Genomic DNA, 144179 nt, shown 5'->3' with positions numbered 1-144179 from the left:
ATTCATTTTTATGACATAACTGGTGCAATGCCATCTGCTCAACAAGTACCAAACAACAAAGAATTTGAGAAGGAAACTTCTCATCATATATATATATATATATATATATATATATATATATATATATATATTTTTTTTTTTCTTGAGGGATGATATGAAATGGGGAGAGAGATACAATGATTAGGTGAGCGCTTACAATGAACATTTATTTTCTTTACAAGTAAATATAGATTGAGATCCACTCCTATTACTCAAAATTGGAGAATTTCATGTTACGAAATCGTGGCCCTTCATTTTATTCGGTTTTTCTTGACGAGTTTTCATATTTTCTTGTCAATTTTCATATTTAAAAAAAAATTTACATGAACTTAATAGGGGTGTGGAAGCATTTTTTGTTTTTGTTTTTGTTTAGGGTGGACAACCAAAACAATTAAGATAATTCTCCTTGGTTTAACAAAATTTTAAACATGTCAGAAGAATTTGTTTGCCCCCGCTCGACCCTCTTCCCTCTGCCCCAGATTACTTAAACTTAAACAGTTTGAGGGGCAATTTGCTTGAAGGGTGAAGGACCCATAAAAAAGAAGCTTCTTACCGACCAGATTCGAATTATAGACAAAGAGTTGAAGGAGAGTATGATGAGATTGGACAATTAGCATATTCTAAACCCTCTAAATTAAGTCTGAAAAGTTGACAAAATATTCCCCTATTCTTCTTCTTATTTCAAAGTTTTGCCCCACATCTCTCTCTATCTAAATTTTGACATTTGCTTTCACATAAATAAATAAATAATGAAATCAAACTCTGGGATTAGTGGACTATTTCAAGATGAATGCCATGTCTTCTTAGACTTGGCAATAAATAAATATATGTTCCCCCCCGCCCCCCACGAGATGACTGAGTTAAACAAAAGTATATGACTTGTGCCACAAGCAATCCCACTCTTCTCACTTCTCACCAGTTCATGCTGAACTTTTCTTGGCTTCGGATCTTCAACAACATCGTTAGAAACCGAAAAAAGAAAAAAGAAAAAAAAAATAGTGAAAGCAAATAATAATTTTAATTATTTCAAGTCATCTGAATAATTATTATTCGTCCCTGGACGGCAATTTGGTATGACTTATTCCATTCAACTCAACAAAGTAAGACAAAATATTTTAAAAAATGAGTTGGCACAATGATTAAATTTTTCAAAATTTGAATTTATTTTCTTCTTAATCACATCACTTTGTAAGATTTTTTTTTTTTTGAAAAAAAAAAAAAAACTGTATTTTGGTAATTGGTATATGAAAATTTAAAACTCAATTTTTCTTTGTTTTTTGGTCCATGCAGCATTGAAAAGTGCTAGAGAGTCAAAGGGTAGGAGCCAAAATTCTTTTCAAATTGACGTGTCAAGAATTTTAAAGACCCAAGACCGATGGTTTAGGATTTTTTTTTTTTTTTTTTTTTTCATTTTAAAATTCTTGTCACGTCAATTTGAAAAGAATTCTAGCTCATTCTCTTTGGCTCTCTAGCATTTTTCCACAGCATTATGGGTCATGTTTATAATGAGCACGGTTGTTAGCCACCAAGCGTCACTTGTGGTCCTGGAACAGAATCCTCTCCAACCTAATAATGGGGATAATAGTTTACGAGACGAAAGTGCAATTTATCTTAAAAAAAAAATAATCATATTGATCAAATTTGAAAAAAGAGCTTAAGAAATTCTAACCTAATAAAGGGGCGGCCACCGTCGCTTACTTTTACATTTTATCTCACCGTTGACTTTCTTGCAGGACTTTAGTATCGAGAACTTGACATGTGTGGTGATTGTATATATATATATAGCATTGTTAGGTTGGGTTTTGACACGTTAAACTAACATTAAATGTATAAGGCATTGCTTAGCACGTAGGCAAAAGCAAACGTGCGTCATGGCATACATATGCTATCCTTTCATGCACTTTAAATTAATGGTGCATATATACTTTCTATTATATTCTTCGAGCATAATCCAAAAATCAACATGGTTTCTATTACATTGCATTTTAGACTCAAAAAAATATGTTGTTCCCTACACGATTAAGAATACTTGCAAAAGCCTGGGTATGGCATGCGGTTGATTGAATAAAGGCATTATTCATTAATTTAAAAAGCTTGCTAAATATAATTAATTATTTGTTGAGTTTCTATGGATCGTCAGATATTTGGTCCTTTCAATCCTTGTCAAACTTTTTCAGAGGAGCAGTGCCATATATCCCACTTCCTTCCACAGCTGTTTGTTTTCATATTTTCAATTCGAGGAACCCCAAGTAGGAAGCACCTGTAATATTCCTAGAAGCTTCATAAAAAAACAAAAAAAAAAGAGACTAATTTTTTTTGGACATCCTTATCAAAAGAAATTGTTTATATATACACTCGAGAGATTGGGTTGTGACATGAAATAATGCTAAGTGTCACATTTTTATCCCGATATTTTTCACTTAGGGTATGAGAACACCACAATAATTTTTCACTTAAAGTATGAAAACACCACAAATAAACTAATTCTAAATAATCTAATCCTGATTAATTAAAACTCATATTCTAACTCAACTACTAGTCTAATATAATCCTCTCATTCTAATCCTATCAGCAAGACACTATTTTTTTACGGACATAAATTTTCTCAAATCTATTTCAATAAATAACAAGTGTCATTCAATATCTTTGAGTTTTTTTAAAAAAAATATTTAAGTTCCTAGGTTAGTAGAATGAGCCTTAAAAATATATTTTAAAAAAAATATGTGAGAGATGACATTTGTCACCTATTGAAGTAGGTTGAAGAAAATTTCCTACACGGGAACATTTCTATCATTTTTTACTATGTTAACAAACAAGCAATTATATAACCTCATTGGTGTTATTATCTTTATTAGGGTTGATGGAAATTGTAGAGCTAGAGCCGTCGAGTGAGACAACTCGTCCCAATGTCCAATTCAATGAGACACCCTACCATTGAATTGGGTGTGCTGTGCAGTTCTGTTGTCGGCTTCTTGTTTTTCCAATTGCTGAAGGATTGGTTTCCTAAAACAGCATAAATATCTATATCAATGGTGGGGTTCAACTCAAATTTTAGCTGTGAAAACTAAACCTTTTTTTTTTTTTTTTTTTTTTAAGAAATGTAAAAGCTTAATTTTAAAAGGGTTATAAAAATATTTTTTTAAAAAAAATTTGAGTTCCAAATTCAAAATATTTTTATAATTTTATGAACATCTTAACGATATTTTATAAATTCATTTTTATGACATAACTGGTGCAATGCCATCCTCTCAACAAGTACCAAACAACAGAGAATTTGAGAAGGAAACTTCTCATTTTTTTTTTCTTTTACATTGAGGGATGATGTGAAATGGGGAGAGAGAGAGAGACAATGATTAGGTGAGTGCGTACCATGAACCTTTTTTTTTTTTCTTTACAAGTAAATATAGATCGAGAATCCCTCAAATTACTTAAAATTGAAAAATTTGATGTTACGAAATCGTAGCCCTTCATTTTAAATTTAATGGTCTATAAAATGCCAACTGCTTTTGTATAATCGAGACATTAAATTTTGATTTTAAGATGGCTTTTGTTTTACCGAGGTTTAAATGATTTTATAGACCATTAAATTTAAAATGAAAGTGCACGATTTCGTAACATGAAATTTTTCAATTTTGAGTAATTAGAGTGGATCTCAATCCAGTAAATACAAGCATGTGCTCATGCCCATATATAGTTATTTGAAGGGGTAGGATTATTTGACTACAAAGAACATATTATCAGCACAATTTGATGTGTAAACAAGTCCATATATATATAAAAATGCTATATATCCCAAATTTTCTTCTCAAAAGTTAGTTCTTAAATGATGTGTCATAATCTCATGAGATTTATTATTTTGAAAAATCACATTATTTGAGAACCAACTTTTGGAATAAAAATTTGGAATGTTTTTCTCATATATATATATATATGATCTTAAGTTACTATTTTTTTTTTCTTCTCATTTTCTCATTTTCTCTCTTCTCTCTCCCGAGAGAAGTTTTTTCCCACCTCTCCAGTGAGGTTTTCCACCTCCTTAGTGAAGGCTTTCCACCGCCTTTGTGCGGCTGTCACCGGGGGAGGAGGGAGAGACCTTGTCTTCTCTCCCCTCCCCCCCCCCCCCCCCAAGCCTCTTTCCCTCTGCCTAGTGCGGCTGTTTTCCCTCCCCTCTCCGGTGCCCATTCTCTTTTTCTTTCTCTTTTTCCCTTGAGCAGTGGCGCTGCCGTCTCCCCTCCATCCTTGGTCCACGTTGCCTCGCCTCTTGGCTCCTTCTGGCTGTTCTCCACCCCTTGAAGCCGCACCGTTCACAATTCTACGGTGGTTCTCAGCTTCGAAATATTCCAAGCCCGATCTGTCAGCCCTCGTTCCTCTAGAGCTTCAGCATGCCACTCCAAGGCTTTTTCCAGCCTCTCAGCCTTCCGTCGATGCCATCCCTGCCATGTTCCAACCACCACGCGCCAACGCGTGCTTCTCACGGGCCGCCTGCCTCCATCCGAGCTATTGCCAAATGCTCCTCCGACTGCCTCCAACCGCCCCATCATCTGGTCAAGCCACTGCTTAGTGGACTTTTTTACAGTTTTCCTTATTTTTCATGCCTTTTTAATTTTTATGTGATTTACAACTTTTTGTGTTTTCTGGTGCTTGTTTATTTTGTGGGTTGCTATCTCCTAGCTCTTAGGTGTTTTAATCTTTTAGTTGAGACTTTTGTAACTGAATTTGTGTTGGTTTCTCTCTTTACTACAGTGCCTATAACGGACTGCTACAATGCTCATTTGGCTTCAGCTCATTTCTGGTGGTTGATGCTAGTTTCAAGTGGGGGTTCGATAGGTTCACCTTAGTCTGTGTCCCTTTCGCTTCTATAACTGCCTTGAGCGGCCCATTGAGAAGACCGGGCCACTTGTTTGACACATTTCATACTTTTTGTAATTATTGTTGCATTGTTTTAGTTTGTTTTGGGTTTGTTCTTAGGGAGTCCACCCCACTTTCGTTTTTAGGATTACCCACTTTTTCTTTCTTTCGGATCAGAAGTGGAAAGGATCCTTTCCTGTAACCCCCTTCCTTATTCAATTAGAAAAAAAAAAAAAAAATGTTACTAAAAATTTTGTTCTGTTTATGAATTGTTCATTAAGACCAATTTAACAATTAAATTGAGAAAGAAAATAGTGTAATAACTCTTGCTCTTTAGTCATACCTCACGGAAACTCCCATCCTAACATGTTGCTTACATGGCAGAGTTAAAATTTGTAATTTACAGGAGACAAAATTAAAAGATAGAGTTGAACAAGAATAATTATAAATATAACTAAAAGAAAGGGAATGGTTGATTCCACAAAAACAAAAGAAGTCTTTTTTTTTTTTTTTTTTTTTACGAGCTGAGGTACAACTATAAATTCTTATTTGTTTGTTAGTAAATAGACAATAGACCAATTCCCCTTTTTATTTGAGATTATTGAATACACTCATAATTCTGAGCATCATGTTCTTTCTACCAAGAGACATGTGAGCATACAAATTCGATTGAAACGGATGACAGCTTTTCATTCTAAAATCAAAATTTTGATCAAATCACACATCGTAGTATACTTGCCCTTAAGAAGTTTATCTAAAAGATTCGTGATATAACTAGGAAGACGTTTCAATACCACACACGAGTTAACATAATAAATAAACAATTTAAAAAAATTAATTATTGTTTAAAACATATAAATGTAAGTTATAATTAATTTTTTCATGCTTCCTGTCATTTTATTCGGTTTTCCTTGATGAGTTTTCATATTTTCTTGTCAATTTTCATATTTTAAAAAAAAATCACATGAGCTTAATAGGGGTGTGGAAGCTTTTTTTGCTTTTGTTTTTGTTTAGGGTGGACAACCAAAACAAATAAGATAATTAATTCTACTTGGTTTAACAAAATTTTAAACATGTCAGAAGAAGTTGTTTGCCCCCTCTCGACCCACTTCCCTCTACCCCTAATTACTTAAACTTAAGCAGTTTGAGGGGCAATTTGCTTGAAGGGTGAAGGACCCATAAAAAGGAAGCTTCTTACCAACCAGATTCGAATTATAGACAAAGAGTTGAAGGAGAGTATGATGAGATTGGACAATTAGCATATTCTAAACCCTCTAAATTAAGTCTGAAAAGTTGACAAAATATTCCCCTATTCTTCTTCTTATTTCAAAGCTTTGCCCCACATCTCTCTCTCTCTATCTAAATTTTGACATTTGCTTTCACATAAATAAATAAATAATGAAATCAAACTCTGGGATTAGTGGACTATTTCAAGATGAATGCCATGTCTTCTTAGATTTGGCAATAAATATAAATAAATATATGTCCCCAACCCCCACCCCCCCCCAAAAAAGTATATGACTTGCGCCACAAGCAATCCCCAACCGGCCCAACTCTTCTCACTTCTCACTTCTCACCAGCTCATGCTGAACTTTTCTTGGCTTCGGATCTTCAATAACATCGTTAGAAACCGAAAAAAGAAAAAAGAAAATAGTGAAAGTAAATAATGATTTTAATTATTTCAAGTCATCTGAATAATTATTATTCGTCCCAGGACTGCAATTTGGCATGACTTATTCCATTGAACTCAACAAAGTAAGACAAAATATTTTACAAAGTGATGTGGCATAATATTGATTGAATTTCTCAAAATTTGAATTTATTTTCTTTTTAATTATATTGTGCCACATCACTTTGTAATTTTTTTTTTTTTTAAATAACTGTATTTTGGTAATTAGTATATGAAATGAAAATTTGAAACTCAATTTTTCTTTGTTTTTTTTTGTCCAGGCAGCATTGAGAAGTGCTAGAGAACCAAAGAGTAAGAGCCAAAATTCTTTCCAAACTGACGTGTCAAGAATTTTAAACACCCTAGACCGATGGTTTAGGATTTTTTCTTTTTTTTTTTTGCCATTTTAAAATTCTTGCCACGTCAGTTTGAAAAGAATTCTAGCTCATTCTCTTTGGCTCTCTAGCATTTCTCCACAGCATTATGGGTCATGTTTATAATTAACATGGCGGTTAGCCACCAACAGAGACGGAGGGAGGGGGGACCCGGGTAGGCCATGGTTCCCCCCAAAATATGGAAAAAAAAAAAAAATTATAATTAAAAAAAAAAAAAAAAAGTAAAGTAATTTTTAAGTTTAGTCATTTGGCCCCCTCTAAAAAAAAAAAAAAATGGCCCTATTTTTAGATTTTTTGGCCATATCCAATACAAACTTTTGGCCTTATTCTTAATTTTTTTAGGTCATACCCATTAAGTTTTTTTATTTTTGGTCCTTACTTTCAAATGTCCATTTTTTGGCCCTTGCTTTCAAATGCTCACCATTTTTGGTCCTTACGGTAATCTTTAGTTCATAAAAAAACAATTAAAATAATTTTTTTTTTTTTTTTATAAAAAAATTCTAAAGAACCAAAAAAAATTTTGGTTGGCCCCCCTCCCATAAAATTTTTTGTCTCCATCCCTGGCCATCAAGCGTCACTTGTGGCCCTGGAACAGAATCCTCTCCATTTCGTTTGAATTGGTAGTTAGTTATAATGGATGGGCATTTTTGGTTTTTCACTTTTTGAGGAGACAAAAATACCCCTCCACTATAACTAACTGGATATTATCCAGTTTAAATGAAATGGAAAGAATTCTAATTCTATGGCCTTATGGTGCCATAATTATTGGAGGCTTTTATATATATACACACACATATGGGTTTAACTTCTTGTGTGCTAGTTTTATGTGGTTGGGCCCATTAAGGTACCCAAGACCCTCTGCAATGGGTTGTGTTCCATGACTAGCTCGTAATTGAAAAGAGCTCACTCCTCCTCACATGTCTGACTTTTTCTTATCATAGTCATCCTAAATGTGACGTAACATTTAAAATTACCATTGAATTTGAAATTATTATTATTAAATTTTGATCTGTAATTTGTGATTTTAAATGCCATATCACATTTGGGATAATTCTAAGACGACTCTAGTCCTTTTTATATCATTGCTCTTAGAGAAAACCCAGGGCCGGCTACAAAGAGGTTGGGAGGAAAATTATGTCAGGATCGCATTGTATTATTATTATTATTTTTGGAGGGAAAATCAATTTGATTTCATTAATAGTGGTCAAGAGCATGAAAGCTCTTACAATCACAGAACATACTGTTCTGCAAGATCATAGCCAAAGTTAAAAGATTATACGTAAAAAAATCGAAAACATAACAGATCTTACAATAAGAAACCAATATATAATGTCAAATATTCGCTATCCCAGCCCCGATCTTCAGATTATAGAACAGATCTGTTAACGCAGACTCCTTCAGGGAGCACAAGAAGCCATTTCCCAGGTATGAGCAAAATACTCACACCCAAACCATTTTCCTCTCGACCCAAAAGCCAGAAGCATTATTCACGTCCTCAGCCTAACGACTAAGACCATAAAATAAAAACAACAACAAAAAAAAAAAAACAAAAACAAAAACCCCCACAAGAAGCAGTACTGGAGAAGCACGGCATCGTAGACATCCCTTCGGAAGACACGCCTTGGCTGAAGAAAACGATCAGATCTAAGTTTGAAGAGACTAGATCAGAATCTAGATCTAGATCTAGAAACTAGATCTAAAGCAATCCGCCAGAAACGAAGACCGGTGGAGCCTACAGAGAAGACGTTGAGCACTGCTACCATGAAAGGGGAGATCTTCCCTCCTCTTGAAGTTCTTCTTAGTGTTGTTTAGATGAAAAGAGAAAAACTCTAGAGAGAAGGCAATTTTACAATTAAACGCCGATTATTATTTTTTTGAATTGGAAGATCACATGCATTATTACAACTATATTGAATAAGCATATATTTTTAATGAAAATATAACCCTTTTATGCTCTAAATGCGGTCATTTTAATTCTTTCTTGATTGATCTCTAATTTTTATATCTTTTTGGAAAAAGCAATGATGCGAATCATCAACGGCTACAAGAAAGAAAAAAGATTTTGCAACCTTTTTGTCATAAAAGCGTAAGAAATTCTTTGTGTAATCATGGAGAATTTAAAATTAATAGAGGTTATTAAGGTGATTCGATGATTAAGGTGAGCAAATAACAATTAACTTTTTCCTTCATCTACTCAATTTTTTATATTATGTATTTTTTTCCCCTACATAATATATGTATTGGATTCATTCCTATTGGCAGTTTCAAATGTCTTGCCATCATTTGTAAGATTTTTTTTTTTTTTGCCCATTTGTAACTTTAATTGTTTATATTATTATTTTTATATATAAATGTATGGTATGATTATTTGCACCTCGATATACTCTAGTATTACATGTTTATCAATCTTTTAAGACCATTTTTTTTTCTTTCCAAACTACCATTTAAATGGAGGCTTTAATCTATTATCTTGTGTGTAATAGATGCCCATTGACTTCTTTCAAATTACTCTTTTTCACTTGTCTATTTAAATTTGTCTAGAATCATATGTTAATTGTGTAAATAATCTTGTGAAACCTTTTGTCCATAACGAAAAATTATTACTTGAACCAATAGTTAGTTCACCGGAATATTATATATTTCAAAAGCCATAAGCCTTAAAAATCTCTTTTTGAATAAGATGAGTTTTAGGAATAAATAAATTTTTAAAAATAAAATGTCAACATAAGAACTAAAATACCATTCTTCAAATGGTGTCATGTCATTCAATTGTGACAATGCTATAAAGTTGAATTGTGATGATATTGCTATAGGGTCGAATCCTTATATATTTTCCAAAAGAGAAATTTTTTTTAGAGTGGTATTAGGAAACCGATGGCCAAGAAATTTGTGCGGAAACTTATGGTTTTGGTGATGCAGTTGATTATCCTTGTAATATTGGAAGTTCAGGCCAATGTCCTTGCCCCTCACTCTCTTTCTCCCGCTTCATTCTCCATTCGTCTTCTTCAATCCTCTCAACTTGGTTATGATCATAGACGTCATTGCGTTGGAAAAGCATATGAAGATTGTAAGGAAATAGAAGAAAATTACATTGTTGAGGTGTGTTTCTTATAGGTTTGTTCATTGCATTGCTTCGATTGAGATGCCGGCTAAAGGTTATTTTTCAAGATTTCTATTTAGGATCAAAGTTCGACGTGCTATTAGCAAATGCTATAAGCTTTGCTTCAACCAACCGAAACATGCCTGAGTCCATATTGCATTTTGTTTAGCGGATTGTTATGATGCGCTTATTTGAAATGTCGTCTCCATGTGGAAGCTCCACCTTATGGATACAAATGCAAACACCTATGAGTAAGAGATCCTTATGTAATCGCCTTAAGCGGCCCTTTAAGAGGACCGGGTCACTTGTTTGACCCATTTCCTACTTTATGTAATTATTGTCGCACTGTTTTAGTTTATTTTGGGTTTGTTGTTGGGGAGCCTACCCCATTTTCGTTTTTTGGATCTCCCACTTCTTCTTTTCATATTTGAAATGGTAAAGATCCTTCTCAATAACCCTTTTCTTATTCAATTAGAAAAAAAAAAATATCCTTATGTATACATGCTTATCACTTTTATTACTGAGTAAAATGTGTAAATCTTGGACCTTGTGAGTGATTGCTTTACATTGAATAATATTTCTCTATTTTCAAATACGATTCCACATTGTTGTGCACTCTTTACTTGATCTGGTGAACCAATCATTCTCTCCTCAACTCATGGCAAAAAAATTCATATAACTCAAAATCTTTAGTATCTTAAACAATTATTCATTTAAATAAAAGTTTCTTTGTGGACAATACAACTCATTGTAGTAGTACATTATAATATGACTTAAACTAATTAATAAATACATTGATCGTGAATTGATTGATCAATTCTAGTCGTGATTTGAAAATTTTATGTTTATGGTCATTTCAAATTCTACAACCACTTCCAACTTTGTTCTTCTAAATATCAACCATTAGTATTTGTCAAACTTGATGGTTCCATTAATCTTACTTGGACCTCCCAATTTATTCTTGTTTTGTGTAGCCATCACCTTCTGAGCATAGTTGATGGCTTAGAAGTTTGTCCCTCTCAATTTGTTACTATTGTAAAGGTCAGACCCACCTCTATTATTGTAACGCTGATCCAAGAATTAACTAACTTGTAAGTAACTCAGTGCCTTCTTGACCTATTCACAATGTAACTCTGTTTAAAATAAACAACAAAAATCATTGTAACTTAATACAAGACAACATATCTAAATAAGTCCATTAATCATTAAGTACTTAGAGCAAATGCTAAATTTCTCATAAGAAATAAGTATAACTTAAAAACCAAAGCGTTATGATTTCCAAAAATATCCTTAAATCATCACTAAGTATAGAACTCCAAGCATATTAAAAATCCCAAATAAACATCTAATATCAAGGCCTGGTCTTAATAAGATAAATCAGAGGTCTTAATAAGATAAATCAGATAAATAATCTCGACCATCTCGCTACATGTGTCATCATCGCTATCCCACATGCTCTGCAACTACTATGAGTCTAACTCGTCAAAGATGACCTTCTATATCCTCCACAAGTACATATCGTCTCATAGGGCCATGTGTAATCCACGACTTAGCGAGGCAAAAGTTGAAATAAGCGAGTTTCCGCTTGCAACAATAAAAATAATTATAAAATTAAAGCAGACACCTATCAAAACTAGTGGCATGAATGGGAGATTTGTCAAGGGCCTAGGAGGAAACTCTAAAATGGGCTACTAACATATAAAGTACAATAAAATAATTATGTCAAAACAGAGCCTCTAACCTTTTGACGTAAAAAGACAAAGGAGGAGTAGGATGGGAGAGGGTAGGAGGAAACCACAATTTCCTTTTTAGAAGGCTCAAATTATGAACGAGGAGTTAAACCTATTTTTGATAGGGATTAAACCTAAACGCACACTAACTCGTATACACTATGACTATACTTTCATTTAAACTAAATTGCGAGTTTTACTCGGGGCGGACCCAAGCTATTGCTTGGGAGGCTTCAACCCCTACAAAATTTTAAAATTCCCTAAAAATTATATTTTTAATAAGGCAAATGATGCAAGACAAATGATGAACAATATAAAAGATAAATAAATCTACCATCTCATTGGTAATGTTAGCATATATTAGGGTATTTGGTTTTAGATATTTGATTGTATTTAAATATGATACTATCTCCATATTTATATTATTCTCACCTACCACAATTCTCCTATAAATAGGAGCTTTATGTATTGTAAATTTTATCAAAGAAATAAGAGCAAAATATAGTTTTTTGGGATTGCTTTATCTTGTGGACGTAAGTCATATACCGAATTACGTGATTCTTTGTGTCTATTTTATTTATTCCGCTTTATAATTAATTATCCAACCATTGCATTATCTTTTCTTTCATAATATCAAAGTTATAAGGTAACGCCAATTTTCGATCCTATAGATTACAATTTTTATTTTTTTATTTAGTTTTTCTCCCCTTGGTGGCAGTGGCACCATCATCGTAATCATATTCTTGATTATGATGCTATGATCTATGGAAATGGGATGACATGTATGTTACCATGGCATTCAATATCATCATTTAGGAGTTTCTACATAAATGTGCATGGAAGGAACAATCACTTTATGGATGATGTAAGGGGCGCAAGCAAGAGAAAACATGATGAAGGAATTGCTGGGAGTTTTCAGCATAATGATGCATCATCATCAAGCTCATGTGAGATTGTAATCCACTGCGTACGCGCTAATGTTGAAGAAGCTTTCCAACTTGTATTATTCTCACCTACCACAATTCTCCTATAAATATGAACTTTATGTTTTGTAAATTTTACAGCAAAATATAGCCATTTGAGCTTTATTCTATGGACGTAGGTCAGAATTATATATTGAGGGAGAGAAAGACCTTGACTTGGCTGCTGCTCAGTTGGACTACCGAACCACGTAATTCTTTGTGTGAGAAATAATAGAGACAACTTTTTGACACAATTTTGGTTAAACTTTTTTCTTATCGGATCATTTTAAAAAAAAAAAAAAAAAAAACAAAATAAAAAATAATTTTTTTTTTGAAAAAGTAATAACATTCTATGTGGTCTTTTTTTATTTGTTTTTGTTTTTTTTTTTTTAAAAAAAAACAAATAGTCTTTTTCTTCATAATAATGACCATTTTTTTATATTAAAAAAATGACCATTTTCTGAAGAAAAATACCATTTTTTTTTAAAAAAAATGACCACATAGGATATTATTACCTCAAATTTTTTTTAATATATATATATATTTTCATCATATGTGTTAATTAGATAACCACCATTATTTAAACCTTTTTGTAATGCCCAATTTAATTGGTTATATCGACTGTATAATAAGAATTCATGTAGCACCCTGATTATTATAACTTTTGAAGTGAGAGTTACTAGAAATTTATTTGTATAAATTCTTTTCTAAGGACCAAAGGCAATGGTGGAGCTAAGATTTTAGTTTAAAGCGGTCAAAATTAAAAAACAAATTTAAACAAAAATTGGTTAAAAATATAAATAATACAACTAACGAAACAATAAACAATTCAATAAAATTTAACAATTTTTTTTTAAAATTCTCGTGTAATGTAGTTGCCCTTTTATGAGTAACTGATGGTGGGCAACCAAGAAATGAAGAAAAAATATACCATGATAAGAGAAACTTTTGGGAGTTGAGAGGGGGCAAATCAACCCCCTCTCACTCCGCCCCTGTCCAAGGGTAATAGCCACGATCATGTCGTCAACTAAGGCTATAAGATATATTATAGCAAACAAAAAAATTAAATTTATTTTGGCAATCAAGTATCAAGTCTTAATTTACTCTCCGATGTTTTACTATTGCTTTTTTTCTTTTTTACTCTCCAATGACTCATATATATATATATGGAAAGTTACAGTTTACCCCCTAAAGTTGACAGCGTTTTTTAATTCGAACATCAAAGTTTCAATTTTTGCAATCCACTCCTACAAAGTTCCAATTTTTTTCAATTCGACCAATATTATCTCAAAATTCCCATATTACCCCTGATTTTTATTTTTATTTTTATATTTTTTTATGAAAAAAAAAAAACAAATTTGGGAGTACAAAAATGCCAAAGGGTTGGCTACGGCCACCTCGAAATTTTTTTAAATTTTTTTTATAAAAATAAAAATAAATAAAAATTAGGGGCAATATGGGAAGTTTTGGATACAATTGATCAAATTGCAAAAATTTGGAACTTTAGGGGGGATGGATTGCAAAAATTGAAACTTTAGTGTTCGAATTGAAAATCGCTACCAACTTTAGGGGGGTAAAAAGTAATTTTCCCATATATATATATATATATATATATATATATTTTGACATGTCCGCACAAGACACATAATATTTCATTAAACAACCTAGGATGCTCCGGTGCCATAAAAAAATGTCAAATTAAATTTGCTAAAAATCTGTATTCTTAGACCAATTGCAATTGATTATTATACATCACTTGTTTAAACAAATAGCAATTAAATATTCAGAGAATACACAAGTTTATTGCCAAAAATTACTTCATAATTGCTTTGCTCTAGTTCAAGAGGCATTACTTTAAAAACAAATCCTCTAAAGTAAAAATTTATCAAATTTAATTTGCCAAAAGTACGTAAGTAATCTTAGACCTATTAATTAATGGATTTTACCTCTTTACTTGTTTAAACAATACCAATTTACTTGTTTACTACCCAAAATTACCTTTTAATTGCTTAAGCTTTTATGGAAGCCCGTGATCTAATTCAAGAGACATTATTTTTATAAAGTCTCTAAGTAAAAAATTGTCAAATTTTCATTTGCCAAGAATTAGTATTCTTAGACTGGGCATATATCGAAATCCGACATAGCCATATCCCAAGCTATCCAACAAGAAAAATAGTTTTCCCACCTGCTTACTATTACTAGTGATCGAGCCAATGAATGCTAAAGTAACACACTGTCAAATTTTAATTTTAATTTTTTCCAAAAATGAGTATTCTAAAACCAATAGATTATGCATTTTACTTGTTTGAAGAAATACCAGTTGAAATCCTCAAGGAATACACAAATTTATTGTCAAAAATTACTTCTTAATTACTTATAGCTTTCCTGTGACCTAGGAAAAAAAAAATGAAAAATATTGTTAGGGAGAGAAGAGCCAAGGAAGTCAAGTGCATGCACAAGGAATCCTAAGCTAATGAGCTTGGGTCGACTTAGGTATATTAACCACTTTTATTCTTTATAAGTTATTAATGTGAGACACAAATCTTACAAGTGCATGCACAACAAATCTCCCCTCACTTGTAAGTCTCTATCACATTGACCAAACTCCCCTCACACACAAAGAGTGTTACGCTAATTATTCCAAGAGAAACCACTTTTTTACCGGAGTCAAACCAAGACACTCATATCAGTAGTAGCGGAAGCTAACCTACCTATGCACCAAGGGAGTCAAACAGTAGTAAATTAATATACATTTTATGACATCACTTCTATCCCAAAAGCTTAAACTAATGAGCTTGAGTCGACTTAGGTATATTAACTTGTCTTATTCTTTATACTTTCTCAATGTGGAACATAAACCTCACAAGTGCATGTACAACAAATATAATTTGCCAAAAATTTGTTATCTTGACTAACTCTTCATTTGCCAAAAACTTCATTTACACATACTCCCAAGTACTCACTCATTGACGTGATAGTAAAAATTACCATTAAATGAAAGAACTTGTAGAATTCAATGATCCAATGGTGATTTCGTTATCATGTCAAAGAGTGAGTACTTGGAAGTGTATATAACATTTATCTAAAATTCTTTAAGAAAAGTTACCTTTAAAATACTATGACATGCTTAAAACACAAATTGACCAATTAACATCTCATAAGGAGTGCAAAGTTAACATTTCATATGTCAATGTGAAGCAAGATGGTGGAGACTCACATGGCCATTGTATTATTAGAACTATCCTGAATAATCATCTATTTTTAATGAAAATATAATCCTGTTTATGCTCTAAATGTGGTCATTTTAATTTTTTTCTTTAATGATCTCAAATTTCTATATATATTTTTAAAAAAGTAATGATGTAAATCGTAAAGATTTAACAATGATTTTTTTTCTCATAAAGGCTTATAAAATTTATATTGTCGTCAGAGATAATTAAAAATCAATAAAGGTTATTAAGGTGCTTCAAAGGTTTATCTAAGCAAATAACAATTAATTTTGCCTTCGCTAAAGTTTTTATCCTATTGGGGTTTCAAATGTCCTTCCATAATTTGAAAGATTTGTTTTTTTTTATTACTTTTATAAGTTTTCTTTTGTTATAGATATAACATTCTCATAAGTCACTTTTATTTGTAACTTTAATTATGTTGTATATACACTTGTGAGGTTTATGTCTCACATTGATAAAGTATAAAGAAAAAAAGTGGTTAATATACATAAGTAGACCCAAGCCCATTAGCTTAGGCTTTTGGGCTAGAAGTGGTGTTTTAATATATATATTAATTTACTATTGTTTGACTTCCTTGGTATTTCTATCCCCAACAATTGGTATTAGAGCTCATGTTTGCTGCTGGTATGAGTGTCAATGTAGAAAAGACTCATAAGTGAGGAGAGATTTGGTGTGTATACACTTGTAAAGTTTGTGTCCCACATTGTTATATATATATATATATATATATATATATATATATATATAAAGAGTGGTTAATATACATAAGCCCATTAGCTTAAGTTTTAGGGCTAGAAGTAGTGTCATAGTATGTTTAGTTTCTCTCCCCAGCAAATTATTTATAGTATTTTTTTTTCATAAATGTATGATATGATTATTTGCACTTCATATAAACATATACTCTAGTATTACATGCCTATCAATATTTTCAAACCAATAGTTTTTTCAAGTTACCATTTAATTGGAGGCTTTGATCTAATATCTTGCATGTAATGGATGCTCATTCTTCACTTCTTTAAAATTGCTCTTTTTCATGAGTTTACTTAAATTTTGTCAAGAATCACGTATTAATTGCGTAAATAAATTTGCAAAATCTTTTGTCCATAGCCAAAATATATTACATGAACCAACAATTGGTTAACTTGAATATTATATATTTCTAAAGTCATAACCCTTAAAGTAGCTCTTTTTGAATAAGAAGAGCTTTAGTAATTAAAAAAAATGTCATCGTATGAATGAAAATACCTTTCGTCATATGGTGTCAAGCCACGCGATTGTGATAATGATATAAGGTCTAATCCTTATATATTGTTTCTCTATTTAACTTCCAAACAAGAAAAGTTTTTGAGTAGTCTTAGGAAACAATGGCCAAGAAATCTCTGCGAAAACTTATTATTTTGATGACGGAAATAATTATCCTTGCAGTATTTGAAGCTCAGGCCAAGGTTCTTACCTCTCCCTCTCTTCGTCCCACTTCATTTCACATTCGTCTTCTTCAATCCTCTCAAGCTGATAAAGATCATAGACGACATTGCTATGATAACACAGTTGAATTATGTAAACGAATACACTCACGCATTATATTGGTGGCGTGTGTTAATTTTAATTTCCTTGAATGCGTGATGACACGGCCGAAAGATCGTTTTTCAGAAATACTATATGAAATCAAAAATCGACGCATTACGAAGAAATGCAAAAAAAATTTGCTTCGAAATGACACACAAGAATGTCCACATTTATCTTGTATATTGTTTACTAGATTGTTATTTGGAGCTCATTTGAGATGTGGCTTCCATGTGGAATCTCAGCCTTACGGAAACGGATGCACACACCCATAAGCAAAATAACATGCTTATCAATTTTCTCCTATATTGTAAAATAATACATTTCCATTTTTATATATTTCCATGGTATCAATAGAAAGTCCACTATTAGTTGTTTATTCTTCTTCTTCTTCTTCTCCACAACACTATGAATTTTTCCCTTGTGATCTAATTTATACACTATGATTGTATTACTACTTGGGTTTGATATTATAATTGCATAATACTTTTGTTGTTTGGTAGGATGAATTGTCGGAATGTGTTTTTTTTTTTTTAGTTGCTTTTGTTAGTTGACAAAACCGCCGAGGTGATTGGTGTTTTATTTGGCTATGCATGTGGGGACTACGTAGTAATTTTATTATTGAAATTTGAGTAACAAGTCTAGATCTTGGACCTTATGAGTGGTTGCTTTATATTTGTAGGATTACTTTTCGATTATTGTATAAAAAATTACTTGGGTTTGAGTTTGTTAAAAAAAGGATTACATATTTTATTAGTATCTGGGTTTGCATTTTTTTTTTTACCTGAGGTTCAGATCCTATCATAAATGATACCCGACTTATGGGAAAAGACTAACTTAATACCTCTGTTAGATTCTGTCAGCCCCAACTAATAGAATTCCACATCATCGCCCTTAATATTGCGACATGTGTTCATTATTATTATTATTTAATTTTATGAACAATTACTTGGGTTTGGGTTCGTTAAAAAAAAAAATGAAGTCCAAAACAACTACCAAAGCACTATAGGCCTGCATAAGGCAACTAAAGCCCAAAATCTCACTCGACAAGAAAGCACACCTAATATTCAGAGTAATGTTAGAAGTCACTTCAAGAATTGTGCGACTTCTAAAATCACAATTTGCCTTATGATTGATCATTATTGAATTTTGATGAAATTGTGATTTTAAAAATTACTCCATTCTTAAAGCGTGACACAAGAGTGATTTATAGAATTACTCTAATATTCATCTTCAGCAAAGATGCCAATTATGGCTCCAATGGTAACCATAGTAGTAAAATTAAAGCAACCAATAGCGACAAGGGTTACAATGTCAATAATAAGAGAACGATCAGGATCTACACAAAAAATGAGGAAAGGATGTTATCGGGGTTTTATTTTTTATTTTTGACATGTCCGCACAAAGAGAGAAAAAACGAGAAAAGAGATTCGAATTAATGACCTCCGTTTAATAAAGCATAATTCTCAGGTTACCGGGTTGTTATTAAGCAGTTGTAGGGAACACATAATATGAGCAAAGGATGCGAGGATTTTGGTTGGAAAAAATTGTGTGGTAGCGTGCCACGCTTCTTTTTTTCTTCTAATTATTATTATTATTTTTCCATTTTCAATTTTTATGTTGTTAAAGTTTATAAAAGAAATATATCATTTCAGTCGTGACAACTCAAAGTTACATAAGAGAAGGACGGCTTCGAATTACTTGATGAGTTGATATGATTGATCACCTGGATATATATATATATATATATATATATATATATATATATATATATATATATATTACAAATTTACAAGCTTGGCGGCTGAGTGATAGGTTGTGCTAGGGATGAATTACAGTAATGAAGAGAGGAAGAGAGGGGAAAAGAAGAAAACAAAAAGGCTTACCTCCATAATAGTAACCGCATAGTGAACGCTCTATATCAAAGGATTGTCAAATAAAGGAAGGCATCGACTCATGCTGCCTAAACTAAATAAAACCACCAGGATTCAGAAATAACGCTTGGGTCTTTCTTCCAGCCTATATTGACCTTCATCTTCCTGACCTAACACGAGTTACTGCTAATCCTGTAGTTGTTCAATCAGCCATGGATTTCAACGGTAAAACAAAGGCATCAGAAGATGGATGTTTCTACTTTCATTTTATAGGTTTTTGTCACATTCGCTTCATAGTGCCACTCCCATCTCAATTCAATAATCATTTCAGGAAATAATGCTAGTTCCATGTACAAAATGCTCATGCAACTTACTTGTCGGATAAACAAATGGCTCAGAAACTGACGAGACCTTCAACACTGCCAGTATCTGGAGCAATTGAGGAACTATTTATGAAAGTTCATACAGCCAACCAATAATCTTTAATGAAAATTATACGAAGCGTGATGAGAAGAATACAGGACCCTCTTGTATAATTTACCAATTAGCTGGAACCGAACCAAATGCTCTTTGACGAAATTTCACCTGTAAAATGGGTGAGATGTGATTAGGGCCCATGGATTCATAAGTGAAAAAAGGATTTTCATCTCGTAGGCTTAAATTTGCTTTGAGCAACTTTTAACCCTTCAAACAATTGAAATTTGTTTTAATGTCATCCACTTGATGGTAAATGCCTCCTTACGGCAGACTTGAGGATTATCCTACTAAAGCGATTTTTTCTAACACTACTTTGCACAAAGGAATTGAATCTACACCTACGCACCGGAAGAATTTACTACTTACAGTATCTTCCTTGTCTTGAGATAGGAGTACATAAGGAAAAAAGCGACAACAGCACCAAAAATTATCCCAGCTGTTGTTAGCCAAAACGCAAACTGCATAAACTCAAACAGTAAGGTTGTGGTAACATGCTCAAGTGGTAATGAATCCAAGGCAAATGGGAAGTGACTCATATACTTAAAAGACGGCAAGTGTTTCGACTTTAGGGAGACACGTACCACATGTTCTTCAATATAGGACTTCAAGTTCATGCCAAAAATACCTGCAGCCAGTAAACGATGTCTTGACAAGGACATAATGCGTGACATTGCACGGACCATCCCACTTTAAAATTCAACAATTTGGCTGGCAAATGCATATGAATTATTTGGAAGCATTTAATTTAAGTAATTCTTTCATGGCTTTAAGTGCAATTAGATTCATAATGCTTTGACGTCAAAAGATTTTCAATCAATGACCATAGTATCATAATTTGTTTCTCATTCAGATTACTCCAAATTTTTTGTGATATGATCATTTTTGCAGTCAAAATATTTCAAAAGATAAATAAATAATGCCTAAATTTCTATGGAGAATGAATTAGAAATTAGTCCATTCCTTGTTCTCTTATTGGGCAAACAAGGATTCAAGGTTACCACCATTGATGACATCAGACTATCAGAGGGGTTGATAAACAACTCAAGCTTCAGTTTTCTTTTGATAATACCAAGCCCCAACTTTCACTAGACATTATCATTGTTTAAAAATGCAAGATGCGAGGGAACTTTGTTCACTTGTTTATTACAGTTTGGGGGTAATGCAGGTCATGACTTGCTCAGTGTTGGAGTTGCTGACTTGTAGGCAGAGGACATTTTGGAAGACATAAAAAATGTCATGATCTGGAATATGTACCCTTGCTTATGTGGTATATTTGGAGAGAATGTAATACTTTCACGTCTGAGGGACATGAACTTTCGACCTTGGATCTGAAACTTCTATTAATTAGAATGCTCTATGGTTGGATTGCAGCGATTTTCTTTTTCAAATGTTGGATTTTCAAGAGCTGCTAAACTTTAGATGCTATTTTTCTAGTGTTACTCTTGTATACTTTTGGTGTACAAGGGTGGCACACCTTTCTTGCAAAATCTAATTGGTCAAGAACGGTTTCGAACTTCACCACCTTGTTTCGAGTAGTCAGCATTATTCTTATCACCTAATTGTTAACACAAAGGGTCATACTATTGATACTTATATGCTAATTACACTTGTCAGTCTGACAACCTATAAGAGAGGTGCCTTCTAGTCTTAGTACCGAGTAAAAAGAAAAAAAAGGTTTGTAGAACAGAAGTTCATGGAAAGGTTTTATCATACAAGGCAAGTTCCTAGGTGGTCAAATGATGTATCAACTATATACAAAGCACAATGTAATGCATATTGTAAGCATGAGATTTGTTTTGTTCCAGTGGAAGGCATACCTGCAACTAGAGCTCCAACTGCCACACAAAATGTCCCAACCTGGAGAAGCAATTCCACTCTGCTAACCTCAAGCCTCCGAGAACTGATCAATAGAAGCAATTGGAGGACATTGTACAGATTATAAATAAATCATGAAAATTAAAACCAGTCCACCAGACCTCAAACTGACAGCAATTGAATCTTCCATTTCCTTTGCAGAGTCAAGAAGCCTTTCAGCCTGACCATGACAAGATTCACATCTGCAGTTGCAGTAATAAGTAAAAAAATTAGCCTCACTAATCAATAACGCTTGATTCTAGAGCAAGGCAACCAATGACTTTCTAGAGCAAAACATGGATTCTAAGCCAGCATCTCTCTTCATGAGAAAGTAATGATAAATGTGAAAGTAAAGGAATCCAAAATGATATGCAAGAAGCATATTAATTTGTGGTATCAGTGTACCACATAGACCAAACATGCTTCACATGCACTAGAAATGGACCAAGAAATAACCTTTGAAGATAATTTTCCAGCAGCATCTCAATTTCTTCCTCCTCTTCTGCATATAGCAAGATCAAATGGAATAAAAATCAATATTTATGAATTTTGATGTGTACCAATTACCAAACCATTTTTATTGAGAAGTCAAGAAGAAAGAAACCTTCGCATAGCTTACCCTCAGCAATCTGCTTCTCTAAGGGTACAGAGCATTCCATGTCATCATTTCCTTTCTTAAGCGTGCAGTTTCTTCCCATAATACATATACGGCGTATTTCATGAGGGTCCTCTAGAAGATCAAGCAGCATTTGTCTGAGAGCCCCTGCCCTTGAACCCAATTCAACCTTCCACCAAAAAAAAAAAAAAGGTATATAAAATAAGAGCATTTGCTTTTGAATGCACTAAACAAATGCAAGCCATTTAGAGTTAATTCCATAATACCAAGGTTTGCTTGCTCGTACGAAGTTCCTCCAATATGTCACCAGTTAATCGGTTCGGTAAAACCTCAAGTAGAGCTTGTACCTGAAGCAAATAGCAAATTACTGATAACATTTCCACAGGAAAGTGAGTGATTGAGAGAGAGTGACACATTCATCTGACGCAGGACAGAAGGGAAAACAATAGACAGCAAAGAAAAATAAAGATAAATCTTGTGTTAATTCAGAGTCTCATCAAAATAACAAGAATAGGTTGGACCAGAGTCTCACTACCAAAAGAGAAGAGTCACACCTCAAAGAAAACATCTGTTTTTCAATGATCATAAGTTGTCTCCATAGGAGTACAAAAGAAAACTTAAATTAGACTCTAACAAAACCCTAACTCCAATTTGACTAACTTTAGGCCAAGCCCGTTATTGAATTACAAAATAACATTGACTCTTAAAATCAAATGAAGTAAATACTAATGACCTAAATAATTAATAAAAGCTAAATAAATCCAAAGACTAAATATTCTTTCCTTATCCTGCATCATCATCTCTACAATGAAGAAACAAGACATAATTGTATCTGCAAATTCTTATCCTAATATTGAAGCTTGTATAGTTCAAGAATTAATCCAGAAAGCATTTGTACTCAAACGCACTTCCCAAAATACTTCAGAATTCTATTATGAGTTGGGGACATTGCACCAACAACAGGGCATACAATGTCTCAAAGAGATTCGTTAAACCCAATTTCTACTAATCTGTAGTTTTAGTACAAGCACTTCCAAGTTTTAGAACAACTTCTTTCCAGAACCAAACACGCTCACAAAGAGGAGCCAAAAGGAAGAAAAAAGGGGGAAAAACAAAAGTATACTCACTATGTTCCCATACTCACTCGAGGTTCTAAATTGATTAATTTCTGCTCCAAATGCTGTATGCGTGAAAGCAATGCCGCTTCAACAACCTAAAAGTACAACAAAAAAGTTCTCTTCAAGACTTAATATAATCATATGGTTACCAATGAGATCTGTAATGCATAAGTTCAGTTTTACTGAAGTTGAACAATGTTATAATACAAATGCAAATATGATTTCAATTTCATACCCATTGCCATGGATATTGGATGTATATGCATGATCATAAAGTCTTTACTATCTTAATATCAATAAATGCTCTCTTCGCAATTATGTTCAAATTGAAACAGCAGGTATATGAATGGCATGACTTTATTATCTTTACCTAATTCAGAGAGAAAGAGAGAGAGAGAGAGAGAATCTCATGAAAGATTACATCTGGTGGAGGGAACGGAATACAATTTGCTAGATATAAGTGCAAGTGCATGCTACAACTTAGGTTCTATTGGAAGCCTCTACAGAACTTTCCAGAAAAGGCAACATTCCTTGGGGGACCGTGCAATTCTCCTGATCCATGAGGTCCTCTGCCTTTTCATCCCCCTAATCTTGATTATAAGAACTAACAAGTTTATTCACAACTTTAACTAGGATTTAGAAAATTGAGATGAATAAGCATAAAGGCTAGAAAATGTAATTTATTATGATATTCTTTCTTTGAGTGACATTCTCCATAACTGGATTCAAAGACAAACTCACTCAAGACTTCTTTTTTCTTTTTTTTATTTTTTATTTTTTATTTTTTATTTTTTTATGAATAATAATTTATTGAAGAAAAAAAGGAAGACACATACACGAAAAGTACAAGAGAAGACCTACTACGTATTTAAGAGGTCACTAACCATTGTTGCAACCCATAATGTCTAAAAGTTCCTCTAGCTAATTTTTATGGGTCCATGCTGGCTATAACACCTCTGTTCAATTTGATTCTCAAGAAGAGATTTTATAAAAGGAAAATTTTGCTCTCTAAGAAAAAAATAAATCTTCCACATCAAAACCTTTTCATCTTATCTGATCAAACATTTCCCATTGCCTCTATCTCTCTCTTCATGTATACTCCTATTATCTCTTCTACATATGCCAATGGAAATGCTAAATACAAGTACAAAAACGGGTTTGAGAAAAGTTTAACATGTGCGACTCTAAATCCACATTGTGGGAGAATTCACCAAGCAGACATTTTTTCACATTGATAATTGATAATACCAATAAACAGAAAAAAAGTAGCTTCCGATATATGAAAAATATTGAAATAGTACACTACAAAGTAAAGGTTGCCTTATTAGAGGAAAATTTGTAGCAGTGCAGTATGAACCACACGCATCTGGTGATGTTGTGTTTTAGTATGTAAAAACAGAGACAAAGGAAAAACTAACCTCAAGAGAAAATGGCATACATGGCCCTCCATTCACGTTTTTCAGCAAGATTTCTCTGAAGGCCTTCCCTCCTTTACTACAAGTTATCAAAATATGAAACAAGTACACCAATGTCAGTTCACTCTGAAGCTATATCAAATGAAAATTAGAAGTCTAAGAATAATTGTACTGCTCCGGAAGACAAGATTACCTGTTGTAGTCAAAAATAAGGACACGCTCTTGCATTGCCATAGCTCGCAATGAACCCAGATTCAGAAGAATAGCATGCTCACGTACCTAGAATATGGATCAGAAAACCAATTTTTGTAAAAGTGATAGGAACTTCTGTCTATCAGAAGGGGGAAAGAAAGAATGATAGACCAAGAGTTCTGAGTCCTATTTCTCAGCAAAGAGGGCTGAAATTACTGGGGACCAATTTATTGATCAATTTTTTTTTTTTTTTTTTTTTTGATGAATATGGACCAATTTATTGATCATTTTCATCCATCTTTGACTGTTCAGCTCTGTTAAATAATATCACCCTAACCAGTTTTCCATGGATGCATTCCATATTTTGACCTTATGCCTTAATTTTTTATTTTTTTTTGGGATGAATGAGTAAGTTTCATTAACAAAACAAATCAGCACTATACAAAGAAAACTTTAGCAAATCACTACAGCAACTAGAACACCCCTAAAACAACTAAACCAATACTAACAGAAAAACCAGATTCGGAGACAGCAGAATCACACCAAAACTCCATCAATACCCCATAAACCACAAAGAATTTCATTCCTTGTCGTCTTCTTGAACTTTCCTTTAACCAACATCCTCATTTTAACATCCCACTTTATCTGTTTGATACCTTCCTCCTCTGTTTTAGGCAGATCACCACGACGCAAAGCATACCTGTTCTTCTACAGATTATAAAAGAAAATTCTTAGTTCTGTCTAATGAGTTCTCTTTCTAGTTAGGTGGTTCCTTTTGTATAATTTTTGTATGCTTAAGGGCGCCTTACACTTTCAATGAGATTAGTTTATTACTTATCAGAAAAAAGAAAAAAAAAATTACTGGTTTGTCTACATTTTACTCCCAACTTCTATGATGGCCACCTTGTCCTCCATTATACTCTCTCATTCATTTAATTATATTTTGCATTTCCTATTTCCCTTTTTGTTTCTTTGGAAATAAAAAGTGGGCAATGTCAAGAATCATTCTCTTGAATAATTAAAAATAATTATTTATGCAACCAAAAAGAGAAACCAAACCAATTGCTATTTATCAGAAACCAAACCAATGGCTTCATGTATTTTTTATTTCACACCTCCTATACATGTGGAGTTGGAGATACAGAAATCTCAAGTGCGGCAGCTTCTGTTTTGGTGGAAAGAATGAAAAGAAATATACGCAATCAACTTTTCTGAATTAGTACCATTGAGCTCACTTAGAAAGCAATATATGGTATAAGCACTCAAGTCAAAAGGCAAACCTAATGTAAATCAAATTAATCACGCAACAAATAAAACAAAAGAAAAGAAAAAAACAATATTAACTACTACTAAACGGTAGGGCACAAGTTGGCACAATACCAGCAATGAAGGCACCGAGTTCGTTAAAAACAACGATGGATCGACACTTCGGATATCCCGTGGACGAAGACCTGAAGATGAAGTTACTCAACAGAGAAAAATAAGAAAATTAACATTGTCATTACATGTTATGCATGTTTTTATCTGTGTATTTGTGTATCATAAATTATTGAGCAATGGAAGTAACAAGCTAATGTTGCAACAAACAGAAACAACAAGAAGAACTAATATCTAATCCAGATGAGGTAAGCAATGGTAACAGTCTTAGGAGAAAAAGAAGAAGGATAATTCAGTGATATGACATTCAGATACTATTATATTACTTGTACTACATCCAAGCACACAAAAGAAAAAGAGTAGAGAAATGTTATATACCACACAAATATCCTACTTTTATCTCACTATGCTGACATGACAGGGTGCAGAGTAGCCCTTGGAAAATTTATGCTGACATGACAGGGTGCAGAGTAGCCCTTGGAAATTTTCCAAAGGCTACTCTGCACCCTGTCATGTCAGCATAGTGGGATAAAAGTAGGATATTAATATGGTATATAGCATTACTCGACATTGTTAGACATTACAAGGGCTGATCCAAGGGCAACTTGAGAGTGCCACATTAGCAAAGTGAGATAAAAGTGTGACATATAGCATTTCTAAATATATATGGAAAAAAAATTTCCTTACCGCTTGATTTCAATAACTGGCGTCTGTTAATTTTCCTAGTAGATACTATCCCATTTGACGTCACTTCTACCACCTATGGGAGGGAAAAACAAAACAATGACGACATTCATGTTAGAGATAACACCTCTTGAAAGGGAATTAAAAGGGAAAAGAAAAGAAAAAAAAAAGTTTCTGTGACATGCAACTTGCTATTTTGTGCTCCACTTATACAGTTAAGTCAACAAAATAAAGTGAGCATAAATTATAGCTAGGCGACGAAAATAAATTCTAAAACTAAAAGATTTCTTAATAAGAAATTTTCAAACGTAATTTGTACAACAAGAGTATGACGGATGAAGTACAAGACTGAATCCCGGACGTAGGATCACCAATACTTTTACAAGAATAAGGAAAATCATATAAAACCACTGTGAGGTAAGCCATATTAATATTATGAAAGAAGCCCAGACGTGGAGAAAATTAAACCAAAAACCATCGTTGGATGTTGATAAATCGAAACATTCATAATAAGAAATTAAATGCAGCGAAGACATAGATAAGAACAAGGACCTCGTAAACCGGCTCGCGAATCCCGAGGGAGAGAGATTCACTCAGCGAAGTCGCGACTCTCGGCGAACCAATAGGTCTACTGGCAGCCAGCGAGCTCTGGTCCTGGACCTTCGCATCGTCGTCGTCGTCGCCACCACCGGAAGCTAGGGTTTCCGGTTCCGACAACAGGTCCTCCTCCGCCGTAGATTTCGCAGAGCATTTCGCCCTGGATACTACGATCGGAGAAATCGCAGAGATCTTGCTCCGGCACGACGAAAGCAGCGACGGTGCCCATGGCGACCGGAAAAGGCTAGAGCTGACGGTGAGGTCGGAGAAGAGGAAGCAGTGAGTGGTTGTGGAGTGAGTGGGGAGCGGAAATTGGAGGAGAGTATGGGATGAAGAAGAAGGCGTTAGAGCCATTGCTTGGTCATGGAGGTTGGTTGGGTCACTGACTCTGCAACGACCCCTGTGGCGAATAATTTATTCTGGATAATATATTATTATAATAATAATAATAGTTTCCTTTTATAATATATTATTAACGAATTCCTTATGGTTAATGAATAACGAATTAGGTGACCGTTATTTGTGGCTCACATTTTGCTTCGCCTTCCCCGCGCCTCTAACCGCAAATTATTTGTTCCTTTTTGTTTTTCCTTTTGTTTTTGTTTGAAGAAAGTTCAAGAATCGAATCTGGGACCCCACAAGTTGCTGGTATGTGATTCCTGGGATTCCTTGAAGGCCACCTAGGAGATGTTTGTGTGTAAGAAATTCCTCCCATATGCCGCTAGATATTTTTGCGATTTAAATTAAACATAATTACAAGTGTTTGATCAAGGACAAAGTTTTTCTGGGTTGAAGAAATTTCTTTTAACTTATTTTATAAAAGTGATATGTATCTATTTTTTTAATAATATGTGAGATGTACATGAGTTTTTAATAAAATTTATTTCAATTTTATCTTTACTATTAAAAAAATATGTGCATTTCATTTGTTCAATGAACACATGTCACTTTTATAGATTAGGTTGAAGAAAATTTCTTCAACCTAAAAGAAAACTTTGTCCTTTCTAAAATCAAAATCATAATTAATTTTGTTTTATTCTTATTCTTTGATGGGATGAATATTTAAGATAAAATTCTGATCGAGAATCTCTAAAGCATGTATATTCCATTAATACGCTATTAGTAGACATGGGTCAAAAGATACATCTGTATTATTATTTTTTAGGACTTCTGTTGCTAAAAATGTGATCGACATAATTATGTATCATTGTTGCTGTGTATTTTGAGCATAATATTTGTTTTGTAAGCGGACTCACCCCTAGGCAACTTAGGCGGCTGCTTAAAGCCCCCAATTAATATTCTCAAAATAAAAAAAAAAAAAAAGGCCCCCAATTAATAATTATATAATAAAAATTTTTCTAAGAAAAAAATTATAAGGCTCCAATGTGATAAAAATTTAAAAGTATGTTTGAGATTACGTTAAAGAGCTTAAAAGAACTTTTAGTACATAAAAAGCTGTAAAATTATGGTAAAAAAAAAATAATTTTACATTATTGGGGCCTTAAAAAATCTCTAAACATAAAAACGAGAATTTATGCTGACCGGAAGCTTCGGTCTTTTGAAAATGGTTGACTTTTATTAGCTAGTTTGTGATATGCCGCATGTTACAGGTATATGATCCTCTCCCGTCCTTAATGGATTGGAGAATATCTAGTTTATGGTTGAGATTTTTTCTTAAAAATCTTAAAGCCACAAATAGAACACATGTTTCATTACAAAAAAATAATATTTTAGATTAAAATAATTAAAAAAAAAAAAAAGAAGGAATGGCTGGCCACCCCATCTTGGCCATAGGAGGTGGCCGGACCACCACATTTTAGCTGGGGGTGGCTCTCAAGCCACCCCAATGGCTGGCCAAGGGTGGTTGGACCACCACATGGCCCTTAGGGGTGGTCCAATCACCCTCTAAACCCAAACTAAAAAAAAAAAATCGTTTCGCCCTTGGGGTGGCCGGACCACCCCCAATGGCCAAACAATTTATTTTTATTTTTTTTATTTTTTATTTTTTAAGATTTGGCCTTGGGGGTGGCCACCCCCAAGGCGCCATGGGGTGGATTCGGCCACCCCAGGCCCGGGTGGCCGAAGCCACCCTCAGCCCGAACTGGGTTGGTCCGGGGTAGCCAGCTACCCCTTAATTTTTTATAATTTTTTAAAAAATATATAATATATTTTTATTTTTTTATTAATGGAACAGATGCCCTATTTATGGCCTTTCAGCTGCTACCAGAGTGTAAGCGAGAAATGCCATTTGGTAAACTACTATACGACTGAGATGATGTGGTAGTGAAAATAAGTGGTTGATTATTATTTTTTAGAAGCCCTTGTTGATACAAAGGCTGATATCTATTGTCATGTCATTCCAAATCTTGGTTGTATAGCAGTTGCATTAACGGTTATGAATAAATCAGCTTCATATATATGTATTTTGTGAGACTGTTGGAAAATTTGACTATCACATGAGCAATTAATTATTAATAGGGGAAACTACTTTTTGCCCCCATGAACTATAACACCTTGTCACTTTCTCCACATAAACTGCCAACTGTACTACTTTGCCATCATAAACTACCATTTTGTGCCCAAACCTCATTTCGTCAGTCAAAGCCGTTAACTTATACGGTTAACTCATCACTTTGTCCCCATGAACTACAATGCATTGTCATTTTGCCCCCATGAACTAAAACGCATTGTCACTTTGATCGTCTGAGTTAAAGGCTTTGACTGACAGAAGGGGGTTTTGGGCACAAAATGGTAGTTCATGGAGACAAAGTAGTACAGTTGGCAGTTTATAGAGGGAAAGTGCCAATGCGTTGTAGTTCATGAGGGTAAAATGTAGTTTCTCCTTATTAATATAAGAAATGGAGTTGTATGCACATAAATTGTACAAAGCCTTATCAAATGGAACAAATGGAAGGCATTAGTTCCATTTTTTGTTTTTCAATTGAGGAATGAGAATGTAATGATCTTTATGGTATCAGAACGCATAATCTTGACCACTTTAAACAAAATTAAACTTTGTTTATAATTTGTATGCAAAATATAAATTTCTTTTAGAAAAATGCAAGTTTATTATTTATATACAAAATATAAATTTCTTTTAGAAAAAAAGCAAGTTTATTATTGGGAAAAATTCACTTTACCCCCTTGAAGTTTCAAGGGTTTTTCAATTTGAACCCCAAAGTTTAAAAATTGGTAATGTACCTCCTAATGTTTCAAAAATTTTCAATTTAAACTTTCCGTTACTAATTTCCGTTAAATTGGACGGACATTAAAAAAAAAAAAAAAAAAAAAAAAAAAAAAAGCTTGAAGGTAATTACGCAATTTCATAGATTTTCGTCCAATTTGACAGAAATTAGTAACAGGATATTCAAATTGAAAATTTTTGAAATATTATGGGGTACATTGCCAATTTTAAACTTTGAGGTTCAAATTGAAAAATCTCTAAAACTTCAGGGGGTAAAATAAATTTTTCCCTATATTATTTGTATTATTTGTATACAAAGTTTTGTCATCATGTCATTTCATGTAAAATTACAGTCATATAAGAGGGATGGCTCTATTGTTAGGAATAGTTGGGAGCCACACGTTAATTTTGTTTTATTTATAAAGAATATGATTGTATCTTTTAAAGAATTATATGACAAATTTGATAAACTTCTGCTTGGATATTAGGGAAATAATCAGGTTTGTTAAAGTTTTGAGAAGTGTTTTGGATTGTGGGTTTTGAAAAGATATTTCAAGAAAGTGAAAATTGAGAATTGATTTCGTGGAGCCACATTTGAAAAAAGTGTTGTACGTGGAGCCCATAAAAGAAGACTCGTGGAGGCAGCCCTAGCAGCCTCCATGGATCGTGGAATAGCCCTAGTAGCCACCATCATGGGGTTGCTAAATCGTGGGCGCCACCACAACTAGGGGATGGCCACCATGCCAACTGAATTTTTTTAAGTGTTTGTGGTTTATTTTAAAAATGTGTTAATAATGGGGCCACTTATAAAAATCAATTTGATTTATTGACATTTGAAAAGAGTTTTCAACACATCAAAAGCAAAAGTCTCTCTAAACATACCCCTTAATAGGCGCTTGCTGAATATAAATTTTTTTAAAGATTATCTCGTTTGATTGCGAAGAAAATTCATGTATTCAAAGGAATGTAGATTCTCTTCTAGAAGAGGTGAGAATCCATATTTTATTGGCCATGGAAAAGGTTTTTTTTTTTTTTTTTTCTTCTTTTAAATGACAAAAACGCCCATATTTCTCTTATCCATATGTTTATATTAATATATAAAAAAAAAAAAAAAAAAAAAATGCGCACCTAAGTCGGTGGAATCCACCGGAAATGCTCATCGTGACACTCCGGAAGGCCTGCCATATATGGGAAAATGGTTGCTTTACACATGCATGACCAATAATTATAAAATCAGATTTCGTCTGCTAAAATAATTATAAAATCAGCCACTCAATTTTACTTTTCTTTTTCTTTTTTTTTTTTTTTTTCTTTTTTTGATATCTTTATTTCCTCGGATTATCTCTCTATCGTATGCAGGGCGTGTAGTACGCGAAGTGGGTGGTAAGCTCTAAAACCCTAAACCCTAAAACCATCCCAAAGAAAAAGAAAAAAAAAAAAAAGGCCGAATTTTGGCGGGAAAATTTCCCAAATTCCAAATCCGAATTTCACGCCCTTAATTCTCATGCAAACCAATTCGTACACAGCACCCAATTCCCAGCACCTTCCGATTCGATGGAAATCTACGGGACCCCATTTCGCGACCCGGAAAGTGGCGCCCAATAAACTCAAGAACCGTTTCAAAACCCTAACTTTCACCGATTCCCTGAGAACCTCGCTCGACTACGAACCCGAGGAAGGCATCGATAAAGGATTCAGACCCGGACTCAGACCCACCTCCCAGGGTCGCCTCCCCGTGGTGATTCGTAGGTCTGGTAGGGTTTCTAGGTACTTCTGGGATGGGAATTGTTTGCAATTGGTTCGTGTGGACGGCCGTGCGTCGTTTTTTTCGTCCGATTTTGATGATGGGTTTCGGAAATTATTTAAAATTCTTGGTTCAGCTGTCAGGGATTTCTTTATCCCAAAGCAAGTTAATGGGAATTACATGTATTACGTGAAATGGAAGTTTTTGCACCGGGTTTTTAGCTCTGCGCTCCAGTTGCTTGCCACTCAGGTAACAGAATTGAGCATTACCATTTCTTTTATTATTACATTTTTGGGTTTGAATAACTTATTGATATTTAAAGCCAATTCTGTGTAAAAAGTGTATTTCTTCGTGGTAGTTTTTTTTATTTTTAAATTTTGAGCTGATATAACCTATTGAACTTTCGAGGTCATCTGTGTATAAAGTGCCATTTTTTGGGGTAGTTGTGCATATAGAGTGTCCTAAGCTCAATTGCGATTGTTTTCTGTCGGATTTTGGTGATGATGGTATTGAAGTGATTGCAGAATATGTTTCATGCAGAGAAGTAGTTCTAACTTCTTTATTTATGAGTTTGAGCTCAAGTTAGAATTGCAGGTAGGATTGATGATACATTCAGTTATAATTTTTTCAATTAAATAATAAAAAGGAAAAAAGTGAAGAGTTCTGGTCAGGACAATTCTCATATTGTGTTTATAAGGTTTGTTGTGTTTGAGAATATTATGTAGAAAATAGCAGACGTAAGATCTTTTGTTGAGACTTCTGCTCTCTCCCCAACCCTCCTTTGAGACGAAGATTTTGTAGCCTTTGAGATGAAGATGGTCCCTCTTTGCCTTTTGTGGTGTTTGTGGAGGGAGAGAAATGTGAGATGTTTTGAGGATCTTGAGAGGTCTTTGGAGGAGTTTAAGTCTTTTTTTTTTTCTTCTTCTTCTCCCTATTCACTTGGACAAGCTGCTTATTTAGCTCCATTAGTGATTAACTTTCCCGATTTTCTTTTTCTTTTTACTTCTTCTTAGGCGTTCTCTTGTATATGTCATGTGTACTAGGGTTGCGCCCCTCTACGCTTTTTGGTGTATACAACATTACTTAATCAAAAAAAAAGATTTGGTATTTATGCTTGCTTACAATTTTGGGAATGGATTTGATATCAGGCAATGTTCCGCGCTATAGGAATCGGGTACTCTCGTTCGCTTCCATCTGCTGCAGCCCTTAACTGGGTCTTGAAAGATGGACTTGGACGGCTTAGTAGGTGCATCTACACTGCTGGCTTTGCATCTGCTTTTGATACCAATTTGAAGGCATGGCTTCCATTTTCATTTGAATTTGGTTAACATGTTCTCTTTTTTATTTATTTATTAGTTTTATATATTTTAGTATCTTTATTTGCAGTTCTTGCACTTACCAGCACTGCATTTTGGCATTTGAACAAAAATAACCAAAAGTCTCAAAGTACAGTGTTGTGGAGTGCTACCATTGATTACTGTTGAACTGCAAGTTGAGAGATATATGATTGTATTCCTTTGAATTTGAATCTAGAACTTTGACAAACCATTAATTTTTCGTTATCCTATTTGTAGAGAGTTAGGTTCTCGACATCTGTTATGTTCAGTTTGAGCATTGGAGTGGAGTTGCTGACTCCTGCATTTCCTCAGTACTTCTTGCTTCTTGCATCTGTTGCTAACATTGCCAAACAAATAAGCCTGGCATCCTACTTAGCCACCAATGTAAGGATTCAAACCTCAAGCTCTTTATGTGAATTGTCATATTTTTGAATTTGTTAGAAAGGGTATTGTTGTGTCATTATTGTATTTTCTATAATACATATGATAAAATAGTGAGAGGGTCACAAATTATTTTAAGGCTCTTTTTTTGTGCAAACACCAATCTTAAGATGATAGCAAAGCAATGGTCTTGAGTTCAACTCTTGAATCTGTCTAACTCCGTAATTTACCTCACATTTCAATTAAACATTCAACGTGTTGTTGGGTTTACTTTGTTAAATGATTAAACTCACAAATTATTTTAAGGCTCTTTTTTTGTGCAAACACCAATCTTAAGATGATAGCAAAGCAATGGTCTTGAGTTCAACTCTTGAATCTGTCTAACTCCGTAATTTACCTCACATTTCAATTAAACATTCAACGTGTTGTTGGGTTTACTTTGTTAAATGATTAAACTCACTCTTTCTTAACAAATTAAGCTTTTGAGATAAGTTATTATTTAACAAAATTATTCTCTAATGAATAACATGAATGTTACTTGTGGGAGCTCTAAAGATACTGTCATAATTTCGTACCCTTTTTTCTTTATTAAAATTCCTTGGTTTAATTCTTTGTTAGTCATGCAAAGATATTTCTCTGTATTTGCTACTTCCTTTTGTCTTTTTGTGATTTTTTTTTTTACTATTTTGAAGTCAAAGAACAGTCTAATGCTTGATGGAAGATGTGGCGTTAAATTACCTATCAATAAATAAATAAATAATATGTGGCCTGAAAAAATTTATGCCTACTTTTAAAAAGTATGCGATTTTTAAGGAAAGTATTGCTCCATTCTTACCTAATCTCTTGATTAAAAGTTGAAGCAAATTAGTGTCAGGAGTAGGAAAAGGGGGAAATATAGAAAATAAAAATAAATGAAACTCGCATTTTATTTTCTTTGAAGTAATAAGTCTATTAAAGAAGTGGGCCAAAGTCTAGCTCTGAAGATAACTCAATTTCAGCAGTTTCAGGTCATGTTTAGGTTATTCATCATTTCTTTTTGTCAACTTCAGAAGTTGAAATGTACCTGTGAATGCTTCATTATTTCCTTTTGGACAAACAGCTTTGCCTCAAAATTAAAAATCTAACAACCACTGATTGATAGGAAGAGCTTTTAGCACCACTGTAAGCAGTGTTTGTCTCTAGGAACCTATAGATTATTATTGGTGCGCAAGTTGTCATTGCTGATGAGTGTTACCTTCATCATCAATCATGGTTTCAAGCTTTACTCTGCCACATCATAAATCCCATGTATACTTGGACATATGGCATGTTTACAGCTTGATTGTATCAAACAAGAAATAAGACAAACTTGGATGGGTCTTTGCTTTCTGTCCGACCTAATAAGTATTTTGTAATACCTCATTTCTTTTGGATTTTATTTGCTCGGTTGTTGGTGTGAATCAATTACCTAATTTACCTCCTTTACAACAAATTTAGAGATGACTGGTTTGGATTTGGAAAACGTTTGTTTGTTAATGAATATTTCAACCTCTCCAACTGGAGTTTTAATGTTGTCACTCTGTTTAAGCAGACAACTGTTCATCGAAGCTTTGCTATAGCCGATAACCTTGGTGAAGTTTCTGCAAAGGCACAGGTCTGTTGTAATTTTTTGCGCTGTGCAACTTTTATTTTCTTTTGGTAACATGGAATATATCTGGACTTTTGGAGTTGGTTTCAGATCCAAACAGTGTGCTTTGATAACCTTGGCCTATTGCTTGCTGCACTTCTGAATATGCTGCTGAAGAACAATCAAAGGTTTTTTCCCCTGGCTTTCTCATAATCTACTTTAGGTCTGAGATGAATCTCTTAGTTTACTAAAGAAAGTCTGCATGACCTATCTTTCCATTTGTCATTTGAGTGTATTTGTAAATTCTAAATCTTATTATCAGTTAAATAATATTAAAATCTCCTGGCAAGAGAGTAAATGATATTGGAATCTGCGGAGAGGTCTATTTATCTGCTAATACTTTTTGTCAAAATATATCATAACCTCGCGCCCCATAGGTATGTTATCGGTTTTGGGAAGATTACAGACTTCCATGAGTTCGCCACCATAGGTTTTCATTCATGCATTGAATATAAATCTTTGTGGTAGTAATTGCTGTCTTAATGTTTGAGAAAAATTAGTTGGACATATTGTACCTATACATGATACCTGTCTCCTATCATTTGTACCTGTGCTTGGCATGTTTATCATATTTATAATAGAAAGTTGTGCTTCCATGGTTTCCTAACTTTTCTTTAATATTGAAGATTGTATGCAGGTTTACCTTTTATCATATACCCTATTTTCTCAGCAGTTGATCTTTTCGGAATATATCAGGGGCTTAAACACGTCCATCTGCAGACACTAACTAAGGTGGGTTAGTATGCCTGATTTTTATAATTCATGGATTATTTAAGGGCTTGAAATGACAGGTGACTTACATTAGATTTTTATTTTTTATTTTTTAAACTTTGGAGGAACACAAAGTCTGTCCTGTTGTATTTGCATGGCCCCCACATGCTAATTATCGCGATTTGTTTGCTCAGTGGCCAGTCTTAGACAACTGGAATCTTATTAGCTAACTTTTCCAACTAGGATTTCATAGCCAATTATCCTGTCAAATTCAAATTCCTTTGCTTTTGTTTTTTTTCCCCTTGGCTTGCCTTTTTGCTTACCCATAAGACACATGTATTTGCTATAACCCTGGTTTTGGGTTGAAAGGTTTTTTTTCAGTCATTGTTCTTGGGTTTCAATTAGATTTAGCTACAAAGCCTAAAAAAACTAATCTCCTTTCCCTGACCAATTGTAAAACGTATTCGGGCGTGTGGGCTCAAGTAGTAGGAGAAAGATGGAGAAATGCTACAACCTTTCCATGAACAATATTGCTTTCACAAAATTTGCAATAAATGTGCACCATAACTACTTTTCTTTGTTATTTTTTGTTTCTTTTGTGTTCAGGATAGACTTGAGATTATACTAAATACGTGGATCGAGTCAGGATACGTCCCTTCACCTGCAGAAGTAAGTAAAGAGGAGGGAGTTGATTTCCTGTGGAGCAAAGGTGAGGTGTCAACACTGCTTCTCATAGCTGTGTTATAAGGTTTTCTATAAGTTTCCATGGAATTTAGTGTGTTTGGAACTTATCAAAAAAAAAAAAAATTGTGTGCATGGATGGTGAAACTTTCTCCTAATTAGTGAGGTTTGAATCAGGCCAAGAGTTATGGCCCATCAGAATAGGGTGTATAAATCTCAAGGCTCAGATGCCCAAGTTGTCGATGATGGCAATGCAACATACAAGTGGTGACGATTATTACTTTGTATGCATGGAGATCTTCCACAAAGGCGTGAAAAGAACTAAGCAAGTGAGTATATTAGGGAACTTGTAAAACTAGGCTGTCACACAGTTAATCATTTAGCACCTTACCCATGAAGATTTTTTCCTCACATTTTCCTTTTTCTTTTGCTCTCTTGACTTATGAAATTCTAGCAAGGTATACTTCTTTCTATACGGGAAGGCGCCAGGACGGCAGATATTATCATGGGTTTGTTGCAGGTAACTAGAATATTTTCAGCTTACCAATATATTTTCTATTGCTGGATGGATGGAAACCTTGTCTGTGGCTAATTTCCATTTCTCATACTCTTAAAAGTCTTAATATTCTTAAGTTTCGCGCGATATATCTATGTTGTGTAGGCGTGCTACATCCGAAAGGCCCTCCTTGTGAGGAGGAGTTGGTGGGAGAAGAACATTGTTGGGGGTAATGATTCATTCAATTCTGTTTTTAATGAATGGTTTCAAGTGATGGAGGATAGCAAGCAATGTGCTCAAAGGGATTTGAGTGTGTTGAATGAACAACTGTTGGGACTGGGTTGGACCACTAAAAACATTTTGTTAAGCACACAGGAGCAGGCTCGGTACAGTTTTGTAGATGACTGAAGATTTTAGATTTTTTTTTTTCTCTTTATGATTGGCGGCTTCTCCTTCATTGGAGAGTTTTGGGGATGGTTCTTAATTTAAAAGGTAACAATTTCATTTTAGCCAATGAGATAGCTCTACCTCAAATTGACACCTTTTCATTTCAAAGAATAAGGTGGAGGGGGTGGTCATTGGTTCCAAGTTCAGAGTGTATGATTAATTTACTGATACAAGGAAACATTCTGTTTATATTTGCAGTTTTCATCTTGGGAAAAATACATTTTACTTCTTCAATGTTTCACCTCGTTTTTCATTTTGCCTCCCATGTTTAAAAATTGGTAATGTATTCCAACAAAGTTTCTAAAATTTTCAAGCAGATGAATGGTAATTTTGCATGCATGCCCAAAACATCTAGTATTAGTAAATGTCTTATTATATAGAAGGTAGCATTACGAACCAATAGCTCTAAATCCAATACAATGCAAACTGTGAATTCAAAACCCTACAAAACCATAGAGAGATATTTTTCCAAAGCATTCCAATACTAAACCATCACCATCATAAGGATGCCAAAAATGGCCATCATCCACCTGGGTGCAAATGTTGTTGACGAATTGTTTTCAGACACTGTTATGGTAAGTTTCTGGTTTTCAACTTTACAATCCTTGGCAACGCCACATATGTACCATTTATTTCCTGAGGTTGCAAGAGTAATCACATCGTTTCAACTAGTCAGAGTCTCATTGCCAGTCGGTGCCGGTGTCGCACATTGTTGGAAGCCAGTGCCATTAACTTTAATAACAGTGTGCGCTCCCAATGGGTACTTAAAAACTGCACTAAGAAGTTTATTTCTTCGGTCAACAATCAGATTAAAATGAAAAATATGTACTTAGCATTGGCAAATGTCGTGTATCAGGCATAACACACACACACACACACATATATATATATATATATATATATATATATAACAAGCAATATTATTAGAACACTCACGTCCGGCTTAACTTAGCTATATTTTTTCTTTTTCTTTTTTTAGCTACCCACTTTTTTACAACACCTCCATCTCGCTCAAAATTTTAGCTATCAATTTTCTCTTTTTCATATAAAATATTATTATTATTATTTTTTAATCTATTTTTCCTATTCCTAAAGAAGAAAGAGAATAATATTGTTTTTTTATTAATATAGCTAAGGATTTGTTGAGCTACCATGCTCAGAAAATTTGCATGCTAAGCATTGTAATGGTTCAAAATTTTTTTAACCATTTTGTTGAGCCGGATGTGAAGCATTTTTAGCTACAAAGATAGCCAAATGTTTTTTTTTTTTTTTTTTTTTTTTAATATTGAAAAAAAATTACTTTAAATATTGAGATAATTGTAATTTTTTTTTTTTTTTTTTTTTGAATTGAGATTCCAATATCATAGAATAAAAACAACTAGTTCTCCAGGAAAACAAACTCAAAACTACAGCAAGGAAAAGTTCCCTCCCTCGACAGTCTTCAAAGTCTACTAGCTCTCTATAAACCTCTTCATGATTACAGAAAGGATAATTGTAACTTTTATTCACTCCTAACATTTCTCATAATTAATTATATGTACCAAAAATAATACTATTTGGATGACAACCATAACTGTACGTTGTAGTGTTGTGATGGGAATCGCTATCTTTCTTGGTCATCAAAGATATATTCCCATCCAAATAAAAGAAGCTTAGGTAATAGATATTCACACGTAAATTCTAGATAATTCACTGAGTAGATAATATAAGAAAAAAATGATTGGAATACCGAAAAGTATATATCAATCTACATTTTTATTATCAAATAGATGAATGATTTAAAATTTATATTTTAAACCATTGATTGCTGTTACGATAATATATATATATATATATATATATATATATATATATATATATATATAAACCCTCACCCTCACACATTTTTCTTCCTTTAGAAAACCCAATAGATAGGTGATAGGAATGAAAACCCACAACCGCAAGCTGCTGACGCAGGCGCTCCCTCCTCTCCAACCCACTGCAACAACTCCATCACCACTACCGTCCGGACAAAGCTTGACGTGGGCTGATTTCTACAAGCGATCGGTGGTTGACGTACTGATCGCCGTATTGATCAACGTCCTCATTGTGCTTCTCTTGGTGGGCTGCGTCTTCATCTGCATCTACATCCGCAAGCGTATTCGCCAGCGTTATAACGCTGACACAGACTCCGACGCCGACTCACCTAGACGTGGCTCGGAAAGAACTACGTCTTCTCCGCCGTCGGATCTTCCAACCAGGTCCAACCTCCGCAAAGGACTGGACCCGTTGACGATTCGGGCTCTCCCGGTGCACTCTTACTGTGGGGACGCCGAGGAGTACCAGACCGACGACTGCGCAATTTGTCTCCACGAGTTCGAAGAGAAAGACGCCGTGAAGTTGATACCCTTTTGCAAGCACGTGTTTCACCCCGTCTGCATTGACATGTGGCTGTCGTCGCACGTGACATGCCCGGTGTGCCGGTCATCTCGGTTTCCCGTGAGGAGGGGGGCCTGGAAGATCGACGGTCAAACCATGACACGTGAACAGAGTGATGAGGGCGGTGGGGTCGTTTAGGATCGATCGAGCTCTGTAGTCTAGTTTCTTTTATGCTACTTTAGATATACACGACACTCATCCGCGCATGTGTTATCCAATTGCGATTATTTTTAGTTATTGGGGTGGTTATTTATTGGTTAGCAGTTAATAATTGCCCTGTTTGTACACTTTTATACTAAAAAACTGAGTTAAGAGGAATTTTTTTCAACTTATTTATTAAAAATTCATGTATATTTTACATCTTATTGGAAAAAAGAATACATGTCATTTATATGGATTAGGTTAAAAAAAAATTCTCCAAAATAGTTTTTTTAATAGCAGGGACAAAGTTGAAATAAATTTTATTAAAAACTCGTGCATTTCATATGTTATTGAAAAAATGGACACATATCACTTTTATAGATTAGATTGAAGGAAATTCTTCTAACCCAATTTGAAGGAATTTTTTTTTCCCTTTATAATAGTAAGGGAAAATTATAGTTTACCCCCCAAAGTTGACAGTGTTTTTCAATTCGAACATCAAAGTTTCAATTTTTGCAATCCAACCCCACAAAGTTTCAATTCGACTAATATTTTTCCAAAATTTCCATATTGCCCCTGATTTTTATTTTTATTTTGTTATTTTTTATGAAAAAAAAAAAATTTGGGGTACAAAAATGGCCAACCACCCGAATTTTTTTTATAAAAAATAAAAATAAATAAAAATTAGGGGTAATATGGAAAATTTTGGATACAATTGGTCAAATTGCAAAAATTTGAAACTTTGAGGAGGTGTGGATTGCAAAAATTGAAACTTTGATGTTTGAATTAAAAAATGCTGTCAACTTTAAGGGGATAAACTGTAATTTTCCCTAATAGTAAATTGCCTAAGCCCTTAAGCCCCATTTGTTGGCTGTGTAGTAATTTTGCATGCTTGCACAAAACATCTGGCATTAGTAAATATGTCTTATTATTATATAGAACGTAGCATTACAAACCAATAGCTCCAAATCCAATACAATGCAAACTGTGAATTCAAAACCCTACAAAACACTAGAGATAGAGATATTTTTCCAAAGCATTCCAATACTAAACCATCACCATCATAAGGATGCCAAAAATGGCCATCATCCACCTGGGTGCAAATGCGGTTGACGAATTGCTTTCGGACACTGATATGGTAAGTTTCTGGTTTCCAACCTCACAATGCTTGGCAACACCACAAATATACCATTTATTTCCTGCGGTTTCTAGGGTAATCACATCGTTTCCACTAGTTAGGCTCTCATTGCCAGCCGGTGCCGGTATTGCACATTGTTGGAAGCCAGTGCCATTAACTTTAATAACAGTGTGCGCTCCCGCTGGGTACTTAAAAACTGCACCAATAATTTGATTTCTTCGGTCAACAATCAAATTAAAATATATATATATATAATTTTTTTTTTTTCTAGACTACAAACAATATTTATGTAAGCAGTTTTGAGAAGAATATCACAACGTGCCACCTGTTGAAACAGATTTGCAAACGGTCAGGCAAGCAATAGAGCTCCTCCTACAAAACTAACGACCTCTCCCTTGTTTTGCAGGAGGAGTTCTGTCGCCGGCCCAATCGTCTGCAAATCTGCTTCAACACCGCCCATATAAAGTTGGTGAGTTAAGAGATGAAGTTTGTACTTTGTAGAGGTAACTTACCAAGTTTGTCCCCGACATGAAACTCCTTTCCTTTAGCCCAATTTTGGTAATCAAAGTTGTTGGTCCAACCCTTTTCATCACCAACCGTGAACTCCGTGCCCAAAATGGAAGGGACAAGAATTGCTAAGATGGCAAGGACGAAGAATTGGGTGAAGGCCATTGCAATCAAGAAGCTCTCTTTAATTACAGATTGATTGATCTTTTTGTTGAGAGAAGTTTGCAGTTGTTGCTATTTATAAGTTAAAATATTGTAGCAAATGGACCGTCTAGGGACGGCATTGCCGAATGGAATATTAAGATCCTAGATGGGTGGAATTGGAAAAGTTGAAGTTATGAAAGACTAATATTTATTATATATAACACAACTTTGTTGGTAGCTCTTCATTGTAGCATCGGCAAATTAATGTCGTGTTTCTGTATCAGGCATAGCATAACGGGTCGTGGGTGTTGTCGTTGTAAAATTTTATTTACCGAATGAAAAATTACCATACATTGTCCAAACTATATATCATAAATATTCAAATAACGATCAATAATATTAGTTGGTAGCTGTAGTGAAATTTTGCATTTGATTTGATTATATATATGGTTTTAAATCTCCAAGAGGCAGCTCAATCGGCTGGAAACCATACGGTCCATACCTTATAAAGCGGATGTCATTAATTCCAATTCTCCTCTCCCATTTCTCCCTCCTTAAATTACAGAATTCATGCCGTTTCTTTACATCAAAACGCTTTAAAAATGACACATTAAAAAAGTTGCATGTTATTGAGACAGGCGTAAAGAATTTACCTCCCAAAAGGCTTCTTCTTCACTTTTACAAACACTTCTTCACAAAACCAAAAAACAATTTTTTATTCAAAATTTTTTTACAACTAGAAACATTTTTCAAATGCTTCGATGTAAATAAATGACCTAAATTAATTAGTAATTTAAGGATTTAAAATTTCAAAAAAATTGTAGGGCATCTTAATCCGTCAAACATAGTACATCTGACCATTGACAAAGTCATAAATTCTTATCCAAATTGGTGAAAGCATGAATGAAAAATATTTTAAAATATAGGCTAGTGCATTTTGGGAGAACAAATAATAGTACCTCCACTACAGACCTTGAGAGCCATAGCCTTGGTCAGTCGAAAGAGGATTGAGAGACCGTTTCTTACTGTTTGCTTGTAGTTCTTGTAGTTTTAATTTTTTTTTTTGGTATATTGTTAGGCAGCACACCCCTTTTTCAGTGTTTTAATCCCAATATCATTTTCCTTATTTGCTTTTTTTTTTTCTTTTTTTTTTAAAGTATAACTAAAAAAAAAAAAAAAATCATTTGAAAAATTGACCAAAATGTTTTTTTGACATGTTCACATAAAAGAAGGGGGAGGGGGATTCGAACTAATGACATTCGCTTTATGAGGCGTGATTTACAGCCGATTGAGCTATCCCTTAAGAACGACTGAAATGTTAATAGTGTCTACAAGGCTTGAAAAGGTCCCCAACAATGTCTCTGACTCTCCAGAAACTAGATGATGTTCATTTATTTCATCCGACGGTTATAACCACGTGGCCCCTATGAGGCGATTAAAATCCTTGATCAAATTGCTCTTAGCATAAGTTTGGGCAAATTATAATTTAGAATCTTAGATGCATTAATTACGTGCCAAGATTTTACGTCATCCATATATGGACAATTGTTTGTGTTTTTAATTTTAAGAAAAGGGAAAAATATGAAAAGGCCTTCCAAAGGGAAAAATATAAAAAGGCCTTCCAAACTGATAATCATTTACAAGTTGGTCCCCTAATGTTCAAAAAGTACTAAAGTAGTCTAACAAAATACCAAAATGTGTCAAAGTAGCCCTGTCAGTTTGGATGGAAAATACATAATGTTCCGTCTATGTAATTTCTTTTGACTTGAACTTACTAAAATGCTCTTTTGAGAAAACACTCTTAAAAAGGCCCCTCAACCGACTTCGATTGGCAGCCCAAAATAATACCCATCCAAGAGCCTGATGGCAATGTCGAGGCCACTGTTGGCGGCGTGGCCGAGCTCCTACAAGTGCTTCATGGTTCCAAACAGACCTCAAGTCCTCGTCTTCACGTCTAAATCTAATTTACAAACTCACCATATTTATACATACACAAATAGAATGAGACATGTACCTAAGACTCCTAGAGAGTAGGAATTATATGTATGAAAAATACTAGGGAAAAATCACTTCACCCCCTGAAGTTTCAGGAGTTTTTCAATTTGAACCAAAAAGTTTAAAAATTAGCAATATACCCCATAATGTTTCAAAAAATTTTAATTTAAACCCTCCGTTAATAATTTCCATCTAAATGGCTGGAATTCATCCCATGTGCGTCTCACGTAAGATATTAATGCCTTCTCTTCAAATTTTACCCTCATTAAAACCTAAAGGTCTTTCAATTGGATTTGTCGACTCGAATCACTTTGTTGCTTTTTCTTTCGATTGGATTTGTTGTTGAGAAGCCATCTCCTTTTTTGAATTTTTGTTCCATTATTACTCTTTTCCTTTTCCTTTTTCTTTTTTAATTATTGTTGACCAAATTTTACAAATGCAGTCATACACCAAAAAAATACTGAAATTATTTTACTGAAAACGTTTGATGCCCTAAACGTACAGTTTCAGATGGTATAGATATGTTTTTGTTTCATAAACCCAATAACTTATAAACTAAAATCGACATTGACCTAAATATGACTACTAGTTGCAAATGGACATAAATGTTTTTTCAAAAATTCTTCCAATTAATTTGGTTTATAAAATTGTCATATGTCTTGTTTAGCATGTAGTTATATTAAAACATTATGTGTTTATCACAGGTTAATTAAAAAGTTACAACGTCCCCAAGGGGTAGCTCAATCGGCTGTGAACCACGCTTCATGAAGCGGAGGTCACTAGTTTGAAACCCCTCTCCCCCTTTCCTTGTGTGGACATATCAAAAAAAAAAAAAAAAAAGTTACAACAAATACATAGACTAAATCGAAAGAATTGTCCAATATGTAAAAAAAAAAAACTGTTGTCTGTTGGCAATCTCTCTTGAATTATTTTTAAAATTAACCTAATTTTTTAAATAATTTGGATAATTTAATTTTATATTCTAATATTTTTATGAACAAAATTCTACTTGTTTGTGAACTTACATTAAAACCTATACTTGTCGCGGTGGGACTACTCCTCCCAAAACATTTGGATTTATTTATAATATTTCTATTTTTATTTTTGTTGATGCAGAAAATCAACCAGTGACCATCCACACTTAGCCCTTAAGCCGAAATTCCTATAAGACAACCAAATGTCAGAGTGGCCCTTCGCGAAGGAGAGAGTAGAGTGACGGCACCACATCTGAAGCTTAAGTCAGTACGCACAAGGTGCAAATGAGAGAGATAAAATAAAGATTAGGGGATAATAGCATATTTGGTGAAAATGAGAGAGAAATGAAGATTATAGGATAATAGAATACATGGTCTAACTTCCTACTATATAGACGAGGTATCATTTATGTCGTGTGCCTTCAAAAGGCAATTGTCGCCCGACAGCTATTAATTTGGCATTAGACTGTGTGGGTGATTTTGATCCGTTTTTATTAAGTGAATTGTATTTCCTAAGTGATTGCATAGATTGCATTTCATAGAGGATGGTTGCTGGATATGACGTTTCCATTCTGGATGTGTGCTTCATGCATACCCCATTTGTTAAACTCATTTTCCTCCTCTAAACACTATTTACTTCATTTAATTTTTTTTTTTTTTTAACTTTTTATATTATATCATTTACTTTTTACTATTATTTAAAAAAATTCAATTCAATACAAAACAAAATTTTTTAATTTTTTATATTAAACATTTTAAAAAATATTCTTACTTTTTTTTACATCAATTCACATCAACTCTAGTGTTAAAAGACAAAGGTTTTAACAAACACACCCAACGTTGAGTTTTGGTGAGCTTGCTAATCCTTTTGACGTGGTGTTTGGGCTGGCTGTCTTTTGTGCGTGGCGAGATGTACCCCCGTGCTTCCATTCCAATACTTTCTCATTCCTTTAAGCTACTTGTGCACACCAATGAAAATTATTTTCATTTAAGTGTTAGATGAACACGTGGTCTTGACGAGCAGAGCTGTTCCATACTTCCATTCCAATTTTTATTTTCAAATAATAAATTTAACCATTTAAATATAGATTTGATACTCGTTTTCACATCAAAATTCAAACTTAAGATCATCTGTGTCAAGAAAATTATGACTGATCTTATGATAAATGTACTATATGTATAAAAGCTCGATGTTAGTAGTGAAAGCCGGGAAATTTGAGAAAGTAGAGGCAGAGCTCCGCTAAGCTGGTGGGTAGTCCGCACGGTTAAGGGCTATGGCGCTCGACTTAGAACCAGACCTTGTAGAAGAAGAAGAAGAAGAAGAAGAAGAAGAAGAAGGGGAAGTACAACTTGATGCACCGGCACATCACCCTTCTGCTCCGCCTGATGAGCTAGCAATCAACGGCTGTGATTTCACTTGGTTTCTTTTTTGTTCCTGTTTTCCGTTTAGCTCTTCTCTTTTCTCTTCCCTCTCTCTTAGGAGCTTAAATGTATGTAAATAGAGTTTTAGTGATTCATTTGTCACGCTATTTGATAGTGACGATTCTGTTTGATGGTTCAGCGAAAATTTTGCCAATTCTAGGAAAATCTCACAATGTTACTGGCCCTTTCTTTTTGGTTGTATTTGAGGTCTAATTGATTTATAAACAGGTTAAATAGGGCATTCGATGATGTGGGTACCAGTTGTTTGTCAAATATATTCATTGTTCAATCCATTTGCAGCTCAGATATATGCTGGTTCTTATTCAAATATGATTTGGCTGACTTTTGGCACAATACATGTGAAGTACTTTGTGATTAAAGCTCATATGCTTGCATAAATTTTCCCATATACATTGAACTTGGCTGAAATCTGAAATTGGGAACTCTTGATTGTGGTAATAACCATAGTTTTCTTCCGTACTCTGATTAAAGCAAATGATAGAGCGTTGATAATACATGTCCACACCGGCCCTGGCCCATATATGCGTAAATACGTACATGTATGTAATATATAAATACATTTTAAGAGCGTTAACATAACGTATACCTGGTCAACAATGTCTAGTGTTGAAACCATGATTTTTTTTCTCTTTCTGTTGTGCAGTTGTTTGACATCTCAACTACAGTTGATCCTAGTTATATAATCTCTCTGATACGGAAACTTCTACCAACTGGTGCAAGTAATAACCACGATTCTCTTGGCGTTGATGCACGTGTTGACATGAATCAAGAACAAAATACTGGTCATGTGAAAGAATGTTCAGCTTCTCTCTCTGGAGATGAAGTTCTTAACTTTTCAAATAATAACTCTGAAAGCATGAAGATTGTTGGGGATTATGATCAACATGCTCGACAAGAAGGAGAAAATGAAGAGTCATGTCGTAGATCTGATCAGCCTAGTATATCATCAGGAGAAGAGGCTTGGGAAGAGTATGGTTGCATTTTATGGGATCTTTCTGCAAGTAAAACTAATGCAGAACTCATGGTACTCAAGTTTTCCCTTCAATTGACAATTAATCTTGATGCTGCTTTTCGCCTGTTTTGATTCTGATTGCATGTCAAGTCATATCAACCTTAATTCTGGCTGTTGGATATAATGAGGCTATTGTAACTCAAATAAATAATTGATTAAAGAACTATCCGGTCGGAAGTACAATCTAGCTCCAATCCTGGTATCCCCTCTAAAGTCTTGAGTATGCCTGTGATCATGAGATGAAGATAGCGGTCATTACCACTTTATTAGAAGATGTGATTAATCATATTGTTTTAGGTTTCCACCTCCAACCACCTTTCTCTTTTGCAAGCACCCCAAAAATTATTAATTTTCCTTGAACTAGGTTTTGAACTATGATTTGTCTTGTTATTGCTAGAGATCTGATTATGAAATCTTTCGTACTACAATCTAAGTAACACATTTGTGCACATACAAAACCTCGTACCTGAAGTACTTTTAGCAAACCTTTTAGTTTCCCAATCTGTGTGTGTTAAGGTAAACCACATTTCAACTTTGTTGCAAAATTATTTTTGCCTGATGAACTTATGTTCATTCCTTCTCTCTTAACTTGTTTTCTGTAAATGGAAAAACCATTAACTTGGAGGTTTCAGAGACTTGTTTCCTGTGGATCTGATTGATTTTCTTGCTCCAGGAGATTAGCCTCGGAATTATTGGAAACCTTGCCTGCCATGAAGTTCCGTTGAAACGTATAGTCTCTATAAATGGATTGGCTGAGATAATTGTAGAACAATTATTTCTAGATGACGCTCAATGTCTATGTGAAGCTTGTCGGTAATACATAGGTTTGCGCTCATAATTCCTATTCTCAATCATTTGAGAGAACTTTTCAGATTTTGGTTTTATTATTATACTTGCTGCCAGTGTTTCCTTCTTTCTAACATATTAAGTAGTAACTTGTAGCCTACATGCATAAGTCTCATTATGCATATCCAGGATTATTGTGCTCTTAATTTTATTTTTCTTGGTATTCTTTGTTTCTTCTGGCAAGAAACTTTCAAATCAACCTTTGTTTCTGCTTTCTGTCCATTTTGCGAACAATAACCATACATAATGAAATGACAGTTCTCACTTTTTCCCCCTTTTTGAAAGAATACACATATCTCTTTTTATCTATTAAAGTAGAATACTCATTATTTTGTAATAGCAAAGCGGCACTGTCCGAGTCTCTTCTTGCATGTTGCATCAGTTGTGTCATTTATAGTTTTGTGTCGCTAACATTAGTAGTTTTGAGACAGACTCAAACAGATGCTGTATGCTTTTCTTATATCTATATATTTCCTGATACAGGCTGTTAACTTTGGGTTTTCAAAGTGGTGAATGTATTACATGGGCTGAAGCATTGCAGTCTGAACATATTCTATGCCAGATTTTATGGATTGTGGAAAATACCTTAAATCTACAGCTTATTGAAAAGGTAGAAAATATTGTCTATGGTTTATTTTCTTTGAGACATTCTGGTAAATGTGTGTGTGGGTGCCTATGTTGAAAATTTTTCAACTAAGGAAATGCCTTCTATTTTCCCGATCAGCTCTTATTTTTGGGTGCTTGTGGTGGTATTTCTTAGGAAGTATATTTCAAACAGCAGTGTCAGAGAAAGCAAAAAACCAAGTGATTGCACCAATAAGGGTATCACTGACTATGAGTTTAAAGATTCTCTCCACATATTCATTGTAGGAGGTCAAGCTTGATACTTCTTAAGAGGGCTGATTGGTTGAATTAATAATGGAAGGAAGAAACACTATAGTTGTAGGAAGATTTTGGTTATAATTGTCATTTGAATTATTTGTCTTTTTAATCAGATGTTATAGTATTTTTCTTTTGTTAACAGAGGTTATATAATGTAGGTTTGAATCAGCAACTTGGTAGGAGGGTTGGCTGGTTAAGAGGATTCTTGACAAAAGAAACTTTGATACTGAACACAGCTCATCTCAACTATGCTTCTATCACAATCAAAGAAACTTTAAGAATGTTGGAAAATCCCAAATATAATATTTTTTAAATGGTTAAATTTTTCCTTTTTTAAAATGTTAAAAGCATTTTTTATATAACTGGAAAAAGTTACATAATTGATGTTTCACTTTAGTTGTAGAGTTCTTGGCTTGAAATGTTGTGTACTATTTTTATTTACTCTTTAATTTTTCCCCTGTTCACCAGTTTTTGTTTCATTTAAACTGAACACAAGTATTTAGAGCTTTTTTACACGAATAAATGGCATAATGGTGTTTGGTTTTGGTTTTGTGATTATTTTTGGTTATTGCTGAATAAATTGCATATATGAGTATACAAACAGTCAGCATTTATCATATGTTCCTATATTGTTAAAAAATTTTACTTTTTTGAACGCTTGTGTCTTTTTTAAAGTTAATTAATTTAAATAATTGTTGAAATATATGCATTTCAGTCCATATCATGTCCCATTAGATATGATTAAAACATTGTTACTTGCAAATCACAAGGAATTTTAAATACCATTTAAATTCAGCCATGTTACATATGAAAGCCGACTTATAAAAAAAAAAAAAAGAAATACAAAAGCCTTCTCTAGGATTGTTATAAAAGCTAGCTTTCTAAACTTAATTTTTAGGTTGATCAGAACTCTATATTTGAGGGCCTCATATAATCATCAATAACTCCCTTCTCATTGCTTTGGTTTGATGATTTAGGGACTAAATATTGCTAATACATACAATGGTAAGTCCACGCTTTTTCAAGGAGTTAGAAATAATTCAACAGGAATTCTTCGTTGTGATATTGCGAGACTTGTGGAACTTGGTCTTTAGGATGTTTGGAGCCAAGACAGGTGGTGGAGCACTTGGTGTGTTGGAAAAGAAGGTTTAGTCAAAAGGATCTTAATGTTATTTGGAATGTAATCCTTTCCTGTTTAATGTGGTGCATCTAGAAAGAAAGGAATGTGAGAAGACGAGCTTGGATATACAGCTTTGTTTCCTGAAACCTCGCATTGAGTGGATCTTTGTTAATGCTTTTTTTTTAGGCCTTTAGCTTTGTAGATATTTGTTCTCTTCCCCTCTGTTCCCGATCTTATGGGCGTTCGCTCTTATATACTTCATGTGTATTTGAGTTGTACCCCCTTGTGCTTCTAATAAATTTTCCTTCTCAAAAAAAAAAAAAAATTCAACTGGAATTTTAAATTAATTTCCACTGGCTGAAGAAGTTTTCTTTTTGGAACAGAGTATTGGACTATTGTTAGCCGTCATTGAAAGTCAGCCGAAAGTTGTGCATGTTCTTCTTCCACCTTTGATGAAGCTGGGATTACCAAGTTTATTGTTAATCTCTTGAGAGTTGAGATGAGCAAATTAATGAGTGAAAGAATACCTGAAAGGTACAACTTCACTTTGTATTCAAATGGGTGACAATGTATATTTGATAGATCAAGGTTCCCTTTTTTATTTTATTTTTAATGACAACTGATATATTTGTAGCTTGCAATGGTTTAGTCAAGCAATTATCTCATTGTATTTGCAATTTCTTTTAAGTATTGCTACTATTGTAATTTGCTATCTTTTAGCAATTAAGCACCTTATAGTCTAGTAGAACAAAATAATAGCCATGTCCTACATGAATCTTATTCACCAAATACCAGCAATACATTTAGTCCACATGATTCAAGTATAGCTCTCTGCCGGTAACTAATGAGTCTAAGCAAGCAAACCGTATCTTGCTAGTTTTCCTTGCCATTGTTTAGTGTTCCTGTGTTTCATTGCTGTTAAGGAATATAACTAGGGACCTATAGATCCATGACTAAATAATGGCTCCTATATGAACTGCTGTTAGTAAGATTTGGTGTCTTTGTTCAATTTGCTATTTACATTTCTATAAAGAGAGTCAAGTGATCTGGCTGAGTTGGCCATTGTTGTGAATAGTTTAAATGTGCCATGGGGGCTGGACTAGTCAATATGCATCACTGGGGCCCATGTTTGAAAGGTTGGCTGGCCATTGAATTTCTGGCACGTGCCCAACAATCAATGGCCTAAAACTATGTTACATAATCTATATTCGGTAACTGAAGCACAGTATATATGATGTGTTATTGTTTTGAATTTCTGAATTTTCAAATGTACTTGTTTAGCAATTTTTGTTTAAAAATCCAATTAAAAGGGTAAAGTCTCTTATAGTGGCTGGTAGGTGGACATCGGATATTTAATGCTTTAGTCTTTGTATAATATATGGTTTTATGATTATTTACAAATATAATTTAGCTTTTTTCAAGGAGTTACTAATCTATATTACACAATTTTTATAACCCAAGAAAATTGTTAATTACTCAACTTTGCAATTTATGGGCATGTGGGGTTTATATTGCCTCCTGATGCTTTTATTGAGATAAATTACAGCGATTTTTTTCTTTCTTTTTTCTTTTTCTTTTGGCTAATGAGGTGTTTGGAGATTTTTAAGCACCTGAGTAGTGCCTGGGCATATGCAGTCCCCTCGTCCCAAACACACTAATGACTAGTTGCAAGTATTATAATGTTTGTATTTTTGGATAGTAATTTCTTTCCTGCATTTGTTCTTCATTTTCATACAATTTCAGGTACCCAATTCCTGATGTAGTCCTTCGCTCATTGAAGCCTTTTCTGCTATTGATGGTTATTCTCAAGAAATCTGTTCAAATAATGAATTTTTTAGACTGGCTTGTGACATGGTCAAACTCCCTGACAAAGTTGAGGTACATTTTAGCTTGCTGAAAATCGTAAAATACTGGTATATTATATAGATATAGGATAAGTGTAATTTTTGGTAGTGCTGTTTTATTTCACCCTTTCCAGATAATGTTTTGATAATTGGTAGTTTGCTGAATGTTTGATTCTTGACTGTTCTATATCTTTTGAACTTTGGAGTTGTCTGCTCTTACTACTAAAGAAATTTATTGGATACTGTAAATATTGTATAAATTGAAGTGACTAACTATTAGCCTTCAATTTTAAAATCTCGAAAAGATCCTCGTCATAAGAAAACTATGCTTCAGTAGAACCTGTGAATACTTTGTAATGGGCTCTTCAAGTTGATTGATATCTCTTCTGCAGGTTGCCAGCTCTTGTGTTACTACTGTAGTACTGATTGCAAATATTATTTCTGATGTATTTGATTTAGCTCCAGAGATCTCACAGGGTAAATTATTGATGTTTCTTATCTGCAATTTTTTTCCTAATGCCATCATCTTTGCATACTTTATTTTTTTATTTTTCTATCTTCTATTAGAATTAAAAGCGACTTTTTAGATCCATCCAGATTTGCCTTTCTTACGGGGGCTGCTTGAAATATTTCCTTTTGCTTCAGATGATGTAGAAGCCCGCAGTGCACTCTGGAGCATCATTGCAAGGTTGCTATTTCATGTTCAGGAAAATGAGATGGGTCAATCAAGTCTCTCTCAGTATGTTTCAGTTCTTGTAAGCAAATCTGATCTGATTGAAGATGATCTTCTCGACCACGAACTAGATGACTCCAGCAAAGGGCATAAGGAGGGCTTGACCACTTATTGCACAAAATCAAATGCTATAAGTACAGCTGTATCCTTGCAGGGACAATGACATATTTGGATCTAGGAACTTTCAGTACCTTGGTTAGGCTCATATGGTTTCTTCTATCAACTGCCTTGGCTTATACTTACTGAAATTGCCTTGTCTTTCAATATTATGTTTCCCTTAACCTTTGTGACAGCTTAGAAGGATGATCTGTATTTTAACCCAATGGACTGCTTCAAACGACTTTGCTGAAGTGACTAACATGGCAAGTGAGCTTAACGAAGATAATGTCAATGTGAATAGATTGCTTGATTGCTGTCGTAAATATTCTGAGTAAGCTGTTTTTCTCTCTTTCTACTTGATCTTATTTGTTGCAATGCTTCAAGTGAAACAAACGGCTTGTATTTCTTTGAATACCAATTTTTTTTTTTTTTTCCACAAATCGTAGAGCTTTAACAAAGTTTTTACTTGAATAATTATCTTGTTTGATTATTACATGTCAGCTTTATGTAATTTTAATGTGAAGTGGAAAATCCAATAAACACAAAGACAAAGGTGCCATGGCACCCGTGGCCGTGGGCACATGAAGCTCATTTTCTATCTGATGGATACCCTAGTTTTGAGTAATGCTATGTCATTTGGTCATGCAATTAAAATGGAAAAGAAACTTAAATGGGGAGGAAGGGGAGAGATCAATGGGTTGATTTGCTAGAGCTAGTTTCGAATTAAAGCTTCTTTTAGGTTTTTATCAAAATTTAGTTGGTATTATTTTAGGACTTTTCTTTATTCTACATTTTGATCAGCTTATTGGATTTTACTTCTACTGTTTTATTTTCTTGTAATTGGCTAAGTTTAGTGTGCTTTTCTTAAAAGTATGTCATTTTTATTAATAAAAAAGGATCTTAAGTCTGTTAGGGTTAAGTAGAATGAGAGGGACTTGGTGCCCAAGCGACTATGTTGTTTATTGACTTTTGGCTTATATAGTTAGTTAACATAGAACTCGCAGTTCTCAATGCAATGAAAAAGATTCGTATTTTAGGGTAATTTTTTGCTTTTTTGCAAAATATATATATACTAACAATTGACTCAAAATACAAAACACTCAAAAGTACTTTTACTTTTACATCACATCATAAGTTCATAACTAAAAAACAAAAAACACCATCTTAAAAATTGTCAAACAAAACCATTTGAATTAGAAGATTCATTGATTCATTCTATCTCTTTTGGTTCCGAACGAGTAGGGCTTAAACTTTAGGCTCTATATCTCATTGCCTCAAGGCCTCCTTGCTGTAAAATCCAAGAAACTAATCTGAAAACAGCTCTGCAAGTTTAGAGCCTTGATCATGTGCTTGCTGCTCTGTATTTTCTGATACGTCTATTGGCATGACTGGATACCAACACATTGCCATGCCTCTGCCCATTTCATTTGTCAATATGACATCAATAAAACTTTTTTTTATACATATTTAATGAATACATCATCATGAGTGCTAATCCTTGATTACAGATTTAATGTTACATAGTCCTTCAAGGAATGAAATTTGTCACATCACCATTTGCGTCCTACTTTTGAGATGTATAGCCCCGTGCAATTAAAGTAGAGAAAATTCCTGTAAAGAATATTGCAAGGAGGAATACATTTTTTATTTTATTTTATTTTTTTTTTTCTGGATTCTACTAGGAACATTAAAATTTAGTTGTCAGGACAAGTTTATAAGAGCGAATTTGTGCCTCGTACATGAAAATGATGATCGGCTGATGCCCCTGACCTCACTTTTACATTGTTAGTTTTGCAGGTAGAAGTCATGCGAATCTTTTAAGCTATTTGGATGCATGTTATCCAAAACATTTGGCTGCTTAATACAATACACTAGTTTCTGGGGATGGAATGCTTGAAAAGCAAATATCATTTTGTGCCTTGAATCGACTCTGCACTTTTGGCACTTTCTTGTTGGCAGACCACTGAACATCAGAACATTGTAAAAAGGAAATGAGTGAGAATTAAGTCTCTCATGTTTGCCGTTTCATTGTAATAGAGACTATAAATTTGTATTGGAACTCTTGAAAACTGACAAAACTTTGGCCTTTGAGAGTTAAGAGAATTCTACATGTCAAATTATAAATGAAGTGAAATATCCCAAATGTTTCACAATCCTCATTTATGATGACTTCTTAGTGATTTGCCGAAAAGCATCAATCTTGGTTGAAAGTCTTGCTCTCTCTCTGAGAGATTGGTCTGACAGAATCACATAAGTTCTTCAATTAGGGGGCCGTAGAATAGTTTGTATGCCTCCATAACTTCAAGATACCACATCGCCTCTCGATTCGGGATCTCTGAAAGATCTACAATCTTGTGAACCTAATATCAAATACACAATGCCCAAATATTTGCCATAGTGAAAATTCTGTTCAACATTTTGCTCTTTCACTATTCTACAATTGTTTTCATCCAATAATGAGCAAACAACTTTGTACCTTGATTATTGGGGGCTCAACTACACCTACACTGTATCCTCCAATAACCATCACATACATCCCTGTAATACAAAGAAACATAGAGAGAGTGAGAAAAACGATGAAATTTCGTAGCTATTTTTCCGAAATGCAATAATACGCTGCCAGAGTGAAAATTTTGGTACCGATCTTCCAAGGGCGCAGACGGAAGTCAGCGGAGGAGAGGGAGAGCTTGACGACGCCAGTGCCGTCATCTAGAAGCAATGGTGCTTCTATGTCGTCGTTTTTGTCGGGGGCCGATATCAGAACGCCCTGAGATACAGAAATTGATTCAGAATAAAGAATCGGATAATCAAATGGAAGAGGATGCCACCAAGCATCCTCTTCCAAGCGCATTGGAAGAGGATGCCGCCAAGAGAGAGAGAAAGAACCTGTAACCAAGCGCGTTGGAAGAGGATGCCACCAAGAGTCATGGCGTTTTGCGACGTCGTTTCCGTCGCGTCCTTCAGCTGAGCGCACAACAGCTTCAGCGCGGCTAGGCTATAGTCCATCTTTCTCTCTCTCTCTTAATTTCTCACCTCTCGTCTCACCCAAAGAGCTAGATTGCCTGTATATGGAATGGCGCATTTCGATTTTAGAAGGGAAAAGATGGAGACTAAACGACAACGTTCAAAAGTTGCAAAGAAACAAGCAAACTATCAAAACTGGAGTACGAATGATTGGGAGATAATGTCAAGTCTAACCCTAAAACAAGATAGCCAATCATGTCGTGTTTTTTTTTTTTTTTTTTTTTTTTTTTTTTTTTTCAAAAAAAAAAAAGAAAATTATTGAATTTTTATAAAATTATACATTTTTGGTTACTTTGAATTGGACACTAATCTCCTTTTAATTGTAAAATGTTATACACCACTTACTTTTTAAGACCCTAAAAATCAATATGTTTAAATTATTTACTGATTTTTAGTTAAAAAAAATATTTTTGTCTTAATTTTGAAATGTATGTTCTTCCTCATAAGAAGCAAAATAGAAAATTTTCAAACTAGATGAAAAGTAATAGATTTATGACTAAAATAAGTTGCAGTAGGATCAAATTCTTGCCCCCATTAACTGCAATGATCATTAAGCATAAAAAAAAATAAAAATAAAAATAAAAATAAAAAATCAATGGTCGTTTTACTATTACACCCAAAAAAATAAAACAAAGAAAAATAAAAACCGATGACGAGGAGCCCAAAATACCTTATTTAGAGACACAGACGGAATCGAAGCACCTATAAAAAAAAATCCAAATACGACTCCTATAATCGTCGTGATTACTAGCCTAGCGCCATCGTTTGATTTCCTAATAAACGGAAAATCGAGAATCAATTCTCATGATCATTAGCAAATCTTAGTTTTTCTGGGGAAAAAAAGGAAAAAAACAAAAGCAACTTCCGAAGCAAATATGGCATTCTTCGCATTCATGTGAACAAAGCTTCGAAAGTTAATGGAATTGGAATTACCAGATTCACAGATACTGAATTCAAATCTGCGATTAATTTGTTCTTTGGCGATGCTTCTCTGTGATTTAGCGAGTCATTGAAGAGTTAATCACAATCTTGAACTGCGCTGCGTAAAAAATTTAACAGAAACGAGAACCTGGATATTATAACCGAATGGACGAAACTGATAAATAAATTTCAGAAAAATGTGGCATTGCAGTTGTGGAGAAACAAATCAATCACAATTCAATAAAATCATGAAGGAAATCTCCTATGAAATTATAATATCAGACAATTCGAAGAAAGAACTCACAGGCACTGACAAATTAAACAATGGGAGAGGGAAGGAGGGAGGTGTCGCTTTGTTTGTTTCGGCTTTGGAGAACCCTGAGAGAAAGAGATAAATTTAGGTTTAAAATTAGTATAAAATGAGTTAACTGAAAATGTTCTTTGAGGTCTACTGTCTATGGACATCTTTACTCAAAGGTAATTTTTCTTTGACAATTTAATTTTACGGTTTTGCCCTTTTTAATCATCATTAAGAGTCAAGAATTGATATGGGTGTTTTTGGTCTTTCAAATAAGTTAATTACTGTTTTGTCCTTCCTAACTTGTAAAGAGTGGAATTTTTTGTGTTTTTTTTTTGGTCTTTTCATTTGCACAGTTTAATTGACGATGTTACCCTTGCTTAGCTTCACAGTGGACAGCTTTTCAGAGGGACTTTTATGTCGTTTCGCTTCTACTTCCTTCACTGAAATAGTGTCTTGCATGTTGCTGAAGCAAGATTTGCTCCGTTTTTTCTTCGATTTCAAATCTTGTCCAACTCAAGATTTTCTTCCGTGTTTTCTTCGATTTCTTTTGTCTGAAATTCACCAACTCTTCGTAGAGATGCGAAGATATGATCTACCAACTCTATCAACAACCTCCTGGATTTTCGGCCAAAAATCTGGTGTCTTTGGTCTCGAGACTCGGATAAAAACCAAAAATAAATTCCCATCCTTTTGCTATTCCTGAAGAGAGAAGCAGCTGTTCATCACAAAGTCTCTCCACTGTAAGGTATATTTTTCTCTTGGATTGTAATTCTTTCTTCTAAAATCTATTGATGGGTTATTGTCCATCCTCTTCAGTCGGAGACTCGGAGTACATGAGCCATTTTGTTTTGAGAGGAGAAAGGGCAGGAAAGAGGAGGGTGAGACAGAGAGTGTTCAATTGCTGTATTCTCATTATCTATTCGGCTCTTCTCTGCTCTTCTGCAGTCACCCACGGTAAGCCCCAACATGTTTTTCTCCATTTCTGTTTTCCGTTTCTTTAACATTAAAGGTTAGGTTATCCACATGATTGTATTAATTTTTTTCCTTCTTTTTCTTTTGGGGGTGATGGTCATGTTTGTGTGCAAATGCGTTTCCATTTTGTTTTCTCTGCTTCTTAACTCCAATGACATGCAGACTCTAATATTTGTTTTTTTGTTATGTTATGTTTTGTTTTAATTGTTAAACTACCCAAACATTATCTTAACTTGGGTACAAATTGAAATTTTTGCCCTTTCTCATGTTTGCCGAATTTTGAAGCAGATCCCACTGGAAAAACCATAACCAACACAAGTTAGTGAAGTACAGCAACGTCCAGTGGCCATAATACCCCTGAAAAATCTCTGCACTCACTTCCTCAATTCCCGATGCTCATGCTCAGAGGTACTTGTGTGCTCTATTCTGCTTCTTGGATTAGTTTTCTATTTTAGGCATAAATGTGGTAGAACTGTGTTGGGTTTTCTTTCCTGTTGTCTTTTTCTTTTTTGGGTTTTGTTCTATATATCTTTTTCCAGGTTTTGCTCATTTTTCTATGTTGTGAGAGCCTTTGGTTGATTTTTTTTTTTCCTTTTAATTTGACCAATGGGAAGGGATTGGCTCATGTGAGAGGGCCAATATACTTTAATTTCTTACGTTTTTTGTGAACTCAGTTTGTCTTTTTTGCCCAACATGCAATTTTTTTAACCTTGGTTGTCCACTTGGCCTGCTGCTTGGTGCTATGTTATACTTGAACTTGTGCGAAGTAGGGTTCTGTGAGAGCCTTTCGGTTAAAAAATTGGCCAATGAGAAGGTATTGGCTCATTGAGAGGGCCAATTTACTTTGATTTCTTATGCTTTTTGTAAACACAATTTGCCCTTCCTTTTTTTATTTTTTTCTTTTTATTTTTTTATTTTTTTATTTTTTATTTTATCTAAACCATGCAATAAATGGCCTTCAATTGCAACCAGCGGCTGACCTTGACCTAACCTAAATATTGCTTATCCAATTATCTCTCTCTCTCTCTCTCAACATTAACCTTCAATTGCTACAATGTTGCAAGCTCTTAAATTCCGAACATGCATTTTGCTAGACAGGGGGTTGAGATCTGATAGGTGCTTATTTTTCTCTTCCTTTATTTGGGATTAAAAGAAAGTAAAACAAATAAAACTATAAACTTCGCTCTCAACAATATTGTTGCATAAGAGTTTCTCAAGGAATGACATTCCATCAAGGCAAACAGAACCTTAGGAATGTACAAATTTTGACCATGAAAATTTTCCTGGATTTTTGTTTAACACCACATGATTTGGTGTTTTATACGCTAACAAAGATTTTGGTCGTTAGATATCCACCGATACTCCTGGCCTTTATTTTTTTGGTCTTTTTCTTGTAGTTTTAACATTTCTTGCATAGGTCATTGGCCTTCAGAAGATGTACTTGCTTACTTTTGCTTATCACAGACAGACATGTTCAGGTTTGTAATGAATAGAGTTTTGTGTCAAATGTTATTTATATAGGTGACTGCTGAATCTCTGTACATTTTCTATCAGTTGCTTGCACTTCCTTAGAAAATTTATCTGTATTATTTCTATCAAATTTATATGCATTTTCCCCTAATTTTTCCAGGTATAAAAGAGTTATTGCGCTTGGATCGCGTTATGGATTAGCTGGTTTAGTTATTGCAAGTTGCAACCATCACCGAGGCATTCAGAGGTAGTGATATCAGATGGAAATCCTGAAGTGGTGGAATGTATCCTTTATTTATTTACTTTTTGATGACGGCTGTATCCTCACCCATAGGCTGGTTAATTTACTTTTGGTTTAATCATGCCAAGCGTTATTGTGTTGGGAAATTCAATGTATATTATATCTTTTGATGGTGTTTGTAGGTTGATATGTCTTGTTATTGTCTGTCGAAGTCCATAGAATTTATTTTTTAGACACCTCTTTCAACTTATCTGTGGATTGTACAAGGGAAAGTCAGAGTTCCAAGAGTTCTTGGTTTTTTGAGGTTTAGCATTTTTACCTTGCAGAGTTACTTTCTTTTGTCTACTTATCATTTGCATTGTTTATAATTGTTTCATATCAGTTGGTAAATGCGCCAATTCTTTTGTTTGCAGTCCTCAACACATGGGAAAGTGCTTGTCTGGATAACATTGTTCAGCTGACACAGAGATGAATGCGACTACAAGGAGATGATTGCTCATCTTCCTCTTTGTTCCATTTGTCCCCCAAAACTGTAATTTAATATGAAAATCATGGTTTTAATGTGAATTCTATTTGTTAGATTACGTTCTCTATGGATTTTGGCCCCCTTGTGTCATTTTTTTTTTTTTTTGGCATATTCTTTGTTTTTATTATTAATGAAGTGGATCTAGAGAATTTGTATATATTTATAAGTTTGAAAACTATGGTCAAACAGTTTGATAGTATTATGTGATGGTGTTAAGCTTAACTGTCATTTATACCTATGAGAAATAAATCATTATTAAGAAAGAAAGAAAAATCGGCATTTACACATTGTTACAATTGAAGTTTGTACTTTCAGCTCCTCATCATTTAGAAATATAATACTGTAATCTTCACTAGTTTTAGAACTTTAAGAGTGAACACTGATAATAAAGATTATTGGTTTCTGTCACTTAGCCAATTAAGTGTGGTTTCTAGCCTCTTGATTATGGGTTACCTTTTGAAAATAAAACAGTCTCGATAAGAAGAGGATGAAATGGAACTTTCAGATTTATTAAATGAATGCATTTTAGTAAATTGATTATGTGGCTATTTTATTGTTTTATGAACACGATTGGTTACAAAGTATTGTTCTAATTATATGGAGAGGAAGTTGTTACTGAAAAATATTTTATAGGATCCGTTAGCTTTGGGGCTGCAAATTTTATGATTACCTTTTTAATTTCATAATCAATTGTTTTCAACCGGAAAAGTAGTGCTTGCAGGTTTTTGGCTGTTGGTGGTGGCGTTATATGGTGTTTTTAGAGATATTTCCTGTAGCAGCTCTGACATATGTGAGATAGATAAAATGTAGTGTATTTTTTTTTTTTTTTTTTTTTTTTTTTTGGGGTGAGTTAATCAACTTATTGACTTGGTTTCTTATATTTTAGGTGTCTAAAAGTTATTATTATTATTATTATTATTCTTATTATTTAATTTTTGAGTTAGGCGTTGGATTTGAGAATCCTCACCTCTACCTTTTATGTTAGTGATGGTATGTTCAAAACAGTATCATTAGTTCTCTTGTAATTATGTTATCGGTTAACTTGAGTAAAATTTTAAATTATATTATGCAAAGATTCATGTTATAAATAATTTTATAGGTGGGGTTGAATTTTCAATAAATATTTCATTACGATAAACAAATATTATTATCAAAGATAAGGATATATCTACTATTATCAAATACCAGAAATTAAGCATGTGTCTTGTATGTGCCTTCCCAACTAGTTGTGAAAAATAAATAAATAAATATTTATTTTTTTATACAAAATAAGAATAGAAAATAGAAAAATAAATAAGTTAACTAATAATTAATATAAAAGAAATAATTTTTCTCTATTATATATGTAAGGTCAATAGCGTCTTCCCAAAAAGCTATCTCTCATAATATGTCATTATAATAACGGGTCAATAACGGCAACATTCACAAGTCATCGTTAATAAGGGTCAATAGCAGTGCATATATGGCTATTGACTATTATCAGTGGTGACATTTAAATGTCGCCATTGATAATGGTCAATAGCTATATATGCACTGCTATTGACCCATATTGTCTCCGCTATTGACTCCTAATTAGCGGCGACAGTTGAGTCACTGCTAATAGTTTCTAGTTTTACAACCCAACTTGCGAAAGACTACAAGCGGTGTCGTCGGGCAGAACTAAAATTGTTCTGACAGTGTATAATAGCAACAGAAACTAAGAATTGAAAAGGAAATTCAGGAAGATAAAAAATAACAAATAGGGAAGAGAAAGTTCATAATTGCCCCCAAATAAGCAAACTGAGAAATAACTTTTAAAGACTTAAATTTAATTGATAATATAAACTGAATTGAAAAATAACAAAAACTAGATGCCTTTATACAGACTAGGCACCTCCTAAATTAACAAGGAAAAGGAAAAGCAAACCTAATTGGAAAAGGAAAACAAATCCTAATAGGTAAAGGAAAACAGATCCTAATAGGAAATGAAAAACTCAATCCTTATTAAAAAAGGAAAATATAATCCTAATGGAAAAGGAAAAAACTAGTCTTTATTAAAAATGAAGATTAAAACACACATGCATAGTTAAAATAACAGTTTTGTGAATTTTCTCCTGCATCAAGTGACTTGTTAGTGTCGACACAAAAGTCGACGCTAATATTAATTTTTTTTCTCTTTAGCGTCTAAGATTAGCGGTGACTTTTGAGTTGCCGTTAATATACTACCATTAGCTGGGACTTTTAGTAGTCTCCGCTAATAATTTGGATGCTAATGAGCCAAATGCTTGTAGTGAGGTGACCTATGGTTGGTCACCTTAGGACCCATTTTTCCTTCTTTCTTTTTTAAAACGAAAATTCTAGGGTAATTTGGTCTTTTTAGGGACTTTCGTTAGGGGTTAACGGTTGAATTTGACGAAGGGGGTTAATTGAATCAAATTGAAAGTTCATGGAGTTAAATTGAGAGTTTTTTAAATTTGTGGGGTCCTCCCAAAACGCGTAGCAATTCAAAGGTTTAAAGTGATTAAATCATAGAGTAATTAAATACTCATCTTTCATACTATTTAGCTAATGTGGCCGTACCCATTAATCTTTTGATTTTTTATTCTTTTAATAAAGGTTTATTCAAAAATTGATGAGTACTATCACATTAGCCCAATGATATATGAATGGATTAGTGATATGTGAGCGAGATAAAAAATGGGTATGTAGCATTACTCTAAATGATAGTCTTCGTTATTATTGGAGAAAAAGAAAAGGCACCAAAAATATTTTACTGTTAAATTTTTAGCCTCTTCTCTCTCTCTATTTTTTTGAGAGATAAAAGCTCTCACCAAACCCTAATTCTAGCCGTCTCCTCAGTGAAATTTTTCACCGCCGTATGTGGCTTTTATGGGGAGGAAGGAATGGCTTTGCCTTTACCTTCTTGCTTCTCCTCTCTCTGTCCATGGCTTTGCTTTTATGTTTTTTTCCTTTGTTTTTTTGTTGGATTTTGTTTTAGATTTTATTTTGACAATGTTGTCTCTCCCTTAACCACCTCTCCGGTGATTGCTATTGTTGTTACCTACCAAGGGTTGGGGTAAGCTTAAAGGGTATCTCGAAAGTTATACCCTTATTCAGTTGTTCGCGCGCATCTCTTGCATTGAGGATTTAGTTGATGTTGAAGGGTTTTTTTTTTTTTTTTTTTTTTTTTTAAATGAATAAGGAAAAATGTTACTGGGGAGAATCTTTCACATTGCTGATCCGAATGGAAGAGAGAATTGGAGATCATGTAGGAATGCTTCTAAAAACACGATTGGAAGCGGCTCATTGAGCAAAACAGTGCTTTAAAATTTTCATATTGAGGCACTTTCAAAGCATTCCAACTTTAAAAGGAATAAAGAGTTAAACTAATATCATAAATATAGTGAGCAAAAGACCAAGAAGAAAAAAGCGCAGGGCTATTAATAGGTAAAATAACAAATAAAGCATCCCCTAATGTTGAAGGGTCTCACCATGGTCATGTCCACGCCCGTGTCCTCTATTTTGGTACTTGTTCGGCTTTATGCGGCAATTTCTTTTTGGTTTTTGCCCAAGATATAGATGATTGGATCGTTTATAGTTTATTTGGAATCATTTAATGACTCATTTTTTTATTTATGTTTTCAGTTTTGTGACTATTTCTTTTGTTTGGGTTTGTTGTTGACAAGCGAACTCATTTTTGGATTTTAGTTCCATTATAACTCTTTTCCTTTTTTTTTTTAAAAAAAAAAAAAAAAAAAAAATTGCTGTTGACCAAATTTTACAACTGCAGTCATACACCAAAAAAATACTGAAATTATTTTACTAAAACGTTTGATGCCCAAAGACTGTCATATGTCTTGTTGAACATATAGTACTTATATTAAAACATTATGTGTTTATCACATGTTAATTAAAAAGTTACATGTTTTTCTTAAGAAACACATGACAAATGTATAGACTGAATTGGAACAATTCTCCAATAAACAAATTGTTGTCTGTTTGCCAATCTCTCTTGATTTTTTTTTTTTAATAAAAAAATTAACCTAATTTTTTAAATATTTTTGATAATATAATTTTATATTGGACATAATTTTTCTCCAAACTAGGTTAAGGGAATTTCCTTCAACCTAATCTATAAAAAGAACATGTGTCCTATTTTTTAATAACATATGGAGATACACATGAGTATTTAATAAAACTTTGTCATTTTATATTCTAATATTTTCATGAACAAAATTATACTTGTTTGTGAACTTACATTCAAACCTATACTTGTGGCAGTGGGACTACTACTCCTAAAACATTTGGATTTATTTATAATATTTTTATTTTTGTTGATGTAGAAAATCAACCAGTAATCATCCATGCCATTTATGCCAAGCCCTCAATCCGGGATTCGTACAAGACAACCAAACGTTAGAGCAGCCCTACGGGAAGAAGGGAGGGGAGCAATGACACCACATTTGATGCTTAAGTCAGTAAAGGCATAGGATGCAAATTAGAGAGAAAGATGAAGATCTGGGAATAATGACATATTTGGTTAAAATGAGAGAGAGATGAAGATTACGGGATAATAACATACCTGGTTTAGCCTCCTACTGACATTATATAGGCGAGGTATCGTTTATGTCGTGTGCTTTCAAAAGGCAATTGTTGCCCGACGGCCATTAATTTGACCTCCACCAGTGCTGGTGATTTTGATCCACTTTTCTCTAGTGAATCGTATTTCCAAAGTGGATGCATACATCGCATTTCATAGAGGATGGTTGCTGGATATGACGTTTCCATTCCTGATGTGTGCTTCATGCAATGTTGAGTTTTGGTGAGCTTGCTAGTCCTTTTGGGACGGTGTTTGTGTTTGGGCTGATGGTAGGGGTGAAATTTAAAACCGCCTAACTGCAACCGCTATAACCGTTAACAGCTAACCGCTAATCGCCTAACCGCTTTGAAAGCGGTCAGTAAAAACTAGCGGTTAGTGGGTTTTGGAAATCCGCTAACCGTTATATATATATATATATATATATATATATATATATATATATATATATATATATATATATATATATATAAGTCGTGAGTTTATGAACTTTTTTTGGTTGATTGAAATTGGCCTCAAGCTTCAAGTTCAACCATGTTGGTTTTTTTGGTTGCTTGTGAGTTTATGAACTTATTTGAGTTTATGTATAAGACTACAAGTGAAGTGATGATTTTGTTGTAATTTTATTTGTATATTATATGATGTGTAGATTTGTAGAAGGTGGCCAATTTTTTATATAGCAATTTTTAATGCTAAAATGGCCATGAAAAGGGAAACCAAAAACAAAAAAAAAAGGTTTAAAATGAGTAAAAAAAATGTTTAAAGTGAGCCCAAAACCGGTCCAAAACCAGCCCAAAAAAAAAAAACCCAAAAAAAGGCCCAAAAAAAAGTCCAAAAAACGGTTAGAAAAAAGCGGTTATCCCAAAGCAGTTAAAAAAAAAAAAAAATTGGGGGTTGCAAAAATGGCCAGATGGCCAAAGAGCCACCCTGAATATTTTTTTTTTTAATTTTTTAGAAAAAATAAAAATAAATAAATTAGGGGCAATATGTGAATTTTGGATGAAATTGGTCGAATTGAAAAAAATTTGCAAGTTTTGGGGGGGGGGGGGGGGTGCATTGCAAAAATTGAAACATTGGTGGTCAAATTGAAAATCGCCCCAAATTTTGGAGGGTAAAGTGTAATTTTTCCTTAAATTAATTTTCACTGGCTGAAGAGGTTTTCTTTTTTGAACAGAGTGTTGGACTATTGTTAGCCATCATTGAAAGTCAGCCAAAACTTGTGCATGTTCTTCTTCCACCTTTGATGATGCTGGGATTACCAAGTTTATTTAATCTCTTGACTTTTGAGATGAGCAAATTAATGAGTGAAAGAATTCCTGAAAGGTACAGCTTCACTTTGTATTCAAATGGGTGACAACGTATACTTGGTAGATCAAGCTTCCCTTTTTTTTTTTTTTTTTTTTTTTTTTTTTTAATGACAACTGATATATTTGTAGCTTGCAATGGTTTAGTCAAGCAATTATCTCATTGTATTTGCAATTTCTTTTAAGTATTGCTACTATTGTAATTTGCTATCTTTTAGCAATTAAGCACCTTATAGTCTAGTAGAACAAAATAATAATCATGTCCTACATGAATCTTATTCACCAAATACCAGCAATACATTTAGTCCACATGATTTAAGTATGGCTCTCTGCCTGTAACTTATGAGTCTAAGAAAGCAAACCGTATCTTGCTAGTTTTCCTTGCCATTGTTTACTGTTCCTGTGTTTCATTGCTGTTAAGGAATATAACTAGGGACCTATAGATCCATGACTAAATAATGGCTCCTATATGAACTGCTGTTAGTAAGATTTGGTGTCTTTGTTCAATTTGCTATTTACATTTCTATAAAGAGAGTCAAGTGATCTGGCTGAGTTGGCCATTGTTGTGAATAATTTGAATGTGCCATGGGGGCTGGACTAGGCAATATGCATCACTGGGGCCCATGTTTGAAAGGTTGGCTGGCCATGGAATTTCTGGCACGTGCCTAACAATCAATGGCCTAAAACTATGTTACATAACCTATATTCGGTAACTCAAGCACAGTATATATGATGTGTTATTGTTTTGAATTTCTGAATTTTCAAATGTACTTGTTTAGCAATTTTTGTTTAAAAATCCTATTAAAGATTGTCATATGTCTTGTTCAACATATAGTACTTATATTAAAACATTATGTGTTTATCACATGTTAATTAAAAAGTTACGTGTTTTTCTTAAGAAACACATGACAAATGTATAGACTGAATTAGAAGAATTCTCCAATAAACAAATTGTTGTCTGTTGCCAATCTCTCTTGATTTTTTTTTTTTTTAATAAAAAAAGTAACCTAATTTTTTAAATAATTTTGACAATTTAATTTTATATTGGACAGAATTTTCCTCCAAATTAGGTTGGAGAAATTTCCTTCAACCTAATCTATAAAAAAGACATGTGTCATTTTTTTTAATAACATATGGAGATACACATGAGTATTTAATAAAATTTTGTCATTTTATATTCTAATATTTTCATGAACAAAATTCTACTTGTTTGTGAACTTACATTAAAACCTATACTTGTGGCAGTGGGACTACTACTCCTAAAACATTTGGATTTATTTATAATATTTTTATTTTTATTGATGCAGAAAATCAACCAGTAATCATCCATGCCAACAGTGGCGGATCCAGGAGTTCATTCTAGTAGGGGCGTCAATAAAATAATAAGATATAATGGTAAAATAATTTTTTTTTTCTTTATATATTATATTTTTATTATAATATGGTAAATACAATCAAAAAAAGAAATTATGCCACACTATATGTATCACAAAAGGCATATTTATATGCTAAATTGATATATTAGTTACCATGTAGGCACTAGTACAAAAGTAAAGGAAAATACAAAATACAAAGTGCGTAAAATTGCGTTTTATGTGGTCTTAGAGAAACAAAATCATCAAGTATCAAATCTAAATTGAAGCTTTCAGGAATTTTCCTTTCAATGTAGACAAGTAAATTATCTTCAAAAAATTCATCTTCCATTTTGTTACGAAGTATTGTTTTTATAATTGTTTACTTCTCATACTCTAATGATATTATAATAAAATTATTAGTTTATTCCAATAGCTAGTAACCTAAAATGAATTAATAAAAAGAACAAATCTAAGATTGGCAATAATATTCTGAAACTCATTGATGCTTGACAAAACCCCAAAGTATATAAAACACACCAAACAAAAAATAAAAAATAATAATATTGTTTTAGAATAAGATAAACAAAATGATGAAATTGAGAGATATATCTCAATTAAAAAGCTTAAAGTATAACCAAGATAAATTAAGGCATTAATGGCTTTAATTATAAACTGTACTCTCAACTTACTCGGTTGGGTATTTGGATTATGACAAGAAAATGCCAAATATTGATAAATAAACATTAAATTTTTTTTTTAATTAGTTTTTTATTTTTTAACGAAATTTTGTTACCTGGGGTGGTAACAATTCATGCCAGAAAAATACTTATCAGGGGCCACCGCCCCCATGTCGCCCCCACTTCTCTCCGCCACTGCATGCCAAGCCCTTAATCTGGGATTCCAACAAGATAACCAAACGTTAGAGCAGCCCTACGGGAAGAAGGGAGGGGAGCAACGACACCACATTCGATGCTTAAGTCAGTAAAGGCATAGGGTGCAAATGAGAGAGAAAGATGAAGATCTGGGAATAATGACTTATTTGGTTAAAATGAGAGAGAGATGAAGATTACGGGATAATAACATACCTGGTTTACCCTCCTACTGACATTATATAGACGAGGTATCGTTTATGTCGTGTGCCTTCAAAAGGCAATTGTTGCCCGACGGCCATTAATTTGACCTCCGCCAGTGCTGGTGATTTTGATCCGCTTTTCACTAGTGAATCGTATTTCCTAAGTGGGTGCATACATCGCATTTCATAGAGGATGGTTGCTGGATATGAAGTTTCCATTCCTAATGTGTGCTTCATGCAATGTTGAGTTTTGGTGTGCTTGCTAGTTCTTTTGGGACGGTGCTTGTGTTTGGGCTAGTGGTCCTTTGGGCCAGGCGAGCTGAACCTCCATATTTTCATTACAATAGTCTTTCATTACAATAGTTCTGGATATGACGTTTATACCCCTGACTTTTGTATAAAATTCTAACTTCCAAAATGTTTTTTTATTTAAAAAAAATGGAAAATCAAGGACATTTTGGTCTTTTTTTTTTGTATTTTTAACGGTTAAAATTGACGGAAGGGTTCTAATTGAGAGTAATTGAAAGTTCAGGGGTCCAAAATGAGAGATTTTAAAGTTTATGGGAGTTTATAAAATTGGGTGGAAGTTCAGGGGGCCGAAAGTGAAGTTTCCCAAAAAATTTAACATTTTTGAACACTTGTGTCTTTATTAAAGTTAATTAATTTAAATAATTGTTGAAATATATGCATGTCAGTCCATATCATGTCCCATTAGATATGATTACAACAATGTTACTTGCAAATCTCAAGGAATTTTAAATACCATATAAATTCAGCCATGTTACATATGAAAGCCGACTTATCAAAAAAAAAATACGAAAGCCTTCTCTAGGATTGTTATAAAACCTAACTTTCTAAACTTAATTTTTGGGTTGATCAGAACTCTATATTTGAGGGCCTCATATAATCATCAATAACTCCCTTCTCATTGCTTTTGGTTTGATGATTTAGGGACTAAATATTGCTAAAACACACAATGGTAAGTCCACGCTTTTTCAAGGAGTTATAAATAATTCAACATGAATTCTTCGTTGTGATATTGTGAGACTTGTGGAAATTGGTCTTTAGGATGTTTGGAGCCGAGACAGGTGGCGAAGCTCTTGGTGTGCTGGAAAAGAAGGTTTAGTCAAAAGTATCTTAATGTTATTTGGAATGTAATCCTCTCCTGTTTAATGTGGTGCATCGAGAAAGAAAGGAATGTGAGAAGACGAGCTTGGATATACAGCTTTGTTTCCTGAAACCTCTCATTGAGTAGATCTCTGTTAATGCTTTTTCTTTTAGGCCTCTCTAAGTTTGTAGACATTTGTTCTCTTTCCCCCTGTTCCTGATCTTGCTGGGCATTTTTCTTGTATACTTCATGTGTATTTTGAGTTGTGCCTCCTTGCGCTTCTAATAAATTTTCCTTCTTAAAAAAAAAAAAAAAAATTCAACTGAAATTTTACATTTATTTTCACTGGCTCAAGAGGTTTTCTTTTTTGAACAGAGTGTTGGACTATTGTTAGCCATCATTGAAAGTAAGCCAAAAGTTGTGCATGTTCTTCTTCCACCTTTGATGAAGCTGGGATTACCAAGTTTATTGATTAATCTCTTGACTTTTGAGATGAGCAAATTAATGAGTGAAAGAATAGCCGAAAGGTACAGCTTCACTCTGTATTCAAATGGGTGACAATGTATATTTGGTAGATCAAGGTTCCCTTTTTATTTATTTATTTATTTTTTCAATGACAACTGATATATTTGTAGCTTGCAATGGTTTAGTCAAGCAATTATCTCATTGTATTTGCAATTTCTTTTAAGTATTGCTACTATTGTAATTTGCTATCTTTTAGCAATTAAGCACCTTATAGTCTAGTAGAACAAAATAATAGTCATGTCCTACATGAATCTTATTCACCAAATACCAGCAATACATTTAGTCCACATGATTTAAGTATAGCTCGCTGCCTGTAACTTATGAGTCTAAGCAAGCTAACAGTATCTTGCTAGTTTTCCTTGCCATTGTTTACTGTTCCTGTGTTTCATTGCTGTTAAGGAATATAACTAGGGACCTATAGATCCATGACTAAATAATGGCTCCTATATGAACTGCTGTTAGTAAGATTTGGTGTCTCTGTTCAATTTGCTATTTACATTTCTATAAAGAGAATCAAGTGATCTGGCTGAGTTGGCCATTGTTGTGAATAATTTGAATGTGCCATGGGGGCTGGACTAATCAATATGCATCACTGGGGCCCATGTTTGAAAGGTGGGCTGGCCATGGAATTTCTGGCACATGCCCAACAATCAATGGCCTAAAACTATGTTACATAACCTATATTCGGTAACTCAAGCACAGTATATATGATGTGTTATTGTTTTGAATTTCTGAATTTTCAATGTACTTGTTTAGCAGTTTTTGTTTAAAAATCCTATTAAGAGGTAAAGTCTCTTATAGTGGCTGGTAGGTGGACATCGGCCATTTAATGCTTTAGTCTTTGTATCATATACAGTTTTATGATTATTTACAAAGATAATTTAGCTTTTTTTTGAAGGAGTTACTAATCTATCTTACACAATTTTTATAACCCAAGAAAATTGTTAATTACTCAACTTTGCAATTTTGCAATTTATGGCCATACGAGGTTTATATTGCCTCCTAATGCTTTTATTGAGATAAATTACAGCGATTTTTTTCTTTCTTTTTTCTTTTTCTTTTGGCTAATGAGGTGTTTGGAGATTTTTAAGCACCTGAGTAGTACCTGGGCATATGCAGTCCCCTCATCCCAAACACACTGATGACTAGTTGCAAGTATTATAATGTTTGTATTTTTGGATAGTAATTTCTTTCCTGCATTTGTTCTTCATTTTCATACAATTTCAGGTACCCAATTTTTGATGTAGTCCTTCGCGCAATTGAAGCTCTTTCGCTATAGATGGTTATTCTCAAGAAATCTATTTAATAAGGAACTTTTTAGACTGGCTTGTGACATGGTCAAACTCCTTGACAAAGTTGAGGTTCATTTTAGCTTGCTGAAAATCGTAAAATACTGGTATATTATATAGATATTGGGTAAATGTAATTTTTGGTAGTACTGTTTATTTTACCCTTTCCAGATAATGTTTTGATAATTGGTAGTTTGCTGAATGTTTGATTCTTGACTATTCTATATCTTTTGAACTTTGAAGTTGTCTGCTCTTACTACTAAAGAAATTTATTGGATACTGTAAGCATTGTATAAATTGAAGTGACTAACTATTAGCCTCTAGCAAAAAAAAAAAAAAAAGATCCTCGTCATAAGAAAACTGTGCATCAGTAGAACCTGTGAATATTTTGTAATGGGCTCTTTGAGTTGATTGATATCTCTTCTGCTGGTTGCCAGCTTTTGTGTTACTGCTGCATTTCTAATTGCAAATATTATTTCTGATGTATCTGATTTATCTTCAGAGATCTCACAGGGTAAATTATTGATGTTTCTTATCTGCAAATTTTTTCCTAAAGCCATCATCTTTGCATACCATTTTTTTTTTTTTTTTTTTTTAATTTTTTAATTTTTAATTTTTAATTTTTTTTTTAATTTTTCTATCTTCTATTAGAATTAAAAGCGACTTTTTAGATCCATCCAGATTTGCCCTTCTTACGGGGGCTGCTTGAAATATTTCCTTTTGCTTCGGATGATCTAGAAGCCCAGAGTGCACTCTGGAGCATCATTGCACGGTTGCTATTTCATGTTCAGAAAAATGAGATGAGTCAATCAAGTCTCTCTCAGTATGTTTCAGTTCTTGTAAGCAAATCTGATCTGATTGAAGATGATCTTCTCGACCATCAACTAGATGACTCCAGCAAAGGGCATAAGGAGGGCTTGACCACTTATTGCACAAAATCAAATGCTATAAGTACAGCCGTATCCTTGCAGGGACAATGACATATTTGGATCTAGGAACTTTCAGTACCTTGGTTAGGCTCATATGGTTTCTTCTATCAACTGCCTTGGCTTATACTTACTGAAATTGCCTTGTCTTTCAATATTATTGTTTCCCTTAACCCTTGTGACAGCTTGGAAGGATGATCTGTATTTTAACCCAATGGACTGCTTCAAACGACTCTGCTGAAGTGACTAACATGGCAAGTGAGCTTAACGAAGATAATGTCAATGTGAATAGATTGCTTGATTGCTGTCGTAAATATTCTGAGTAAGCTGGTTTTCTCTCTTTCTACTTGATCTTATTTGTTGCAATGCTTCAAGTGGAACAACATCTTGTATTTCTTTGAATACCGATTTTTTTTTTCTGCCAATCGTAGAGCCTTAACAAAGTTTTTACTTGAATAACTATCTTGTTTGATTATTACATGTCAGCTTTATGTAATTTTAATGTGAAGTGGAAAATCCAATAAACACAAAGACAAAGTTGCCATGGCACCCGTGGCCGTGGGCAGCACATGAAGTTCATTTTCTATCTGATGGATCCCCTAGTTTTGAGTAATGCTACGTCATTTGGTCATGCAATTAAAATGGAAATGAAACTTAAATGAGGAGGAAGGGGAGAGATCAATGGGTTGATTTGCTAGAGCTAGTTTCAAATTAAAGCTTCTTTTTATGTTTTTATCAAAATTTAGTTAGGATTATTTTAGGACTTTTCTTTATTCTACATTTTGATCAGCTAATTGGATTTTACTTCTACTGTTTTATTTTCTTGTAATTGGCTAAGTTTAGTGTGCTTTTCTTAAAAATATGTCATTTTTTATTAATAAAAAAGGATCTTAAGTCTGTTAGGTTTAAGTAGAACGAGAGGGACTTGGTGCCCTAGCAACTATGTGGTTTATTGATTTTTGGCTTTTATAGTTAGTTAACATAGAACTCGCTGTTCTCAATGCAATGAAAAAGATTCGTTTGGCAACGATTTTTAGGGTAATTTTTTTGCTTTTTAGCCAAATAATAATAATAACAATCGACTCAAAATACAAAACACCCAAAAGTACTTTTACCTTTCATCACATCTTAACTTACAAACAAAAAGCACCGCCTTAAAAATTGTCAAACAAAACCCTTTGAATTACAATATTTGTTGATTCATCCCATCTCTTTTGTTTCCAACCAATTAGGACATAAACTTTAGGCTGAATATCTCATTGCCTTGAGGCCTGCTTGCTGTAAAATCCGAGAAACTAATCTGAAAACAGCTCTGCAAGTTTACAGCCCTGATCATGTTCTTGCTACTCTGTGTTTTCTGATACGTCTATTGGCATGACTGGATACCAACACATTGCTACTTGCCTTTGTCCATTTCATTTGTCAATATGACATCAATTAAACTTATTTTTATACATATTTTATGAATACATCATTCATGAGTGCTAATCCTTGATACAGATTTAATGCTGCATAGTCCTTCAAGGAATGAAATTTTTTCGTATTGCCATGTCCTACTTTTTAGATGTATAGCCCCGTGCAATCACAGCAAAGAAAATTCCTGTAAAGAATATTGCAAGGAGGAATACATTTTTTTCTGAATCCTGCTAGGAACATCGAAATTTAGCTGTCAGGACAAGATTGCAAGAGATTGAATTTGTGCCTCGTACATGAAAATGATGATTGGCCTCGGCCTCGGCCTCACTTTGACATTGTTAGTTTTGCAAGTAGAAGTCAAGTGGATCTTTTAAGCGACCACATGCATGTTATCCAAAACATTTGGCTGCTTAATGCAATACACTAGGTTGTGGGGATGGAATGCTTGAAAAGCAGATATCATTTTGAGCTTTTTTTGTACCTTGAATCGACTCTGCACTTTTGACACTTTCTTGTTGCCAAACCACAGAACATTAGAACATTGTGAAAAGGAAATGAGTGAGAATTAAGTCTGTCATGTTTGCTGTTTCATTGTAATAGAGACTATAAATTTAGAAAGGCAGAATGGGGGATTACCAAAAATACAAAATAAAAAGACTTTTTTTTTGCAATCCCTTTATTTGGCTTTTGAACTTGTTACGATACTAGTATTTCACATGGAGTAAGTTTAATTTTAACTATGCGTATATGCTATTGAACATCTTTCTCTTATAAGCTAATTTTTAAAGGTAAAATTTTACCTAGAAGTATGTATCATTTGATAACATGGGATCGAAGAGATTACGAACTTGTGATTAAGTCATGGTGGGAGCGATTCCGATCCTGGTGTTCCACATGAGTTAAATTTAATCTTAATTATGTATATATAAACTTTTTGACACTCTTCCCTTATAAGCCAGTTTAAGTGTAAATTCTACCTAAATTTGTATTAGAACTCTTGGAAACTGACACAGCTTTAGCCTTTGAGTATTAAGAGAATTCTACATGTCAAATTATAAATGAAGTGAAATATCCCAAATGTTTCACAATCCTCATTTATGATGACTTCTTAGTGATTGACCAAAAAGCATCAATCTTTGCTGAAATTCTTACTCTCTCTGAGAGATGGTCTGACAGAATCATACAACTTCTTCAATTAGGGGGCTGTAGAACAGTTTGTATGCCTCCATAATTTCAAGATACCACATCGCCTCTTGATCCGGGATCGTTGAAAGATCAACAATCTTGGGAACCTGATATCAAATACACAATGCCCAAATATTTGCAATGTGAAAATTATGTTCAAAATTTTGCTCTCACTATTCTACAAATTACAATTGTTTTCAACCAACAATGAGCATACCTTGATCACTGGAGGCTCAACTGCACCTGCACTGTATCCTCGAATAACCATCACATACATCCCTGTAGTACAAAGAAACATAGAGAGGGTGAGAAAAACTATCAAATTTCGCAGCTATTTCTTGGAAATGCTATAATATGTAGACAAAAGTTGGCGGGGGAGAGGGAGAGTTTGAAGACGCCAGTGCCATCGTCTAGAAGCAACGGCACTTCTATGTTGTCGTTTTCATTGGGGGCCGAGACCAAAACGCCCTGAGATACAGAAATTGATAGAGAATAGAGAATCGCATAATCAAATGGGAGGGAAAAGGGGAATGGTATTTTGGGAAAACAAGAGAGAGAAAGAGAGAATCTATAACCAGGCGTGTTGGAAGAGGATGCCACCGAGAGTCATGGAGTTCTACGACACCGTTTCCGTCGCGTCCTTTAGCTGAGCGCACAGCAGCTTCAATGCTATTAGCTTGTAGTCCATCTCTCTCTCTCTCTCTCTCTCTCTCTCTCTTTCTCTCAATTTCTCACCTCTCGCCTCACCCTAAAGAGCCAGATTGCCAATATATGGAACGATGTGTTTCGATTTTAGGAAGAAAAATATGGAGACTGAATGACATCGTTCGAAAGTTGCAAAGAAACAAGCAAACTATCAAAACTGGAGTACGAATGAATGTCAAGTCTGACCCTAAAACAAGAGAGCCACCAATCATGTTGTGTTTTTTTTTTTTTTTAATAAAAAAATTTTATTGAGTTTTTATAAAATTATACATTTTTGGTTACTTTGAATTGGACACTAATCTCCTTTTAATTGTAAAATGTTATACATCACTTACTTTTTAAGACACTAAAAATCAATATGTTTAAATTATTTACTGACTTTTGTTGAAAGGATCAAGGAATTTTTTTTTTTTAAAAAAAAAAAAAAAAAAAAAAAACTTTTTGTCTTAATTGTGAAATGTATGTTCTTCCTCATAAGAAGCAAAATAGAAAATTTTCAAACTAGATGAAAAGTAATAGATTTATGACAAAAATAAGTTGCAGTAGTCAAATTGCTTGGGATCAAATTCTTGCCCCCATTAAGTGCATTAATGATCATTAAGCATAAAAAAAAAATTCAATGGTTGTTTTACTTTTAAAGACAAAATGGATATAGTCATCTAATGCAATATTACACCCAAAAAACATAAAAACCGAGGATGAGGAGCCCAAAATACCTTTTTTAGAGATACAGACGGCATTCGTTGAGAACAAAGCTTCGAAAGGCAAGCTCCAAAATAGTATCAGACCTGACAGTTAATGGAAATGGAATTACCAGATTCACAGATACTGAATGAATTCTAATCTGCGATTAATTTGTTCTTTGGCGATGCTTCTCTGTGATTTGCGTAAAAAATTTAACAGAAACAAAAAACTGGATTATAACCGAAATGGACGAAACTAATAAATAAATTTCAGAAAAATACAAATCAATCACATTTTATGAGCTGTGATTCAATAAAATCATGTAGGAAATCTCCTGTGAAATTATAATCAGACAATTCGAAGAAAGAACTCACAAGTACTGACAGATTAAACAATGGGTGGGAGGGAGGGAGGGACGGAGGGAGGTGTCGCTTTGTTTGTTTCGGCTTTGGAGAACCGAGAGAGAAGAGATAAATTTAGGTTGAAAATTAGTATAAAATGAGTTACTGAAAATTTTGGTGGGAAAAGTTTCAAGCAAGCACCAAAACCCAAAATGTTCTTGAGGTCTACCGTCTATGGACATTGTGAAAAATAAATAAATAAATAAATATTTTTATATACAAAATAAGAATAGAAAATAGAAAAATAAATAACTTAACTAATAATTAATATAAAAGAAATAATTTTTCTCTATTATATATGTAAGGTCAGTAGCGTCACCCCAAAAAGCAACCTCTCATAATATGTCATTAAGATGTCTTTTTAATTTTAATTTTTATATGAAGGCAACCCATTTGTGTCGCCGCTAATAAGGGGTCAATAGCGACGACATTCACAAGTCGTCGCTAATAATGGTCTGTAGCAACTAGTGCTTATATGGCTATTGACCATTATCAATGGCGACAGTTGAGTCGCTAATAGTTTTCAGTTTTACAACCTAACCTATGAAGGACTAGCAGTGACTTATTAGCATCGACACAAAAATCGACGCTAATGTTAATTTTTTTCTCTTTAGCGTCTAAGATTATATACTACCATTAAATGCAACTTTTAGTAGTCGCCGCTAATAATCTTGATGCTAATGAGCCAAATGCTTATAGTAAGGTGACCTACGGTTTGGTCACCTTGGGACCCATTTTTTTCCTTCTTCTTTTTTAAAATGAAAATTGAAGGATAATTTGGTCTTTCTATGGACTTTCGTTAGGAGTTAACAGTTGAATTTGACATAATGGGTCAATTGAATCAAATAAAAAGTTTTTGGGGTTAAATTAAGAGTTTTTAAAATTTGTGTGATCTTCTTAAAACGCTCAGTAATTTACAGGTCTAAAGTGATTTTTCTCCTTATTTTTAAGAAAACTATTACCAATGTGATATATGCTATTGAGGATTTTTTTTTTTTTTTTTTTTTTTAACTCATCTATATTTGATTGAGATCTCTTACAATTTTCTATAACAATTTTTGCTGCAATTATGAGAGAGCCATATCATATTGATTCACCTAAATTTTAAAGGATAGAAATTTCTTCAAAACTAGTTTGGATGAAATTTCTTTCAACCTACTTCAATAGGTGACAAGTGTCATGCAATATCTTTGGGTTTTAAAAAAATTAATGTTTAGGTTCCTAAGTTAGTAGAATGACAAAAAATGAGTCTTAAAAATATTTTTTTTAAAATGACAGAAATTTCTTCCTAACTACTTTGGAATAGGATCTCCTCCAGTCCAAAATGGACTGGAGAATATCCAGTTCATTACTAGGATTTTTTAGCCACAAATGGAACACCTATCCCACTAGCAAAAAATAATAATAAAATATTATTTAAGATTAAAAAATAAAAAATAAAATTATAAAAAAATAAAGGGTGGCTGACAATCCATCTTTGCCATAGGGGGTGGCCGGACCACCCCAGACCGGCTGAAGCCCCCATTTTGTAATGTTGAAACATGAACGATTTGGAAGAAAATATAATCAAATGAAAATATAAAACAATAGTAGAATAAAATAAAATAAACATAAAGATTTAACATTATCCAGTCTATAACTTACGCTTACATATTAACATTTTAAAAGCTACATTATACTCTTATTTAATTAATAATTTTACAATACAAAAGACTTATATTTATTGGAGAATTGAGATAGTTATCAAACCTAATTTCAATTAATCATATAAAATGTAAGTGATGTACAATGTCACTTTAATATATTGTCCAGTAGAATTTTCTAGAAAATCGGTCATGTTTCTTGGAAGAGTGACTTAATTCTCATATAAAATATAAGTAAACAATATCACTTTAATATATTGTCTAATAGGCTTTTCTAAAAAATGGGTCATGTTTCTTGTAAGAGTGACTTAATTCTCAACTGACCATCTTTGTTTGCTTGGTGATCAGTGTGTGCTTGAGGAACCCAAGATCAAAGGTTTAAAGGTTGGTCTCCAACCAGTCATTATAGCCCTCCTTAAATTCCTACCTCCCTAACACACTACAGCCAGTAATTACAGCCCTCCTTAAATTCCCACCTCCCTAACACTGTTTTTTTTAAAAAAAAATTTTTATGAGACTCATATATAATAATTCTCAAAGAGGCCTTTCAGCCATTACAATCTCCCTAATACATAAAGGAACAGACTCCTCCCAGACATGTGTTTCATTGAGAGTAAGTGCTAGCTTAGATATTCTATGTGCCACCTCATTCGCAGCTCTCCTATTATGGCAAACCTCCCATGACCCACAACTTCGAAGAATGATCTTAGTTTCTTCTATCAACATCCCAAATTGAGACCAGCATCTATCCTCACTGCTAAGTGCTTTAACCACCACCAAGGAATCCCCCTCAAATATGACAGATTGAAAACCCAGCTGTCTAACAAGTTCAACTGATGCCCGTGCTGCTATCGCTTCTGCAATTGTGGGATCAGTTATATGGTCCTGCACCATGCATTTCGTTAGCAATACCTCACCATCATGATTGCGTACCACTATCCCCACCCCCATCCTCTTCTTCCTTATATCAAGAGCAGTATCCCAATTAAGCTTTAAAGCTCCCAAATCCGGTACTTGCCATTTATCCCGTGCAGGTTGCCTATTCTGTGCTGTTTTGGCCCGTAAAGTTTGGTCAGCCTTTACAAACTCCCCCAACTGATCTTTTGCTTTTTGAAAAAGAACCGGCAGTGATAAGAAAATCCCTTCAAAAATCATCTTGTTTCTGCACATCCAAAGTTGTCTAGCAACACAAGCTGCCAATTCAATCCCTCATTATCCAACCATTCCAACAATTGTTCAAAAATATTTAAAAACGCATCTTCATCACTGGTGCTTTTTTGCAGCTTTTTATCACATTCAAGCCAGACATCTCTTGCAGAAGAACAGCTCCAAATAACATGACCAACAGTCTCTACCTTTAGCTTACATATTGGGCAAAATGAATCCTCTGTGATTTTGCGCTTATATAAATTCTCCTTCGTAGGCAAAATGTTATTGCAAGCCTGCCAGAGGAACATCTTCATTGCCCTTGGCCCACATATTTTCCATATTCGCTTCCAAAGAACTGCCCGAGAAGTCACCGTAGAACTCCCCCCCATTTCCCTCTAGCATAACTCCTTAGCTAGATGATAGCCACTCCTTACCGTGTACATACCATTTTTACTTCCTCCCCACACTCTCCAGTCACTTTGAGTCCTTGGACAAGGCGGCATAGCACAAATTAGGCCAGCTTCTTCTACACTAAATATCTCCTCAACAAGTGGAAAATTCCACCAATTTGTATCTCTATCAATGAGTTCGCTAACCTTAGCTTGCCCCTGAAGAATTCGGACCGGAGATTGAACTGAATGTGTTGTAGCTGAGGGCAGCCATTTATCCTCCCAGATACCAATGGACCTCCCATCTCCAACACACCAAATCAGACCTTCTTGCAAATGATATTTGGCATTCCAAATGCTCCTCCACGCATAGGATGGCCTATTCCCCAAAGGTGTTCTCATATAAGTATCATGAGGATAATATTTTTCTTTGAATATCCTTGCCACTAGAGACTCTGGTTGTTGCAAAGTCGCCATCCATGCTTCGCCAACAGTGCCATATTGAAACTTTCTAGATCACGATATCCCAAGCCACCCTGCTCCTTTGCTCTTCCCATTCGCTCCCAACTCATCCAAGCCACTTTGTGGTCATTATCTTTGTGGCCCCACCAAAACTTAGATATCATAGAGTTGATGTCTTTGCAAAGTGTTTTAGGTAATTGGAATACACTCATTGTGTATGTAGGAATGGCCTGAACCACCGCCTTCAACAACACCTCTTTCCCCGCTTGAGACAAAAAATTTTCCTTCCATCCATGCATTTTATCCCAAATTCGGCCTTTTATTCCTGTGAAAGCACTTATGCGCGACCTTCCAATGAGAGCTGGCAGCCCTAGATACTTTTCATACTGTTGAGTATAGTTCACCCCTGCTACATGTGAGATATGACACTTTGTTTCCTCTTTGGTGTTGCGGCTGAAAAATAATGAAGTCTTATCTTTATTAAGCTTTTGCCCTGAAGCCCTTTCATATACTTCCAAAACTTGTTGGATTTGGATCCATTCAGGAATAAAAGCTTTGCAGAAGAGAAGACTGTCATCTGCAAAAAAGAGGTGATTTAACCATGTTCCACCTCGAGTAATGAGGAGGCCTGTTATTCCTTTCTCTCTTTCTGCTCGATGAAGTGCCGTACTAAAACCTTCCGCACAAAGTATGAAGAAATATGGTGATAGTGGATCCCCTTGTCTCAAGCCTCTTGTGGGGACAATCTTCCCATATGGCTGTCTATTAACTAAAACTGAGTACGTGACTGTGCGTACACATGTCATAATCAAATGAACCCACCGTTCTGCAAACCCAATCTGTTTCATAACTGCTTCTAAGAAATCCCACTCCACCCTATCATACGCCTTACTTATATCCAATTTTAAGGCCATATACCCCTGATTACTTGTCAATCTAGTATCCATAGTATGTAGTGCCTCAAAAGCAATAAGCACATTGTCAGTTATTAATCTTCCGGGTATGAATGCACTTTGATTGGGTGATATAATCTCTTCCAACACCTTCTTGAGTCTATTAGCTAACACCTTAGCAATAATCTTATAAGACACATTACAGAGGCTAATTGGACGGAATTCCGTTAAACGAGTGGGCTTCTTTTTCTTAGGTATCAAATCAATATTTGTAGCATTAATGTCAGCAACAAAATTACCACCATTCAAAAAATCAAGAGTTGCTTTACATACCTCATCTCTCACTGTACTCCAAGATTGTTGGTAAAAACATGCTGCAAATCCATCAGGCCCAGGGGATTTAAGAGGGTGCATTTGACCAGGAGATGTGTCAATCTCCGCTGTCACAAATGGTCGGAGCAACCAAGAATTCATTTCAGCCGTCACTCTTTGTGGCAACCCTTCTAAACACCCATCAATTCCAACCGCACCTTCTGTAGTGAAAAGCTTCTCATAAAAATTAACAAAAGCTCTACCAATATTCTGTGCTTTCACCCATTCCAGCCCATTTTCATCTGTCACCCTCTTGATGTGATTCACTCTCCTTTTATGACTTGCCCATGCATGAAAGAAGGGAGTATTCCTATCCCCGTTTTGATACCAGCTTTGCTTAGCGCGTTGCTTCCATCTTGTGTCTTCATGCTCCAGCAGTGTTTCAATCTCTCCTTGTAATTGCTTAATGACCAAATGATTCTCCCCCTCTCCCCTGTGTTGCAAAACAGCAAGTTCTTTAGGTTTTTTCCTTTACCACTTTCTCGGCATTACCAAATTTTTTCCTACTCCACCACTTCAGCTTTGTTTGATATCGTTGGAGGTTACCTTGTACTATCCTCATAGCCCCTTCAACACTATCCTGCTTCTCCCAAGCCTCCTCAATAATTTTTCCATATTCCATATCTTGCAACCAGCTAGCCTCAAACTTAAATCCACCTTTACCATGCCTATGTCTCTCGGCTTGCATATTGAAGGTGACAAAAATTGGATTATGGTCAGAAGATCGGGCAGCTAGAACTTGAACTCCCACCTCATTATACATCCCACACCATTCAGTATTTGCCAATGCCCTATCAAGCTGTGCTTGTATACAAGAGCCACCTTGTTGCTTATTAGACCACGTGACCCTAGGTCCCATAAAACCCAAGTCCCCCCCTAAATAACATTCTTCAAGAGCTTGTCTGAATGGCTCCATTTGCCCCTCCCGACGCCTTGAATCCCTAGATTTTTCCACCTGATGTGTTATCTCATTATAATCACCAACACAAAGCCATGGTAGATGAGAGAAAAATCAAAGATGTTTTAACAAAGCCAAAGATTCCATCCGCTTCGAATTATTCGGATTACCATAAAAACCAGTGAGCTTCCAAGGAGAGCTTGCATCACCCAGCTTTACAATGGCATTTATGTGTCGACGAGAGTAATTTTGTATCTCCAATTCGTCGACTTCCTTTCACAAGAGTGCTAAACCTCCACTTCTCCCTATCGGATCAACAACAAATAAACCCGCATAACCCATTCTTACCCTCAATCTTTCCATCCGTTTGTGATTGCTTATTGTCTCCATGAGAAACAAAAAGCTTGGCTGCTTTTCCTTTACCATTTGGCAAAGGTCCCGAACTGTCCGAAGGTTCCCAAGCCCTCGGCAGTTCCAGCTCAAGAGGCTCATTGGGATTGGCGGGGCTGCACCACAACCTCCGCCATTATAGATTCTGCCTGCTCCACCAGCCTTTTACCACTGCACTTCTTTTTCCGTTGGTTAGTGCCCAATGTTCCAACACTTTGCTGATTTGCCTTCCTTTTCTGAGAAGGTATATTACAACCCACTACCTTTTGCCCATCTCTCCCATCCTTACTTGCTCTCCGCTTCCAGGATTTCAAATTTTTCTCATGCCCACTCCCTCTTGTATCCCCCACTTACAGTCTCAACATCCATCAGTCGCAGTCCTGCATTTTCCTCAACAACCAAAGATTTCTCTACACCATATATATTTGTGATCACCTTCCCCTTCATTGGACCCACATCATGTGGACCCATTTTTTCCAGCTGTTTGGACTCTATATAATTCTTAATATTTTTATCCATGTGGCAAACCCCATCTGTAGCAACATCCACCTTCTTGACAAACCCATCAGAATTATTATCCACTTGGCAAACCCCTCTCTTTGCACCTTCCAATTGCATGACACACCCATCAGTTTTTTTAAACACGTGGACCACCCCTCCTTCTGCACTTTCCAACTGCATGGCTCCCCCATCATAAGAAATAGGGAAATGCTTTCTTGCATTCCACCCACCATCTCCCCACCTTCCAAAATTTCCGTACAAACTCCCTTTAACTTCTCCTGCAAGAATCCAGAGACATGATCCCCCAAATCTTGCGCATACCCCGACTGACCATTTTCTGATTCTACGCTACCCACTTCCTCGCAGCTAGGACTCCGTTTGCTATTGTTCCCTGATTTACCGGATATGTCCTTGTATACCGGCCAATAATGTGCCCCGTCGCTGTGCAAACCAGCCCCCGGAGCAAACCCACCATTAGTGTCCCCACCGCCTTTCTTTCGTGGATCCTCCGCCCGTAACCGAACCCCCCAGTTCTTCTCTTCATCTGGCGCATTTTGTCGTTGATTAGATTTTTTTGTACACCCTTTGGGACCATGTAAAATCCTGCCGCAATGGAAACAGAACAAGGGAAGCTTCTCATACTGATAAGATACCCAAATGGATTTTCTCCCCAAGATAAGAGCTCGACCACGTTCCAGTGGTTTATGTAAATCAATTCTAATCCTCAAACGCAAGTACCTACCCCAGCCATTGCCATCGCCTGCAACATCCACGTCTTTCTTGGCATCCGTTCTTCTTGTGTTTCTTGGGCTATTTGTGGGTGATGGGCACTATGGTTATTGTTTCTGCCATCAAAGCCAGAGTCCCCAAATAAGAACATTGCAGTGGGCGTGCAATGTCCCAAATTTGGGGACTCGGGCTTTGATGTTGAAACAATAACCATCTCTTTACTCTTGTCAAATCAAACTTCCCTCCTTATGGAAGAGACTTTATAAAATAGATTAAGAGTGTGTATATGAGCGAGGCAGTCGCATGGTAGCTTCAGTGCGTGTACTTTTCCCATCCTTTTGCTATTGCTGAAGAGAGAAGCAGCTGTTCATCACAAAGTCTCTCCACTGTAAGGCACATTTTTCTCTTGGATTGTAATTCTTTCTTCTAAAATCTATTGATGGGTTATTGTCCATCCTCTTCAGTCGGAGACTCGAAGTACGTGAGCCATTTTGTTTTGAGAGGAGAAAGGGCAGGAAAGAGGAGGGCGAGACAGAGAGTGTTCAATTCCTGTATTCTCATTATCTATTCGGCTCTTCTCTGCTCTTCTGCAGTCACCCACGGTAAGCCCCAACATGTTTTTCTCCATTTCTGTTTTCCGTTTCTTTAACATTAAATGTTCGGTTATCTACATTATTGTTTTCCGTTTCCTAAGTTGCACTGATTTAATTGTTAAACTACCCAAACATTATCTTAACTTGGGTACAAATTGAAATTTTTTCCCTTTCTCATGTTTGCCAAATTTTGAAGCAGATCCCACTTGAAAAACCATAACCAAAACATGTTAGTGAAGTAAAGCAACGTCCAGTGACCATAATACCCCTGAAAAATCTCTGCACTCACTTCCTCAATTCCCGATGTTCATGCTCACAGGTAATTGTGTGCTCTATTCTGCTTCTTGGATTAGTTCTCTATTTTAGGAATTAATGTGGTAGAACTGTGTCGGGTTTTCTTTCCTATTGTCTTTTTCTTTTTTGGGTTTTGTTCAGTCTTTTTCCAGGTTTTGCTCATTTTTCTATGTTGTGAGAGCCATTTGGTTGATTTTTTTTTTTTTTTTTTTCTTTTCCTTTTAATTTGACCAATGGGAAGGGATTGGCTCATGTGAGAGGGCCAATATACTTTGATTTCTTATGTTTTTTGTGAACTCTGTTTGTCTTTTTTGCCCAACATGCTATTTTTTTAACCTTGGTTGTCCACTTGGCCTGCTGCTTGGTGCTATGTTATACTTGAACTTGTGCGAAGTAGGGTGCTGTGAGAGCCTTTGAGAAGGGATTGGCTCATTGAGAGGGGCCAATTTACTTTGATTTCTTATGCTTTTTGTAAACACAATTTGCCCTTCTTTTTTTATTTATTTTTTATCTAAACCATGCAATAAATGGCCTTCAATTGCAACCAGCGGCTGACCTTGACCTAACCTAAATATTACTTATCCAATTATCTCTCTCTCTCTCTCTCAACATTAACCTTCAATTGCTACAGTGTTGCAAGCTCTTAAATTCCGAACATGCATTTTGCTAGACAGGGGGTTGAGATCTGATAGGTGCTTATTTTTCTCTTCTTTTATTTGAGATTAAAAGAAAGTAAAACAAATAAAACTATCAACTTCGCTCTCAACAATATTGTTGCATAAGAGTTTCTCAAGGAATGACATTCCATCAAGGCAAACCGAACCTCAGGAATGTACAAATTTTGACCATGAAAATTTTCCTGGATTTTTGTTTAACACCACATGATTTGGTGTTTTATACGCTAACAAAGATTTTGGTCGTTAGATATCCACCGATACTCCTGGCCTTTATTTTTTTGGTCTTTTTCTTGTAGTTTTAACATTTCTTGCATAGGTCATTGGCCTTCAGAAGATGTACTTGCTTACTTTTGCTTATCACAGACAGACATGTTCAGGTTTGTAATGAATAGAGTTTTGTGTCAAATGTTATTTATATAGGTGACTGCTGAATCTCTGTACATTTTCTATCAGTTGCTTGCACTTCCTTAGAAAATTTATCTGTATTATTTCTATCAAATTTATATGCATTTTCCCCTAATTTTTCCAGGTATAAAAGAGTTATTGCGCTTGGATCGCGTTATGGATTAGCTGGTTTAGTTATTGCAAGTTGCAACCATCACCGAGGCATTCAGAGGTAGTGATATCAGATGGAAATCCTGAAGTAGTGGAATGCATCCTTTATTTATTTACTTTTTGATGACGGCTGTATCCTCACCCATAGGCTGGTTAATTTACTTTTGGTTTAATCATGCCAAGCGTTATTGTGTTGCGAAATTCAATGTATATTATATCTTTTGATGGTGTTTGTAGGTTGATATGTCTTGTTATTGTCTGTCGAAGTCCATAGAATTTATTTTTTAGACACCTCTTTCAACTTATCTGTGGATTGTACAAGGGAAAGTCAGAGTTCCAAGAGTTCTTGGTTTTTTGAGGTTTAGCATTTTTACCTTGCAGAGTTACTTTCTTTTGTCTACTTATCATTTGCATTGTTTATAATTGTTTCATATCAGTTGGTAAATGCCAATTCTTTTGTTTGCGGTCCTCAACACATGGGAAAGTGCTTGTCTGGATGACATTGTTCAGCTGACACAGAGATGAATGCGACTACAAGGAGATGATTGCTCATCTTCCTCTTTGTTCCATTTGTCCCCCAAAACTGTAATTTAATTTGAAAATCATGGTTTTAATGTCCATGCTATTAGTTAGATTACGTTCTCTATGGATTTTGGCTCCCTTGTGTCATTTTTTTTTTGGCATATTCTTTGTTTTGATTATTAATGAAGTGGATCTAGAGAATTTGTATATATTTATAAGTTTGAAAACTATGGTCAAACAGTTTGATAGTATTATGTGATGGTGTTAAGCTTAACTGTCATTTATACCTATGAGAAGTAAATCATTATTAAGAAAGAAAGAAAAATCGGCATTTACACATTGTTACAATTGAAGTTTGTACTTTCAGCTCCTCATCATTTAGAAATACAATATTGTAATCTTCACTACTTTTCGAACTTTAAGAGAGAATACTGATAATAAAGATGATTGGTTTCTGTCACTTAGCCAATTAAGTATGGTTTCTAGCCTCTTGATTAAGTATGGGTGAGCTAATCAACTTATTGACTTGGTTTCTTATATTTTAGGTGTCTAAAAGTTATTATTATTATTATTATTATTTTAATTTTTGAGTTAGCCGTTGGATTTGAGGATACTCACCTCTACCTTTTTTGTTAGTGATGGTATGTTCAAAACAGTATCATTAGTTCTCTTGTAATTATGTTATCGGTTAACTTGAGTAAAAATTTAAATTATATTATGCAAAGATTCATGTTATAAATAATTTTATAGGTGGTGTTGAATTTTCAAGAAATAGTTCATAACGATAAACAAATATTATTATCAAACATAAGGATATATCTACCATTATCAAACACCAAAAATTAAGCATGTGCCTTCTACGCCCCTTCCCAACTAGTTGTGAAAAGTAAATAAATAAATATATATTTTTTTTTATACAAAATAAGAATAGAAAATAGAAAAATAAATAAGTTAACTAATAATTAATATAAAAGAAATAATTTTTCTCTATTATATATGTAAGGTCAATAGCGTCTTCCCAAAAAGCTATCTCTCATAATATGTCATTATAATAACGGGTCAATAACGGCAACATTCACAAGTCATCGTTAATAAGGGTCAATAGCAATGCATATATGGCTATTGACCATTATCAGTGGTGACATTTAAATGTCGTCATTGATAATGGTCAATAGCTATATATGCACTACTATTGACCCTTATTGTCGCCAATATTGACTCCTGATTAGCGGCGACAATTGAGTCACTGCTAATGGTTTATAGTTTTACAACCCAACTTGCGAAAGACTAGTAGCGATGACGTCGAATAGAACTAAGATTGTTCTGACAGCGTATAATAGCTGCAGAAACTAAGAATTGAAAAGCGAATTCAGGAAGAGGAACAAATAACAAATAGGGAATAGAAAGTCTCTAATTATCCCAAAATAAGCAAACTGAGAAATAATTCTGAAAGACTTGAATTTAATTGATAATATAAACTAAATTGAAAAATAACAAAGACTATATGACTTTATACAGGCTAAGCACCTCCTAAATTAACAAGGAAAAGGAAAAACAAACCTAACTGGAACAGAAAAACAAATCCTAATTGGTAAAAGAAAACAGATCCTAATAGGAAAGGAAAAACTCAATCCTTATTAAAAAAGAAAAATATAATCATAATGGAAAAGAAAAAACTCAATCCTTATTAAAAAAGAAAAATATAATCATAATGGAAAAGGAAAAACCTAGTCCTTATTAAAAAGAAAAATTAAGACACACATGCATAATTAAAATAACAGTTTTGTGAATTTTCTCTTGCATCAAGCGACTTATTAGTGTTGACACAAATGTCGACGCTAATATTAATTTTTTTCTCTTTAGCGTCTAAAATTAGCGGTGACTTTTGAGTCACCGCTAATATACTACCATTAGCTACGACTTTTAGTAGTCGCCACTAATAATTTGGACGCTAATGAGCCAAATGCTTATAGTGAGGTGACCTATGGTTGGGTCACCTTAGGACCCATTTTTCCTTCTTTCTTTTTTAAAATGAAAGTTGAAGGGTAATTTGGTCCTTTTAGGGACTTTTGTTAGGGGTTAACGGTTGAATCTAACCGCCGGGGGGGGGGGGGGGGGGGAGGGGGTTTAATTGAATCAAATTGAAAGTTCATGGGATTAAATTGAGAGTTTTTTAAATTTGCTGGATCTTCTCAAAACGCGCAGTAATTCAAAGTTTTAAAGTGAAATTTTCCCTTATTTTTAAGAAAACTATTACCAACATGATAAATGCTATTGAGAAATGTTTGTTTGTTTGTTTTTTTTTTTTTTACTCATCAAATTTGGAGTTTCTTGCATTTCTCTAAGATTAAATCATAGAGTAATTAAATACTCATCTTTCATACTATTTAGCCAATGTGGCGGTGCCCATTAATCTTTTGATTTTTTATTCTTTTAATAAAGGTTTATTCAAAAATTGATGGGTATTGTCACATTAGCTAAATGATATATGAATGGATTAGTGATATGTGAGCGGGATAAAAAATGGGTCTGTAGCATTACTCTAAATGATAGTCTTTGCTCTTATTGGAGAAAAAGAAAAGGCACCAAAAATATTTTACTGCTAAATTTTTAGCCTCTTCTCTCTCTCTCTCTATTTTTTTTAGAGATAAAAACTCTCACCAAACCCTAATTCTAGCTGTCTCCTCAGTGAAATTTTTCACCGCCGTGTGTGGCTTTTATGGGGAGGAAGGAATGGCTTTGCCTTTACCTTCTCGCTTCTCCTCTCTTTGTCCATGGCTTTGCTTTTATGTTTTTTTCCTTTGTTTTTTTGTTGTATTTTGTTTTAGATTTTATTTTGACAATGCCGTCTCTCCCTTAACCACCTCTCTGGTGATTGCTATTGTTGTTACCTACCTGGGGTTGAGGTAAGGTTAAAGGGTATCTCGAAAGTTATACCCTTATTCAGTTGTTCGCACGCATCTCTTGCATTGAGGGTTTGGTTAATGTTGAAGGGTTTCTTTTTTTTTTTTTTTAATTGAATAAGGAAAAATGTTACAGGGGGGAATCTTTTCCATTTCTAATCCGAATGGAAGAGAAAATTGGAGATCATGTAGGAATGCTTCCAAAAACACGATTGAAAGCGGCCTATTGAACTAAAGCAGTGCTCTAAAATTGACACATCAAAACACTTTTAAAGTATTCCAACTTTGAAAGGAATAAAGAGTTAAACTAATATCATAAATATAGTGAGCAAAAGACCAAGAAGAAAAAAGCGTAGGGCTATTAATAGGTAAACTAACAAGGAAAGCATCTCCTAATGTTGAAGGGTTTCAACATGGTCATGTCCACGCCGCGCCCTCTATTTTGGTACTTGTGCGGCAATTTTTTTGGGTTTTTGCCCAAGACATAGAGGATTGGATTGTTTATGGTTTATTTGGAATCATTTAATGACTCATTTTCTGATTTATGTTTTCAGTTTTGTCACTGTCTTTTGTTTGGGTTTGTTGTTGACAAGTGAACTCATTTTTGGATTTTTGTTCCATTATAACTCTTCGGGGAAACTTCAGAAAACCCCCCTGAAGTTCCAGCCGATTTGAAAAACCCCCCCTGAATTTTCAAACTTCTCATTTAAGCCCCCTGAACTTTGGTTTTCCCTCACTTTGGACCCCTTTAATATTAAACTACGTCGTTTTGGACGTTTTATACCCATTTTACCCTTCCCTAAAACTACGTCGTTTGTGTCCTAAAATTACAACACTTACCCAGCCCAAAACGACGTCGTTTTAGGCATTAATTTTTATTTTTTTTTAAAAAGCAAAAAAAAAGAAAAGAAAAAAAGAAAAAAGGAAAAAAACCGGGGGTGGCTTCAGCCACCCCATTTTTGGCCAAGGGGGTGGCTGAGCCACCCCCTGGCCGGTCTGGGGGTGGCCGGTCTGGGGGTGGCCGGACCACCCCCTTGGCCATGGGGGTGGTCCGGCCACCCCCAAAAGTCCAAAAAAAAAAAAAAAAAAGGGGATGGGGTGTTTTTGGGGGTGGCCGGACCACCCCCAAGGGGCTGGGGGTGGTTTCGGCCACCCCATACGGCCTTTTTTTTTTTTTTTGGGCCAAAGGGGTGGCCGGACCACCCCCTTGGCCATGGGGGTGGTTTGACCACCCCCAGATCGGCTAGGGGGTGGCTGAACCACCCCCATGGCCAAGGGGGTGGTCCGGCCACCCCCTAGCCCAAGAGCCACCCCCTAGGCCAAAAATGGGGTGGTCTGGCCACCCCATTTTGGCCAAAGGAGTGAATGAAGCCACCCCCAGTTTTTTTTTTTTTTTTTTTTTTTAATATTTTGCTTTAAAAAAAAAAAAAAATTAATGCTCAAAACGACGTCGTTTTGGGTGGGTATGTGTTGTAATTTTAGGATACAAAACGACGTAGTTTTGGGGAAGGGTAAAATGGGTATATAACATCCAAAACGACGTAGTTTAATGTTAAAGGGGTCCAAAGTGAGAGACAACCAAAGTTCAGGGGGTCTAAATGAGAGCTTTGGAAATTCATGGGGGGTTTTTCAAATCGGCTGGAACTTCAGGGGGGTTTTCTGAAGTTTCCCCTAACTCTTTTCCTTCTTTTTTTTTTTTTTGTTAAAAAAAAAAAAAAATTGCTGTTGACCAAATTTTACAACTGCAGTCACACACCAAAGAAATACTGAAATTATTTTACTAAAACGTTTGATGCCCTAAGACTGTCATATGTCTTGTGTTCAACATATAGTACTTATATTAAAACATTATGTGTTTATCACATGTTAATTAAAAAGTTACGTGTTTTTCTTAAGAAACACATGACAAATGTATAGACTGAATTGGAAGAATTCTCCAATAAACAAATTGTTGTCTGTTACCAGTCTCCCTTGATTTTTTTTTTTTTAATAAAAAAATTAACCTAATTTTTTAAATAATTTTGATAATTTAATTTTATATTGGACAGAATTTTCCTCCAAATTAGGTTGAGAGAATTTCTTTCAACCTAATCTATAAAAATGACATGTGTCCCTTTTTTTAATAACATATGGAGATACAAATGAGTATTTAATAAAACTTTGTCATTTTATATTCTAATATTTTCATGAACAAAATTCTACTTGTTTGTGAACTTACATTAAAACCTAATACTTGTGGCAGTGGGACTACTACTCTTAAAACATTTGGATTTATTTATAATATTTTTATTTTTGTTGATGCAGAAAATCAACCAGTAATCATCCATGCCAAGCCCTCAATCCGGGATTCCTACAAGACAATCAAACGTTAGAGCAGCCCTACGGGAAGAAGGGACGGGAACAACGACACCACATTCGATGCTTAAATCAGTAAAGGCATAGGGTGCAAATGAAAGAGATAGATGAAGATCCGGGAATAATGACATATTTGGTTAAAATGAGAGAGAAATGAAGATTATGGGATAATAGCATACGTGGTTTTGCCTCCTATTGACATTATATAGACGAGGTATCGTTTATGTCGTGTGCCTTCAAAAGGTAATTGTTGCCCGACGGCCATTAATTTGACCTTCGCCAGTGCTGGTAATTTTGATCCGCTATTTCCTAAGTGGGTGTGTACATCGCATTTCATAGAGGATGGTTGCTGGATATGATGTTTCTATTCCTGATGTGTGCTTCATGCGATGTTGAGTTTTGGTGAGCTTGCTAGTTCTTTTGGGACGGTGTTTGTGTTTCGGCTGGTGGTCCATTGGGCCTGGGGAGCTGAACCTCCATACTTTCATTCCCTTAAGCTATTTGTGTAGACTAATGAAAATTGAGTGTTAGATGGACATGTCACATGTGGTCTTGACGGTTGAAGCTCCATACTTCTATAGTTCCATTCCAATTTTTATTTTTCAAATAATAAATTTAACCATTTAAATATAGATTTGATACTAGTTTTTACATCAAAATTCAAACTTAAGATCATCTATGTCAAGAAAATTATGACTGATCTTATGATAAAAAAAAAAAAAAAAATTATCATATATTCTCACTTTTTTTTTTCCTCTTATTTTGTTTTGTTTTTGTTTTTTGTTTTTTTCTCATTTCTAAATGTACTATATATAGTTTCCAAGAGGTAGCTTAATCGGCTGAGACCACGCCTAATGAAGCGGAGGTCACTAGTTTGAATCCCTCTTTCTCATCTTATCCGGATACGTAAAAAAAAAAAAAAAGGAATAAAATAAAATAAAATTGTACTATATATATAAAAGCTCTATGAAGTAGTGAAAGCCGGGAAATTTGAGAAAGCAGAGGCAGAGCTTCGCTAAGCTGGTGGGTATTCCGCACAGTTAAGGGCTATGGCGCTCGACTTAGAACCAGACCTTGTAGAAGAAGAAGAAGAAGAAGAAGAAGAAGGGGAAATACAACTTCATGCACCGGCACATCACCCTTCTGCTCCGCCTGATGAGGTAGCAATCAACGGCTCTGATTTCACTTGGTTTCTTTTTTGTTCCTTTTCTCCGTTTAGCTCTTATCTTTTCTCTTCCCTCTCTCTTAGGAGCTTAAGTACATGTAAATAGGGTTTTAGTGGTTCATTTGTCACGCTATTTGATAGTGACGATTCTGTTTGATGGTTCAGCGAAAATTTTGCCAATTCTAGGAAAATCTCACAATGTTCTTGGCCCTTTCTTTTTGGTTGTATTTGAGGTCTAATTGATTTATAAACGGGTTAAATAGGGCATTCGATTATGTGGGTACTAGTTGTTTGTCAAATATTTTCATTGTTAAATCCATTTGCAGCTCAGATATATGCTGGGTCTTATTCAAATATGATTTGGCTGACTTTTGGCACAATACATGTGAAGTACATTGTGATTAATGCTCATATGCTTGCATAAATTTTCCCATATGCACTAAACTTGGCTGAAATCTGAAATTGGGAACTCTTGATTGTGGTAATAGCCATAGTTTTCTTCCGTACTCTGATTATAAAGCAAATGATAGAGCGTTGATAATACATGTCCACACCGGCCCCGGCCCATATATGCGTAAATACGTACGTGTATGTAATGTATAAATACATTTTAAGAGCATTAACATAACGTATACCTGGTCAACAATGTCTAACCATGATTTTTTTTAAAAATTTTTTTTTTTTTTCTTTCTGTTGTGCAGTTGTTTGACATCTCAACTACAGTTGATCCTAGTTATATAATCTCTCTGATACGGAAACTTCTACCAACTGATGCAAGTAATAACCATGATTCTCTTGGCGTTGATGCACGTGTTGACATGAATCAAGTACAAAATACTGGTCATGTGGCAGAATGTTCAGCTTCTCTCTGTGGAGATGAAGTTCTGAACTTTTCAAATAATAATTCTGAGAGCATGAAGATTGTTGGGGATTATGATCAACATGCTCGACAAGAAGGAGACAATGAAGAGTCATGTTGTAGATCTGATCAGCCTAGTATATCATCAGGAGAAGAGGCTTGGGAAGAGTATGGTTGCATTTTATGGGATCTTTCTGCAAGTAAAACTAATGCAGAGCTCATGGTACTCAAGTTTTCCCTTCAATTGACAATTAATCTCGATGCCGCTTTCTGCCTTTTTTTTTTTTTTTTTTTTTTTTTTTTTTTTTTTATTCTGATTGCATGTCAAGTCATATCAACCTTAATTCTGGATTTTGGATATAATGAGGCTATTGTAACTCAAATAAAAAGTTGATTAAAGAACTATCCAGTTGGAAGTACAATCTAGCACCAATCCTCATATCCCCTCTAAAAGTCTTGAGTATGCTTGTGATCATGAGATGAAGATAGCGGTCATTGCCACTTTAGTAGAAGACGTGATTAATCATATTGTTTTAGGTTTCCATGTCCAACCACCCTTCTCTTTTGCAAGCACCCCAAAAATTATTAATTTTCCTTGAACTAGGTTTTGAACTATGATTTGTCTTGTTATTATTGCTAGAGATTTGATTATGAAATCTATCGTACTGCAATCTAAGTAAGATATTTGTGCAGGTACAAAACCTCGTACTTGAAGTACTTTTAGCAAACCTTTTAGTTTCCCAATCTGTGCGTGTTAAGGTGAGCCACATTTCAACTTTGTTGCAAAATTCTTTTTGCCTGATGAACTTTTGTTCATTCCTTCTCACTTAACTTGTTTTCTGTAAATGGAAAAGTTGTTAACCTGGAGGTTTTAGAGACTTGTTTACTGTGGATCTGATTGATTTTCTTGCTCCAGGAGATTAGCCTCGGAATTATTGGAAACCTTGCCTGCCATGAAGTTCCTTTGAAACATATAGTCTCTACAAATGGATTGGTTGAGATAATTGTGGAACAATTATTTCTAGACGACGCGCAATGTCTATGTGAAGCTTGTCGGTAATACATACTCTTGCACTCGTAATTCCTATTGTCAATCATTTGAGAAAACTTTTCAGATTTTGGTTTTATTATTATACTTGCTGCCAGTGTTTCATTCTTTCTAACCTATTAAGTAGTAACTTGTAGCCTACATGCATAAAGTCTCATTGTGCCTATCCCGGATTATTGTGCTCTTAATTTTCTTTTTCTTGGTATTCCTTGTTTCTTCTGGCAAGAAACTTTCAAATCAACCTTTGTTTCTGCTTTCTGTCCATTTGCGAACAATAACCATAGATAGTGAAATGATAGTTCTCACTTTTTTCCCTCTTTTTGAAAGAATACACATTTCTTTTTATCTATTAAAGTAGAATACTCATTATTTTGTAATAGCAAAGCGGCAGTGTCCGAGTCTCTTCTTGCATGTTGCATCGGTCGTGTCATTTATAGTTTTGTGTTGCTAACATTAGTGTTTTGAGACAGACTCAAACAGATGCTGTATGCTTTTCTTATATCTATATATTTCCTGATACAGGTTGTTAACTTTGGGTTTTCAAAGTGGTGAATGTATTACATGGGCTGAAGCATTGCATTCTGAACATATTCTATGCCAGATTTTATGGATTGTGGAAAATACCTTAAATCTACAGCTTATTGAAAAGGTAGAAAATATTGTCTATGGTTTATTTTCTTTGAGACATTCTGGTAAATATGTGTGTGGGTGCCTATGTTGAAAATTTTTCAACTAAGGAAATGCCTTCTATTTTCCCGATCAGCTCTTATTTTTGGGTGCTTGTGGTGGTATTTCTTAGGAAGTATATTTCAAACAGCAGTGTCAAAGAAAGCAAAAAACCAAGTGATTGCACCAATAAGGGTATCACCGACTATGAGTTTAAAGATTCTCTCCCCATATTAATTGTTGGAGGTCAAGCTTGATACTTGCTAAGAGGGCTGATTGGTTGAATAAATAATGGGAGGAAGGAACACTATAGTTGTAGCTATAGGAAGATTTTGGTTATAATTGTCATTTGAATTATTTGTCTTTTTAATCAGATGTTATAGTATTTTTCTTTTGTTAACAGAGGTTATATAATGTAGGTTTGAATCAGCAACTTGGTAGGAGGGTTGGCTGGTTAAGTGGGTTCTTGACAAAAGAAACTTTGATACTGAACACAGCTCATCTCAACTAAGCTTCTATCACAATCAAAGAAACTTTAAGAATGTTGGAAAATCCCAAATATAATATTTTTTAAATGGTTAACTTTTACCTTTTTTTAAATGTTAAAAGCATTTTTTATATAACTGGGAAAAGTTACATAATTGATGTTTCACTTTACTTGTAGAGTTCTTGGCTTGAAATGTTGTGTATTATTTTTATTTACTCTTTAATTTTTCCCCTGTTCACCAGTTTTTGTTTCATTTAAATTGAACACAAGTATTTAGAGCTTTTTTACACAAATAAATTGGATAATTGTGTTTGGCTGTGGTTTTGTGATTATTTTTCGTTATTGCTGAATAAATTGCATATATGAGTATACAACAGGCAGCGTTTATCATATGTTCCTATATTGTTGAAAAATTTAGGGGAAACTTCACTTTGGGCTCCTGAACTTCCACTCGATTTTACAAACCCCCCCTGAACTTTCAATTTCTCTCAATGTGGACCCCTCCGTCAGATTTTAAACGTTACATGACGTTTATACCCTTGACTTTTGTATAAAATTTCAACTTTCAAAACGTTTTTTTATTTAAAAAAAAATGAAAATCAAGTACATTTTTGTCTTTTTTTTTTGTATTTTTAATGACTAAAATTGACGGAAGGGTTCTAATTGAAAGTTCAGGGGTCAAAAATGAGAGATTTTGAAGTTCAGAGGGGTTTATAAAATTGGGTGGAAGTTTAGGGGGCGAAAGTGAAGTTTCCCAAAAAATTTAACATTTTTGAACGCTTGTGTCTTTATTAAAGTTAATTAATTTAAATAATTGTTGAAATATATGCATTTCAGTCCATATCATGTCCCATTAGATATGATTAAAACTATGTTACTTGCAAGTCTGAAGGAATTTTAAATACCATTTAAATTCAGCTATGTTACATATGAAAGCCGACTTATCAAAAAAAAATACAAAAGCCTTCTCTAGGATTGTTATGAAAGCTTGCCTTCTAAACCTAATTTTTGGGTTGATCAGAACTCTATATTTGAGGGCCTCATATAATCATCAATAACTCCCTTCTCATTGCTTTTGGTTTGATGATTTAGGGACTAAATATTGCTAAAAAATACAATGGTAAGTCCACGCTTTTTAAGGAGTTAGAAATAATTCAACTGGAATTCTTCGTTGTGATATTGCGAGACTTGTGGAAATTGGTCTTTAGGATGTTTGGAGCCGAGACAGATGGCGGAGCTCTTGGTGTGTTGGAAAAGAAGGTTTAGTCAAAAGGATCTTAATGTTATTTGGATTGTAGTCCTCTCCTGTTTAATGTGGTGCATCTAGAAAGAAAGGAATGTGAGATGACGAGCTTGGATATACAGCTTTGTTTCCTGAAACCTCTCATTGCGTAGATCTCTGTTAATGCTTTTTTTTGAGGCCTCTCTAAGTTTGTAGACATTTGTTCTCTTTCCCCCTGTTCCTGATCTTGCTGGGCATTTTTCTTGTATACTTCATGTGTATTTTGAGTTGTGCCCCCTTGTGCTTCTAATAAATTTTCGTTCTTAACAAAAAAAAAATTCAACTGGAATTTTAAATTAATTTTCACTGGCTGAAGAGGTTTTCTTTTTTTTGAACAGAGTGTTGGACTATTGTTAGCCATCATTGAAAGTCAGCCAAAAGTTGTGCATGTTCTTCTTCCACCTTTGATGAAGCTGGGATTACCAAGTTTATTGATTAATCTCTTGACTTTTGAGATGAGCAAATTAATGAGTGAAAGAATACCTGAAAGGTACAGCTTCACTCTGTATTCAAATGGGTGACAACATATATTTGGTAGATCAAGGGGTTTTTTTTTTTTTTTTTTTTTTTTTTTTTTTTTTTTTTTATAATGACAACTGATATATTTGTAGCTTGCAATGGTTTAGTCAAGCAATTATCTCATTGTATTTGCAATTTCTTTTAAGTACTGCTACTATTGTAATTTGCTATCTTTTAGCAATTAAGCACCTTATAGTCTAGTAGAACAAAATAATAGTCATGTACTACATGAATCTTATTCACCAAATACCAGCAATACATTTAGTCCACATGATTTAAGTATAGCTCTCTGCCTGTAACTTATGAGTCTAAGAAAGCAAACCGTATCTTGCTAGTTTTCCTTGCCATTGTTTACTGTTCCTGTGTTTCATTGCTGTTAAGGAATATAACTAGGGACCTATAGATCCATGACTAAATAATGGCTCCTATATGAACTGCTGTTAGTAAGATTTGGTGTCTTTGTTCAATTTGCTATTTACATTTCTATAAAGAGAGTCAAGTGATCTGGCTGAGTTGGCCATTGTTGTGAATAATTTGAATGTGCCATGGGGGCTGGACTAGTCAATATGCATCACTGGGGCCCAAGTTTGAAAGGTTGGCTTGCCATGGAATTTCTGGCACGTGCCCAACAATCAATGGCCTAAAACTATGTTACATAACCTATATTCGGTAACTCAAGCACAGTATATATGATGTGTTATTGTTTTGAATTTCTGAATTTTCAAATGTACTTGTTTAGCAATTTTTGTTTAAAAATCCAATTAAAAGGTAAAGTCTCTTATAGTGGCTGGTAGGTGGACATCGGCTATTTAATGCTTTAGTCTTTGTCTAATATATGGTTTAATGATTATTTACAAAGATAATTTAGCTTTTTTGAAGGAGTTACTAATCTATCTTACACAATTTTTATAACCCAAGAAAATTGTTAATTACTCAACTTTGCAATTTATGGCCATAGGGGGTTTATATTGCCTCCTAATGCTTTTATTGAGATAAATTACAGCGATTTTTTTCTTTCTTTTTTCTTTTTCTTTTGGCTAATGAGGTGTTTGGAGATTTTTAAGCACCTGAGTAGTACCTGGGCATATGCAGTCCCCTCGTCTGAAACACACTGATGACTAGTTGCAAGTATTATAATGTTTGTATTTTTGGATAGTAATTTCTTTCCTACATTTGTTCTTCATTTTTATACAATTTCAGGTACCCAATTCTTGATGTAGTCCTTCGTGCAATTGAAGCTCTTTCTGCTATAGATGGTTATTCTCAAGAAATCTGTTCAAATAAGGAACTTTTTAGACTGGCTTGTGACATGGTCAAACTCCCTGACAAAGTTGAGGTACATTTTAGCTTGCTGAAAATCGTAAAATACTGGTATATTATATAGATATAGGATAAGTGTAATTTTTGGTAGTGCTGTTTAATTTCACCCTTTCCAGATAATGTTTTGATAATTGGTAGTTTGCTGAATGTTTGATTCTTGACTATTCTATATCTTTTGAAATTTGGAGTTGTCTGCTCTTACTACTAAAGAAATTTATTGGATACTGCAAGCATTGTATAAATTGAAGTGACTAACTATTAGCCTCTAGCCAAAAATAAAAAATAAAAAAAAAGATCCTCGTCATAAGAAAACTGTGCATCGGTAGAACCTGTGAATATTTTGTAATGGGCTCTTTGAGATGATTGATATCTCTTCTGCAGGTTGCCAGCTCTTGTGTTACTGCTGCAGTACTGATTGCAAATATTATTTCTGATGTATCTGATTTAGCTTCAGAGATCTCACAGGGTAAATTATTGATGTTTCTTATCTGCAAATTTTTTCCTAATGTCATCATCTTTGCATACTTTTTTATTTTTTTGTTTTTCTATCTTCTGTTAGAATTAAAAGCGACTTTTTAGATCCATCCAGATTTGCCTTTCTTACGGGGGCTGCTTGAAATATTTCCTTTTGCTTCGGATGATCTAGAAGCCCGGAGTGCACTCTGGAGCATCATTGCAAGGTTGCTATTTCATGTTCAGGAAAATGAGATGAGTCAATCAAGTCTCTCTCAGTATGTTTCAGTTCTTGTAAGCAAATCTGATCTGATTGAAGATGATCTTCTCGACCACCAACTAGATGACTCCTGCAAAGGGCATAAGGAGGGCTTGACCACTTATTGCACAAAATCAAATGCTATAAGTATAGCCGTATCCTTGCAGGGACAATGACATATTTGGATCTAGGAACTTTCAGTACCTTGGTTAGGCTCATATGGTTTCTTCTATCAACTGCCTTGGCTTATACTTACTGGAATTGCCTTGTCTTTCAATATTATGTTTCCCTTAACCTTTGTGACAGCTTAGAAGGATGATCTGTATTTTAACCCAATGGACTGCTTCAAACGACTCTGCTGAAGTGACTAACATGGCAAGTGAGCTTAACGAAGATAATGTCAATGTGAATAGATTGGTTGATTGCTGTCGTAAATATTCTGAGTAAGCTGGTTTTCTCTCTTTCTACTTGATGATCTTATTTGTTGCAATGCTTCAAGTGAAACAACTGCTTGTATTTCTTTGAATACCGATTTTTTTTCCGCCAATCGTAGAGCTTTAACAAATTTTTTACTTGAATAATTATCGTTTGATTATTACATGTCAGCTTTATGTAATTTTAATGTGAAGTGGAAAATCCAATAAACACAAAGACAAAGGTGCCATGGCACCCGTGGCCGTGGGCACATGAAGCTCATTTTCTATCTGATGGATCCCCTAGTTTTGAGTAATGCTATGTCGTTTGGTCATGCAATTAAAATGGAAAAGAAACTTAAATGGGGAGGAAGGGGAGAGATCAATGGGCTGATTTGCTAGAGCTAGTTTCAAATTAAAGCTTCTTTTATGTTTTTATCAAAATTTACTTGAGATTATTTTAGGACTTTTCTTTATTCTACATTTGATCAGCTTATTGGATTTTACTTCTACTGTTTTATTTTCTTGTAATTGACTAAGCTTAGTGTGCTTTTCTTAAAAAATATGTCATTTTTTATTAATAAAAAAGGATCTTAAGTCTGTTAGGGTTAAGTAGAACGAGAGGGACTTGGTGCCCAAGCAACTATGTGGTTTATTGATTTTTGGCTTATATAGTTAGTTGACATAGAACTCGCAGTTCTCAATGCTATGAAAAAGATTCGTATGGCAATGATTTTTAGGGTAATTTTTTTGCTTTTTAGCCAAAAAAAAAAATAAAATAATAATAATAATAATAATAATAATAATAATAATAACAATCAACTCAAAATACAAAACACTCAAAAGTACTTTTACCTTTCATCACATCTTAACTTAAAAACAAAAAGCACCGTCTTAAAAATTTTCAAACAAAACCCTTTGAATTAGAATATTTGTTGATTCATCCTATCTCTTTTGATTCCAACCAATTAGGGCTTAAACTTTTGGCTGCATATCTCATTGCCTTGAGGCCTGCTTGCTGTAAAGTCCGAGAAACTAATCTGAAAACATCTCTGCAAGTTTACAGCCCTGATCATGTTCTTGTTGCTGTGTTTTCTGATACGTCTATTGGCATGACTGGATACCAACATATTGCTACTTGCCTCTGCCCATTTCATTTGTCAATATGACATCAATTAAACTTATTTTTATACATATTTTATGAATTACATCATTCATGAGTGCTAGTCCTAGATTACAGATTTAATGTTGCATAGTCCTTCAAGGAATGAAATTTTTCGTATTGCCATGTCCTACTTTTTAGATGTATAGCCCCGTGCAATCATAGCAGAGAAAATTCTTGTAAAGAATATTGCAAGGAGGAATACATTTTTTTCTGGATCCTGCTAGGAGCATTGAAATTTAGATGTCAGGACATGATTGCAAGAGATTGAATTTGTGCCTCGTACATGAAAATGATGATTGGCCGATGCCCCCGGCCTCACTTTTACATTGTTAGTTTTGCAGGTAGAAGTCATGTGGATCTTTTAAGCGACCAGATGCATGTTATCCAAAACATTTGGCTGCTTAATGCAATACACTAGGTTGTGGGGATGGAATGCTTGAAAAGCATATATCATTTTGAGCTTTTTTTGTACCTTGAATCGACTCTGCACTTTTGGCACTTTCTTTTTGCCAGACCACAAAACATTAGAACATTGTAAAAAGGAAATGAGTGAGAATTAAGTCTGTCATGCTTGCCGTTTCATTGTAATAGAAACTATAAATCTAGAAAGGCAGAATGGGGGATTACCAAACGTACGAAATAAAGAGTTTTTTTTTGGCAATCCCTTTATCTGGCTTTTGAACTTGTTATGATACTAGTATTTCACATGGAATAAGTTTAATCTTAACTATGCGTGTCTGCTATTGAACATCTTTCCCTTGTAAGTTGATTTTTAAAGGTAAAATTTTACCTAGAAGTTTGTATCATTTGATGACATGGGATCGAAGAGATTACGACTTTGTGGTTAAGTCATGAAGGGAGCGATCCCGATCCTAGTGTACCATATGGGTTAAATTTAATCTTATAAATATATATATATATATAAACTTTTCAACACTCTTCTCTTATTAGCCGGTTTGAGTGTAAATTCTACCTAAATTTTTATTAGAACTCTGGAAAACTGACACAGCTTTGGCCTTTGAGTATTTAGAGAATTCTACATGTCAAATTATAAATGAAGTGAAATATCCCAAATGTTTCACAATCCTCATTTATGATAACTTCATAGTGATTGACCAAAAAGCATCAATCTTTGTAGAAAGTCTTGCTCTCTCTAAGAGATGGTCTGACAGAATCACACAAGTTCTTCAATTAGGGGGCTGTAGAACAGTTTGTAATGCCCAAATATTTGCAATGTGAAAATTATGTTCAAAATTTTGCTCTTTCACTATTCTATAATCGTTTTCATCCAACAATGAGCAAACAACTTTGTACCTTGATCACTGGGGCCTCAACTGCATCTACACTGTATCCTCCAGTAACCATCACATACATCCCTATAGTACAAAGAAACATAGAGAGGGGTGAGAAAAAACGATCAAATTTCGCAGCTATTTCTTGGAAATACTATAATATGCAGACGGAAGTTGGCGGAGGAGAGGGAGAGCTTGACGACGCCGATGCCGTCGTCTAGAAGCAACGGCGATTCTATGTCGTCGTTTTCATTGGGGGCCGAGACCAAAACACCCTGAGATACATAAATTGATTGAGAATAGAAAATCGCATAATCAAATGGGAGGGAAAAGGGAAAGGGTGTTTTGGGAAAACAAGAGAGAGAGAGAGAGAGATAGAGAGATAATCTGTAACCAAGAGCATTGGAAGAGGTTGCCACCGAGAGTCATGGCGTTCTACGACACCATTTCCTTCCAACCTTTAGCTGAGCGCACAGCAGCTTCAGCGCTGCTAGGCTGTAGTCCATCTCTCTCTCTCTCGCCTCAACCCAAAGAGTTAGATTGACAATATATGAAACGATGTGTTTCGATTTTAGGAATGAAAATATGGAGACTAAACGACGTCGTTCGAAAGTTGCAAAGAAACAAGCAAACTATCAAAACCGGAGTACGAATGAATGTCAAGTCTAACCCTAAAACAAGAGAGCCACCAATCATGTTGCTTTTTTTTTTTTAATAAAAATTTTTTATTGAGTTTTATAAAATTATACATTTTTGGTTCCTTTGAATTGGACACTAATCTCCTTTTAATTGTAAAATGCTATACATCACTTACTTTTTAAGACACTAAAAATCAATATGTTAAAATTATTTACTGACTTTTGTTGAAAGGATCAAGGAATTTTTTTTTTTTTTTTTATAAAAAAAAAAAAAAAACTTTTTGTCTTAATTTTGAAATGTATGTTCTTCCTCATAAGAAGCAAAATAGAAAATTTTCAAACTAGATGAAAAGTAATAGATTTATGACAAAAATAAGTTGCAGTAGTCAAATTGCTTGGGATCAAATTCTTGCCCCCATTAAGTGCATTAATGATCATTAAGCATAAAAAAAATATTCAATGGTTGTTTTACTTTTAAAGACAAAATGGATATAGTCATCTAATGCAATATTACACCCAAAAAACATAAAAACCGAGGATGAGGAGCCCAAAATACCTTTTTTAGAGATACAGACGGCATTCGTTGAGAACAAAGCTTCGAAAGGCAAGCTCCAAAATAGTATCAGACCTGACAGTTAATGGAAATGGAATTACCAGATTCACAGATACTGAATGAATTCTAATCTGCGATTAATTTGTTCTTTGGCGATGCTTCTCTGTGATTTGCGTAAAAAATTTAACAGAAACAAAAAACTGGATTATAACCGAAATGGACGAAACTAATAAATAAATTTCAGAAAAATACAAATCAATCACATTTTATGAGCTGTGATTCAATAAAATCATGTAGGAAATCTCCTGTGAAATTATAATCAGACAATTCGAAGAAAGAACTCACAAGTACTGACAGATTAAACAATGGGTGGGAGGGAGGGAGGGACGGAGGGAGGTGTCGCTTTGTTTGTTTCGGCTTTGGAGAACCGAGAGAGAAGAGATAAATTTAGGTTGAAAATTAGTATAAAATGAGTTACTGAAAATTTTGGTGGGAAAAGTTTCAAGCAAGCACCAAAACCCAAAATGTTCTTGAGGTCTACCGTCTATGGACATTGTGAAAAATAAATAAATAAATAAATATTTTTATATACAAAATAAGAATAGAAAATAGAAAAATAAATAACTTAACTAATAATTAATATAAAAGAAATAATTTTTCTCTATTATATATGTAAGGTCAGTAGCGTCACCCCAAAAAGCAACCTCTCATAATATGTCATTAAGATGTCTTTTTAATTTTAATTTTTATGTGAAGGCAACCCATTTGTGTCGCTGCTAATAAGGGGTCAATAGCGACGACATTCACAAGTCGTCGCTAATAATGGTCCGTAGCAACTAGTGCTTATATGGCTATTGACCATTATCAATGGCGACAGTTGAGTCGCTAATAGTTTTCAGTTTACAACCTAACCTATGAAGGACTAGCAGTGACTTATTAGCATCGACACAAAAGTCGACGCTAATGTTAATTTTTTTCTCTTTAGCGTCTAAGATTATATACTACCATTAAATGCAACTTTTAGTAGTCGCCGCTAATAATCTTGATGCTAATGAGCCAAATGCTTGTAGTAAGGTGACCTACGGTTTGGTCACCTTGGGACCCATTTTTTTCCTTCTTCTTTTTTAAAATGAAAATTGAAGGATAATTTGGTCTTTCTATGGACTTTCGTTAGGAGTTAACAGTTGAATTTGACAAAATGGGTCAATTGAATCAAATAAAAAGTTTTTGGGGTTAAATTAAGAGTTTTTAAAATTTGTGTAGTCTTCTTAAAACGCTCAGTAATTTATAGGTCTAAAGTGATTTTTCTCCTTATTTTTAAGAAAACTATTACCAACGTGATATATGCTATTGAGGATTTTTTTTTTTTTTTTTTTTAACTCATCTATATTTGATTGAGATCTCTTACAATTTTCTATAACAATTTTTGCTGCAATTATGAGAGAGCCATATCATATTGATTCACCTAAATTTTAAAGGATAGAAATTTCTTCAAAACTAGTTTGGATGAAATTTCTTTCAACCTACTTCAATAGGTGACAAGTGTCATGCAATACCTTTGGGTTTTTAAAAAATTAATGTTTAGGTTCCTAAGTTAGTAGAATGACAAAAAATGAGTCTTAAAAATATTTTTTTAAAAATGACAGAAATTTCTTTTTCCGTTGGTTAGTGCCCAATGTTCCAACACTTTGCTGATTTGCCTTCCTTTTCTGAGAAGGTATATTACAACCCACTACCTTTTGCCCATCTCTCCCATCCTTACTTGCTCTCCGCTTCCAGGATTTCAAATTTTTCTCATGCCCACTCCCTCTTGTATCCCCCACTTACAGTCTCAACATCCATCAGTCGCAGTCCTGCATTTTCCTCAACAACCAAAGATTTCTCTACACCATATATATTCATGATCACCTTCCCCTTCATTGGACCCACATCATGTGGACCCATTTTTTCCAGCTGTTTGGACTCTATCTAATTCTTAATATTTTTATCCATGTGGCAAACCCCATCTGTAGCAACATCCACCTTCTTGACACACCCATCAGAATTATTATCCACTTGGCAAACCCCTCTCTTTGCACCTTCCAATTGCATGACACACCCATCAGTTTTTTTAAACACGTGGCCCACCCCTCCTTTTGCACTTTCCAACTGCATGGCTCCCCCATCATAAGAAATAGGGAAATGCTTTCTTGCATTCCACCCACCATCTCCCCACCTTCCAAAATTTCCGTACAAACTCCCTTTAACTTCTCCTGCAAGAATCCAGAGACATGATCTCCCAAATCTTGCGCATACCCCGACTGACCATTTTCTGATTCTACGCTACCCACTTCCTCGCAGCTAGGACTCCGTTTGCTATTGTTCCCTGATTTACGGGATATGTCCTTGTATACTGGCCAATAACGTGCCCTGTCGCTGTGCAAACCAGCCCCCGGAGCAAACCCACCATTAGTGTCCCCACCGCCTTTCTTTTGTGGATCCTCCGCCCGTAACCGAACCCCCCAGTTCTTCTCTTCATCTGGCGCCTTTTGTCGTTGATTAGATTTTTTTGTACACCCTTTGGGACCATGTAAAATCCTGCCGCAATGGAAACAGAACAAGGGAAGCTTCTCATACTGCAAAGATACCCAAATGGATTTTCTCCCCAAGATAAGAGCTCGACCACGTTCCAGTGGTTTATGTAAATCAATACTAATCCTCAAACGCAAGTACCTACCCCAGCCATTGCCATCGCCTGCAACATCCACGTCTTTCTTGGCATCCGTTCTTCTTGTGTTTCTTGGGCTATTTGTGAGTGATGGGCATTATGGTTATTGTTTCTGCCATCGAAGCTCGAGTCCCCAAATAAGAACATTGCAGTGGGCCTGCAATGTCCCAAATTTGGGGACTCGGGCTCTGATGTTGAAACAATAACCATCTCTTTACTCTTGTCAAATCAAACTTCCCTCCTTATGGAAAAGACTTTATAAAATAGATTAAGAGTGTATATATGAGCGAGGCAGTCGCAAGGTAGCTTCAGTGCGTATACTTTTCCCATCCTTTTGCTATTGCTGAAGAGAGAAGCAGCTGTTCATCACAAAGTCTCTCCACTGTAAGGCACATTTTTCTCTTGGATTGTAATTCTTTCTTCTAAAATCTATTGATGGGTTATTGTCCATCCTCTTCAGTCGGAGACTCGAAGTACGTGAGCCATTTTGTTTTGAGAGGAGAAAGGGCAGGAAAGAGGAGGGCGAGACAGAGAGTGTTCAATTCCTGTATTCTCATTATCTATTCGGCTCTTCTCTGCTCTTCTGCAGTCACCCACGGTAAGCCCCAACATGTTTTTCTCCATTTCTGTTTTCCGTTTCTTTAACATTAAATGTTCGGTTATCTACATTATTGTTTTCCGTTTCCTAAGTTGCACTGATTTAATTGTTAAACTACCCAAACATTATCTTAACTTGGGTACAAATTGAAATTTTTTCCCTTTCTCATGTTTGCCAAATTTTGAAGCAGATCCCACTTGAAAAACCATAACCAAAACATGTTAGTGAAGTAAAGCAACGTCCAGTGACCATAATACCCCTGAAAAATCTCTGCACTCACTTCCTCAATTCCCGATGTTCATGCTCACAGGTAATTGTGTGCTCTATTCTGCTTCTTGGATTAGTTCTCTATTTTAGGAATTAATGTGGTAGAACTGTGTCGGGTTTTCTTTCCTATTGTCTTTTTCTTTTTTGGGTTTTGTTCAATCTTTTTTCCAGGTTTTGCTCATTTTTCTATGTTGTGAGAGCCTTTTGGTTGATTTTTCTTTTTCTTTTTCTTTTCCTTTTAATTTGACCAATGGGAAGGGATTGGCTCATGTGAGAGGGCCAATATACTTTGATTTCTTATGTTTTTTGTGAACTCTGTTTGGCTTTTTTGCCCAACATGCTATTTTTTTAACCTTGGTTGTCCACTTGGCCTGCTGCTTGGTGCTATGTTATACTTGAACTTGTGCGAAGTAGGGTGCTGTGAGAGCCTTTCGGTTAAAAAATTGGCCAATGAGAAGGGATTGGCTCATTGAGAGGGGCCAATTTACTTTGATTTCTTATGCTTTTTGTAAACACAATTTGCCCTTCTTTTTTTTTTTTTTTTTTTAATCTAAACCATGCAATAAATGGCCTTCAATTGCAACCAGCGGCTGACCTTGAGCTAACCCAAATATTACTTATCCAATTATCTATCTCTCTCTCTCTCTCAACATTAACCTTCAATTGCTACAGTGTTGCAAGCTCTTAAATTCCGAACATGCATTTTGCTAGACAGGGGGTTGAGATCTGATAGGTGCTTATTTTTCTCTTCTTTTATTCTTCTTTTATTTGAGATTAAAAGAAAGTAAAACTAATAAAACTATCAACTTCGCTCTCAACAATATTGTTGCATAAGAGTTTCTCAAGGAATGACATTCCATCAAGGCAAACCGAACCTTAGGAATGTACAAATTTTGACCATGAAAATTTTCCTGGATTTTTGTTTAACACCACATGATTTGGTGTTTTATACGCTAACAAAGATTTTGGTCGTTAGATATCCACCGATACTCCTGGCCTTTATTTTTTTGGTCTTTTTCTTGTAGTTTTAACATTTCTTGCATAGGTCATTGGCCTTCAGAAGATGTACTTGCTTACTTTTGCTTATCACAGACAGACATGTTCAGGTTTGTAATGAATAGAGTTTTGTGTCAAATGTTATTTATATAGGTGACTGCTGAATCTCTGTACATTTTCTATCAGTTGCTTGCACTTCCTTAGAAAATTTATCTGTATTATTTCTATCAAATTTATATGCATTTTCCCCTAATTTTTCCAGGTATAAAAGAGTTATTGCGCTTGGATCGCGTTATGGATTAGCTGGTTTAGTTATTGCAAGTTGCAACCATCACCGAGGCATTCAGAGGTAGTGATATCAGATGGAAATCCTGAAGTAGTGGAATGCATCCTTTATTTATTTACTTTTTGATGACGGCTGCATCCTCACCCATAGGCTGGTTAATTTACTTTTGGTTTAGTCATGCCAAGCGTTATTGTGTTGGGAAATTCAATGTATATTATATCTTTTGATGGTGTTTGTAGGTTGATATGTCTTGTTATTGTCTGTCGAAGTCCATAGAATTTATTTTTTAGACACCTCTTTCAACTTATTTGTGGATTGTACAAGGGAAAGTCAGAGTTCCAAGAGTTCTTGGTTTTTTGAGGTTTAGCATTTTTACCTTGCAGAGTTACTTTCTTTTGTCTACTTATCATTTGCATTGTTTATAATTGTTTCATATCAGTTGGTAAATGCGCCAATTCTTTTGTTTGCAGTCCTCAACACATGGGAAAGTGCTTGTCTGGATAACATTGTTCAGCTGACACAGAGATGAATGCGACTACAAGGAGATGATTGCTCATCTTCCTCTTTGTTCCATTTGTCCCCCAAAACTGTAATTTAATTTGAAAATCATGGTTTTAATGTGAATTCTATTTGTTAGATTACGTTCTCTATGGATTTTGGCTCCCTTGTGTCATTTTTTTTTTTGGCATATTCTTTGTTTTGATTATTAATGAAGTGGATCTAGAGAATTTGTATATATTTATAAGTTTATGATTACCTATGATCCGTTAGCTTTGGGGCTGCAAATTTTATGATTACCTTTTTAATTACATAATCAATTGTTTTCAACCGGAAAAGTAGTGCTTGCAGGTTTTCGGCTGTTGTGAATTGTGATATTTCCTGTCGCAGCTCTGATATATGTGAGATTGATAAAATGTAGTGTTTTTTTTTTTTTTGGGGTGAGTTAATGAATTTATGGACTTGGTTTCCTATATTTTAGGTGTCTAAAAGTTATTATTATTATTATTATTATTTTTTAATTTTTGAGTTAGCCGTTGGATTTGAGGATCCTCAAATCCACCTTTTATGTTAGTGATGGTATGTTCAAAACAGTATGATTAGTTCTCTTGTAATTGTGTTATCGGTTAAGTTGAGTAAAAATTTAAATTATATTATGCAAAGATTCATGTTATAAATAATTTTATAAGTGGTGCTGAATTTTCAATAAATGTTTCATAACGATAAACAAATATTATTATCAAACATAAGGATATATCGACTATAATCAAACACCAGAAATTAAGCATGTGCCTTTTACGTGCCTTTCCAACTAGTTGTGAAAAGTAAATAAATAAATATTTATTTTTTTTATACAAAATAAGAATAGAAAATAGAAAAATAAATAACTTAACTAATAATTAATATAAAAGAAATATTTTTTCTCTATTATAAATGGAAGGTCAGTAACGTTGCCCCAAAAAGCCAGCTCTCATAATATGTCATTAGGATGTCTTTTCAATTTTAATTTTTATATTATGTAGTGTTATTAGTAGCAACCCATTTGTGTCGCCACTAAGAGCATTTTCAGCAGCTTTTTCGTCATTTTTCCTACATTTAAGAATTTAAACTACTTTTTACTTCCCTATGTCAAAATACACCCCAATCGCTGCCCTTAATTATTCTCTATATCATTAAAATATTTATTTTTTTAATTATATTATATATTATATATATATATGAGAGGAGAGAAGAGAGAGAAACATTTTATTATTATTATTATTATTATTTTAATAATCATAAGGATTGAAATAGTGAAATTCTATATTTTGGGTTCCATTGTAGCGATCTTCATGGTTGAGGTTCATTTAGGGAGTCTCCTATGAGACGTTTTTTGTGATTTTTTTTACATATTCCCTACACATAGGGAACAGACCCCCTTATAGGAAGTCTACTAGGTATGCTCTCTTAATAAGGGGTCAATAGCGGCGACATTCACAAGTCGTGATTAATAAGGGTCAATAGCAGTGCATATATGGCTATTGACCATTATCAAGGGCGACATTTAAATGTCGCCGCTATGGACTCCTGATTAGCGGTGACAGTTGAGTCGCTGCTAATAGTTTCTAGTTTTACAACCCAACCTATGAAAGACTAGCAGCGATGACGCCGGGCAGAACTAAGATTGTTCTGACAGCGTATAATAGCAGCAGAAGCTAAGAATTGAAGATTGAAAAGGGAATTCAAGAAAAGAGAAAATAACAAATAACAAAGAGAAAGTCCCTAATTGCCCCCAAATAAGCAAACTGAGAAATAACTCTGAAAGACTTAAATTTAATTGATAATATAAACTGAATTAAAAAATAACAAAGACTAGATGCCTTTATACAGGCTAGAAACCTCCTAAATTAACAAGGAAAAGGAAAAGCAAACCTAATTGGAAAATGAAAATAAATCCTAATAGGTAAAGGAAAAACTCAATCCTTATTAAAAAAGGAAAATATAATCCTAATGGAAAAGGGAAAACCTAGTCCTTATTAAAAAGGAAAATTAAAACACACATGCATAATTAAAATAATAGTTTTGTGAATTTTCTTTTGCATAAGTCTCCTCGTGTTAAAATAGAATTCGTCCTCGAATTCAAGTCATCTTTGCCGAGTTGGAGATAATTCATCCTCGCATTATGATGGTTCTTGCCTTGATCTTTCGGATGACTAATCAATCATTTCCATCCCTTTCTCTTCAAAAGTAAAATAATGTAACATCCCGATATAAATAACACTCCCTTAATTACCACAAGAATGTGAGTATAATCTTGAAAATTCTTTACAACAAGTTGAGATAATGCGATCTTCACATGCAGTCCACTTATTTTTTCCCTTTCACGTGCCATGAAGATCTCCCTCTCTTATGTTTTAAACATAATATTCTCATCTATCACATAAAACTGATCAAAACCACCATCATCAAGATAATTGGATAAAGCATTGTCTACCCCAAGAAAATCCACTTAACCGATTTCTTCAACCTTCAAATTAAACCCTTCAAATTTAGGGCTTTCATCAAACACGTAATAGTTATTATTTTCTTCAATAAAATTTTCAATATTAAGCACAAAACTTACCTCCTTCAATAAATCCTCTTCGTCATGATAGATGTCATAGATCGATGGTGAGACCCAATCTACCAAAAAATCTTTCTCAATAAATTTATCTTCCCCCTCCACATGAGATGGATTTGGTAGATGGGCTTGAGACTTGCTAATAATAGTTAAGGATGGAGAGTACCAAACATTTCTTGAAGCTCAACTTTGAAGCATAAGTCTTCATGCCACTCATCTCGAACATGTTGTTCTCGAACCAGAACAGACTTGTGAAATGGGTTCTCAAAATTGGATTTTAAATTGCGACCGTCAATATCGCAATACATCTCAAAATTTTGCGCAGCTAGACATTGGGTTAACTCTGCAACCTGCATTTGCAAATCCTCAATCATCAAGTCTTGTATACTGCGCTTATGGTAAGGGACTTCCTCATTCGGAACTTGTCCACGTCGACCATGACCACAAGTCATGAAAAAATTCATCCAAGAAGATGCTAAGCTTTGATACCAACTGATGCCGGGCAAAACTAAGATTGTTTTGACAGTGTATAATAGCAACAAAAATTAAGAATTGAAAACTGAAAAGGGAATTCAGGAAGAGAAAATAACAAATAGGAAAGAGAAAGTCCCTAATTACCCCAAATAAGCAAACAGAGAAATAATTCTAAAAGACTCAAATTTAATTGATAATATAAACTAAATTGAAAAATAACAAAGACTAGATGCCTTTATATAAGCTAGGCACCTATTAAATTAACAAGGAAAATGAAAAGCAAATCTAATTGGAAAATGAAAACAAATCCTAATAGGAAAAGAAAAAAAATCCTAATAGGAAAGGAAAAACTCAATCCTTATTAAAAAAGGGAAATATAATCCTAATGGAAAAAGGGAAAACCTAGTCCTTATTAAAAAGGAAAATTAAAACACACATGCATAATTAAAATAACCGTTTTGTGAATTTTCTCCTACATCAAGCGAGTTATTAGTGTTGACACAAAAGTCGACTCTAATATTAATTTTTTTCTCTTTAGCGTCTAAGATTAGCGGTTACTTTTAAGTCGCCACAAATGTACTACCATTAGCTGCAACTTTTAGTAGTCGCCGCTAACAATTTGGACGCTAATGAGCCAAATGCTTGTTGTGAGGTGACCTACGGTTGGGTCACCTTAGGACCCATTTTTCCTTCTTCCTTTTTTTAAAACGAAAATTGAAGGGTAATTTGGTGTTTTTAGGGACCTTCGTTAGGGGTTAACGTTGAATCTGACGGAGGGTGTCAATTGAAAGTTCATGAGGTTAAATTGAGAGTTTTTTAAATTTGTACGGTCTTCTCAAAATGCGCAGTAATTCAAAGGTTTAAAGTGAAATTTCTCCTTATTTTTAAGAAAACTATTACCAAGGTGATATATTCTATTGGTAAATGTTTGGTTTTTTTTTTTATCTTTTACTCATCCAATTAGGAGTTTCTTGCATTTCTCTAAGATTAAATCATAGAGTAATTAAATACTCATCTTTCATACTATTTAGCTAATGTGGCGGCGCCCATTAATCTTTTGATTTTTTATTCTTTTAATAAAGGTTTATTCAAAAATTGATGGGTACTATCACATTAGCCCAGTGATATATGAATGAATTAGTGATATGTGAGCGGGATAAAAAATGGGTATGTAGCATTACTCTAAATGATAGTCATTGTTCTTATTGGAGAAAAAGAAAAAGCAACAAAAATATTTTACTATTAAATTTTTAGCCTCTTCTCTCTCTCTCTCTCTCTCTATTTTTTTTTTTTTTTTTAAGAGATAAAAGCTCTCACCAAACCCTAATTCTAGCCGTTTCCTCAGTGAAATTTTCCACCGCCGTGTGTGCCTTTTATGGGGAGGAAGGAATGGCTTTGGCTTTACCTTCTCACTTCTCCTCTCTCCATCCATGCCTTTGCTTTTATGTTTTTTTTTTCCTTTGTTTTTTCTTTGTATTTTGTTTTAGATTTTATTTTTACAATGTCGTCTCTCCCTTAACCACCTCTCCGGTGATTGTTATTGTTGTTACCTACCAGGGGTTGGGGTAAGGTTAAAGGGTATCTCGAAAGTTATACCCTTATTCAGTTGTTTGCACGCATCTCTCGCATTAAGGGTTTGGTTAGTTGAAGGGGTTTTTTTTTTTTTTTTTTTTTTTTAATTGAATAAGGAAAAATGTTACATGGGAAAATCTTTCTCATTTTTTATCCGAATGGAATAGAGAATTGGAAATCCTATGGGAATGCTTCTAAAGACATGATTGGAAGTTGCCCATTAAGCTTAAGCATGTGCCTTAAAATTGGCACATCGAGACACTTTCAAAGCATTCCAACTTTGAAAGGAATAAAAAGTTAAACTAATATAAAAAATACAGTTAGCAAAAGATTAAGAAGACAAAAGCGCAGGGCTATTAATAGCTAAAATAATAAAGAGAGCATCCCCTAATGTTGAAGGGTTTTACCATGGTCATGCCCATGCCCGCGCCCTCTATTTTTGTACTTGTGCGGCTTTATGCGGCAATTTTTTTTTGGTTTTTGCCCAAGATATAGAGAATTGGATCGTTTATGGTTTATTTGGAATCATTTAATGACTCATTCTTTGATTTATGTTTTCTGTTTTGTCATTGTTTCTTTTGTTTGGGTTTGTTGTTGACAAGCCAACCCATTTTTGGATTTTTGTTCCATTATAACTCTTTTCCCTTTTTTTTTTTAAACCCCCCAAAAAAAAAAAAAAAAAAAAATTTACTGTTGACCAAATTTTACTAGTGCAGTCATATACCAAAAAATACTGAAATTATTTTACTAAAACGTTTGATGCCGTAAGACTGTCATATGTCTTGTTCAACATATAGTAATTATATTAAAACATTATGTGTTTATCACATGTTAATTAAAAAGTTACGTGCTTTTCTTAAGAAAGACATGACAAATGCATAGACTGAATTGGAAGAATTCTCCAATAAAAAAATTGTTGTCAGTTGCCAATCTCTCTTGATTTTTTTTTTTTAATAAAAAAATTAACCTAATTTTTAAAATAATTTTGATAATTTAATTTTATATTGGACATAATTTTCCTCCCAACTGGGTTGAGGGAATTTCCTTCAACTTAGTTTATAAAAAAAACATGTGTCCTTTTAATAACATATGGAAATGCACATGAGTGTTTAATAAAACTTTGTCATTTTATATTCTAATATTTTTATGAACAAAATTCTACTTGTTTGTGAACTTACATTAAAACCTATACTTGTAGCAGTGGGACTACTACTCCAAGAAAATTTGGATTTATTTATCATATTTTTATTTTTGTTGATGCAGAAAATCAACCAGTAATCATCCACGCCTAGCCCTCAATCTGGGATTCCTACAAGACAACCAAACGTCAGAGCAACCCTACAGGGAGAAGGGAGGGGGGCAACAACACTACATTCAATGCTTAAGTCAGTAAAGGCATAGGGTGTGCAAATGAGAGAGATAGATGAAGATTTGGGGATAATGACATATTTGGTTAAAATGAGAGAGAGATGAAGATTACAGGATAATAGCATACCTGGTTTAGCCCCCTACTGACATTATATAGTCGAGGTATCGTTTATGTCATGTGCCTTTGTAACATCCCCAGCCTGTTAAGGCTGAGTTTGCCACTTTTCTTCTTTTACCACAAAAGCTTTTGCAAAGATCTATAAAGTCTATCAGAGTATTTGATTTTAGAGGATACGATCAATGTATAAAACATTCTTCAAGAGATTTTATTACAAGAAAAATTAGTAAACATTAAACTTCAGTTGCAGAATATCATATTATTACAATAACTGATATGAAAAGACTTTGAAAGTTAATAATTATTCCCGCCCCCATTCCGGCTTCCTATTCCAGCGTCCTTTCTACCTAAAAACAAGAAATAAAACTAAATGAGCCCAAAGGGGTCTAACAAGTAAAATCCACAACCATAAATAGTTTTGCTCCTTGTTCTCAGTTTTGAAAATTGTTTTTACAAATACATGTACATTCAGCCATAATAATACATGTATGTACGGTTGCTTCTTCCGTAGCATATACGTACTATTACATCTATTAATAGATCATCGTCATAAATCATCGTTATAAATCATCATCATAATGTATCGTTATAAATCATCATTGTAAATCATCATAGTATATCATCGTTAAAATTATACTATCATTTTCTCATATTAGGGCCCATGACTATTACCCATGTGTACGAGGGTTGCAGGTCCTTGTGACCATGGCACTGAACTGTTGCCTCAGTCATGCCTGACCATCAATTAACTCTTTTCTTGGTGCACTCAACGGTCTGTTGATGGAATACCATCTTCTTGCATAGCCTCCTTGGGTGGTTTCGCCTCCATCCGAGTATCGGTACTGAACTCCTCTCATCCTTACTTATTTTGGGGCAAAAAATACTCTCCTCCATACATGTGCCCTCATTTCATAAACATTTAACTCATTTCTTGTACTTCTCTTTATACTTCTTTTGATGCATCTTAGGGCAACATGTAGGAGGATTTATCATCATTCTTCTTTCTTATAATCATCATCATTTCTCAACTTTTTTTTTCTCAAAATGAAAACTTTTGCAAATATAAACTTGTTGTACTTAGAAAGCGTTTAAAGAAGTAGAAACTTTATAAATAATTCTTTTAGAAATCCTTCATGCATGCAACATATCTCCATGACAGGTAAATAAAATAATCATTTACAGTTTGATACAAGAATGTATAAATAGCATGACATGAAGTAATTTTAGAAGGGGTAGTAAATTTACTTACTTATAGATTGAAGCTAAAAAGTGGTCTGAAGGATCTAGTTGCTCCAATCTGACTAACGCCATTAGTATATCTTTTGAAACTAATTTCTCAAGTCCGTTCTCTCTCGTGTTCTTTCTTTCTTGCAACACTTTGTCTCACCCTTTCTCTCTCTATTTCGTGTAAACACTTTTAGAAAGAAGAAAGACCGAGTAGAAAACGGAAGAAGGAAGAATATGTGGAAGAGAAGGGAGAGGAGATGAGTGGTGAAAATTGTGAAGGGGAAGAGCTCTATTTATAGGAAAAAAAACCAAATACTATTCCGCCTTTCATTTACAAAATTCTACCCTTCATTTATTATTTCACCATTATACCTACCATTTACTATTCTACCTACCCTATACTATTCTACCTACCAATCTCCAATTACCATTCATACAATATCATAAATTCCTCAAGAATTAACATCATTGCTTAATATGAATATTAATATAATCATAGCATCAAATTAATATCTCTAAAATAAGACTTTTAAAATCTGAAGTGCTACAGCCTTCAAAAGGCAATTGTTGCCTGACGGACATTAATTTGACCTTTGCCTTGTTAGGAAATTAATCCTATTTCCCAAGACCCGTGAGATGCGAAAAATAAGAAGAATGCGGAATAACAAAGATAAGCAATCACACACGACACAAAGATTTAAGTGGTTCGGCTTAACAAGCCTACATCCACTGGCGGAGACGACCCAGAGAAAATTCACTATCAAAAGATGAGTACAAGAGAGTAACAGGGTGAGAAAACCACTCAAACCCAAAGCCCCAAATACACCCAATTCTCACTTTGCCCAAAGGAGAATAATAACAAAAAGGGGAAAAGAAAACACTCTCTTTCTTGCTCTCACTTTTTCTCTCTCTCAATTGCTTTTGGCACACAAAAACATAAGGAGCTCATGCCTTTATATACTAGGCAAAGTCGGTGGAAATCTCCAAGAGCCAAAAGGAATCCCAATAAGTGTGGGACAAGCCTTCCAACTCCAACTACAAGACAAACTTGTAAATAAATCAAAAACCGGTTGGGTCCACCATAACTTTCAAGGCACGCATAACAATCTCCCACTTGACTTGAAGTCCACCGAGTCGCAACACAGTGAATCTCCTCTGGATGTCTCCTCCACCTATCTTCAAGCTCGAAGACCAACTGAAGCTGCGCACAGCTTCAGTTTCTCAATAGTCACACCTTTTGTCAACATGTCTGCTGGATTCTCAGTTCCACGAATCTTCTCAAGTAACAATTGTCCACTTTCAAGAAGAGATCGAATGAAGTGATACCTCAACTGTATATGCTTTGTTCTTGAATGATACGCTGGGTTCTTCGCAAGAAAAATGGCACTCTGACTATCACTGTGTAGAACGCCCTTCTCATTCTTCTTTCCCAACTCATCCAAAAAACCTTGTAGCCAAACCATCTCCTTTCCAGCTTCTGTCACGGCTACATACTCCGCCTCTGTAGTGGAAAGGGCTACAATTTTCTGTAACCTTGAGGTCCAACACACAGCAGTACCTCCTAGAGTATATACAAACCCTGTAGTACTTTTCCTGCTATCAACATCACCCGCTAGATCAGCATCCACGTAGCCCTGCAGCTTCAATTCTGCACCTATGAAGCAAAGGGACATATCTGAAGTTCCTCTCAGATATCGCAAAATCCACTTGACTACCTCCCAATGCTGCTTCCCTGGATTACTCATGTACCTGCTCACAACTCCTACTGCATGTGCAATATCCGGTCTAGTACAGACCATTGCATACATCAGACTTCCGATAGCTGAGGCATAAGGTACCTTGCTCATGTATGCTTTCTCTTGATCCGTCTTCGGTGACTGATCCTTGGTTAGTCTGAAGTGACTCCCCAAGGGTGTGCTCACTGACTTAGCTTCATTCATGCTAAATCTGCTGAGAATCTTCTTCACATATTCTGTTTGTGAAATCTTCAGTGTACTATTGGCCCTGTCCCTGATGATTCTCATCCCAAGGATTTGTTTAGCAGCACCCAAATCCTTCATTGCAAACTGCTTTGACAGCTGGTTCTTCAACTTGTTGATGTCTTCCATACTGGCCCCTGCAATGAGCATATCATCTACGTACAGGAGTAGAATAATGTAAGAGTTCTTAAAACTCTTGACATAGCAGCAATGATCTGCATTGCATCTCGTGAACCCAGTACTGAACATGAAACTGTCAAACTTCTTGTACCATTGTCTTGGAGCTTGTTTTAGACCATACAAGCTTTTTCTCAGTTTGCACACTAAACTCTCCTTCCCCTGCACTACGAATCCCTGTGGCTGCTGCATATAAATTTCTTCCTCCAATTCACCATGAAGGAACGCCGTCTTCACATCTAACTGCTCTAGATGTAAGTTCTCCGTCGCCACAATACTCAGCACAATTCTGATGGTTGTCATCTTCACCACCGGAGAGAATATGTCTGTGTAGTCAATTCCTTCTTTCTGCTGGAATCCCTTGACTACCAATCTTGCCTTGTAGCGTTTGCTACCATCATGTTCACCCTTTATTCTGAACACCCATTTGTTGTGCAAAGCCTTTTTACCTGCTGGCAACTCAGTCAGCTCCCAGGTCTGGTTAGTCAATAATGAGTCCATCTCATCCTTCATGGCTAACTCCCACTTGATTGAATCTTCAACCTTCAAGGCTTCAACAAACGTCTCTGGCTCACCGCCATCCGTCAACAAAATATGAAATAGGGAGGGTGAAAAACGTTGTGGAGATCTAATGGTTCTAGTAGATCTACGAACAGCCACTGTCGGTGTACCCTGATCAGTCTCTTGATCTACTGCTTCTTCAACTTCTAGACCATCTTCAGTTTCTGAATCCTTATCAACTTCTGAATTCCTTCTCTGAGCTGCACCTTTAGAAATTCCATCTAGGTTGATAAATTCAGGCTTTTCAGCCTCTGACTCTGTACTTACTGGTTCTGCACTTGAATTATTCTTATACACTGCCATCTCATTAAAAGTAACATTTCTACTTCTAATGATCTTCCGGTTTTGATCATCCCAAAACCTATACCCGAATGCCTCATCCCCATAGCCAATGAAATAACATTTTCTAGACTTAGCATCTAGCTTGCTACGAGCATCAGATTCAATATAGACATACGAAACACAACCAAAAACTTTCAAGTGAGAAAGATTTACCTCCTTTCCACTCCAAACTTCTTCAGGTAGTCTGTGGCCCAAAGGAACTGATGGTCCTCTGTTTATCAAGTAAGCAGCAGTGCTTACTGCATCCGCCCAGAAAGTTTTCGGTAGTCCAGCATGCAACCTCATACTTCTTGCACGCTCATTGAGGGTCCTGTTCATGCGCTCAGCCACGCCATTCTGTTGTGGTGTCCCTGGGATAGTCTTTTCCATTCTAATCCCATTCATTGCACAAAACTGTTTGAAACCCCCGTCTTCGTATTCTCCCCCATTGTCTGATCTTAGACATTTCAATTTCATACCAGTTTCTGTTTCTACCATGACCTTCCACTTCTTAAAAACTTCAAATACATCAGATTTAAGCTTTAAGAAGTAAACCCATACCTTCCTGCTTGAGTCATCAATAAATGTGATATAATACCGCGAGCCTCCAAGAGATGCCACTGGTGCGGGACCCCACAAATCCGTGTGTACCAACTCCAGTTTTCCCGGCTTCGGTGTTCTGCCAACTTTCGCGAAACTCACCTTCTTCTGCTTTCCTAGGATGCAGCCTTCACACAAATCAGACTTAATTGACTTCAGCTCCGGTAGTTTCCCCTTTGACAGAAGTACCTTCATCCCTTTCTCGCTCATGTGCCCAAGCCTTAGGTGCCATAATTTTGAGTTAGCACCCGTATCTGCAACAGCAATTGTATCTCTGCTGTTCGTCGTCATATATAGAGTACCCGTCTTATGACCATGAGCCAAAATCCTGACTCCCTTGCTGACCTTCCACTTTCCACTGTGGAAATGAATTGAATGCCCTTCGTCATCAAGCTGTCCTACTGAAATCAGGTTCTTTTTCAGTTCTGGGATATGCCTGACACTTTGCAGCTTCCATACCGAGTCACTGTGAACTCTAATGCGAACATCGCCTAGACCCACAACATCCAGCGCCGTTCCGTCAGCCAAGTACACCTTTCCAAAATCTCCAGCCACATAATTTTCAAGAACTTCACGGATCGGTGTAGTGTGAAAAGAAGCTCCTGAGTCCAAGACCCAAGAATCAAGAGGACTGTCAACAGATAGAAGTAGGGCATCGTGCACTTCTTCTGTTACCACGGCATTTGCGGCGTCATTTTCGGTTTTCTTCTTCAGTTCTCTGCAGTTCTTCTTGAAGTGGCCTGTCTTGCCACAGTTCCAACACTCAGGTTGTCGTCCAAACCTGGATTTGCTCCTACCCTTCCTGGACTTAGATCTGCCCCTCACAGAGTTTCTGTCTTGTCTTCTGCCCCGAGTCTCGAGGTTTAAAGCAGCACCAGAACAAGAGGCTTCACCCGCATCTCTTCTGCGAACCTCTTCACTGAGAATCAAATCCCTGACGTCTTCATAGCTCAGTTTACTCTTTCCTACAGAGTTACTCACAGCCATCCTCACTGCTTCCCAGCTATTTGGCAAAGATGCCAAGACGATCAACGCACGAACTTCATCATCAAAATTAATTTCCACTGAGGACAATTGATTTGTGATGGTGTTGAACTCATTGAGATGATGTGCCACCGAAGCTCTTTCCGCCATCTTTAGGTTGAACAATTTCTTCATCAGATGCACCTTGTTGTTAGCCGACGGCTTCTCGTACATGCTTGACAAAGCCTTCATTAGACCTGCTGTGGTCTTTTCTTTTACAAAGTTGTGTGCAACTGATTTTGACAGAGATAACCTGATAACTGCTAGGGCTTTACGATCAAGCAGAGCCCACTCGCTATCATACATGTCGTCGGGTTGTTCTTCCAGAAGAGGTTGATGAAGATCCTTCCCATAAAGAATATCTTCAATCTGTACCTTCCAATACCCAAAATCTTTGCCGTCGAATTTCTCGATTCCCATCTTTCCTTCTTCACCTGCCATCGCTCCCACTCGAACCAACAGCTCTGATACCAGTTGTTAGGAAATTAATCCTATTTCCCAAGACCCGTGAGATGCGAAAAATAAGAAGAATGCGGAATAACAAAGATAAGCAATCACACACGACACAAAGATTTAAGTGGTTCGGCTTAACAAGCCTACATCCACTGGCGGAGACGACCCAGAGAAAATTCACTATCAAAAGATGAGTACAAGAGAGTAACAGGGTGAGAAAACCACTCAAACCCAAAGCCCCAAATACACCCAATTCTCACTTTGCCCAAAGGAGAATAATAACAAAAAGGGGAAAAGAAAACACTCTCTTTCTTGCTCTCACTTTTTCTCTCTCTCAATTGCTTTTGGCACACAAAAACATAAGGAGCTCATGCCTTTATATACTAGGCAAAGTCGGTGGAAATCTCCAAGAGCCAAAAGGAATCCCAATAAGTGTGGGACAAGCCTTCCAACTCCAACTACAAGACAAACTTGTAAATAAATCAAAAACCGGTTGGGTCCACCATAACTTTCAAGGCACGCATAACATGCCTGTGCTGGTGATTTTGATCCGCTTTTCTCTAGTGAATTGTATGTCCTAAGTGGGTGCATACATCGCATTTCATAGAGGATGGTTGCTGGCAGGGCCAGCTCAATGTATTTGAGGGTCTTAGGCGAAATTTTGAAGTTGGACCTTATTTTTTTTAATATATAAATATTAATTAAATAATATGTATTTTAATAATATTATTATATTTAATAATATTATTATTATTTTCATTCTCATTGTTGTTTCATGACTTTTAAATTTAACTTTTAACTGATTGCCCCAAAAAATTAACGTGGCATATATATATTTTGGTTAATTGGTCTTATTTTACAATGAACTTATTATATTGGGGCCTTATTTTAGAGGCCTTAAATTTTTATGGGAAAAATTTTTGGGCCTTATTTAAAAAAAAAAATAAAATAAAAAATTAGGCCTTAAGTTAAAATAAAATTTAAAGAAATTTTGGGCCTTACTAACTGGGGGCCTAGGCGACCGCCTCAGTGGCCTAGCCATTGAGCCGGCCCTGGTTGCTGGATATGACGTTTCCATTCTTGATGTGTGCTTCATGCAATGTTGTGTTTTGGTGAGCTTGCTAGTGCTTTCCGGATGGTGTTTGTGTTTGGGCTGATGGTCCTAGCGAGCTGAACCTCCATAATTTCATTCCAATTGTTTTCATTCCCTTGGGCTATTTGTGTAGACTAATGAAAATTAGGTGTTAGATGGACATGTGGCCTTGGTGGGTGAAGCTCTTCTATAGTTCCATTCCAATTTTTATTTTTCAAATAATAAATTTAACCATTTAAATATAGATTTGATACTTGTTTTTGCATCAAAATTCAAACTTAAGATCATCTATGCCAAGAAAATTATGACTGATCTTATGATTAAAAAAAAAAAAAAATTATCATATATTCTCACTTTTTTTTTCCTCTTATTTTGTTTTGTTTTTTGTTTTATTTTATTTTTTCTTTCTAAATGTACTATATACATAAAAGCTCTATGAAGTAGTGAAAGCCGGGAAATTTGAGAAAGGATAGGCAGAGCTCCGCTAAGCTGGTGGGTATTCCGCACAGTTAAGGGCTATGGCGCTTGACTTAGAACCAGACCTTGTAGAAGAAGAAGAAGGGGAAGTACAACTTGATGCACCGGCACATCACCCTTCTGCTCCGCCTGATGAGGTTGCAATCAACGGCTCTGATTTCACTTGGTTTCTTTTTTGTTCCTTTTTTCCGTTTAGCTCTTATCTTTTCTCTTCCCTCTCTCTTAGGACCTTAAGTGTATGTAAATAGGGTTTTAGTGGTTCATTTGTCACGCTATTTGATAGTGACGATTCTGTTTGATGGTTCAGTGAAAATTTTGCCAATTCTAGGAAAATCTCACAATGTTCTTGGCCCTTTCTTTTTGGTTGTATTTGAGGTCTAATTGATTTATAAACAGGTTAAATAGGGCATTCGATGATGTGGGTACCAGTTGTTTGTCAAATATATTCATTTTTAAATCCATTTGCAGCTCAGATATATGCTGGTTCTCATTCAAATATGATTTGGCTGACTTTTGGCACAATACATGTGAAGTACATTGTGACTAAAGCTCATATGCTTGCATAAATTTTCCCATATGCACTCAACTTGGCTGAAATCTGAAATTGGGAACTCTTGATTGTGGTAATAACCATAGTTTTCTTCCGTACTCTGATTATAAAGCAAATGATAGAGCGTTGATAATACATGTCCACACCGGCCCCGGCCCATATATGCGTAAATACGTACGTGTATGTAATGTATAAATACATTTTAAGAGCATTAACATAACGTGTACCTGGTCGACAATGTCAACCAATGATTTTTTTTTTTTTTTTTCTTTCTGTTGTGCAGTTGTTTGACATCTCAACTACAGTTGATCCTAGTTATTTAATCTCTCTGATACGGAAACTTCTACCAACTTATGCAAGTAATAACCATGATTCTCTTGGCGTTGATGCACGTGTTGACATGAATCAAGTACAAAATACTGGTCATGTGGAAGAATGTTCAGTTTCTCTCTCTGGAGATGAAGTTCTGAACTTTTCAAATAATAACTCTGAGAGCATGAAGATTGTTGGGGATTATGATCAACATGCTCGACAAGAAGGAGAAGATGAAGAGTCATGTCGTAGATCTGATCAGCCTAGTATATCATCAGGAGAAGAGGCTTGGGAAGAGTATGGTTGCATTTTATGGGATCTTTCTGCAAGTAAAACTAATGCAGAGCGCATCGTACTCAAGTTTTCCCTTCAATTGACAATTAATCACGATGCTGCTTTTTGCATTTTTTTTTTATTCTGATTGCATGTCAAGTCATATCAACCTTAATTCTGGATTTTGGATATAATGAGGCTATTGTAACTCAAATAAAAAGTTGATTAAAGAACTATCCAGTTGGAAGTACAATCTAGTACCAATCCTCATATCCCCTCTAAAGTCTTGGGTATGCTTATGAGATGAAGATAGCAGTCATTGCCACTTTATTAGAAGACGTGATTAATCATATTGTTTTAGGTTTCCACCTCCAACCACCCTTCTCTTTTGCAAGCACCCCAAAAATCATTTATTTTCCTTGAACTAGGTTTTGAACTATGATTTGTCTTGTTATTATTGCTAGAGATCTGATTATGAAATCTGTCGTACTGCAATCTAAGTAAGATACTTGTGCAGGTACAAAACCTCGTACTTGGAAGTACTTTTAGCAAACCTTTTAGTTTCCCAATCTGTGCGTGTTAAGGTGAGCCACATTTCAACTTTGTTGCAAAATTCTTTTTGCCTGATGAACTTATGTTCATTCCTTCTCTGTTAACTTGTTTTCTGTAGTTGGAAAATTGTTAACCTGGAGGTTTTAGAGACTTGTTTACTGTGGATCTGATTGATTTTCTTGCTCCAGGAGATTAGCCTCAGAATTATAGGAAACCTTGCCTGCCATGAAGTTCTGTTGAAACATATAGTCTCTACAAATGGATTGGTTGAGATAATTGTGGAACAATTATTTCTAGACGATGCTCAATGTCTATGTGAAGCTTGTCGGTAATACATACTCTTGCGCTCGTAATTCCAATTGTCAATCATTTGAGAAAACTTTTCAGATTTTGGTTTTATTATTATACTATCTGCCAGTGTTTCATTCTTTCTAACCTATTAAGTAGTAACTTGTAGCATACATGCATAAAGTCTCATTGTGCCTATCCTGGATTATTTTGCTCTTAATTTTGTTCTTCTTGGTATTCCTTGTTTCTTCTGGCAAGAAACTTTCAAATCAACCTTTGTTTCTGCTTTCTGTCCATTTGCGAACAATAACCATACATAGTGAAATGACAGTTCTCACTTTTTCCCTCTTTCTGAAAGAATACACATTTCTTTCTATCTATTAAAGTAGAATACTCATTATTTTGTAATAGCAAAGCGGCAGTGTCCGAGTCTCTTCTTGCATGTTGCATCAGTCGTGTCATTTATAGTTTTGTGTCGCTAACATTAGTGGTTTTGAGACAGACTCAAACAGATGCTGTATGCTTTTCTTAAATCTATATATTTCCTGATACAGGTTGTTAACTTTGGGTTTTCAAAGTGGTGAATGTATTACATGGGCTGAAGCATTGCAGTCTGAACATATTCTATGCCAGATTTTATGGATTGTGGAAAATACCTTAAATCTACAGCTTATTGAAAAGGTAGAAAATATTGTCTATGGTTTATTTTCTTTGAGACATTCTGGTAAATGTGTGTGAGGGTGCCTATGTTGAAAATTTTTCAACCAAGGAAATGCCTTATATTTTCCCGATCAGCTCTTATTTTTGGGTGCTTGTGGTGGTATTTCTTAGGAAGTATATTTCAAACAGCAGTGTCAGAGAAAGCAAAAATCCAAGTGATTGCACCAATAAGGGTATCACCGACTATGAGTTTAAAGATTCTCTCCACATATTCATTGTAGGAGGTCAAGCTTGATACTTCCTAAGAGGGCTGATTGGTTGAATAAATAATGGAAGGAAGAAACACTATAGTTGTAGGAAGATTTTGGTTATAATTGTCATTTGAATTATTTGTCTTTTTAATCAGATGTTATAGTATTTTTCTTTTGTTAACAGAGGTTATATAATGTAGGTTTGAATCAGCAACTTGGTAGGAGGGCTGGCTGGTTAAGTGGATTCTTGACAAAAGAAACTTTGATACTGAACACAACTCATCTCAACTAAGCTTCTATCACAATCAAAGAAACTTTAAGAATGTTGGAAAATCCCAAATATAATATTTTTTAAATGGTTAACTTTTACCTTTTTTTAAATGTTAAAAGCATTTTTTATATAACTGGAAAAAGTTACATAATTGATGTTTCACTTTACTTGTAGAGTTCTTGGCTTGACTATTTTTATTTACTCTTTAATTTTTCCCCTGTTCACCAGTTTTTGTTTCATTTAAACTGAACACAAGTATTTAGAGCTTTTTTACACGAATAAATGGGATAATGGTGCTTGGTTTTGGTTTTGTGATTATTTTTGGTTATTGCTGAATAAATTGCATATACGAGAATACAAACAGTCAGCGTTTATCATATGTTCCTATATGTTAAAAAATTTAACATTTTTGAACACTTGTGTCTTTATTAAAGTTAATTAATTTAAATAATTGTTGAAATATATGCATTTCAGTCCATATCATGTCCCATTAGATATGATTAAAACAATGTTACCTGCAAATCACAAGGAATTTTAAATACCATTTAAATTCAGCTATGTTACATATGAAAGCCGACTTATCAAAAAAAAAAAAAAAAAAAAATTAACAAAAGCCTTCTTTAGGATTGTTATAAAAGCTAGCTTTCTAAACTTAATTTTTGGGTTGATCAGAACTCTATATTTGAGGGCCTCATATAATCATCAATAACTCCCTTCTCATTGCTTTTGGTTTGATGATTTAGGGACTAAACATTGCTAAAACATACAATGGTAAGTCCACGCTTTTTCAGGAGTTAGAAATAACTCAACAGGAATTCTTCGTTGTGATATTGCGAGACTTGTGGAACTTGGTCTTTAGGAAGTTTGGAGCCGAGACAGGTGGTGGAGCTCTTGGTGTGTTGGAAAAGAAGGTTTAGTCAAAAGGATCTTAATGTTATTTGGAATGTAATCCTTTCCTGTTTAATGTTGTGCATTTAGAAAGAAAGGAATGTGAGAAGACGAGTTTGGATATACAGCTTTGTTTCCTGAAACCTCTCATTGGGTAGATCTCTGTTAATGCTTTTTTTTTTTGAGGCCTCTCTAAGTTTGTAGATTTTTGTTCTCTTTCCCCCTGTTCCTGATCTTGCTGGGCATTTTTCTTGTATACTTCATGTGTATTTTGAGTTGTGCCCCCTTGCGCTTCTAATAAATTTTCCTTCTTAAAAAAAAAAATTCAACTGGAATTTTAAATTAATTTTCACTGGCTGAAGAGGTTTTCTTTTTTGAACAGAGTGTTGGACTATTGTTAGCCGTCATTGAAAGTCAGCCAAAAGTTGTGCATGTTCTTCTTCGACCTTTGATGAAGCTAGGATTACCAAGTTTATTGATTAATCTCTTGACTTTTGAGATGAGCAAATTAATGAGTGAAAGAATACCGGAAAGGTACAACTTCACTCTGTATTCAAATGGGTGACAATGTATATTTGGTATATCAAGGTTCCTTTTTTTTTTTTTTTTTTTTAATGACAACTGATATATTTGTAGCTTGCAATGGTTTAGTCAAGCAATTATCTCATTGTATTCGCAATTTCTTTTAAGTATTGCTACTATTGTAATTTGCTATCTTTTAGCAATTAAGCACCTTATAGTCTAGTAGAACAAAATAATAGTCATGTCCTACATGAATCTTATTCACCAAATACCAGCAATACATTTAGTCCACATGATTTAAGTATAGCTCACTGCCTGTAACTTATGAGTCTAAGCAAGCAAACCGTATCTTGCTAGTTTTCCTTGCCATTGTTTACTGTTCCTGTGTTTCATTGCTGTTAAGGAATATAACTAGGGGCCTATTGATCCATGACTAAATAATGGCTCCTATATGAACTGCTGTTAGTAAGATTTGGTGTCTTTGTTCAATTTGCTATTTACATTTCTATAAAGAGAGTCAAGTGATCTGGCTGAGTTGGCCATTTGTTGTGAATAATTTGAATGTGCCGTGGGGGCTGGACTAGTCAATATGCATCACTGGGGCCCATGTTTGAAAGGTTGGCTGGCCATGGAATTTCTGGCACGTGCCCAACAATCAATGGCCTAAAACTATGTTACATAACCTATATTCGGTAACTCAAGCACAGTATATATGATGTGTTATTGTTTTGAATTTCTGAATTTTCAAATGTCCTTGTTTAGCAATTTTTGTTTAAAAATCCAATTAAAAGGGTGAAGTCTCTTATAGTAGCTGGTAGGTGGACATCGGATATTTAATGCTTTAGTATTTGTATAATATATGGTTTTATGATTATTTACAAAGATAATTTAGCTTTTTTGAAGGAGTTACTAATCTATCTTACACAATTTTTATAACCCAAGAAAATTGTTAATTACTCAACTTTGCAATTTATGGCCATACGAGGTTTATATTGCCTCCTGATGCTTTTATTGAGATAAATTACAGCGATTTTTTTCTTTCTTTTTTCTTTTTCTTTTGGCTAATGAGGTGTTTGGAGATTTTTAAGCACCTGAGTAGTAGTACCTGGGCATATGCAGTCCCCTTGTCCCAAACACATTGATGACTAGTTGCAAGTATTATAATGTTTGTATTTTTGGATAGTAATTTCTTTCCTGCATCTGTTCTTCATTTTCATACAATTTCAGGTACCCAATTCTTGATGTAGTCCTTCGCGCAATTGAAGCTCTTTCTGCTATAGATGGTTATTCTCAAGAAATCTGTTCAAATAAGGAACTTTTTAGACTGGCTTGTGACATGGTCAAACTCCCTGACAAAGTTGAGGTACATTTTAGCTTGCTGAAAACCGTAAAATACTGGTATATTATATAGATATAGGATAAGTGTAATTTTTGGAAGTGCTGTTTAATTTCACCCTTTCCAGATAATGTTTTGATAATTGGTAGTTTGCTGAATGTTTGATTCTTGATTATTCTATACCTTTTGAACTTTGGAGTTGTCTGCTCTTACTACTAAAGAAATTTATTGGATATTGTAAGTATTGTATAAATTGAAGTGACTAACTATTAGCGTCTAGTAATTAACTCTTAAGTAGGGCTAGATTGAAGCCCTAGTTATGTCAAATTAATATTTTAATATTGGCGCCTTGTGATGATCATGTTATGCTATTTAACTTGATTAATACCTGCTTGCATGAATTTCTCATATGTGTATGCTTGATCAACATGTGCATGTGGTATGGACTTGTTAGTTAGATCAATTTGGATGAGCCGAGTCCTGGGTTTAACTTAAGTAACAAAAGAATCCACACCACGATTCTTGGGTTAATCAACATAAGGAACTGGGAGTATACAACCATGGCCTAGGCCCTGTGTGTTTGTCGATTTCCATAGAATATATGCTTTTCTAAAGAACAACTTAGTATATACCATGCTAAATTCTTTAGGAAAGAAAAGAGTTAGAGTATGTACCCATGCCTAACTTGTTGCTTAGGGAAATCAATAGCTTAAGGAGTTAGAGTTTAACCCTTAGGTTGGGAAACATTAAATATGCATAACTTAATCAAAGTATTGGCATATTGATATACTAGTTTAACATAATTAGTGGTGGATAGCATAGCCCTGCCTTTACCTTTACTTTTTCATTTATCTTTTTATTTCCTTTTTCTCAATATCAAATCTGTGACAATTTGATATTTTTAATTAATTATAAATAAAATCACAATCCTCGTGGGATCGATCCTGTACTTGCACCATATACTACTCTGTTGACCTTGTGCACTTGCAGGTAAAACGTACAATTATTTACCTATTAATTTAGGTATATTTTTGCACAACACTCAACCCACCAGTACACAAATCTTTTTTTATTTGACAGACTTTTGACAATAAAACCATATGACCCACAAATAGACAACATTCGACAATAAAAGGGGACCACAATGTGAAACATGGCATACGGACAAAGGGGACCACAATGGTCGACGACTCAACATACCTATAAATAAAACAACCAAAATCATTTGACAGAAGGGATTATACCTAGAAAAGATGGCAGTGACGAAGAAGACGGCTCACGGACAAATCTTCCAACGCAACTACACGAGATAGGCACTGGGTGGAATTGCGATTTAAATCAGGGTGGAATCGCGATTTAGGGTTGGAGTTCGTTTATTTGGGTGGAATCGCGATTTAAATCTGGGTGGAATCACGATTTACACTCACTGGGTGGATTGACGAAGATCAGTGGTCGTCGGCCTGTGTTCTTCACAAAGACGGCTATCCAAATCCTTTTTAAATTTTGGAGTTCTGATGATTTTCTAGAACAAACCCTAAGGGTGTTTGTACACGTGGTGGTATCCGGGGTAAAACAGGGTTTTGAGTAATTTTTTCCCACGTGCACGGCACGTGCGACCCCTTCCGTTAGGATTTCACATAAAATCCTAACGGAAGGGCCAAAGAGAACGAAACTCAAACTTTGATACATGTAAGTGAGAGTTTTTGAACAATAGGAGGGTGTCTGCAAAAAGCGCGAAAGTATGAGGGGTAAGTGAAGTTTCCAAAAAAAAAAAAATCCTCGTCATAAGAAAACTGTGCATCGGTAGAACCTGTGAATATTTTGTAATGGGCTCTTCGAGTTGATTGATATCTCTTCTGCAGGTTGCCAGCTCTTGTGTTACTGCTGCAGTACTGATTGCAAATATTATTTCTGATGTATCTGATTTAGCTTCAGAGATTTCACACGGTAAATTATTGATGTTTCTTATCTGCAAATTTTTTCCTAATGCCATCATCTTTGCATACTTTCTATTTTTATTTTTTATTTTTCTATCTTCTATTAGAATGAAAAGCAACTTTTTAGATCCATCCAGATTTGCCTTTCGTACGGGGGCTGCTTGAAATATTTTTCTTTTGCTTCGGATGATCTAGAAGCCCGGAGTGCACTCTGGAGCGTCATTGCAAGGTTGCTATTTCATGTTCAGGAAAATGAGATGAGTCAGTCAAGTCTCTCTCAGTATGTTTCAGTTCTTGTAAGCAAATCTGATCTGATTGAAGATGATCTTCTCGAACATCAACTAGATGACTCCAGCAAAGGGCATAAGGAGGGCTTGACCACTTATTGCACAAAATCAAATGCTATAAGAACAGCCGTATCCTTGCAGGGACAATGACATATTTGGATCTAGGAACTTTCAGTACCTTGGTTAGGCTCATATGGTTTCTTCTATCAACTGCCTTGGTTTATACTTGCTTAAATTGCCTTGTCTTTCAATATTATGTTTCCCTTAACCTTTGTGACAGCTTAGAAGGATGATCTGTATTTTAACCCAATGGACTGCTTCAAACGACTCTGCTGAAGTGACTAACATGGCAAGTGAGCTTAATGAAGATAATGTCAATGTGAATAGATTGGTTGATTGCTGTCGTAAATATTCTGAGTAAGCTGGTTTTCTCTCTTTCTACTCGATCTTATTTGTTGCAATGCTTCAAGTGGAACAACATCTTGTATTTCTTTGAATACCGAATTTTTCTTCTGCCAATCATAGAGCCTTGACAAAGTTTTTACTTGAATAATTATCTTGTTTGATTATTACATGTCAGCTTTATGTAATTTTAATGTGAACTGGAAAATCCAACAAACACAAAGACAAAGGTGCCATAGCACCCGTGGCCGTGGGCAGCACATGAAGCTCATTTTCTATCTGATGGATCCCCTAGTTTTGAGTAATGCTATGTCATTTGGTCATGCAATTAAAATGGAAATGAAACTTAAATGAGGAGGAAGGGGAGAGATCAATGGGTTGATTTGCTAGAGCTAGTTTCAAATTAAAGCTTCTTTTATGTTATTATCAAAATTTAGTTAGGATTATTTTAGGACTTTTCTTTATTCTACATTTTGATCAGCTAATTGGATTTTACTTCTACTGTTTTATTTTCTTGTAATTGGCTAAGTTTAGTGTGCTTTTCTTAAAAATATGTCATTTTTTATTAATAAAAAAGGATCTTAAGTCTGTTAGGTTTAAGTAGAACGAGAGGGACTTGGTGCCCTAGCAACTATGTGGTTTATTGATCATAGAACTCGCTGTTCTCAATGCAATGAAAAAGATTCGTTTGGCAACGATTTTTAGGGTAATGTTTTTGCTTTTTAGCCAAATAATAATAATAATAATAATAACAATCGACTCAAAATACAAAACACCCAAAAGTACTTTTACCTTTCATCACATCTTAACTTACAAACAAAAAGCACCGTCTTAAAAATTGTCAAACAAAACCCTTTGAATTACAATATTTGTTGATTCATCCTATCTCTTTTGTTTCCAACCAATTAGGACTTAAACTTTAGGCTGAATATCTCATTGCCTTGAGGCCTGCTTGCTGTAAAATCCGAGAAACTAATCTGAAAACAGCTCTGCAAGTTTACAGCCCTGATCATGTTCTTGCTACTCTGTGTTTTCTGATACGTCTATTGGCATGACTGGATACCAACACATTGCTACTTGCCTTTGTCCATTTCATTTGTCAATATGACATCAATTAAACTTATTTTTATACATATTTTATGAATACATCATTCATGAGTGCTAATCCTTGATACAGATTTAATGCTGCATAGTCCTTCAAGGAATGAAATTTTTTCGTATTGCCATGTCCTACTTTTTAGATGTATAGCCCCTTGCAATCACAGCAAAGAAAATTCCTGTAAAGAATATTGCAAGGAGGAATACATTTTTTTCTGAATCCTGCTAGGAACATCGAAATTTAGCTGTCAGGACAAGATTGCAAGAGATTGAATTTGTGCCTCGTACATGAAAATAATGATTGGCCGATGCCCCCGGCCTCACTTTTACATTGTTAGTTTTGCAGGTAGAAGTCAAGTGGATCTTTTAAGCGACCACATGCATGTTATCCAAAACATTTGGCTGCTTAATGCAATACACTAGGTTGTGGGGATGGAATGCTTGAAAAGCAAATATCATTTTGAGCTTTTTTTGTACCTTGAATCGACTCTGCACTTTTGACACTTTCTTGTTGCCAAACCACAGAACATTAGAACATTGTGAAAAGGAAATGAGTGAGAATTAAGTCTGTCATGTTTGCTGTTTCATTGTAATAGAGACTATAAATTTAGAAAGGTAGAATGGGGGATTACCAAAAATACAAAATAAAAAGACTTTTTTTTTGCAATCCCTTTATTTGGCTTTTGAACTTGTTACGATACTAGTATTTCACATGGAGTAAGTTTAATCTTAACTATGCGTATATGCTATTGAACATCTTTCTCTTATAAGCTAATTTTTAAAGGTAAAATTTTACCTAGAAGTATGTATCATTTGATAACATGGGATCGAAGAGATTACGAACTTGTGGTTAAGTCATGGTGGGAGCGATTCCGATCCTGGTGTTCCACATGAGTTAAATTTAATCTTAATTATGTATATATAAACTTTTTGACACTCTTCCCTTATAAGCCAGTTTAAGTGTAAATTCTACCTAAATTTATATTAGAACTCTTGGAAACTGACACAGCTTTGGCCTTTGAGTATTAGGAGAATTCTACATGTCAAATTATAAATGAAGTGAAATATCCCAAATGTTTCACAATCCTCATTTATGATGACTTCTTAGTGATTGACCAAAAAGCATCAATCTTTGCTGAAATTCTTACTCTCTCTGAGAGATGGTCTGACAGAATCACACAACTTCTTCAATTAGGGGGCTGTAAAACAGTTTGTATGCCTCCATAATTTCAAGATACCACATCGCCTCTTGATCCGGGATCGTTGAAAGATCAACAATCTTGGGAACCTGATATCAAATACACAATGCCCAAATATTTGCAATGTGAAAATTATGTTCAAAATTTTGCTCTCACTATTCTACAAATTACAATTGTTTTCAACCAACAATGAGCATACCTTGATCACTGGAGGCTCAACTGCACCTGCACTGTATCCTCCAATAACCATCACATACATCCCTATAGTACAAAGAAACATAGAGAGGGTGAGAAAAACTATCAAATTTCGCAGCTATTTCTTGGAAATGCTATTATATGAAGACGAAAGTCGGCGGAGGAGAGGGAGAGCTCGAAGATGCCGGTGCCGTCGTCTAGAAGCAATGGCGCTTCTATGTCGTCGTTTTCATCGGGGGCCGAGACCATAATGCCCTGAGATACAGAAATTGATTGAGAATAGAGAATCGCATAATCAAATGGGAGGGAAAGGGGAAGGGTGTTTTGGGAAAACAAGAGAGAGAGAGAGAGAGAGAGAGAGAGAGAGAGAGAATCTGTAACCAGGCGCGTTGGAAGAGGATGCCGCCGAGAGTCATGGCGTTCTAAGCGGCGTTTTCGTCGTGTCCTTTAGCTGAGCGCACTGCAGCTTCAGCGTTACTAGGCTGTAGTCCATTTCTCTCTCTCTCTCTCTCTCTCTCTCAATTTCTCACCTCTCGCCTCACCCCAAAGTGCCAGATTGCCAATATATGGAACGATGTGTTTCGATTTTAGGAAGGAAAATATGGAGACTAAATGACGTCATTCGAAAGTTGCAAAGAAACAAGCAAACTATCAAAACCAGAGTACAAATGAATGTCAAGTCTGACCCTAAAACAAGAGAGCCACCAATCATGTTGTGTTTTTTTTTTTTTTTTTTTTTAATAAAAAATTTTTATTGAGTTTTTATAAAATTATACAGTTTTGGTTACTTTGAATTGGACACTAATCTCCTTTTAATTGTAAAATGTTATACATCACTTACTTTTTAAGACACTAAAAATCAATATGTTTAAATTATTTACTGACTTTTGTTGAAAGGATCAAGGAATTTATTTATTTATTTTTAAAAAATATTTTTGTCTTAATTTTGAAATGTATGTTCTTCCTCATAAGAAGCAAAATGGAAAATTTTCAAACTAGATGAAAAGTAACAGATTTATGACAAAAATAAGTTGCAGTAGCAAATTGCTTGGGATTAAATTCTTGCCCCCATTAAGTGCATTTATGATCATTAAGCATAAAAAAAATATTCAATGGATGTTTTACTTTTAAAGACAAAATGGATATTGCCATCTAATGCAATCCAAAAAAAAATATTACACCCAAAAAACATAAAAACCGATGACGAGGAGCCCAAAATACCTTATTTAGAGATACAGACGGCATTCGTTGAGAACAAAGCTTCGAAAGGCAAGCTCCAAAATAGTATCAGACCTGACACTTAATGGAATTGGAATTACCAGATTCACAAATACTGAATTCTAATCTGCGATTAATTTGTTCTTTGGCGATGCTTCTCTGTGATTTGCGTAAAAAATTTAACAGAAACAAAAACCTGGATTATAACCGAAATGGACGAAACTGATAAATAAATTTCAGAAAAATACAAATCAATCACATTTTATGAGCTGTGATTCAATAAAATCATGAAGGAAATCTCCTGTGAAATTATAACCAGACAATTCGAAGAAAGAACTCACAAGTACTGACAGATTAAACAATGGGTGGGAAGGAGGGAGGGACGGAGGGAGGTGTCGCTTTGTTTGTTTCGGCTTTGGAGAACCGAGCGAGAAGAGATAAATTTAGGTTGAAAATTAGTATAAAATGAGTTACTGAAAATTTTGGTGGGAAAAGTTTCAAGCAAGCACCAAAACCCAAAATTATCTTGAGGTCTACCGTCTATGGACATTGTGAATATATATATATACAAAATAAGAATAGAAAATAGAAAAATACATGACTTAACTAATAATTAATATAAAAGAAATGTCCCCAAGAGATAGTTCAATCGGCTATAGACTACGCTTAATGAAGCGGAGGTCACTAGTTCGAATCCCCCTTTCCCCTTCCCTTGTGTAGACATGTAAAAAAAAAAAAATATAAAAGAAATAATTTTTCTCTATTATATATGTAAGGTCAATAGCGTCACCCCAAAAAGCCACCTCTCATCATATGTCACTAAGATGTCTTTTTAATTTTAATTTTTATATTAAGGCAACCCATTTGTGTCACGGCTAATAAGGGGTCAATAGCGACGAAATTCACAAGTCGTTGCTAATAATGGTCAATAGCAGCTAGCGCATATATGGCTATTGACCATTATCAGTGGCGACAGTTGAGTTGCTAATAGTTTTTAATTTTACAACCCAACCTATGAAGGACTAGCAGCGACTTATTAGCGTTGACACAAAAGTCGACACTAAAGTTAATTTTTTTCTCTTTAGCGCCTAAGATTATATACTATCATTAGATGCAACTTTTAGTAGTTGCCGCTAATAATCTGGACGCTAATGAGCCAAATGCTTATAGTAAGGTGACCTACGGTTTGGTCACCTTGGGACCCATTTTTTCCTTCTTCTTTTTTAAAACGAAAATTGAAGGGTGATTTGGTCTTTTTAGGGACTTTCGTTAGGAGTTAAGAGTTGAATCTGACGGAGTGGGTCAATTGAATCAAATTGAAAGTTCATGGGGTTAAATTAAGAGTTTTTAAAATTTGTGTGGTCTTCTCAAAACGCTTAGTAATTTAGAGGTCTAAAGTGATTTTCTCCTTATTTTTAAGAAAACTATTACCAACGTGATATATGCAATTGAGAATTTTTATTTTTTAATTTTTTTTTAACTCATCTATATTTGATTGAGATCTCTTACAATTTTCTATAACAATTTTTGCTGCAATTATGAGAGAGCCATATCATATTGATGCACCTAAATTTTAAAGGATAGAAATTTCTTCAAAACTCGTTTGGATGAAATTTCCTTCAACCTACTTCAATAGGTGACAAGTGTCATTCAATATCTTTGGGTTTCTAAAAAATTAATGTTTAGGTTCCTAAGTTAGTAGAATGACAGTAAATGAGTCTTAAAAATATTTTTTAAAAAATGACAGAAATTTTCTCCTAACTACTTTGGAATAGGATGTGCTCCAGTCCAAAATGGACTGGAGAATATCCAGTTCATTGGTAGGATTTTTGAACCACAAATGGAACACCTATCATACTAGCAAAAAATAATAATAAAATATTATTTAAGATTAAAAAAATAAAAAAATAAAGGGTGGTTGGTAACCCCATCTTGGCCATAGGGGATGGTCGGACCACCCCAGACCGGTTAAAGCCACCCTTTTGTAATGTTGAAACATGAACGATTTGAAAGAAAATATAATCAAACGAAAATATAAAACAATAGCAGAATAAAATAAAATAAACATAAAGATTTTACATGATCGCGTCTATAACTTACGCTTACATATTAACATTTTAAAAGCTACATTATACTCTTATTTAATAAATAATTTTACAATATAAAAAACTTATATTTATAGGAGAATTGAGATAGTTATCAAACCTAATTTCAAATAATCATATAAAATGTAAGTAATGTACAATATCACTTTAATATATTGTCTAATAGGATTTTCTAGAAAATTGATCATGTTTCTTGGAAGAGTGACTTAATTCTCATATAAAATGTAGATAAACAATATCACTTTAATATATTGTCCAATAGGCATTTCTAAAAAATGGGTAATGTTTCTTGGAAGAGTGACTTAATTCTCAACTAACCATCTTTGTTTGCTTGGTGATTAGTGTGTGTTTGAGGAACCCAAGATCAAAGGTTTAAAGGTTGGTCTCCAAATTATAGCTCTCCTTAAATTCCCTCCTCCCTAACACATTACAACCAGTTAAGGTTGGTCTCCAACGAGTGTGTGGAAAGGTTGAACATTGATAAAAAAGGAAATTGCATCAATGTTCAACCTTTCCACACACTCGTTGCTACCCAAACCAAATATTGTCATGGCTACTGATAGGCATCCCACTGGGGGCAGTGTTGTCACTCCAATTCTCCTTGCTCCCAATGCATATAGCCTCTGTCACACAAAAAGAAAAAAAAAGAAAAAAAAAATTGTTTATCAATGAATGCATAGGAATTTGTTTATTTTCTTATTTTTTACAAATAATATACATAAAAGCCAATTTATTAGTGGTAATAAGTCATCATCGAAATGTTATGATATGAAATAAAGATAAGAGTAGAAACTTGAGTGTTTGCTAACATTTTTTATTTTTAAAAAATAAATAAAAAAGCTCAATGCCACATCTCTTTTAACTCAAAATAAACTTGAGTTTTCCTTCAATAACAAGCTCAATGCCACATCTCTTTTAGGTTTTCTTTCTTTTCTCTCTAGCGCTGTTAGAGAGCAAGAAAGGAAAAAAAGCCTGAGGAGGAGGGAAGAACTCTCCTCCCCTCTTCTATCCCTCTTTCCTCTCTCACCATGCTACTTCTCACCGGTGATTTCTTTTCTCCGGTTATTTCCACCTCTTTTGAGGTCTTATCCATTGCCTTGTGCAATTTATCCAATCTCATGCACAAATCACAACTCCAGCCTAACCTCCGACGCTCCACCGCCCCCTCCGAGCCTTGGCAATGGTTTTTTCATTTGGATTTGTCATGGGTCTCCGATTCAGTTTCTTTGAAGTTCGATTTGTCATCCTCCGGCAGCCCCGCTTCTCCACCTTTGTCTCTAGCATCATCTATTCCCGTTGTTGCCTTTCGCTCAACCTTCCGGCCACCTCGAGCCTTTGCGACTCCGCCATCTCCGCTTCTGTTGCTGATTTATGGATTTGGAGATTTTTTCCTGCTTTTTAATTTTATGCTCTGCCTTGTGTGGCTTTTGTTGGGCTTGTATTTTCTGTTGTTTATGTTTTCTGTGTTTGTTTTCGGATTTATGCTGGTTACTCTTTGTGCTTCAGTCCCTTCAACAGACTATAACTGTGCCCTTTCCGCTTCTATCACCTTCCGGTGGTTGTTGCGGGTTCATTCTGGGGGCTCAGATTTTGTCTGTGCCCCTTTAGCTTCTGTTACCACCATGTGCGGCCCTTTGAAAGGACCGGGTTACTTGTTTGACCCATTTCCTACCCTTTGTAATTATTGTTGTACTGTTTTAGTTTGTTTGGGATTTGTTGTTAAGGAGCCTACCCTTTTATCGTTGTTAGGATCTCCCGCTTCTTCTTCCTTTCGGATCAGAAGTGGTAAAGATCCTCCCCTGTAGCCCTTTCCTTATTTGCTTAGCCAAAAAAAAAAAAAAAAAAAAGAAAAAAAAAAAAGAAAGGAAAAAGCTCAATGCCACATCTCAGAGGTTGCGAAATTGCTTTTCTGGTCTCATATTGGTTGTCCTTGATATCTACCAACCTCTTTACAATATTTCTACAAATACTACAGCAAATGGTAAGTGGATTTGTTTTTTAGTGTTAGTTCTTGTGTTGGCTTAATTCGGTTCCAAAATGTAAAGGTTACTGTCCACGGGCTCAAACACTGATATAGAGGCTACTATTCCCCTAAACTATCCATAGGTTGGCAAGTTTAACTCCAAACTTTCATAAGTGACACAAGACCCCCTGAACTATTAGATGTTAAATTCTGTACCTTTGATTTTAATTATTTATTATTTATTCCAAAAAACATTTTTTTTTTTGTTTTTATTCGCCCATTGTTTTCCTTGTATTTTTTAAAAATTGTCGTACCTTTGATTTTATTTTAATACAAGATGAAGCAATTTGTAATTTAGGCCAATTACAGTGACTAATTATTTATTCCAGAAAACATTTTTTTTATTCGCCCATTGGTTTTCTTGTATTTTAAAAAAATTGATTGTTTTTTTTTTTTTACAATTATTTTATTATTTTATTTGTTAAAATAATAGGAGTATTATAGGAATATAAAAAAGTAACCTTTTATACAATTTGGTAGTTTGGGGCTACTTTAGTATCTTTTGAACATTTGGAGGCTATATTGCAAATGACTGATAGTTTGGGGGGCCTTTTTTTATTTATTTATTTTTTAATATTTTTTCCTTAAAAAAATAAAATAAAATAAAGGGTGGCTAACAATGCCATCTTGGCCATAGGGGGTGGCCGGACCACCCCAGACTAGCTGAAGCCACCCCAGTCCCAACTGGGGTGGTCTGGCCACCCAAAGGGCCAAACTAAAAAAAATAATAATGATGGGTTGACCCTTCGGGGTGGTCCGGCCACCCTCAAGGGCAAAGCAATTTTTTTTTTAGTTGTTGGGATTGCCGAATCACTCCCCAAAGCCATGGGGTGGTTGGGCCACCCCTGGCCGGCCATAGCCATCCCTAGTAAAATGGGGTGCTTGAGAGCTACCCCCAGCACGGCAGATGTTATCATGGGTTTGTTGCAGGTAACTAAAATATTTTCAGCTTACCATTTAATCAATATATTTTCTATTGCTGGATGGATGGAAACCTTGTCTTTGGCTAATTTCCATCGCTCATGCTCTTAATATTCTTAAGTTTCGCGCAATATATGTATGTTGTGTCGGCGTGCTACATCCGCAAGGCCCTCCTTGTGAGGAGGAGTTGGTGGGAGAAGAACATTGTTGGGGGTAATGATTCATTCAATTCATTTTTTAATGAATGGTTTCAAGTGATGGAGGATAGCAAGCAATGTGCTCAAAGGGATTTGAGTGTGTTGAATGAACAACTGTTGGGACTGGGTTAGGCTACTAAAAACATTTTGTTAAGCACACAGGAGCAGGCTCGGTACAGTTTTGTAGATGACCGAAGATTTTAGATTTTTTTTTTTTTTTTTTTTTCTCTTTATGATTGGTGACTTCTCCTTCATTGGAGAGTTTTGGGGACGGTTCTTAATTTAAAAGGTAACAATTTAATTTTAGCCAATGAGATAGCTCTACCTCAAATTGACACCTTTTCATTTCAAAGAAAAAGGTGGAGGGCCGGGAAGGTCATATTGGTTCAAAGTTCACCGAGTGTAAGAGCAATTTACTGATAAAAGGAAACATTCTGTTTATATTTGCAGTTTTCATCTTGGGAAAAATACATTCTATCAGCACATCACCGTGAGTTATACGCATATCTGCAGAAGCATATTGGTACATGGTCAATTTTCATTACATGTAGACATGAAATTTCAGTAATTATTACTGAAAAGTTCAGAAACATTTTATAGTAAATGCTGAAAAGAAACATTGAGCAAGGTGTTGGACAGCTGCCATCACAGAGATAATACCAATCATAAGAAGAAGAAAAAAGTGAGACAATGGACAACTGATTGCCATGTTCATTGCCCCAAAAACCACAATTGGCCGAAAGATATAACTTAAAGAAAATAAATTGAGAGAGTCATCAAGTTGTAAAAGTAAGCATAAATGAGATTAGGAACTTATAGATGTCAAGTGAAGAATGGAGCTAGGAACTAAAAGGAAAAAAGAAACCAGTATTGACCACCAATATAAAATTCAACCTGATGCAGCCAGTATACGTAGATCCAAGTCTTTCACTTTCTACCAATAACATACCTGCTACACCTATAAAACATAATGAGTCCCGCACTTGCTAGGAAAACACCCAACCATGCAAAGAGGCCATCTGCAGACAATTTCGGCAGGTTTGATGCTGCAGTGAAGGTGAAGAAACAAACCATGGTTAGTATGATCATTACAAGAAAGAAATAGTTCTATTTTTTTTACACAAAGAAAACAAAAGCGAAGATCATAGAAGATGAGCCGGAGAAGAGGCAATGCGGAGGAGGAGGAGAAGATGAGGTGGAGAAGAAGCAATGCAGTTATTCTGTTAACTAGGAGGAGAGATTGTTGTCTGTCGCCAATCTCTCTTGAATTATTTTTTAAAAAATTAACCTAATTTTTTAAATAATTTTATATTGGATAGAATTTTTCTCCAAACTTGGTCGAAAAAATTTCTTCCAACCCATTTTTTTTAAAAAATAATTTTATTAAAAAAAATCAAAATTAAAACTTGACCATTTAAAAAAATACGGCATATACCTAATAAATCTCAGCTTCTAAGATATTGAGTAGAGTGGGTAGGGTCTAGTTGGGTAGGGAATGATAGTCTTCCTTCAAAGGACACCACCTAGGCACCTATAGATGATGGACACAAATTTTCAGTTCTAAGGAAATTCGTACAAATCAATGTAAATATATCTATACTTTGTTTTCTAATTTAAATACGAAGGATAAGTTATATGCACCAACAAAACTAAGAACACATTTTGTGCCCATAACATTTTTTTTTTTTTTTCAATTTGCAGTCTTCTTTAAAATAGTGAAAAGTTTTCAATTTTTTTGTTTTTTTGGTAGAAAGAATTACATGAGATTTGATATCATTCCATGAATTATTATTATTTTTAAAAACATTGTTATCTTTAATGGATAACTTTTGAAACTAGCAATGATAGAAAGAAATTTGACTAGATAAAAACAATGGGAAATTCAGAAAAAAAGAAAGAAGGATAATAACAAATCAAATGGACTAATCGCAAAAGCTTTTAATGTGAATCCACACTACAAGAATCAATTTTTTTTGCAACGAACCATTAGTAACGTGTATATGGTGTTAACACGTTACTAAAGTGTAGTAACGTGTAAATAGTAACGTGTTTGACAGGTGGTGAAATTGGACGTAGCTACTGGAACTTTAGTAACGTGCCAGACTCTGACACGTTAAAAAGTATGGTAACGTGGTAACACGTTACCATTTGGTAACGTGTTGCCACGTTACT

General features: G+C 34.8%; 7 protein-coding genes, 3 long non-coding RNA genes, 2 other non-coding genes and 1 pseudogene across 21 annotated transcripts; 7 read left to right on the top strand and 6 right to left on the bottom strand.

The window, feature by feature from the left end:
- Positions 1-19276: 19276 nt before the first annotated feature.
- On the bottom strand, positions 19277-28150 carry MGT10 (magnesium (Mg) transporter 10). 5 transcript variants are annotated; one of them, XR_009438357.2, is made up of 16 exons: positions 27696-28150; positions 27147-27219; positions 26463-26533; positions 25084-25169; positions 24894-24969; positions 23502-23570; positions 22624-22704; positions 22361-22526; positions 22198-22243; positions 21864-21944; positions 21705-21787; positions 20469-20512; positions 20254-20345; positions 19952-19995; positions 19785-19839; positions 19277-19602 (listed from the first exon to the last, which is right to left on the bottom strand). XR_009438357.2 is itself a non-coding variant. In XM_059574618.2 (15 exons), the coding sequence occupies exons 1-14, from the start codon at positions 28092-28094 to the stop codon at positions 19992-19994; spliced, it is 1371 nt and encodes a 456-aa protein (XP_059430601.2). In that variant the 5' UTR covers positions 28095-28150; the 3' UTR covers positions 19646-19839; positions 19952-19991. The 5 variants fall into 5 exon arrangements, 3 of the variants coding, with proteins under 3 accessions (XP_059430601.2, XP_059430600.2, XP_088375464.1); XR_009438356.2 differs by having other exon boundaries at positions 19278-19602; positions 19785-19995; XM_059574618.2 differs by lacking the exon at positions 19277-19602 and having other exon boundaries at positions 19646-19839.
- A 4130-nt stretch (positions 28151-32280) lies between these two features.
- On the top strand, positions 32281-38616 carry RUS4 (root UVB sensitive protein (Protein of unknown function, DUF647)). Its single transcript, XM_059574331.2, has 10 exons — positions 32281-32917; positions 33817-33963; positions 34243-34389; positions 35957-36019; positions 36104-36180; positions 36679-36784; positions 37370-37472; positions 37622-37773; positions 37899-37964; positions 38106-38616. The coding sequence occupies exons 1-10, from the start codon at positions 32429-32431 to the stop codon at positions 38346-38348; spliced, it is 1593 nt and encodes a 530-aa protein (XP_059430314.2). The 5' UTR covers positions 32281-32428; the 3' UTR covers positions 38349-38616.
- Positions 38617-41993: 3377 nt separating this feature from the next.
- On the bottom strand, positions 41994-42756 carry LOC132162831 (blue copper protein 1b-like). Its single transcript, XM_088519326.1, has 2 exons — positions 42597-42756; positions 41994-42280 (listed from the first exon to the last, which is right to left on the bottom strand). Exons 1-2 carry the CDS (start codon positions 42754-42756, stop codon positions 41994-41996), a joined length of 447 nt encoding a protein of 148 aa, XP_088375452.1.
- A 4083-nt stretch (positions 42757-46839) lies between these two features.
- On the top strand, positions 46840-103352 carry LOC132163355 (uncharacterized). Of its 4 annotated transcripts, none has more exons than XM_088519321.1 (11): positions 93972-94169; positions 94876-95256; positions 95727-95792; positions 95950-96089; positions 96604-96730; positions 98855-99006; positions 100236-100371; positions 100737-100821; positions 101002-101222; positions 101374-101510; positions 102987-103352. In XM_088519321.1, exons 1-11 carry the CDS (start codon positions 94059-94061, stop codon positions 102988-102990), a joined length of 1560 nt encoding a protein of 519 aa, XP_088375447.1. In that variant the 5' UTR covers positions 93972-94058; the 3' UTR covers positions 102991-103352. The 4 variants fall into 4 exon arrangements, with proteins under 4 accessions (XP_088375449.1, XP_088375447.1, XP_088375446.1 ...); XM_088519320.1 differs by having other exon boundaries at positions 100945-101222; XM_088519323.1 differs by lacking the exons at positions 93972-94169; positions 94876-95256 and adding an exon at positions 46840-48171 and having other exon boundaries at positions 100945-101222.
- Positions 48534-55564, top strand: LOC132162830 (uncharacterized). The gene is made up of 9 exons (XR_015912975.1): positions 48534-48578; positions 48833-48972; positions 49489-49615; positions 51391-51541; positions 52751-52885; positions 53244-53328; positions 53497-53726; positions 53878-54014; positions 55473-55564. It is a non-coding gene; the product is annotated as an uncharacterized LOC132162830 (transcript).
- LOC132164373 (uncharacterized) lies at positions 55680-58031 on the bottom strand. 2 transcript variants are annotated; one of them, XM_059574877.2, is made up of 6 exons: positions 57933-58031; positions 57641-57741; positions 56570-56745; positions 56324-56450; positions 56160-56221; positions 55680-56043 (listed from the first exon to the last, which is right to left on the bottom strand). In XM_059574877.2, the coding sequence occupies exons 3-6, from the start codon at positions 56687-56689 to the stop codon at positions 55930-55932; spliced, it is 423 nt and encodes a 140-aa protein (XP_059430860.2). In that variant the 5' UTR covers positions 56690-56745; positions 57641-57741; positions 57933-58031; the 3' UTR covers positions 55680-55929. The 2 variants fall into 2 exon arrangements, with proteins under 2 accessions (XP_059430860.2, XP_088375450.1); XM_088519324.1 differs by having other exon boundaries at positions 57943-58022.
- On the top strand, positions 58375-61209 carry LOC148584051 (uncharacterized). 2 transcript variants are annotated; one of them, XR_015913027.1, is made up of 5 exons: positions 58375-58674; positions 58746-58883; positions 59190-59309; positions 60532-60618; positions 61026-61209. It is a non-coding gene; the product is annotated as an uncharacterized LOC148584051 (long non-coding RNA). The 2 variants fall into 2 exon arrangements; XR_015913026.1 differs by having other exon boundaries at positions 60532-60916.
- Positions 75888-76582, bottom strand: LOC132162822 (uncharacterized; annotated as a pseudogene).
- On the top strand, positions 85379-87042 carry LOC132164502 (uncharacterized). The gene is made up of 4 exons (XR_009438385.2): positions 85379-85498; positions 85575-85712; positions 85903-86022; positions 86991-87042. It is a non-coding gene; the product is annotated as an uncharacterized LOC132164502 (long non-coding RNA).
- A 467-nt stretch (positions 103353-103819) lies between the features above and the next one.
- LOC132162829 (uncharacterized) lies at positions 103820-104443 on the bottom strand. Its single transcript, XM_088518843.1, is given in 5 exon segments — positions 103820-103906; positions 103939-104026; positions 104091-104215; positions 104328-104389; positions 104392-104443. Coding segments are annotated over 5 exon segments (414 nt in total).
- Positions 104444-108301: 3858 nt separating this feature from the next.
- On the top strand, positions 108302-109797 carry LOC148584050 (uncharacterized). Its single transcript, XR_015913047.1, has 3 exons — positions 108302-108433; positions 108624-108743; positions 109746-109797. It is a non-coding gene; the product is annotated as an uncharacterized LOC148584050 (long non-coding RNA).
- A 14679-nt stretch (positions 109798-124476) lies between these two features.
- LOC132164075 (uncharacterized) lies at positions 124477-134815 on the top strand. The gene is made up of 11 exons (XR_015913041.1): positions 124477-124659; positions 125356-125736; positions 126175-126241; positions 126398-126537; positions 127052-127178; positions 128950-129101; positions 130317-130452; positions 132288-132372; positions 132500-132778; positions 132930-133066; positions 134488-134815. It is a non-coding gene; the product is annotated as an uncharacterized LOC132164075 (transcript).
- Positions 134816-135323: 508 nt separating this feature from the next.
- Positions 135324-136036, bottom strand: LOC132162823 (uncharacterized). Its single transcript, XM_059573045.2, is given in 5 exon segments — positions 135324-135437; positions 135548-135614; positions 135677-135801; positions 135921-135973; positions 135976-136036. Coding segments are annotated over 5 exon segments (420 nt in total).
- Between the last annotated feature and the right edge of the window lie 8143 nt (positions 136037-144179).

Source organism: Corylus avellana, chromosome 8, assembly GCF_965113065.1.
Source record: "Corylus avellana chromosome 8, dhCorAvel1.hap1.2, whole genome shotgun sequence".
NCBI classification, from domain to species: Eukaryota; Viridiplantae; Streptophyta; class Magnoliopsida; order Fagales; family Betulaceae; genus Corylus; species Corylus avellana.
This window is presented reverse-complemented; position numbering and strand designations above follow the sequence as displayed.

What these genes read in the sequence shown, in the direction of transcription:
- MGT10 (XM_059574617.2), bottom strand. Translation starts at nt 28,094, where the DNA reads ATGGCTCTAACGCCTTCTTCTTCATCCCATACTCTCCTCCAATTTCCG. An exon ending in AGAGAAGCAGATTGCTGAGG is followed by an intron (nt 22,244 to 22,360) that starts GTAAGCTATGCG and finishes TGCTATATGCAG; the next exon opens with AAGAGGAGGAAGAAATTGAG. An exon ending in CCTATATTGAAGAACATGTG is followed by an intron (nt 20,346 to 20,468) that starts GTACGTGTCTCC and finishes GAGTTTATGCAG; the next exon opens with TTTGCGTTTTGGCTAACAAC.
- RUS4 (XM_059574331.2), top strand. Translation starts at nt 32,429, where the DNA reads ATGCAAACCAATTCGTACACAGCACCCAATTCCCAGCACCTTCCGATT. An exon ending in CTTTTGATACCAATTTGAAG is followed by an intron (nt 33,964 to 34,242) that starts GCATGGCTTCCA and finishes TCCTATTTGTAG; the next exon opens with AGAGTTAGGTTCTCGACATC. An exon ending in CATCCTACTTAGCCACCAAT is followed by an intron (nt 34,390 to 35,956) that starts GTAAGGATTCAA and finishes CTGTTTAAGCAG; the next exon opens with ACAACTGTTCATCGAAGCTT.
- LOC132162831 (XM_088519326.1), bottom strand. Translation starts at nt 42,756, where the DNA reads ATGGCCTTCACCCAATTCTTCGTCCTTGCCATCTTAGCAATTCTTGTC. An exon ending in TCATGTCGGGGACAAACTTG is followed by an intron (nt 42,281 to 42,596) that starts GTAAGTTACCTC and finishes TTATTGGTGCAG; the next exon opens with TTTTTAAGTACCCAGCGGGA.
- LOC132164373 (XM_059574877.2), bottom strand. Translation starts at nt 56,689, where the DNA reads ATGGACTATAGCCTAGCCGCGCTGAAGCTGTTGTGCGCTCAGCTGAAG. An exon ending in TCTGCGCCCTTGGAAGATCG is followed by an intron (nt 56,222 to 56,323) that starts GTACCAAAATTT and finishes TTTGTATTACAG; the next exon opens with GGATGTATGTGATGGTTATT. An exon ending in TTGAGCCCCCAATAATCAAG is followed by an intron (nt 56,044 to 56,159) that starts GTACAAAGTTGT and finishes ATTTGATATTAG; the next exon opens with GTTCACAAGATTGTAGATCT.
- LOC132163355 (XM_088519320.1), top strand. Translation starts at nt 94,059, where the DNA reads ATGGCGCTCGACTTAGAACCAGACCTTGTAGAAGAAGAAGAAGAAGAA. An exon ending in TGTCTATGTGAAGCTTGTCG is followed by an intron (nt 96,090 to 96,603) that starts GTAATACATACT and finishes TTCCTGATACAG; the next exon opens with GTTGTTAACTTTGGGTTTTC. An exon ending in CAAATGCTATAAGTATAGCC is followed by an intron (nt 101,223 to 101,373) that starts GTATCCTTGCAG and finishes CCTTTGTGACAG; the next exon opens with CTTAGAAGGATGATCTGTAT.